Genomic DNA, 129056 nt, shown 5'->3' on the forward strand with positions numbered 1-129056 from the left:
CTGAGCCACCCAGGCGCCCCACAAACCCAGCTTTAAGATGAGCCCTCACACCGCATCCTGAGAAGAGAAAGAGAGAAAGAGCAATTTGAAGAATGAGGATGTTTCCTGAGGCCCTGTTCCACTCAGTGAGGATGGACTCCACAGGGTGAGGAACAGGATGGGAGAGATTTCCTCCCTGACTGGTTTCAGCTCTCACAAAGCTTAGCACCGCTTAGCACCTTGCATGGATTCTGGTATATAAATACATGTATCTTTTCATGCATCTTGGCCCCTAAATGCAAGGCAATTAGTGTGTGATGCACAAAGCCATGTACATCCTATCTTAGTAGGGGAGTTATCTTCTGAGGTAATTTTCCTGGACACGACTTTCTTCTTTACATAATGACTTGAGAACCTGCCACCACTTAGCATCCAACCAGATTGTCACATCTATTGTGGGGAAATCAGACCTTAGATCCAAACGAGAGAAAAACAATCCCCTGGAAACCCACCACTGTGCATTTCAGATGGTCTTTTCTTTTTTCACTTTTTGTTTTTAAAGATTTATTTATTTGAGAGACAGAGAGAGAGAGCATGCCTGTGCATGCTAATGAGGAAAGGGGCAGAGGGAGAATCTTTAAGCAGACTCCTTGCTGAATGTAGAGCCCAACGTGGGGCTCCATCTCACAACCCTTGAGATCATGACCTGAGCTGAAACCAGAAGTTGGACACTCAACCGACTGAGCCACCCAGGAGCCCCTTAGAGGGTCTTAAGGCAAATGTGTACAAATGAGTATTTATTATATCTATATCTCATTAAAAGAAAACTGGAAAGAAGATGGTCTTTTGAAATCTACAAGTTGTGATTTTTTTTCAAAGTGGTTTTTTTTCCCTAAGATTTTATTCATTTGAGAGAGAGAGAGCAGAAGCAGGAGGAGAGGGAGAAGCAGGCTCCAAGCCAAGCAGGGAGCCCAATGCGGGGCTTGATCCGAGGACCCTGGGATCATGACCCGTGCTGAAGGCAGACAACAGACTGAGCCACCCCAAACGCCCCTCAAAGTGTTTTCTTTAAGAACACAGTGGACTCGATTCTTTCTGTTTTCAACTCCCCTCCATACTCTGGGCCCATTTTCTGCACTGTTAATATTTGTACCAGAAAATCTCCTTGACACCCTCGATTCAAAGCAGGTGAGAGTCAAAATCACTCCCAATGGAAAAGGGGCCAAAGGAATGAGGACCAATCTTTTCCTTCTCCCCAGTTTGGCCTCTTGTTGGTCCTGCAGGAAAGCAAGCCCAAGAAGACTGAACCACTTCCCCAAATGACACCTGTGTTCTGCCTACCCCCAGGACGCTGAGGTGTACCCAATATTTGTACCATCTGTGAACAGGTAGGCTCCTTACCATTCCCTCCTGTGACCAGACGACACAGGGAGAAATGGAAGGGATACTTTGACTGAGAAAGACACAGTTGACCCTAAAACAACATGGGTGTTAGGAGTGACCTCTCCCCACACAGTCGAAAATTGGTGTGTAACTTCGGACTCCCCAAAAACTTAATCACTGGTAGACTACTGTTGACTGGACGCCTTACTAATAACATGAACAGTTGATTGGCACATATTTTGTATGTTACACTTATTATATACTGTATCCTTATGATAAAGTAAGCTGGAGAAAGAAAAATGTTATTAAGAAAATCATAAGGGGGCGCCTGGGTGGCTCAGTTGGTTAAGCGACTGCCTTCGGCTCAGGTCATGATCCTGGAGTCCCGGGGAGTCTGCTTCTCCCTCTGACCCTCCTCCCTCTCATGCTCTCTGTCTTTTATTCTCTCTCTCAAATAAATAAATAAAATCTTTAAAAAAAAAAAAAAAGAAAATCATAAGGAAGAGAAAATACATTTATAGTAGTGTACTGTATTTATCTGGGAAAAAAACCACATATAGGTGAACCTATATACCACATATAGGTGAATTTGAACAATTCAAACCTGTGCTGTTCAAGGGTCAGCTGTATTTAGAAAATAAACACCCCTCCTTGCCCCATTCAAACCATTTCTAGCTTCAGCTTGTTTCTTTTCCCAGTCAAGAAGAAAGATAACTTGAAGAGCAACAGGGTTCAGTGTTGAGTGCTAACTAGGAAAAAAAAAGAAAAAGTGCAACATCCAATGTATTTTTTTAAGGGCCCGGTCCCATTTCACTTCGCTTTCCTCACTACTTGGTGGTTGCAAATCTAGTCCAAGATTGGCCGAGGATTTGCAAAATCAGTGGTTTTGATTAAGTATTTGGACTTTGATCTTTGAATGGAATTAACCTTAAAAAGAAAACAGTGCAGCTTAGATGAAAGAAATCCCCAGTCTCTTGCTCCCCCGTGTACAGATACTTCTATACTATGGCCAAATGACTACTAAGGAATTTGATAATTACCTTTTCAGTTAGAATGGCACATATTCACCGCTCAGATTCAAGAATTTGTTTAAAAATGCAACTATAAATAGTGCAGGTACTTCCAGAGCTTCTAACATCAGTCTTGCAAATTTCCTGTACTTATGAATAGCCTGTTGTTCAAGCCACCCAACCACAGTCAGCAAATGGACCCGTGTGAGCTAGCGCCCCTTCGCCACCTTTGTATTTAGTTAACCACCTTGTTCCCAAAATAATTTAAGGTGAGTTTTTAAAAATACATGTACTATGATGAAGGCAAAACAATAGATACACAAGGAAATTAAAGAAAAGAAGGAAACAACAACAAAAAAGATGAAGATGCAAACAGTGAGATTTTTAATTCTGCAGGTTGTGAGGGTAGATATACTTGCTCAAGATTGCTTCAAATTCTAATATAAGCAGTAAAAAAGAGACAGGGTCAGTTATATGATTCCAAGTATCCATAAAATAAAATCCAGTTTTTTAGGAGAAAAACAACTCTTCCTAGAACAAAGACCTGAGAGAAATTTCTTCTGTTGATCCTTATAAAGAATATGACATTCTTACCATAAATGTGACAAAGAGTTCCATTTTGTCTCTTAAAACATCCTTCAATGGCTTCTTAAGAAACCCGAATTCATTGAAAGCATTTCCACGGGGGACCAAAAGCACATGGTTCAGATCCACAGCTGGTGTGACTTGTAGATAGATTTTAAGAACAAAAACAATCCATAGGCTTTATGACCTTCAGGCCATCCTCATCCAACTTTATTTCTCTAACCCAAACATTTGCAAGCACAGTGAGTTTTTGGTTGCTTTCTCCCGGACCAGCACTCGTGATGTCAGTTAAACATCATTTTATTTGCTTTAACTTGAGCCAAGCCAGGGGTAGGGCCAATGTTGCTGGCAGACAGTGCATAGAAATGACCACATCTCATCCCACCGTCCCCTTTCTTCTCTTACTGGGAAGACTTGAAACCCCAATTTCTCTTCTTTTCTTTCTTTGCCATTCAAAGTCTATTTGGGCCCATCTCAGGATAACATCTCACATAGTACTGCCTTTAGACAAGTGTAGCTATGCCCCACTTGAAATTTTCTAAATCCCCCTCTCTTGCCCCAGACCCTGTATCTTCCCTTTGGGATGCTCTCCAACCCCTCTATCCACCCCCTCCCCTATCCTCTCCCCACTCCCCAAATGTATGGGGGTGACCAGATGTCCCAAAGGGCTCTAGACTTCATGTCTATAGAGTTGTTCTGGGGTTCTGGCTGGGTTCACATTTCAGGAAGGCATCAGGGAAAGCGAGTCACTCCTGCTGCCGAGCAGAATATTTCCTTCTTGGGACTGTTTGGGCCTGGGCTGCCAGAATGGTGCTGACATGCTGATCTGAGGTGACTCCCATCAGACACAGGGAGAGTTCAGGGCTCTGGGCTACCACTGACCCTTGGGCTTGAGCCACGTGAGTGGGCTGTGCATTAGCTCTCTCCTGCTTCCCTTCCCCCCCAAAACATCAGTGCCGGGGGATCCATACACCGTAGGGTCTCCCCGCTCACATACACAGGCAGTGCATCTACCCACTTTCTTCCAACTCCTACCTAGTGATCTCAAGAGGGAAAATGCTTCCTTCTTTCTCTCTTCCTTCACTTTATTCCATTTGTCAGCAAAGCCCTAACCACATCTGATTAACTTAAACAGTGGGGCTAACAATGCCCCTAAAAGTCAAATTAACCATATTAAAAAAATCAGGACCATCACTCCCAAAGCCATCAGAATATCTAAAAGTCCCATCTAGAATTCTCCAAGTCTTCATCTGCCTCCACGCCTAATAAAACTGCTCACCCCACCACCAACATTCATGATAATTAAAAAGGAATTCTTATTTGGTTTTATAGTTTTTCTATTTAAGCACTGATGGTGAAAAAGCAGTGTTTCATGCTTACATTAATTCCAAATGGGCAGCATTTCAACTATATATGAAGTTAAACAAGTTTCAAGGATTAACTAAACCACATAGCCATATATAATGTTGTTTTTAATGAGAAAATGTATTCCCGGGTCCCATAACCACTTTATAATTGAACTTCTGGTATAGAAAGTTGGGCACTTTCTACCCAGTATCACCTGCACATGCGAAAAGCAAGGCTTGGGAACACTGACCACCATTGGCAATGAATAATTGCCATTGGCAATGAATAATAGCCTGAGCATCTAAAGAAGGACAGATTCTTCAAAAAATGGGCACTTCTAGAAGAAACGAGTTCTTCCAGAAATTTCCTTGAGATATTGATGCAACAAAAACTATTACGACAAAATTCCCTTTGTAGCATGTACACATATGCCCATGCGCATCCACATAGATGACCCTGTATACCTCCCAAAGATTTCCAAGATGTGGGAGTTGGAGCAGGTGTTAAAGACCCATTCAGTACAACAGGTTCAAGTTCTGTTACATTGACAATTCTATGGGGTCGTAATATCCCTCCAGGGAAGTGATACAGGCAATGGGGAAAGTTGTATTCTTTTTTTTTTTTTTTTCAGGCTCCTGGGAATATTTAAACCTCTTACCAAAAAAATACTGCTTGTACTTTTGATCATGAAAATGCAGTCATGTATCTGTATGACATTAAATTACTATTGATGGATTACATAAAAAATGGGGGTGGAAGAGCAATGAATTAAGGGACAGGCGTCTCCAATTCCCGACCAGCCCTTCCACTAAGAGCTAAGTTGGTCACACATACCCTCTCTGAAACTCAGTCTGCTGCTCTGGGAAAGGGCAGCGGGGAGGCCAGATTCATGTCAAAGATTTCTCCATGCTGAACGCCCAAGAGTTTGCCCCTTAACCAACCCCGGGTTACTCTAGGCTGTCATCGCGTCCATGCAGGCCCCCGGAGCACTGTCCCAAGGCTGGGAACCTCTGACCAGTTTCTTAGGCAAGAAGGGAACCCTTGCCACTTAGGCAAAGGTCTGCACCCTCTCACCTCACTCCTTCTCCAGACATTTGGTGGCCTCCTGTGTATACAAACCCACAGAGTTTCGTGCTGCCGAGGATAAACAGAGCGTTGTTCCTACCCTGAAACTATGAGGGAACAGCTGATGGTATCATAACAAAAGGCAGAAAACTCGGGAAGCTTGTCCAAACCACACGGCAAATTCACGGCGTGATGTTCACCCCACTGCAGGGGGAGCTGAAGGTGTTTGCTGAGGTTGATGATTCTCCCAGTTCTCACCTCCCAGCTCTGTACTTCCGGAGGCCCAGACAGCACGCCCGGAGCGAGGGTGAGGATGGATTCTTCCTCCCGCTTCCACCCTCTTGGAGCACCTGGCCCTGGGCAGCCCCTAAGAATGTTTGCTGGCTGCGGCGTTGGCCACACAGTCCGAAGAAGCCCCTCCTAAGTACTGGTGTTCGTGGAACCGAAATGCAGCCTCCAGGATTACAAAGGAAGAGAGGAGAGCTGTGTGAGGTGGTATGGATGGTGTGTTTGCGGTGGTTGGGGGCGGGGGGGGGCCCTCTGCGAGACTGAGTTACGTTTTTACAATGCTAAGAAGTTATGGACGTGTTTCTGCCACACACCAGGCCGTACCAAGATACACTAAGAACACAGAACTAGGCCTGCCTCAGGGGCTGAAGAAAGGCCTCTCCCCTGAACTGTAAACCCCGAGAAGGCCACGGTTTTGTCTGTCGTATCCACTGTCGTGGGCACAGCTTCACCTCCGAGAAGTCTTCAATAAATGTTTGTTAATTAACCAAAGAGCAAGGAGCCTTTGAGTGAGAGGAAGTTTATTTTAAATAGTGGATGGGGAGGATCAGGCCAGAGAAAAGGAGACCACTACAGTCCAAATTGAGGAGGAAGTGGAAGGAGGACGACTTTGCATGGCAGGTCAGCGTTGCCTTCCCAGAACTATAAACATTCATCCCGGAAATCTGGTGAGCCACCCAAAGCTCTAAATACATTATATAATAAGGGGGGGTGGGGGTAAGCTATCAGCTCTCGGAGTGTGACATAGTGGAATTTCCCATTTTCTGAAAAGGCCCAGCCTAGGAAAGGAGCCCCTCACTAGCTGGGGGCTGTCCAGTTCACTCTGGTTCTCCTTGGGGCAACTTCTGGCCAGGCCAAAGCTCTCGTTCCCCCTGAGTCCGAGGCAGTGGAGGGCAGCAACAAGAGTCAGAGGAGAGGAGGAGAAGGCCAAAAAACTTCCCTTTACCCACTCCAAGCTCTCCCCTCCACCCCAGTGTCCTGAGATCACCCTCCCCGGGGCCTACAGGGCAGGGGCAAAAGTCCCCCCCCCTCCCCAACTCATCCATGGGTGATTCTCTCCTCTTTGGTTTGTTGCTAATTTCTGGAAAGAAGGTTCTGGGAGCTGTGATTGCCCTGTACCCTTAAAGACTTTCACACCAAGAGAGGTGTGAAAGTGCCGGGGTCAGATGGTGCCATTAACAGCAGCCAGGGTGGAATCCCACTGAACTCCCAGCCTTGTGAATTTCACAGCCTGCGATGTCTGCTTGGTCCAGCCTTAGGGCTTCTCACACCTAGGTCCTGCTAGGAGGAGGCAGGGAGGGGTGTGAGGGGACATGTCTACTTGACTATCTCCCAACATTGGTGCCAGGGCCCAGTGGGGCAAACCACAGACCTTTGAGGATTCAATGAGATGATGCATGGGCAGAACTCAGCACGGCGCTTGGGAACCAGGCATGCATTCAACAAATATTTATTAGCAGTTGCTGTGTGCCAAGTACTGTTCTAGGTACTAGGGATACGACTGATCACAATAAAATCCTGTTCCTCAGGCAGTTCCATTCCATTAAGGATAAAACAACACACATCATGTACCATGGAAAAAATAAAGCAGGGTGAGGGGATGAGAGGCTTCCATCTAGGCTGGAGTATCAGGTAAGGCCTCCATGAAGGAGGCCACAGAGCAATAACCACCAGGACATCCAGAGGTAAGAGGGCCGAGTCTAGAGTGGGACACTCTCTAGAACTAGTAGCTGCTCCTTAACACAGAGTGGGAGGAGATGGGGAGGGGAGGGGTAGGTGGATTATCATTATCTGGAAAGACGGTTTGGTATAGTTTGAATGAACTTTCCAGAAGCCCTTCCCTCACCAGCTGCAAAGGAGTCATTGATTGTCCTAAAGTGCTGCCCATTAAAGATTGTTTCCAGATACCTTAAACCAACATAGCAATCCCCTATGTGTTGGGAGGGGAGCAAGCTCCTCCCCCAACAGCCAGTATCGCCCAGGTGCTGCCTCAATTTCCCCAGGATGATCAGTCTTTAGGAGTCTCAAAGCCAAACCATTTGGATCAAGTTCTTGATTTGGCACTTAACTGACATGTGTCCTTGAGGAGGAAAATTCCTTCAACTCTGTGAGCCTATGTGTCTTCTGCAGTGTGGAGATTAGTCATGGTGCCTACCCCGTGGAGCATCCATGAGGATAATGGAATATGATAACCCAGGAAAGCCCTTGGCATACAGCCTGGCACACAGAATGGCCTCAAAATGTTTGCTACAGACTCCAGGCCCCGCTCTGCATCTCACGGGTGGATTAGACCCATGATCTTTTAACCTCTCTGGTGCCAAGGTGGCCGCAGCTGTGAGGCGTGAGGTTTTCCAGCTCCTATCCAAGAAGCTGAGATCCAAAGACCACTAATAGTACATCCCTGTCCTAGAGGAACAGGAAAATATATCAGGGAACCAGACGGAGACCCTTACCCTTCTGGAAAGGCACTGACCCTCAAGAACATCAGCTGGTTTTGCCCTAGATTCTATTCATGCTATTTTCAAGAAGAGTTCTCTGATTTCCCCTGGGGAACCTGGAATTGTTCAAGTCCCATTTTATGGATGAAAAAACTGAGGCTTAGTAAGATCAAATGTGCCCGAACACACACGGCTGGTGCACAGTGGAATAGCTTGCTTTGCGTTACTCACGTGACCAGAGGAGCTGTAACATATAACTCACGTAGCCTCCAGGACCTGAGCAGATTCTGTGTACCAGAGGAGGTCATGTTAGCAGTTACACCCCAATGTAGTTGAGTCCTGGCCCCTTTCCGCTCACAGGAACCTAACGCTACCCATCCTTTGTCCTTCTCTCACCCCTACCTCAGACACCTGTATAAAAAGCAACTCCCTGTTCCCTGTGTCCGGTGCAAAGCACTCCCAGGGATGCCTGGGGAGTCTCCACCCTACCAGCTCAGCTCCCAGGGCGAAGCAAGGTCTCTCAGCTCCCGCTGCACACTCACCGGCTGATCATGGTGTAGGCAGCCTTACCAGGTTTCAGAGATGGTTGGTTTCTCTTCTTAGCTCCTTCCCACTTCCACTCCCACACCATGAGCTTCCTCTCAGTTCATCTTAGTCCATGGAGAAGTAAGGCCCTTTCTGGCTCTCTTCAGCGTGTGAAGTATAATCTCTTTAGTATCTTCCTCCACCCTTGGCTTGTGAGTCTCCAAAGGCATCTCCTACCCTCCTGACCACACCCTTATCAGCTCCTCCTGCCATCTGCTGATTCTGGAAAGTCACAATGATTCCATCCGGGACCGCATACTGTTCTCCCTTTACAAGCTCTTCCTCAGGTAAATGACTCCTCTCCTGATTCAGTGAGAGCTTCCTTGAGAATAGATTCTAACCAAATCTTGGGCCTCTTTTCAACGTCCCATTGAACTTCCACTTGGATATATATCCCTGTCACCCAAAGCCTTCATGCTTAGAAGGGGCCCAAAACCTCCCTGATGATCAGTTTTCTCTCCCAACCCCCTATGTCTATGGGCATGTCCGTCTGCTCTCAGTTTATGGGAGGAAAATCACAGCCAGGACTCTGCCCTAACGGGTGATGCTGGCCTCCACTCTCTCCCTCCCCAGTTTCAAATGAGTTTTGTTTTTCAAATGAGTTATTTTGTAATAGGGTAGCAAATGACCACTCTGTAGCAATCCAAAAATCTCAGTGGCTTCACACAGTATGGGTGTACTTCTCATTCTTGTTGCAGACCAGTGAGAAACTAAGGGTGATGAACTCTGCTCCACACAGCAATCCGGGGTCCCAGGCCCCTTCACCCTAGTGGCTCTATCACCTCCTATGTCCTTGGAGTCCTCCGCTGCATCCTCAGCACCCAGCTAGCAAATCAAAGACAAGAGGGAGTGTAATTGCTCATAGGAAATGCTGTACGGGCCAAGCCTCAAGGTAGTATATGGCACTCTTACCCACATTCCATTGGTCAGAACTCACCCACATCCCCACCTAATTGCAAGAGAGACTGGGAATGTAGTCTAGCCATGTGCCCAGGAGGAAAGAAAGTGGGGTTGAGGAACACACAGCAATAACCTGAAACTAAGGGTTCTCAGCCTACAGTGCTCAGTCTGCAGCCTAACTCCCCACGAAGTCCCATACCCTGAAAAATTTCAGCCTTCTGTCCAATCACGCAGCCCAACCTTAGCTGTTCAACTTACTTCTGAGTATCACCTTAATGACCTTGACCCCCTATACAACCGCTAGCCTTCATTCATTCAACAAACATTTATTGAGCACCTAGCGTGTGCTAGTCACGGTGCTCTACGCCAGAGACCCTTACCACCTCAAGCCCAAACTACCATGACTGCTGCCGAATACCTCTCCTTGGATTCCCTCCCTCTAACATACACTGCACACCGTCTCCACTTTATTTAATCTTAGTGGGAAAACAAAACACGTTCTGCCAGTCATGGATTCAGGAAACTCTTTTATCACTGTTCACTGCCTATAAAATTCAATTCCATACAATAAACATCATTTTAGCATCTGTTGTGCACCAGATTCTGGGACCACCACAGTGAGCAAGCTGGGTCCTTTCCCTCAAGGACCTGGCTTCCCATCCCTAAGAGGAAGTAGACAAATTAGAAGCAAGGAAACGAAAGAGGCCCCATCTTTTGACCAAGGGAAGTTGACATCCATTGTTTCCGCCTACCCAGTAACCATTCCCCTTTACTCTGGCAACAGCACTCTGCTCTTCCACTGGGGAATCTCTCAGTGTGGGTTCCTGCAAGAGCAGACTCTGGGCTAGTGGATTCAGGGTGAGTGGTTTACATCGGAGGTGACCTCCGGAAAGACCAGCAGGGAAGTAGGAAAGTGAGGCAGGAAAGGGAAAGAACTCAACAAAGAGCAAGCGTACTAGCATTCAAGTGACTGCTCTGGGCAACTGGAACTGAATCCCACTGGGGAACTCTGAGAAACATTATAGAACAAGAACCTCAGAGTTTTCCCACCCAAGAGATAAGAGGGCTGGAGTGTGTATGCGCCAACTCCATCAATCTCTGGTGGAGGACTGCTCTTAGGAAAGGTTCATTCCCTGGCACTTTTGGCCAGTCTTGAATGTGTAGAGGTGGGCTCTGGTGGTCCTGGAAAGCCCTCAAGCAAAGAGAAGCAGGTGTTAGATGGAAATCGAGCCAACATCCACTAAAATGGGAAGGGCTGAGGAAATAAGGATGAGGCACCAACAGCATCTGCTACAGCAACCATCCTTCCCCATGGTCAGGGGCCCTCTTGGGCCATGTCACTGGTCAGTGAGAGACCCCCTATTCCCCTGGTCAGAGTTCTAGTTCTGATGGGGGTATGGAGTGGCTCATGACCGAGGAGAGCCAATCAACAAGACTCAGCCCTGAGAATTCTGAGAATCCTGCTAGAAACATTGAGCAAGAGATTGCTGAAGCAAGATGATGTAAGCCTGGAGTTGCCAGGAACCGCCACATGGAGAAGGCCTGGTGGAAAGTGAAACCAACACAGACGAACCCAGAACTGAATCCTCACAACAGCTGAGCACCTGGATCTAGCCGTGTCTCAAACTCATGCCTTGGGCTTTTTAATGAGATGAACCAATAAATTCCCTTTCTCTTAAGTTAATTTGAAGTGGATTTTTCTCACTGGAAACAAAGTAGTCCTGATTAATACATGGAGCAATCAAGATTCTCCAAAACGTGGTCCTACTTCAAGGTTCTCTTGTTACCTCCCACAATTCTTCTACTCACCCCTGCACTGCTTCTAGGCTCATAACTGACCATTCCTCCAGTGGATTGTGTTGACATACACACACCGCACCTACTCCAAGCAACGTTCACCTCATGCCCACACTCCAGGACTGTCTGTCTAAATCCCACCCATTGTTCAAGGCCAAGTTCCTGTCCTGCCCTCTCCAAAAAGCCATCCTGACCATCCAAATTACAGCTCTCCTCTGAGCAACGTGACTGCCATTGTCTGCACCATTCATTTGGTGCTTTTCATAACACGGCTACTGCTATAAGGTTGACGTGAGTATATGTTTGCCTGGCTCCCCAGGAAGACCAGCAGCCTTGTGTTTAACCCTTTGTGTCTTTCAGAATGCCCATAAGGGACTAGTATTGTGGTATGCAAAACAATACCCTGGTGACTCAACTGTCTTTTTGGAAGTATCTTAAAAATAAATGAATGGTGATGACAGTTGGTTGTGTGAAGAATCTAGAACACAAGCATTTCTTACTTCTCCATTTTGCCTAGGACCAACTGAGCGCAATTCTACTGAGGGAGGCCCACCAGGGAATCCATTGCTTCACCCACACCGTGGGGCACTTTCTTCACACTGCCTTTTCCTGAGTAGCCCAGGCCACAGCTCACAGGCCCCCTGCAGCCAATCCCCCCCAAGCCAATCCTGAAAGGCTTGGCATAATCTCTTCGTGTTTTAAGGATATTCACATCAATCATGTGTGTGCACGTGTGTGTGTGCCTGTGTGTCGGTGTGTAGACATTTCCCAGCTTCCCTTGCTGCTGGGTACACACATGTGGCTTACATTTTGCCACTTAGCTGTACACCCTTGAGACTTTGATTTGGAACAGGAGGGATGCAGGCACTTATTTTGTGGGTCCAGCAGGTGGCAGGAATGGCAGATTTGCCAGGTGGGAGGCAGCAGGGGCAGCAAGTCCCTGCCAACCCAATCCTGCAGCGTGGCTCTGGGAGGTGTTGGTAGAGGTTCGGCCTGGAACCTGCCCCTCCGCGGCTCTTGTTAGAATTCTGCGAGCCTCTCAATGTCCTCAGTGAAATCCCTTCCTGCCTAAGAGCTGCTGCAGTGAACTCTGTCGTCCGCAACTGTGCTCTCTAACTGCTGCAGCTATCCCCGCCACCCATATATGAATCGAAGCTATGTGGCCTCATCTGGCCAGCAGCCAGCTTCAGTTCTTCCAGAGGTCAAAATCCCTGGAGCTTCTGGATTTATCTGCTATTTCACTCTTGAAAAGAAGGGAAGAGGGTGAGCAGCAAAACCAGATGGCCCTGGAAAATCTGCCCAGGTTCCTGGCATTCCGGAGGTTTTTCCTAGTCTGATTGGGGATTCTCCCGTTCACCCAAAAGGTGACTTTTAGTTGACTGGAAGGTTTAACTAAATAAATGTAAGATCACTTTGTGTCTCCTTCAGATTTTTATAACCCCAGAAATTCAAGAGTTTAAAAAAAAGAGAGACAAAACCCCACCTCTCTCTCCCAGTGTGAGGTCTGACTACAGACCAAGTTCCTCTGGTTCAGGTTCCTCTTGTTGGCTTCTGACTCAGCTAATTTTCCCCTTCTTGGGCCTCTTGAAGACCTTTCTCAGCTCTCTCACCCCTCCTCCCGCATGGCTGCCTAAATCATATTTTCCCCCTGGAGTGCCTGGTAACTTCCCAATAAAACTCGACCATGTCTGCGAAGTCCGGGAGTCTGGGGCTGGGGTTGGGCTGGTCTTCAACCTTCGTAGATGCCTTTTCTCTCCCATCTGATCCGGAATCCTAAGGAAAACCTTTCCTCCCCCTGCTTCACACTCTCTACTCCAACTGGCTGCAGACTAGGCCAAGAATTCCCCAAATCAGCAAGTTGGGCTGCCTGTCCAATCTTTATGGCCTCTTTGAGGGTAACCAGCCATGGGGATTTCTTGATTCTTCTAGTGCAGAACCATGTGCAGGCATGGGGCCACCAAAGATGCTCCACAGAAATTCTTGCCATCACCCTCCTAGACATTCATTCATTAACATGTATTCCTTGGAGAAACTGTTCTGGACTGAAACCCTAGAAGGGGGCAGGCTGGGGATGGCTTGCCAGGGTCTATCACAGATAGGCTTCTGTCGACAACTTCTGGCCACAGATAGGCTTCTGTCGACAACTCCTGGCCACAGATAGGCTTCTGTCAACAACTCCTAGCCAACAGCTTAAGGGGAAACAAGGTCTTAGGAGGCACCCCCCGCTGTCTGATCATGTGACACTGCCCCCCCCCACACACCTTGGCTTCATTACAAGGACGCGCTGTTCCTCCTGGAGAGATGGCTCTACTGGGGAAGTGACTGTGTCATATCTGGGACAGGAAAAAAGCTATTTCAAGTTGTGAAGTAATCACTCGCTCAGTTAGTGCAGCCTTTTCAGGAACTGCCTGGACAGTGCAGAAAGACCAGTAATGAGGGAGGGTAATCAAAAGCCAATGTCACTTTGGCAAAGGCAGACCACCCGGAAGGGAGAAGAGGGGCTGGGGTTGCCTACATCACTCTTCCACTGAGACACATTTCTGGATAGCCATGAAGTGATGACAGGTGGAATCAATACACATGACCCCCAAACTGAGATGCAGAGGCCTCTCCACACTTCTAGGCACAAGGAAGAATGGGAACATCCTCCAGTTTCAAAAGCACACTGAGCAACAGGATGGTACCTGAGAGCTGGGAAGATCTCTCCTGGACTGGGTAGCATCCCCTGTGTGTAATGAGAGATCTAAGAAGCCTCACTGGTATATTTCCTTCAGGAATCCTGGGATTTAGACCCAAAACTTATCATTTCCTCACCACGAGGATAGGAGGAGGGAAATATGGGTTACATTCAGAAAGCTCATGGACCCACACATAATGACCAGTCAGTGGAAACGAGAAGGGGGAAAGGCTTTATTTCTGGAAAGATGATCTATGTTTTCATTGTCGTGCATTTGCCTGAACACTGTAGGTGTTCAACACATATTTATTGGATGAAGGAGTTCATGTTTATATGTAGAATTTTTACATTATTCCACATTCTCAATTGCCTCAAGAACAGAGACCATATGTATGTTTGAGTCTCAGAGAGGTAGAAAGATCCTGAGTCTAGATTTCGCTTCTCAACCATCAATTAATCAATCATGTTAACTTGCTTTATTTGCCTGATAAATAAAAAAGAGAAGCAATGAAAGGGAGAAGGGTGATTTACTACAAGTTTGTAGAGTTCTGGGTTTACCTCCAGGAAGCCCTGGCCTCACCCAAGAGGTGTCTACATTATCAGGCAAACTCAAAGAAAAATAACATTACTCTCAGAAATTCTAGGATGACTGATATTTTGAGCAACTAGCTTGGAGATGCGTGCTTGCTACTGCTTTGTATTCTGTGCCCATGACAGACATCACTAATCAATCATTATAACCCTATACCTAGAGTCCTTCTAAACATTGCATTCCAGGCAGCCACTACCAATCAACTATAATTCACGCAGGAAAAGAAATCAACTTGTCATCCTTGCTTTGTGATACTTTTATCACATGATGGTCTGTGATACCTTTATATCCTAAATCTATCTGGAAATTCTCACAATACTCTTTATAATAACAGTGAACACTAAAATTACAGAATTATAGATCTGAAAGGGACCTTAGAGATCATCTAGTTTAATTCCAAATACAAGATGAGCCAGGAGGATCTTATAGTGCAAATTGGGACACTGAAGTCTAGAGAGGTTAAGCAACTTTCCCAAGCTCAGAGCATTAGCTAATGCCATTAACAATCCCTTACATCTGTATAGGGCTTCAGAGATGAAACAGTCCTTTTACCTGAAACATCTCATGTGATCCTTAATTCATTCATCCCGTAAGTATTTATTAAACTCCTATGGTGTTCCACGTACAATGCTGGAGATTAGGAAATCAGCAGTTAGTAAAGAAAAGGAAAAAAACAGGTTTGATTCCTTTGTTCCAATTAGGTAGGGACCCTTAAAATAACCCCCTGATCTGGGCAAGACAGACACTAATCTCAATTTTTTAGGTACGGGGAGGATGACAGTTAAGAGAGAACATGACACTGACTTAAAAAAAAAATGGTGGCTCTAGAATTCATAAGATCCCTCAAGTTGCCACTTTTGAATGACATCACTACTGTGTGACATGCAGGGACCAACTTTGCAGACCCATCAATCATTTCTTAATCCACTCACCCCCATCCCCTTGTTTCAGAATGCACAGGGTATGAAGAAATGTTCCTGGATCTACCTCTCTGTTCAGGAAAGGGCGGTGAATTCTCCCACCTGTTTAAACCATTTCAAAGGGGCTTTTGCTGCAGACCTGTGACCTCTGGCCCTGTAGCCCACACAGAGAGGCAAGAAGAGCACAGACACGGAAATGCAGAGTCCTGGATCCAATTACCTCTCCCTCCCCTTTATGGCTCTAACCATCTAGTTCATCTTGAACAAGTCATATCGCCTCTCTAGGCCTCAGTTTCCCCATCTATAAGGGACATTGAGCCACGAGATCTCCAAGTCTCCTTCCCCCTGACATTTGACGAGTCTGCCTACGCAAGGAAGAGATACTCAGCCATACTTCACCTCCTCCTTTGACTAGACATTGTCTGTCACAGCTGTCTCTGCAGCCCAGACCCACCGAACAAACAGCAGCTCCAGGAAAGGTAGTGTGGTCCAGCGAAGCCCAAAGTCCCCAGGTGTAATCATGGGTCCAATTCCTCCTCCACATGTCATGGTTTCTTCTTCCCTCACATGAAATAATGAGATGATCAAAGGTGAAGCCTCATGTGGAAAAGCTTTGAAAATATTAAGATGCACCCATCAAGAAGTGGGGGAAAAAGAACTGACCTAAGTAACTTTGGAAAGCAGTGTTTCAACAGGAATCTGTAAAGCTAAAGACAAAAGGAACTATACAAAAACACTGTATTCTCATTAAAAATTTCTTTCATAGGGATATGGATTAGCAATTCTGAAGCTACATGCAAAGTAAGGTTGAACAAATAAGTGTATAAATTGTAGACAACGGGAGCCAGGTTTGGTAGTGTCAGAGAAAGGAGGGGCAATGAGGAAAGGCAGAAGGCCAGGACAAACCCAGTGGTGCTGGATTCGAGTTGGAGATACCAGTGTGAACTCCTTTTTATTTAAGGATACCTAGAGACAGGTGTAGAAATATAGATATGTGCATACACATTGGCCACTCTACATATAGACGCTTGCTAGCTGTGTCCACTGAGAGGGCAGAGAGCAATGACCCAGGAGCAAAGAGCACGCCCAGCACTCAGAACTTGGTTTCCAAAGACCACCTTCCAATAATGGAACCAGGGCTCCCTGGAGAAAGAACTGATGCTAAGGCAGGGAAAAGCCAGATGAGCCTGCAGCACTGTAGAGTGTCAGAAAGTAAGATAATGAAAAAAATGGGGGGCACATGAAAAAGACACAGGAGCCAACCTGAGAGAGATCCCAATGACCAAAGCTGGAACAATTTGAGCAACGATTTGAAAAAGTATTGCATTATAACTCAAATAATGACATAAATATCCCTGAGTCCATACTGATATAAAGAAGTGAATAAATAAATAAATTACGGAGATGAGACAAATCTTCTCTATAGAATAATTCCCAATTATATACATAGATTCTCCCTCCTCCAGGGAGCAGAGCTTCATTTCCCTCCCTTGCAGTAGGAACTGGACTTAGTGATTCACTTCAATCAGTAGAGTGTAGAAAGGGGAAAATGGTCATTTTACAGTGGAGAAAACTGGCAGAGCCACCTTACCCATGTGATCAAGGTTAACCTCACCACTAATTAGTCATGTTGATATCATGTACTTCCTGATATAGCGTGAAAAGCAAGGGCACTTCACCCCTGCGGTATTCTTTCAGAAAATCCATAGCTCTGGTCTAACCATGAGAAAACTTCAGGCAAGCCTAAATTGAGGGACATTCAATAAAAATACCTGAAAATGTCAAGGTCATGAAAAAATAAGGAACAACAGAGAAACCTTCACAGATCACAGGAGACATGGTGCGATACCCTATCCGGAAACAGAAAAACGACAGGAGTGGGAAACCTGGGGGAATCCAAATAAAATCTGTATTTTAGTAAATGGTATCACACCAATGTTAAGTTTGCAGTAAAGTCACCCAGGGAAATGCTCTCTGTAAGATAGGATCATTGCACCTGCATTTAGAGGTAAGGCTGGAATTCTAGACCACTAACTACAGGGTGCTGCAGGTGTCACAGTGGCCAGGGACCAGTTATGTCACTGTGGGAAACGAATTCAAGGAGCCAACCAGGGTAAGGGGAGAGAGGCCCGGCTCCAGCCGGCAACAACGAGGGTGGGGCGTGGAAAGCTGTTCTGAGGCCGCCAAAGGCTGGCTGATTTCTCGGTGACATTAATAGGCTTCCTGCAAGAAACCACTTCTGTTCCCTCACTCCGTTCTTACCTCTAGGCAAAGTCATTCTCTGGGAAGCTGTTTCTCTGAAAGGCGCCTGGTCTGTGATCAGAATCTATTGTCAGGGAGCGAGAACGTTCCTTCTCCCACGCGAATGCCAGGCAGGGGATGGTGCCAAATGGTCACAGGACCCTCATTTTCTGCAACAGTGATTGCTTTGTGTAAAGGGGGCAGGATGCCAGGGCAACTGCTGGGGACACTGCCTGCTGCCCAGCATTGCAGGGCCCCAAGCGTTTGGGGAATTTCAGACTGAGGCCGGGGGAAGAAAGAGAACTTCCCCCACGTGATCCCCGCCATCTTCTGGAAGTCCTTGGCCGGGAAATTATGGTGAGACGCGGCTCGTTCCTGATGCACAGATGCAGTGGGGACACCAGCAGCATATGAGCAGAGCCCCTCCAGAAGGGGCAATGTTTAAAGCTAAGGGTCCTCTAGAAGGGGTTACCAGAGTAGCCCAGCTTTTCAGAGAGAGGGGTTAACTCATTTAACCGTTTAACTTTGGTAATTTGGTTTTGATAGAGATCTTGTTAAAGCTTGTTACTCACTCCCCCTGCTCTGTTAAGAGCTTGCAAAATATAAATTAACCTTTCCTGGGTAGTTCAAGGTCACTATGATGAACATCAGTTATGCCACGGGCTGAGACACAGAAGTGCATTCAGTGTTTGGGACATTTGCTGAATGGGTGGTGATCTCCGCAATGGCCCTGAAATGTGCTTTTCTGAAAGAATCCCTGACATCAGCTTGTTTTTGCTTCAGAAAAGCGCAGTGCCATGTTCCCTCTTCTTCACAAAGGCAAAACAGAACATTGGCCCCAGAAGCTGTGTGACCCTGGCCAAGTGATGTCATCTCTTAGTGGCTCAGATTCTTCACCTATAAAATCAGCAATAATGTCGTGAAATTAGATTGCGCATGTTTAGAACATGCATGAGGTGCAATAGAACAATGCTAAGAACGGTGCCCACCAAGCACGTAAGGAGAGTTCTATGTGTTCCTTATTACTATTCCCCGCTGAAGACAAATCCCCAGATCTGGTTTATTCCGTCTCCCTCCTTTTGCAGTGTGCTCACCAACATCCGCTAGCTGATGGGAAGCCACACCGCTGAGACCCTGCCCTGGCTTCATGTGGCCACCAGCCACTGTGCCGATTCCAATCAATGCGGCTCACCTCCAGCCCGAGCCTTGTCTGGTAAGAAAGGGCAGAGATTTCCCTGGGTCAGGGTCCTCACTGGACCACAGGCCTCTTGCACCCCATCCCACGACGTCTCAGAAGGAAGCGCCCTACCAGTGTGCGCTCGGGGCAGCGGCAACAGGCCGACTGGCCATTAAGTAACTGGGGCGGCTGGGAGGGGAACAGAGTCGCTGGTCTCCTCGGGGCGCTTCCACCCCAGATTGGAGGATGAGTGCTTGGCTGAGAGGGAACTAGGAAGGGCGCCCCCCCACCCCCGGGACCGGGAGCAGGGCCCAGGACTTCATCAGGATCTGGGGGCGCTGTGTTGGGGGGGAGGCTTGGAGCGGCTCAGAGCAGTCGGGGTCCCAGCGGGCCAGCCCCCATCGCCCGTTCCGCCAAAGCCCTCAAGGAAGGCACCCTCGGGCCCCGACGATCGCCTTTCCACCGGTGATACCACCCGCAGCGCTTCCAGCTGGGAGGAGGGCAGGCAGGACCGCACCCCGCCGCAGCCGCGCCCTGCGCCCTGGGCCGGCCCCTGCCCCCCGCCCCGGGGGCCCCACACTCTCCCCGCGATTCACCGATTTCCCGCAACCCCAGGACCGGCTACTTCCCCAGGTCATGCCCCTGCTGCTCCCGCCCCCTAGCAGGGGCGCGGGCGGCCACAGCCAGGGAGGCCGCTCTCCACCGGCGGGGCGCTGGCGCGCGGTTTCTGCCAGGCCCTGGGCACAGACAGGAGCCCTGCGCAGACCCAGGACCGGGGAGACTGGTGCCCCGCAGTACCCCTCCCACGCGAGGACCAACCCCTTCGTTTCTGCGGCCTGCTTTCTCCCTTGCTTTGGCGGATGCCGTCCCGCGGGCGCCACCTGCTCGGCGCCTGCTCGGCTCCGCGGCCGCCCTGCTGGAGGCTGCCCCGGCCTCACAGCGGAGCCCTCAGTCCCCAGCATAACCCTCCCTCCTTATCAGCACGCACAAACCTGCACACCTGCCCCTACCCTCGCTCCACCGACAGTGACTCACTGAAGGGGTGAGCAAGAGGTCAGGCAGGTTTGGGGGGAGCCCCGCTCCTGGAAGCCTGGAGGGGGCAGAGGCAGTGCCCCTGACCGACACCTGGCATGCTGTGCCTCTTCGAGATTATTTTTGCTCTCCTCTTCCTCTTTTCCTTTCTCCGTATCAGCCTCTTTCCTCCCACCTCCTGCTCTCTCTGGTCCCTGCTCCATCCCTTCTTCTGCTACTTTCTCTCTTTTGGGTGGTTGCCTCCAGCCGGCCAGGGACACCCAGGAGGGCTGAAGGGCTGAAAGGGCTCCCTTGCCCCCCACCCCCAGCTTCTCCTGGCCTAAATTCCCTCTAATTCCTTCTCCACTTGGCTTGTCCCGTGTGGTCTTGTTAAGGGAATCTGGTCTATACCAGCCTGAACATCCAGAATCTCTACCTGAAATGCACTTCTGTACCGTCCTAGGATTTTCTGGCAAACACCGCCCCCAAAGTTTTCAAAATGCCAACTTATGAATTAATGTGCATTTTGTTGGGTGTGATAATGAGAAGGCAGTTATATTTTTAAGTCCTTATCTACTAGAGATATATTCTTTGAAGTATTCGCAGACGAAATGCTGCAACGGGAGAGGAGCAGGCTGGCGGGGGCATGGACAGGAGGGGCAGGAGGGAATCCTGCCTCCATCTGAAGTTCCCTGGGAGTCACTGATGGGCGTCTGGGGGGCTATTATACCCCACTGTCGACTTTCTCCATAATAGAAAGTTAAAAAACAGTGCTCTGGCAATCAAAAGAGAGATAAGTGAGTAAATAAAGATTGGCAGAATGTTAATAATTATTGAAGCTGGGTGATGAATACATGTGGGTTCTTTGTATTATTTTCTGTTTTTTTATATATATACTTGAAAACTTCTAGGGTAAAAAAAAAAAAGCTCAAAAAGTTTAAAAGATGTCACTTTAGGGGCTTCTAGGTGGCTGAGTCGGCTAAGCACCTCCCTTCGGCTCAGGTCCTGATCCCAGGGTCCTGGGACTGAGTCTTGCATTGGGCTCCCTGCTCAGTGGGAAGCCTGTTTCTTCCTCTCCCTCTGCCTGCCGCTCCCCCGCTTGTGCTCTCCCTCTCTCTGTCAAATAAATAAATAAAATCTTTAAAAAAAAAAAAGTCTCCTTATCATGGACTCTTCAACTGTGTAAATCTGCTCTCCTGCACAGAGTGTGCACTGCCTACATGTTGGTGACAGGTTTTCCTCAAAGGCTCTAAGTGCAGCTGCTGCCTCCTCTCTCAGACCAGCACCCTGAAATGCTCCAAGGACTTTTCTTGGCTGGGCAGTGCTGCTTTTACATCTCTGTGCCTTTGCTCATGCCGTTCCCTCCATGTGAACCGCCCTTCCCTGACCCACCTGCCCCTCACTCAGCCCTGGTCCCTCTCCCATCAGACTTTCTCCGACACTCCCAGGCTTTATGCCCCCACTGAACCTTGTACATGCCTCCGTGTCATACCATTCACCTTGAATTCCAATATTTGTTTATATGCCTGGCCCCCACCTTACACTAGATTCTTAGCTACTCAAGAGCAGAGATAATTTTTCATTCAACGTTCCATCGTCATGACTTCAAATACCATCTATGTATTCATGACTCCCAAATTAATGTCACAAGCCAGACTCTCCTAAGCACCAGAGCCATAGATGCAGATTTCAATGTCCCCTGAACCTCTCCCCTTGGATGTTCTAGACCCCTAAAATTCAGTGAATCCAAAACTGAACGTGTTGTCTTTCCCCTAAACTTACTCCTCCTGTTATTCTTAGCAGGTGAACAGATCCACTCTCCATCCAGTTGCTGAACCCACACATCTGAGCCTCACCCTGCACGTCTCCTCTCCTTCACCCCTCCTGTTGATTCCACATCCCACACAGTTGCTGGAGGTGCCCACCTCTGCCGTCCTCACAGACCCTTCCTTCCTTGAGGAGCATCATCTCTCACCTGGTCAATGCAAAAGCTTGCTAAATGTCCTCTACTCATGCTCCCTCCACCCAGTCTCCACAGAAAGCCTGATCTTTCTAAGATTATCTTTCTGAAATGCCAATATAATTCTATTATGCCCTAGTAAAATTCTTCTGTGCCTCCCTAAAGTCCAAATTCCTCAGCACGTAACATGGCTTGCAAGGCCCTTAGTGACCGGTCTCAGCTTATCACCCTGCAATTTCCCTCCCCACCCCTGCCCACCAGCCCCCAGGACACACACACAATAGGCCCCGCCCCTCAGAACAGTCTCCCAAGGGGTTATTCCCTCTCTGTGTGGCCCAGGCAGCCTCCCTCAGCAAATATTACCCATGCTCCCCTACACTTCTAGCCTGGCCGCAAGGCCGTGGAGCCAGGTGACCAGTTCTGGCCAATGGGTTGAGAGCAGAAGTGATGCTCTCCCTCCCAGGCTAAAGCCGCTCACCGCCAGTACACCTCCCTGCTCTCTCTCCTTGTCTTCCTGGCCATATATTGAGATGATGGAGTCTTGAGATGCAAGTATCCTGGATCACTGACTTCCCCCACACCCCCAGGGTGGCCCGTTGCTCTGAACTCCAATCCAACTTTGCTTGAGTGAGAAATAAGCTTTCCTTGTGTTCAGTGACTTGGAGTTCACGATGTTTTCTCGTCCTGCAGTATCATCTACCGTAGCCCCTCCAGATCTTTCCACATGCTCTCCCCTCTGCCCGAAAGGATTTTCCATACTAGCTCTCTACCCCTCACCTCCACACCTGGCCAACTTCTATTTTTCTATCAGGCTTAGCTTAACTGTCATTCTTCCTGGACTTCCAAGTCTCAGTATAGGACTCTAAAACTTGCTTCCCACCCTATGAAATGGCACTTTGTTTTTTTGTTTTTTGAAGATTTTATTTATTTTGACAGAGAGAGGGAACACAAGCAGGGGGCGGGCAGAGGGAGAGGAAGAAGCAGGCTCCCCGCTGAGCAGGGAGCCTGATGCGGGGCTCGATCCAGGACCCCGGGGGATCATGACCTGAGCTGAAGGCAGAGGCTTAATGACTGAGCCTCGCAGGCGCCCTGAAATGGCACCTTGCACCGTAGGTTGTAACTAGCCGTTCATTTGCTTCTTATTCCCCCGCAGCTCAACGAAGCTAGGGCCCACGCCTGTCTTGGCCACAGCTCTCTCCACAGCACCTGATACAGGGCCTGCATGTAGGATATTGAGCGAATATTCACCCAGTAGTAAACTTTGTATTCATGGGACCGAGTCCATAGTTCAATAAATATTTGTTAAATGAATGAATGAGTGACTTTGCAACTCCTAAAATCAGACAAAAAAAGGGGGGGGGATTCTAAAAAGCAGCCCAGTACTCATAAACAGCCATGAATTATGCAATTGTGCTCGCAGAAGACTATAGGTAGACAAATTAGCAGGGTTGCCCTACACCAAACGTCAACTACTTTAATGAGTCTTTAGTCCCTCTCCTAATAGTAAACTATTGGAAATAACTGAGGGACTGGGAGGGTAGAAAGTTCCCCTTTTTAGTGACTTATACTCAGCTGGGGAAGCTAAACACAACGTTGAGAATCTACAGCCAGGTCCTTCCTCGGCCCCTCCCTCACTTCCTTCATGTTTAACTTTTCCTCCGGATTACCTACTGGGACCGCAGAAGGACTTGCTCCGGGCTTAAACACAGAAGCCATGTAAATAAGGGAAGCATCTTAAGCTCTGGTGCCATTTAAGGCCACAGCTGTCCTGCAAAGCCACAGGTGCTGCTGGAGAGTCAGGTGGCTGGGGGGGCCAAGAAGGGGGGCAGAGGGGCCCCTCTCCTTAGCTGTCAGATGCCTGTGGTAGTGCTCAGGCCCTTCAGCTCCTCCATTTGTCATTCTCAGCAGAGCCAAGAGCTCAGGTCTCTGGAGACCCGGACAGACTGCTGCAATTTTTCCCAAGGGTTTTGGCTCAATCTGGGTGAAACCTTGAGAAATCAGCAGGGAAAGAGCCATCAATCAGATGCAATTCAAGGCAGCAAAGATTTATTGGGCATGCACATACATGAGCCCCTGGAAGGAATACTAAAGAAATCTCTGTCCCAGATGGTGCCCTCAAGGGTCTGAGCCCCGTGGAAAAACACCAGAGTAAAGCATGTGAAAAAAAAAAACGAGAGGGCAGTACAAGGCGGTGTATAATCAAGTGCTACATTATGCGGGTCGGGCTTTACAAGGATCAAAAAGGCAAGAGAGTCATGTGACCGGGAGAAAGCAAGGAGGACCTCACTGTAATACTTGACGTTGGATAGCTGCTCTGCACCAAGCAGCACATAGATTAGTGCTTAGTCTTTACAAACCTCGTGACATCGGCCCAGAGAAGCTCAATAACTTGCCCAAGGTGACAGAGCTGGTGAATGGCAGAAGCAGGGTTCTAACTCATGTCTAACCTCAGAGCCTGTCCAGAACCCCTCATATATATGGCCTCATAAAGGGTATTGCTTATTATGACCTAGACCTTGAGCCAACACCTTCACACATACTGTTTTTCTTCGCCACACTGTCCCGGGGAGGGAGGTCTTACAACTCGCAATTGACACTTGGCAAAACTGAGGCTCAGAAAAGTTAATGTGCCATGGGGAAGGGGGGAAATTGGGAGACCCCCTAATTGCCGTACCATTCAAGCTAATTCAGATAACCTGTGCGTTTTCCTTGTCCCCTGCCACTGATTTTTATTTGAGCCACAAAGATTTCAGACACAAAGGTGCTATTTTAGGAGTTGGGCACATTTAGATACTGTAGATTACCTGTTTTTCAGAGACAAATTGATAAGCAGTCTTTTTACAGCTCAGCGTTTCCCTAGGAAGTAAGCACAGCCTCGCGAGGACTCACTACTGACCACGGGTATATCCCCACCAGCTCCACATTGGCTACTATCACCATGAAGCATCATGGGTGAACTTTTTAAAAAGCAAGCTTTGTGTTCTGTGCTTTTGCAGTTTCTCCACGTTTTCCAATTGCCATCAACTTTCGTTAATCATTTCAAACACCCCTATATCCTGGACACACTGCTAACCCTTCTTTCCACACCAATCCCATTTTGTGGATGAGGAAACTGAGGGCCAGGGAGGATGTTACTCACTCCAGATCATACAACTAGTCAGTTGCAGAGCCAGATTTCCTGCCTCCAAGACCAGAACCTGTTTTTACATCATTCTCAGTGAAAACTCTCACCTGAGTAGGCAGTAAGGCGTCTCTTAAATCAATTTTTGAAAAACTTTCAAACCTGTAAATGGGCACTTTCTTCATACAAAAATACAGAAACACGTATTTGTCCATCTCATTGACAACCTTTGTAACTTTTGACAAGTAACATAATCTCTCTGGGCCTCAAGCTTCTCATCTCTATTTTTTATTATTTTTTTTAAGATTTTATTTATTTATTTGAGAGAGAGAGAATGAGAGAGAGCATGAGAGGGAGGAGGGTCAGAGGGAGAAGCAGACTCCCTGCTGAGCAGGGAGCCCGACGCGGGGCTCGATCCCAGGACTCCAGGATCATGACCTGAGCTGAAGGCAGCCGCTTAACCAACTGAGCCTTCCAGGTGCCCCAAGCTTCTCATCTCTAAAACATGAGGAAGATAGCTTCTGTATCATAGAACCGTTCTGAGGACTAAGTGGGACAGTGTATGTAAGACACCTAATATCATGCCTGGCATATGATAGGCATTAAATAAATGATATTTATTAGCAGTGGCAATATTTATTTATTGACTACTATTTTCCAAGCCTTATGCTGTGTATTATAAAATAGTACATATAATAAGAATCTGACATCATATGTGGAAAATACATGTACATATATATAATACATATATACACACAAACACACACACACACATATATATATATGAATGATTGGAGTATACAGAAAATAGTCTAGAGTGACATAAACCAAAAATATTAACAGTGATTATAGGAGGCTTTCATTTCCTTCTGCACCTTTATGTATTTCCCCAATTTTTCTATAAAAACCATGGATGGATTATTTTTGTAATCAAAATAAAGAAAATCTTGGGAAATCCATTTGAAATGCCTTTCATTTTGGAATGAGAGGAATGCTTTATTTCAAAGAAGCAATAAAAGTTTAAAACCTTTTAAAAGGTGCACTAGCTTAATAGTCCCGGGAGGAAGAAGTAGCTTTTCCTGCAAAGCTGAGCAAACCCAGCTGACTTCACAGGCGGTTGCTGTGACACCTGGTTCTAGAACAAGGACCTTAGGATTGGAAAGGGAAGACTTTTCAGTGGCAACCGCCCATCTGGCGGCTCCAATCTCATTTGTAGTTGTTCTGAGGCCAAGCCCCGCTAGGACTCAGAGCCCTCCTGCATCTCATCACACCTTCACCGTGACATATGCATCCTTCCCGAGTAGAGACCCCACACGGATGCAGGTGCAGCTGCAAGTGGCTGCCCGCAGCTCTCCCCACCTGGGAAGGCAGATCCAGCTGCGAAGCCAGGACCCACCTGGGCCGGCTGGACAGCAGTGTCCAGGGACTGAAGGGGTGGCATCTGGGGAGGGAAGCAGAGAGCAGAGGAAGTGGTAGAGCAGCGCTTGGGGGAGGGGCAGAGTGCTTCTGCTTCCCAAGGAATTTCCCATCCAGTCCTCACCATGGACTCGGGGGGTCGTTGGGAAGTCCGTCTTGCAAGACTTGCTCAAGTCCCGCGGCTAGTGTGAGGAGAGAAGCTACCCAGCGTGCATGCATGCATGCGCTTTATTTCAGACGGCCCCAGAGCAAATGTTGCAGGAGGGGTGAGGACCGTGGCCAGTCAGAGAGCTGAGCTAAAACAGGGCCAGCTTTTCAGCTCCAGGGGCTGTGACATGCCTGAGCGCAGGCCCACGGTGGCCGGGTCTTCTGACTGTCTTGTGAAATGTCTCCGCTTCTGAATGTTGGATTCATCTTCAAAGTAAAACCAAATGAAAGCATTTGCAGGTCAGCCAGACACCCCCCACCCCGAAGGCTGAGTGTGGCCAACCAACCTGAGCCCTCGGCCTCACGGGTTGCCTGGGTCAGAGTCGGGCTGCCCGGCCTCTCCAGCAGTGCGTCTTCTGCATGCTGCCTGGAAGTGTCATGGATTTCAGGCTCCCCTGGAGAAGAGCTGATGCTTCCCATCGGGCTGGGGAGGTAACCCCAGAGAAATAAGAAAAGGGGGTGATGACAGGTCCAAGAAGAACATGGCCTAGGTCCAAATTAAACAGGAGAGCTGAGCGCCGGATTGGTATCAAGTTCTCTCTGACCACAGACCCTTTATTCTGGTAGGTAGGCTGAGTCCATCAGCAGACATTGCTTCGGTGATGACTGTACATTCACTTATACCAGGCGAGACCCTGGGGATAAAGTCAGGAACAGAAAAGGAAAAATCCTGCTCCAAAAAGTTTACAGTGGAGAGAAAGGAGGCAGAAAATAACCAAGTACGTACTCCCTCAGGGCAGAAAGTCCCAGGAAGAAAAGGGGTTTTTTTGTTTTGTTTTGCTGTTGTTGTTGTTGTTTTAGATTTTATTTATTTAATCGACAGAGAGAGACACAGCGAGAGAGGGAACACAAGCAGGGGGAGTGAGAGAGGGAGAAGCAGGCTTCCAGCTGTGCAGGGAGCCAGATGCGGGGCTCAATCCCAGGACCCTGGGATCATGACATAAGCCGAAGGCAGACACTTAACCTACTGAGTCACCCAGGCGCCCCCCCCAGGAAGAAAAGTTAAGCGGGCTAAGGAAGCCAGGGCACATGGACCCAAAGGCCTCTCTGATAAGGTGAGGTTTGGACAGAGACCTGACTTGACTGACAAGCCATGTGGATTTCTGGGTACAAGCAGTTTGGGAACAGTAGGTGCAAAGGCCGTGAGGCAGGAGGACACATGACACAGGAAGAGCCATGAGTCAGTGTGCCTGGAGTGGAAAGGAGAGAAGGGGGAGATGAGGTCAGAAGAGGTAAGCAGAGGTGAGCAGGGAGGAGAGGGCTCCGTTATGTAGGACCATGTCGGCCATTGTCAGGACAGGTTCTACGGATAAGACAATAATGAGAGCTGCCCTCAGCCCTCAAGGGACTTACAGCTTAACTCTGGGACCGCTGTATCCCACCCGCATCCCCTTGTAAGTACTTGTCATCCTGAATTCTCCTCATACCCCCATCGGTCTCAGAGCCATATGGCTGCAGGTGGGACACTTCAGGGATTCGATTCTGGGGTCACTCCAGGTGTGGGTGCCCAGCAAGTGACTCAGACCTTGTAGAGGCCCACATCAGAGTCAGGCTAATGCCCTTGCTGAGCAGGCCTCAATCCCCTGATCTTGAACCCAAATAGCCTTCCCCAGACCCCAGAGGCTGTGGCGTGACAGGACTCAAGCAAAGCTCCTCTGAAGAGACCACTAACACCTGCTCTTTGGCTAACAATGACCTCTAATGGGCCCCAGGGGCCCCAGAGTGGGGACAGCAAGGATTTTCCCCCAGCTGCAGAATGTCCTTTTCTGGGTCTCTTGAAATTCACCCTGTGGTGACACAGCCAGCGCCGGGCAGTGACTAACCCGGGTTTGAGGTGAGTCTTTCCATGATGGGGCAATGAAGCTTTGGAAAAAGCCCCCTGCTGCAGGGGTTTTCCTTCTCCTGTGTGCGCTGGCTCATCCTGAAGTCACAGAATTCTTACCTTCCTCTTCCCCATTTTCCGAAGCCCATACATATCCTGTTCCTGTGGGAAAAGGAGCGGGGCAGCTCCTGCAAGCTCCAGAATCCAGCTCTTCATCACTCTGCTCTGCCGCCCCTGAGCGCTTGCTCGCCTCCTGCCTTCTCAGGGGCTAGAGCTTCAAGGCCTGTCACCACGGCAAGTGCCCATATCCTGGGAGCCCACACTCCAGTGGGTGGAGGACAGACAAACTGACACTCGCAGTGCAACACGGCATGTATCCTAACAGAGATCAGTCCCGGGCCCTGGCGGGGGGGTAGGGGTTGGAGACTGGGACAGATGAGGAAAGGCTGCCCAGAGCTGGTGGCAGGGAGTCTAGAATTAGACACTGAGTTGATGAGAAGCAGGCATAGGACAGTGAACAGACAGATGGAACAGCATGTGCAAATACATGAGAAAAGGAGGTGCATTCAAGCTCTTATGAGCGGATGTTGGCGTGGCGGACTATATTCTTGTTTACATTTCCACACTCTGATGAACTCAGGCAGGACAATGGGACTTCCTTGGCCACTGAAATTGGAGCAGAAGTGACACCCATTCATTCCCAGACAGAAATGCATGGTTCAAGAGCCAGCGTCCTCTTTCTCTACCCCTGCAATCGTGGAACCCTGTCAACATAGAGCTTCTCCCAGCCTGGATCCCTGAGTGACTACAATGAATAGACCCCCCTGCTGGTCTGAATGGCCACGTACCATGAGCAAGAAATGAACCCGATGGCTCATTTGTTACTTCAGCACAACCTAGCCTGTTCCTCACTGGTACTATTGACCTGGCTCCAGAGGGCTCATATGCGGGGGGCGGGGGGGGAGGTGTCAGGAGACGAGCCTGCATGTGTATGCGACCAGCTAGACACCCTATTATTCTTTCTCCAGATCTTAGCTAGCAGCACAGGCTGTATGTGAGTGGATTAGAATCCTAGCTTTGTCATTTACTAGTTCTGAGAGTTTGGGAAGTGCCGTTAAATCCTTTGAGCCCAAGTTTATCCATCTATAAACTGAGAATAATGAAAGTAATATTACCTAGGGTGCCTGGGTGGCTCAGTAATTAAGCGTCTGCCTTGGGCTCAGGTCATGATCCCAGGGTCCTGGGATCAAGCCCCGCGTCGGGCTTCCTGCTCGGCGGGAAGCCTGCTTCTCCCTCTCCCACTCCCCCTGCTTGTGGAAGTTCCCTCTCTTGCTGTGTCTCTCTCTGTCGAATAAATAAATAAAATCTTTAAAAAAAAAAAAAAGAAAGAAAGAAAGTAATATTACCTACTTCATAGGGCTGCTGGGTTTCCTGAGTACATCAGTGCTGGATCTTCCCTCTCCCCACTTACGACCCTTTCACAGCCTGGTCCCAGTCACAAGGGTACATATTTAAAATGCAAATTCCTCACCCCCACCCTAGACCTGCTGAGTCTGAATCTCTGCAGGTGAGGCCCAGAAACCTGTGCTTTTTAGCAAGCCCTCCACGTAGTGTTTTTTGCATGTTAGAGTTTAGGAACCACTGCCCTTAAAGTTTTGATAGACAGTCAAAACCTCTGCCCTAAGGAAGGATCATTGCTTGGAGGCTGGCTTGGTCTGAATCCAAGAATCTTCAGCCTGCTGCTGATCAGGTGGCCACAGTGCCTTGCACAAAACCCAGAGGCTTAGAAGCTCTGTATTACTTAAAGAGCAGGTAACCTCACTTGGAGCCCGCTCAGTGTGTACGACTCCAGCATTAACCAGCAGCCAGCCTCGATCTGTGCTGAGCTTTTTAGGAGGTGTTCTTCTCCAAGGGAGACCCTTCAGCAATGCACCTCTCCCCACCCCTGCCCACCCCAGCCTGGCCTAGGGATCCTGGGCATGTGGTACCAGTCCCTTTTCCGTCAGGACAAGGCTGATTCTTAAGAGAATCAGGTAAGATTGAGACCAGGAAGAGGGCTGCAAAACTAGGCCTTCTGAGTGAATAGAGCTGCCCAAAGGCTGCTGAGGAGAGAGATGCTTGAAGCTACCTGTAGTAGTGCCCAGACCAGGCCCAGCTGCCCTCCTTGCCAGCAGCTTCCTCCCAACACATACCACCGCCATACGGCTCTCTTCCTAGACATTGCTCCAAATCACACATATGCTTGAGAGCACACCATGGCTCCCTATGGCTTCCTGCCCATGGAATCAGGTGTTAACTTCTTGCTCTGGCTTCAGACCCTTCCAAGTCATATGGCATCATGCCTTTCCAGTCCTTTCTCCCACTACTTTCCCAACCTACTAAGTTCTCTCTTCCCTCCCTTACCACTGTAACCCACCTGGGAGGGGAGTTCAGACCAACCACCCGTAGCAGATGCTGCCAGTGCCCCAGCCAGACCTCCTTTCCTAGGCTGGCGCATCCATTCCCTAACACCAGGTACAAAAGACCGGCCCTCTTGCCTCAAGGAAGGTCAGACCTGCAGAGTATCCATGCTTTGCAGCTCTCCATGGCACCAGGCTGAGGTTACACATCAGCTGAACCTCATCTTTGTGTGGTCTCTTCCCTTCTCCCATCCTGTTTTTCTCACTTCCTCACAGACTTTGTCTCCAGACAGAACCCCCTCATAAATCACTTGCACAAGAATTTATGTCTTGGGCTTTGCTTCCAGGAAGCCTGAGCTACGACTTCCATGTCATTTGTGAAGTTTCCTGGAGGCAATGGTAGCTTCTGACACCTCCAGGCAGCCTATGCCAGAGGTCATGGAACAGAAAGGCTCACGGGCCAAATGAAGATGCTTGAATCTTGGCATTTATTTAATCAAGTTAGAACACACACTGGAAAGAAGCAAGGCAAAGAGACAGGACAGGTGAACACCCGTAGGATAAGTGCCAGCAGGTAGAAGGATCACCCTAGCTGAATCCTGGGTCACACAACATTCTACCTCTTGTTCTCTCTCCGCCACAGCAGCTTTCTCTCCTGCTGGTGTGGCTGCAGCGGTCAGCGTTGAGGGCAAGCCAAGGCAACCGGCTGGAGGGGGGGCCTGAAGTTCACACACAAACCGCCTCTATGGGGAAGACTCGGAGCCAAGGGCACCTGTTCACACTGCAGCACCCCAATGAATCTCCTGAGCGGCTGCAGGTTTTATCTGTGTTTCTTGGGGTGTCACCACTGAGTGGCCAACATAGGAGTGACGTTGCTTCAATCTAGAGAAGACATGATCCACGCCTTATAAATATTTAAGGTTTACTTGGTCTTCTTACTCCTTGTCTATAAGTAACGTTCTCATTTGATCTATATTCAACCCATATATGTTCTCTTTATTCTACTGTGTCTAAAAAATCTCATAAGCTACTTACTTCTATACTTAATTTATCTCATTTTCTAGAGCAAAATTGAATATTCATAAATAACCCGGCAAACAAGACAGTTGCCTTTTCCTGAGTTACCATCTCCTCCTACCCACTGGTCTCCAGAGCTTTGTGTCAACCCGAATATAAAACCACAACCTTCAGACTGGGTGATAGACACTGGGGAGGGTATGTGCTCTGGTAAGCACTGTGAATTGTGCAAGACTGTTGAATTTCAGATCTGTACCTCTGAAACAAATAATGCAATATATGTTAAGGAAAAAAAAAAAGAAGAAGAAGGTAGCGGGAGGGGGAGAATGAAGCGGGGGAAATCAGAGGGGTAGACGAACCATGAGAGACGATGGACTCTGAAAAACAAACAGGGTTAGCCTGGTAGTGGGTATTGAGGAGGGCACATTCTGCATGGAGCACTGGGTGTTATGCACAAACAATGAATCATGGAACACTTCATCTAAAACTAATGATATAATGTATGGGGATTAACATAAGAATTATATGATATCTAAGATAACCATAAAAAAAAAAAACACAACCTTCAGTAACAGGACTAGAACTCAACTCAAGTTCTGAGAACTGGTCTGTCTGGTTCTAAATCCACTGTACTGGGGAACGTGTTGTTTGGTAACATGGCTGATCTCCCCTGCACATGGTAGGGACCTGACTTCTCTCTCTCTCTCTCTCTCTCTCTCTCTCACACACACACACACACACACACACACACACACCATGCTTGCCCGTGGTGGGCCCTTGAATGATGCTGTGGGATTCAGCTGAATCCATCGGCATTTTAGAGAAAGCACAGCCAGTTTGCTTTCCTGCGTCACCATCACTTGGCTTAAAAAGCCAGAGGACAGAAACAAGCTTCCCCCTCCAGCAAAGCTATGAGCAGGGTATGTGCTAAATCCTGGTTTTCATTTGCCAGATTCAGCCTGTGAATACCAGTGTCCCAATAGCTCTCCAGATTCAAGAAAGCAAACTCCTGCCCCCCCCCAGATTCCCAGAACAGCTGTGGCAGGAAATTGAATAACAAGGTAAAGGTGTAACCCTGTACTACACCCTTAATATTGGAGGGGAGAGGGTGGTACAGTCCATTAAGAAAGAAAAATCTAAAAAAAAATCTGAAAGAAAAGTCTTACTGTTGACCAGTCAAGCTCATACACAGAGCTCTACCTGAGGTTCAAGTCACCAAGTCCAACCCAGAACTGGAGACGAGGATTTGAGAAGGATTCCCCTGCTCCACATAACAACCCTTCAGCTCCACAAAACATGTGTGGTCATTCTAGCCATTCTGCACTGCCCCGTATGGTCACCCTTTCCCAGTTAGTAAGAAAACCTCTTTACACACTTTCTCTTCTTTTCTCTATCACTTAGGATGCTTTTGGATGAGGATGAGGGTGAGGATAACAGCGAACATTTATTGAGTAGGTTGTGTTCCTGAGAAGAAACTCAGAGACCAGCATGCATGATGTGCTGTTGGGATTAACATCCACAGAAAGGGAGAAAAAAGCAGCAGAATTGGGCAGAGGGAGAAGTTGAGCTGAGATGGAAGCCCAACAAAGACGTCCATCAACCCCAGGGAGAGTTCCAGAACCAGTGTGACCTTTCAGAGTGGTCCTGAGTTGAGGCAAGGGGTCCAGCACTTATAGTTCCTCACAGATCAGTCGTGGGATGTAGACTGTTCCCAGAAAGAGACCCTGGCCTTGGGGCAACATGGTCATCTTCCCCTGGGGCAATACTTGTAAAGCACTCCCTGTGGCTGGGAGAAATAAGGCATTCCCAAAGCGTGGGGTGGGTGGCACATCAGAGCCCCCGCATCAAGCACATACCTCATGCCCAGTCTTGTCCCACACCCTTCACATTCTCTCATTTAATCCTCACAACAATCCTACGAGGTAGGCACTAGAATTATCCCCTTTTGTGTGCGGAAACTGATGCACAGAGAGGTTCAGTAACTCGCCTGATGTCACACAGCCACAGAGTTGTGGAGCCAGGATTTAAACCTAGGCAGACTGATTCTGGTGATCATCAGCCCACCACTCCTCCCATGCTAGTAAAAGAGAAGCCAACAGGGGCGTCTGGGTGGCTCAGTCGTTGGGCGTCTGCCTTTGGCTCGGGTCATGATCCCAGGGTCCTGGGATCGAGCCCCGCATCGGGCTCCCTGCTCTGCGGGAAGCCTGCTTCTCCCTCTCCCACTCCCCCTGCTTGTGTTCCCTCTCTCGCTGCCTCTCTCTCTGTCAAATAAATAAAATCTTTAAAAAAAAAAAAAAAGAGAAGCCAACAAAAACTGGACAGGGATTTTTTTTCCCCCAAAACATGTAGAAGAATATCTAGCACATAATAAGCACTCAAAATGTTTTTGAATGAATGAATTGGTTCACAAAGGGGAAAATCCAATGTATGTGTTTCAAGAGCAACTGGGAGTCTGGCTCCACTTCTCTGCTCTTCCATGTGTTGGCTTTGTCCTCAGGATGGCTTCCATGGAGGTCACAAGATGGACCCAGGGTTACCTGTCTCCACCAGGAGGGGAGAGAACTTCACTTCTCTATCCATCAGAAGACTCAAGTGTCACACTTTGAACTTCACAATCTGAACTGATCACAGAGGTAAAAGGATTAAGATGATGCTGATTGTTAGGACAGTCAGGAACCTCCTTGACATCCCACCCAAACCCAGAAGGCAAATATGAGTGCTGGTAGGAAGTGGGGAGAAGAGAAATGGATACTGAGTAGGTAATCAATGAACAACCACTGACCCTTTATCCATGGGCCCCCAAGCTCTTGAACCCTTTGCTCCCCTCCCCAGGGTCTAGCTTCACCTACTCCTCATCCCCTGCCTAAATGTCCCTTGTCTACCTCCATTCTGCAGCTGAGGGTTTGGGGACATGGGCTACCCTTAGATCCTGTGGGAGAAGGGGAACAAGAAGAAAGCAGTCCACTGAGAGTGGGGTCTAGGCTTGGGATGTTTAAGATAATTCTTTACACAATTAGATTAACCACTTTGCAGAGCCTCAGATAAGCCCCTGTGGCCACACTATGTAAAATATGCCATTCCCTCTCCGCTTTCCTTGCCTTATTTTCTTCATAGCCCTTATCTCTGTCTAGACTTCTATTATGTTCATATTTATTCAGTTGTTTGATGTCTTTTTTCTCCACTAGAATAGATGCTCCACAAAGCAACTACTTTATCTCATTCATCCCTGAGTTTTTGTCACCTAAAACAGTGCCCGGCACAAAACAGGTCCTCAGTAGACGTTTGTTGGGTGGATGAATGGATAACCAGTGCCTTTGTGTTGCTATGGTAACAGGCTTGGTCCCCTCCTCCACTTTGAATAGCATTACCAAAGACCTTTTTCTGTTATTCCCAACTTCAAAGTGACAGGCACCAGGAAGACAATTAAAGAAAGACAAAAGATGGAATGCCATCCTATCTCAAATAAATCACAGTCTGTCCTCACATGCCAGAGAACATCTGATCCATAGATACTGGTCATCTCTAGGTAGCCCGCGGTTTCAGAGGAAACAAATCAATAAAAGCATTTTGTCTGTACAGATTTCACAAGCGTGAAATGTAAGATTTTGACAACAGTCCTTTTCAATTCTTAATAATCATTAAATTGATAGAAACCACACACACACTACAAGGCCAGCAATGGCTGGCTTGCCTCGGCTAATGTTTAATTAGAGGGTGCTGACTGTCTCAGCCAACATGTGTTCACATGGTTCATAGGCTTGCCACCCACAGAATAAGGAGAATAATTCTATCACCTTCCACATGGTGATCTGGGAGCACCAGTTAGGGGTGCCTGGGTGGCTCAGTCGGTTAAGCGTCTGCCTTCAGCTCAGGTCGTGATCCCAGGGTCCTGGGATCAAGCCCCGCATCGGGCTCCCTGCTCCGCGGGAAGCCTGCTTCTCCCTCTCCTCCCCACTCCTGCTAGCTCTTGCTATCTCTGTCTCTCTCTCAAATAAATAAAATCTTTTTAAAAAAGAAAGAAGAAAGAAAAGGAAAAAAAAAAAAGACCACAGAATTTGAAGCCAATCTCCCTGGGTTCCAACCCAGCTCCACCTTTTACTGTTGGGTAAGTTGATTGATCCTTCTGTGCCTCCACTTCCTCATTCATAAACTGAGGATACTGTTAGTAGCCACTGCACAGGACTGTTGCAAAGATGAATGAGTTATTACATGGGAAGCACTGAGAGGAGCGCGTGGCTCAGAGCAAGCACCATGTAAGCGTTGGCTGTTGGAATGTCTGGTCTTCAGTGTTGAAGAAATCAATCAGGCAAGTCTCCTTCACTTCCACAACCCACTCATACACATGTAATACACACACAACACACGTAACACATCCACAACACATACAACATACAACACAGAGAGAATAAAACATACAAGACGCACAACACACACACACACACACACATACATAACACAGCCAAGCATTTTCATACTCTGTACTTGGTGGTTTCATCCAACTTTAGAGCCAGATCCCTGCTAAGATACTCATGGTATTCATCGCTCTTCCCCACTGCATGTCAATGGGACATCATGCAATGTCATGATAAAGCAATTTACCAACTGCTCATTCAAATTGCTCCCAGAGCGAAATAGTCATTACCAATTGTGTGTCAGAAGCTTCTCAGCAACAGTGTCTTCGCCAGTGTAATGTGGTGTTCTGGTGCAGAGCTCTGGAGTGAGACCTGAGTTCAAATCCTGACGTTACTACTTACCAACTGTGTGACTAGGGGTGAGCTGCTAAACTGCTCTGGCTGTAACATTATTCTCATTTTATGGATGAGGAAACAAAGAACCAGAAAGAACAAACTGCTAAACGTGACCCTCATGTGGTTATCCACAAAGATTTACCTTGCATGGTCGTCATAAGAAATGAAAAGATAGGGTACGTATCTAGACGAGGGCTTGGCACATGCTAATAGATGCTAACATAATATGTTGGGTAAGTGGCGGTGGGGGTGATGAATTTCTTAGAGTATTTCTTCTAGTGGAAAAAAAAAAAGTCTCTTTGACTAAATTGTTAACCATTAATGAAACTGATGGTGACTTGAGTTCCACCAGCACATTTGGGTTCCAGATCCCACAAACTTTGACCCAGCATTGTGTTGTAACTATACCATTTCCCTTCGTGAAATTTGAGAGGTGATGTTTTGACATTTGTTTCATTTCGTTTCATTTCCTCCTGATGGGTGGGCTTAACTTGTTTCTCAATTTAGGCAAAGCAAAAGGGAGAAGTATTTTAAATCGCTGTGATCGCCCAAGTCGGTCCTACCCTCTGGTCCCGGAGAAGGAGCCCCAAGTTCTTTTCTCCTCTCCTACAGTATTTGGGCTTTTTCCAGTTCCTGCGATTGCCAAATATCATCCTTTCCTTTGTTTCGCCCCTCCTTTATCTTGCCCCCAGCATTTGGGTGCCTTAACAAGGAGTTTTGAAATAATATCTTACCCATATTTCACGTTCTTGTGGTGCCTTTCTGTTCACTCGGTGCTTGCACGTCCATTCCTCATTCCTGGCTGAGGGAAGACATCCGTCCTCCCTATGATGGCACAGCTAAGGCTCACAGAGGTGAACCAGCAAGCCCTGGGCGTCGGCCATCAAACAGACACCACGGTCTCCTGGTACAAGAAGGCAGCCTTTAACTGAGACGCTTGAAATTGCGGTAAAATCTGGGGCGCCTGGGTAGCTCAGTTGGCTAAGCGTCTGCTCAGGTCATGATCCCAGAGTCCTGGGATCGAGCTCCGCATCGGGCTCCCTGCTCAGCGGGGAGTCTGCCTCTCCCTCTCCCACTCCCCCTGCTTGTGTTCCCTCTCTCACTGTGTCTCTCTCTGTCAAATAAATAAATAAAATCTTAAAAATAAATAAATAAATAAATAAAAACCGTGGTAAAATCTACATAACACAGAATGTACCATTTTAATCATTGTCCAGTATACAGTTGAGTGGTGCTAAGCACATTCACGTTGTTGGGCAGCCCTCACCACCATCCATCTCCGGAACTATTTTCATCTTCCCAAACTGAAGCTCTAGACCCATTAAACATCACTCCCCCCTTCCCTTCCCCAGCCCCTGGGAACCACCTTTCCACCTTCTGTCTCTACAGTGTGACTGCTCTGGGGACCCCACATAGGAGGACTCACACAGCGGTTGTCCTTTGGCGTGGCAGACGCTTTGGCAGCGAGATTGCTAGAGGACGTACCACGATTCTTTCCTCCACGGCATTTGTTTTGCTAATATGGCACATTAGCCAGAAAGAATGTCTTTTTTTTTTTTTTTTTTTGGTCAAGTGTCAGACTATTAATTATCCAGATGCTCACAGGCCAGAACACTGAGCGTAGACAAGCCTCTCTTTCTGCCACCTAATGACACAAGTGTAACACACCAGCCACATCTGCAATGCCTCTGAGGGCAGGAAGGTGCCTATTCTTTACCCTAAAGTAACCTATCCTCACGGACACCAGCACCTCGCAGGCCCTGCCCTGCAAAGCAGATGTTTTCTAACATTTTGTTTTACGCTGAATGCTGTTCGTTCCTCTTGCCCTCCAAGTAATTACTTGACTTGTGGACATCAGCAAAAAGAAAAGAGAGAAGAGAGGAAAGGAGAGGAGGGCAGGGGAGAGGAGAGGAGGGCAGGGGAGGGAAGGGGAGGAAAGAAGAGAAAAAAGAGGAAAGAAAAGGAAAGGAAGAAAAGAGAAGACAAGAGAAGAGAAGAAAATAAAAGAAAAAAGAAGAGAAAAGAAAAAAGAAAAGATGAGAAAAGAAAAAGAGCTTCTGGAGAAAGACGTAGGCATTTTCATGTTCCACCCCTGACAGTCCCAAAGACCCCCTCTCATCCACTGGCCTGTGTGTCGTGGTCGTCGTTGTTGTTGTTGTTTTGGTTTGGGTTTTTTTGTTTTAAAGAACTCTGTGATCTGCTTCAATTCATGTTTTGCCAAGAAAGCTAACACAGCTGCAAATCCTTTCTGCCAGGAATGCCTTCCAGCCTTCCCAGAGGCCTCTCCGCTCGTTCGGTGGCCACTTCCCTCCCTCCCGGGCTGGCCAGCTTCTCCCAGCCCACTGCCCCCCACCGCCACACACCCCGCCCCGCCGTCCACCGGCTCCTGCGAGAAGGCACCACTCAGAGTGGCCGTGCCTTCTCTGTGGGTTTCCATTTCTTACTGGGAGAAGCGCAGGCCCCCTCGGGCACCCCAGCCCCCCTCCGTAGGCTTCCCCCTCAGAAAACTGGCTCTGCTGCCCGCTGGTAAACGGGCTGGCTGTCACCATGACAACAGCCTGGCCCAGAGCCTGGATGACGCCAGGCCTGACTCCCCTCCCAGCCTCACCCAAATCTGTTTGTTCAAGTTCCAGCTGCATTTGTTGGGCTTCGTTTTGCTTGTCAGTTTGAGGCAGCTCCGCTGCTGATTGGCTGCCGGGGACTGGGCTTAGACTCCCTGGGATACCGACCGGGAAGTCAGCTCCCTGCCCGGGCAGGAATTTCCTGAGGCCCTGGGGTATTTCCCCATCACAGGAAGGAGAGCTACAAGAGCCTTTCAGGCGAGGCAGAGCCCATAGGAAGCCAAGGCATCAGATCATCCCTGAGTGCTTTGATCCCTCTGGCGACATCAGACTTCAAGCAACGACGCTCTAACTAACCCGCCTTGGCTCTGTGATGCTACACTCTTGACTAAGCCAGCTTGTTGTTTGATAAAACTAAAGAAGCAATGCACCATGTTGACAGAACAGTGCAGCTGTGCATTAACATCAAAATAAATAAAACCAGGGGCACCTGGGTGGCTCAGTCCATTCAGCGTCTGCCTTCAGCTCAGGTCATGATCCCAGCATCCTGGGATCCAGCCCCCGCATCTGGCTCCCGGCTCAGCGGGAAGCCTGCTTCTCCCTCTCCCTCTGCTGCTCCCCTCTGCTTGCTGTCTTTCCTGCTCTCTCTCTCTCAAATAAATAAAATCGTTAAAAACAGTAAATAAATAAATAAATAAATAAAACCAGGAAGAAGAAGAAACATGTGGATTTTTGAGGAACAGTTTAAGTGAATGTAGCAATAAACATCCAAGTGAATTTTCACCTCAACATTTGGGGTGGTTTTGCTTCTGTTATTTGGATAACTGTAGAAGCAGGAATCTGGAGCATCGTTTGTGACCAATTTGAAAACACAGTCTTGCCTTTTGTCATATCATCAGGTTTTTCTCTCCCAAATAACTCATTTTGGGAATTTGCTTGGCCTCTAGGGCTCCTGAGTTTATCCCAGATTCTCTGATTTGCGATATACAAGGGGCTTCTTGAATGTCACCCTTTGAAGCTGTGTCAGGAGCCCAGCTCCTCATCTATAAAATGGGAGTAAATTATGCCAACCAGCCCGGCTGTAGAGTACTTAGCTTAGTCTTGGCACTTACCGAGCTACTATCATCATCAACTCCTACCAATGCCTTTTTTCTGAGGATCCTGACACTCTTTATAAAAATTACATCATTGATTCAACAAATATGTATTTAATAAATATTTACTAAGCCTCAATTGGCCAGGCACTCTGCTAGCCACAAGTGATAAAGTGATAGAAACAGACACAGTTCCAGCCCTTGGTAGCTTCTGGACTAGTGAGGGCGACAGGCACAAAAATAACCACACAAAATGTAAAATTACATCTGTGTCCTCTGAGTAAAGCCATCTTAGACCCTCCAGACCAGCCTATCTCCCAGCTGAATAACACAGAGGACATCAGCCTTTGCCATATTGAGCAGAAGAATTTCCTGGCCAATGCCTGTCTTAATTCCTAACTCACAAAATCATGAGATATAATAAACTGGTTGCTGTTTTAAGCACTGCTCTCCCAAAAAATAAATTATCTGTATTAAGTGCCTACAGCATTAAAAGAACATGAAATGGAGGAACTAAACTGCATTTTACCCACTTTTCCTAGTTATAATACAAGAGTTAATGTAAGAATTTAGAATGATTAGGTCACCTAAATCCCAGAGTTTAGAGCAAAGCCCAGAGATGGAAATTCTCAATGCGCAATCCTGCAGAAAGATCCCGGTGGTTCCTTATACCAAATCTTGTTTCGCTGAACAGCGCCCTCTCCTGGCCAGGGTCCCTTTCTCCAGTCAGCTATTTGCTCCTTGGGGCTTTAAAGGGATTTATTTGTAGACCAGGATGTCCATTCCTTCATCAAAGGTGTGCTGAGCACCCAGGCCCCCACAGGCTCCCCACTCTTATGGAACTGACAGTCATTTGAACTTCCTGACATTTCTGAGAGTGTAGGGCAAACTTCAGAACTCCTAGTTGAGGGCGCCTGGGTGGCTCAGTTGGTTAAGCGACTGCCTTCAGCTCAGGTCATGATCCTGGAGTCCCGGGATCGAGTCCCGCATCGGGCTCCCTGCTCGGCGGGGAGCCTGCTTCTCCCTCTGACCCTCCCCCCTCTCATGTGCTCTCTGTCTCTCTCATTCTCTCTGTCTCAAATAAATAAATAAAATCTTAAAAAAAAAAAAAAGAACTCCTACTTGATGGATAAGATCTTAACTGAGGGAAAAAAAAAAGATTTTTTTTTAAGATTTATTTATTTATTTATTTGAGAGAGAGAGAATGAGAGAGAGAGAACTCATGAGAGGGGATAGGGTCAGAGGACGAAGCAGACTCCCTGCCAAGCAGGGAGCCCGATGCGGGACTCGATCCAGGGACTCCAGGATCATGACCTGAGCAGTCGCTTAACCAACTGAGCCACCAGGCGCCCCCAAAAAAAGAGATCTTAACTGAGTCAGGGATGACAGATAAAACTTTGTTATGTTATTGATAATTTGGGACCAGATTTTAGGGCACAAGGAAACAAAAAAACCGCCCCTGAGCATGAGATTGGTCCCAAATTCCTCATTATTCGTAGCCACACCCTGCCTCATCACCCTTTACTTCTTAACCTTGAGTTCCCTCCTGCTTGGGAAATCTCCCTATAGTCCCCTGAACCAAGGGCCCCCACCTCTCCATCTCTGTGGCCTCGGGTGCCTTTTCCAGCCATTTCATCTCTGCAGTGATTTCTCCAAAGCCAGCCTCGATTCTCCCTCTTCCCAAAGACCCTACAGCCTTCCCTGAACATCTTGTCCCTTAGTGTCCCTGCTACCGTAATGTACATTTGGGAACAGATATCCAGGCAGGTACTTCGATGTACATCCTGTCACATCAAGGGCACAGTCTTTGGAGGGATCAGACTGACCTGGAGTTCAAATCCCAGATCTGCCACCCACTAGGTTGTGTTGTGAGGGAAGTCACGTCACCTTCTCACTCTGATTTTCTTGGGGGCACAACATAGGCAGTAACACCTACCTAACAAGGTTGTTCCGAAACTTAAACAATATGTTTCAAGCACTTGGCACAGAGTAAACACTCAGTATTTTGTATAAGCCCTTTAATGTGTCCAATCTGGGCACCTGCGTTAAAAGCAATCTGGCCCTCCAGGCGTGTCCTACAGCCTTGGGCGTGTGGGTAGAGAGATAGAACCCGGGCACTGCGCAGAGAACAGGGCTGATACAAACAGCCTGGTGCCTAAGGCCCTCAATATTTTCACAAATCCACGGAAATGGTTTAATTTCTTTTGAAAATCAGAAGAAAAAAATTAACTTTTACATCGAAAAATGACAATATAGGGACACCAATTAAGCGTCTGCCTTCAGCTCAGGTCATGATCCCCGAGTCCTGGGATCAAGCCCCACATCGGGCTCCCTGCTCGGCGGGAAGCCTGCTTCTCCCTCTCCCACTCCCCCTGCTTGTGTTCCCTCTCTTGCTGTGTCTCTCTCTGTCAAATAAATAAATAAAATCTTTTAAAAAATAAAAATGACAATATATTATATATGTTAACATATTTATCTTTATACCAAAACAATCATAAAATACAATTTTCAATTAATTTTTATAGAGGAAGGAGCCCACAGAGGCCAAAACGCCTAGGCTTCATGCAAGTCATTACACATCCCTGATGAAGAAAGGCCTCTGCTATTTAAAAAAAAAAAAGGAAAAGCAAACAGTGGTGAAAGAAGGAAGTCGTTCACTAGCTGAGTGTCAGGGTCCCTCCCAGCCCTAACATCCTTCAGTTCAGGGCATTCCTTTTGCCTCAGCATGGCAGGATCCTTTACAGAGTGCTTTCTTTCTTTCTTTCTTTTTTTTTTTAAGATTTATTTATTTATTTGAGAGAGAGAGAGCATGAGCGGGAGGGGCAGAGAGAGAGGGAGAGAATCTCCAGCGGACTCTGGACTGAGCTAGGAGCCCCACGTGGGGCTTGATCCCCTGACCCTGAGATCAGGACCTGAGCCGAAACCAAGAGTCGGTCACGCCACCCAGGTGCCCCCAGAGTGCATTCTTAAGAATACATTTCCTAATACTTTCAGAATCTGTGTGCCATCTGCTTTTAGCAGAAGATTTTGTCCCCCAAGAATTTGGTGTGACTTAACAAAATCCCTGTAGGCGCTCTTTATCTACTTGGTCAAGGATTGCCATGCCCTTCAGTGGCCGACAGAGGGCGAAGCGACCCAACCTTAAGGGTGAGCATCCCAGTGACGCCGGGAATAGAAAGCCTCCCTGTTCAACCACAGGCGCCTGACCTGGGAGCTTGCTAGAGATGCAGAATCTTGGACCCAACCCTAGGGAGGATCCTAGACCCCCGCGATCACAATTCCCATGTTAAGAAGATCAGGTTTAAGAGGCACTGATTTCAAGTTTCTAGTCTGAGAAAGGAAAGCCCACTTGCTCAAGGGAAAGGAGGAGGGGAGAGGAACTGGCTAAGGCATCCCTCTCGGCCCCCAAATCTCCTGTTCCTTCAGCCAATCAGCCAGCACCAATCAAGATGAGACTGAACCACAAGAGGGATGTAAAAGCATTTTACAGGTCACAAAGCAACTGGTTTCTTCTTCCATTTCAGTAAATACTTATTGAGTGCCTACTATGTCCTGGGCATCAGGGATACAATTGTGAGCAAAAAACAGACCCTGTTCCTACCCTGGTGGAGCTTTCAGCCTAGTGGGGACACCAAGGGAGAACCATCACACACGTAACTACAGACCTTGATGTTGCCATGTGGGTACAGAGGCCATGAGCCAGTCACAGGAGGGAGGGGAGCTGGTTTATACCAGATGGTCAGGGAAGGCCTCTCTGAGGAAGTGAGCTTTAAGCTTGTGATCTGATGCTGCCTAAAAGTTAGCCAGGTGGGACGCCTGGGTGCCTCAGTCCGTTAAGCGTCTGCTTTCAGCTCTGGTCATGATCCCAGAGTCCTGGGATCGAGTCCCACATCGAGCTCCTTGTTTGGCAGGGAGACTGCTTCTCCCTCTCCCTCTGCCTGCCGCTCCCTCTGCTTGTGCCCGCTCGCTCTCTGTCTCTGACAAATTAATGAGTAAAATCTTTTAAAAAAAGGGGGGAGCGCTTGAGTGGCTCAGTCATTAAGCGTCTGCCTTCGGCTCAGGTCATGATCTCAGGGTCCTGCGATCGAGCACCCCACTGGGCTCCCTGCTCGGCAGGAAGCCTGCTTCTCCCTCTCCCACTCCCCCTGCTTGTGTTCCTGCTCTCACTATCTCTCTGTGTGCGTCAAATAAATACATAAAATCTTAAAAAAAAAAAAAAAAAGTTAGCCAGGCAAAGAGTAGGAGTTCCTGGCAGGGGGAAGAGAATGTACGAAGGTCACACAACACAGAGGAACGTCGCACTCAAGGAACCGAAAGAAGACTGGCAGGGAGTGAAGCAACATGGGGCTCAAGCCGCCTGGGGGCGTGGGGCGCCCAGAGTGGAGGACAGAGGCTCCGCCCCCCCAAAGTGACTGGCACACACCCCCGCTGCCCATGTCCCTGCTGACATCTCACCCCTGCCCCCTGAGTCCCACTCCCTCCTCTTCTAACCCTTCCTCACCCTCCTCCCCACCAGCCCCTTCACTACCTGTGCACCTCTACTGTCCCCTCTCCAGCATCTTCGCCATTTACCATTTAAACCTGCCTGAGTTCCCCCCCACCACACTGTCCCAGGCAACCAGACCTCAGTTTCAGGACAACTTCTTCCGCTGAAGGAAAGACAATCCAGACATCAACAGTCCTGACAACCGTCTTAACTACATAGCTACTATCGTTCCAGTTTTATAGTTGAGGAAATTGAAGTGTCGAAAAGGTAAATAGTTTTTACAATTACACAGCTAGAAACAGGGTGAGCCAATATGACCTTCCCCTTTGTCACAGGGCCTGAGCACTCTACCTTGGGACTGTCTCTCCTGAGGGCACAGCTACATTTCAAAAGCCTCAAGGAGCACACTCTTGGCCCACCCCCAAAAGAAATAATCTTGGATGTGCACAAAAAATTAGCTGTGAAGATATTTGCAGCCTTGTCTATAACAGCAAAAAATTTAGAAACTGCCCCAAGGTTATATTTCAACAATGCAGAATTGGTTAAATTGTTGGATGTTTATAACCAGAATCCTATGTAACTAGCGATTAAATTTGATCACATAGAAAAATATGTTCATGATCTACGGTGTAGAAAAAGCAGATTACAAAACATGGTTACAGCGTGGTCCTATTTTCATAAAAACCACAGCATAAAAGCTAAAGACTATAAAGTGTACAGGAAAGGTAAAATAAAAAATAATGACAGTCATTATCTCTGTGATGAGACTACAGGTGATTTTTTATTTTCTTTATTTTGATTGTCTGAATTGTCAAAGATTTCACCAGGAGCATCTATTTCTTTTGGAAAGAGAGGAAAAGCAACAAAAAAAAAACAAAAAAAACAAAAACAGAGGGTGTTTGAACCTTCCCATTTATTATCCATTAAAAAAAAAAACCAAGCTGCTCTGCTGGGAACATTTTAAAAACATCTTTTCTTCTTACAAAAGCAATAGGTGCTTGCCAAAGACAAAAAATCAGAAAGTACAAACAAGCAAAAAGAAGAAAAACACATTCCCTCTTTGGCCACAGACAACCATTACTGGTACCTTTGTGACTCTTCGTAGGTCCTGGTTTTTTTTACAAATAGTTTCTTCCTTTGAGTTCTGCTCTGGATGCTAGTCACTGGGCTCCACCCTGTTGCCATCATGAGAAACAGGAGTTTGGAATGGGGCTTACAGATTCCTATGTGATCCCCAAACAGCCCCTAAGGTGGATTTGTCCAGGTCTCAGACTGTGTCTGGGATCCCGGAATAGTGACCTCCTTAGTATAGAGCCTGCCATCAGGGAGCACACAACTCCTCGTGGGTCACAAGGGACAAGCGCAGTCAAGCGTGAGGACCGAGGACCGTAAGAGTGATGCCCAGCGTGTTTGGGATTGCAACACCGTATCATTGTTGGGATTTTGCAACCCTCCTTCCGCCTTCCCCAAAAGAACTCAAAGGAATACAAACAGCAGATGTGGAAAAGTACTAAATGGGGTATGCAAATGCTGAAGGGAGGCAAGGTTAATTCGGCTTTAAGACTATCACCGCCCCCCCGCCCTTCCCCCAGCCCTCGGAGAATTGCCGGCAATCAGTCCCGGTGTCCTGGGACAGGTTTGGGAATGGCAGCACCGAGGAGCTGTGCAGGCGGTTCTGCCATGAGGGAGGGCCACTCCAGTGCTGGAAGTCCAGGTTGCAGGGCAGGATGTCTCTGGGCCATTCCCACACATGCACACTCCACACGGACAGGTTTCCGAGGCCCACCCTGCCCACACCCTGTCAAGTCCCCTCTCCTGGGAAGGAGTGCAGAAGGACCTACAACTGGCACCCAGTCCCACTGGATCCACACCCTCAGCGCAGCCTTGGGGCAGAAAATGTTCCTAGAGCTGCTGTACAAACCATTCTTGGTTTCTTCAGCGCCTGTGATGTCCAGTCATGGCCCAGACCCAGGCCTTCCCCCTCACCACCCCGAGCTCCGTGGCTGAGCTGGCCTTGTGGCTGTTCAACACGCTCACTCTTTCTTGAAACATCATAGATTTTGGAGACCCTCTTCTTTATGCATGGCTCCTCTCATCAATAATAACCATCGCTTCTGTTTATTACGCTCCTTCTATGCTTTAGGTATTTCACAAGCATGCAATGCACACACCAGTCTTTTGAGGTAGACACAATTATCCTCATTTCACAGATGAGAACACCAAGGCTCCAAGAAGTAGAGCAATTTGCCCGAAGTCACACAACTGCTAACAGAGACGAGAGTCAACTCAGGCCTGCCTGACCCCAAAGTTCATGCACTGTCTGGAAGGCTGGTGTGAAAGGGAACCGAGAGATGGTATAATAATCTCCATCCCATTTACAAGACACCTTTGCTGGAAAATTCATCTACAAACTGTTATATAGCACTTACGTGCTGGGCACTTGGCAAATAGCAACTCAATTTATCCTCATCCTGTTACTAGCAGATGGGTACTTATTTTTACTGATGAGAAACTGACACCCAGAGAAGGGAGTGAACTTGCCTAAGGCCACACAGCAGGTGGTGCAGTCTGGATCCACACCAGGCATAGGGCCTGAGCGGCCTCTCTGAGCCCAGGAACAGAGGCCTCTCCCTCCTAATTCTTTGTCCTTTGACCTTTCCACACGGCCACCCTCCTCCACATCTCTCTCTGAGAGTCCACTTCAAACTTCCTCATCCCTCCCTGGGGGATGGTGGTGTTCTCTTGTGAAATTCTTTGTGTAACTACTTATTGTGCAAGGCGATATTTGGTTAGGTCACTAGATTCCCCCAAAGAACTGACAGTTCTGGAAGGTTGGTCGAAGCAAAGGCTTAGAGTTTGCTTTTGCAGAGATTAATCAATTAATTTATCAATTAGTCAGCAAGAGCTTATTGAGAGCAGTTTCTGTCCCCAGCCCTGTGCTGGGCATATGGAGTCTACGAACACAAAGACACACAAACCCGGCTCCCGCCCTCAAGGAAAATGACATATGTAAGTGTGCACTCTGTGTGCTGGGTCTGTGCACAGCTGTATTTTAGAAGATACATAGGAGCGGGAGTAAGAGAGATTGTTATGAAGGAGGCGGAACTTGAAACAGGGATTGAAAAAGGGGCAGGGTTTGGATAAGCGGGAAGGAAAAATACAGTCCAGGCAAGAGAAACAACACAAGTCTTTTCTGCATCCAAACGGACCAGATCCTCAGAAATAAGCTAGAAAAAGAAAGGTCTGGGATTATTTTTCTTCTGCCAAATTTTGCCATTTCTATCCGAGTGAACAAAGAGCGCTTCCTTCCTCTAGTCACCACCACGGGGCTGCTTCTGGAATTGGAGAAGGGCGCTGTGCCTCACACGTCCACCAGGGGGCAGAGCGGCTGCTTCTACCGCTATAGCCCCGAGTACAATCAGAGGCGGAGGATCCCAGACTCCTCCAATCAGCCGGTGGGGATGGCTGAGGCCAGCGGTGGGCACCAATTTTCTCAGTCTGAGCTGCCTTCATACTCAGTCTAGAAGTTAGGGAAGAAATAGAATATGGAATGTAAGAGGAAGTTGGTTGAGACGGACAGGGAAGAGAGACGGGGACATTTGAGGCATTCCCCTACAGAATCCAACCTCTGTGCGCCATGAAAAGACCTTACAATGAGCAAAAAAGGGTTCCCACGGGTTCAGGCTACACGCCTTCTGCTGTTGCCTTGGCTGAGAAAAGCTTAATGCAGGGCTTGGGTAACTATGAAAAATGACCTACTGCTAGTCTAACCCTGGTTTCAGGACAGCCAACTCGGGTTCTCTGGACAAGAGAAGCCATTCCAGCCACTGTAAGGAGGAACACTTGCGGCTTTGGCAGTACACACCTCCTGCACATCACTGCAGGCCCTGGGGTCGGGCTGTGGGCTGTGTAGAGCAGAAGGTGTCCCACTGGCATCCTTTAGGAGGCCTGAAGTCAGTATTTAGCTTTACTGCACAGCCCACCATCTGAACCAGGCAGCAGGGTCCCCAAGCCACAAGAGCACAGGGGGTTAGAGATGAGGTGGAAAGGACTCTAGTTTGAAGCCAGAAATCCTCATCTCTATCTGTCTCTAATAGCTGTGCAAGTCTGGGTGGATGAATCAACTTCTCTGAGCCTTAGTTTCCCCATTTGTGAAACAGAAAGGCTGGATTAGAGGGAAATGTCTGACGTGCGTTCCAGCTCTGATATTCTGGAAAACACACAGTGCTCTGGCCAGAGAAACTGGGGAATTGGGGGGAGGAAGGGCGCGCGACTGAGCAGCTTGAAGAGTTAGCCCCATGCCGGCAGCCAGTCGAGTCCCCAGCAGTGGCCTCTGCGACACTGCCCGCCTCACCCCCGCCCTCAGGGCCTGGCGGCATACACCCACGGCTCCCTCGGAGACTTCTGGAATCTCGCTGGATTCCTCCCAGGAATGCTTATTGCCCTTTACATCTGCAAATCGCTTTACATCAGCAACCCTGCTGCGCGATTATTAATCATCGCAATATTCTTCTTCCGCCTGTAAGAGGAATTGCGGGGATCCGGATTTATGAAGGTGAAGTCCGAAGGTAATTTGCCTAGGATTCATTCAATAGTTAGTTAACTGAGTTAATTAAGCGCCTCATACGAGCAAGGCTCAAAGAGCCACACAAATCCAGTTACTATGAGGATCAGAATTGTAGGAGTCCTCAGCGAGCTTCACTGACATTCCAATTATGCCACGGGGATACGGGATAGTTCGAAGGTGATGGACGATCCCACCCCCCACCCAAACCTGACTGAGACCGCTGCAAACAGTACGATCCCTCCACCCACCCCTACAGCTCATTTTACCAGGCCGGGTAAAGGGAAGTGACCCTTCCCAAGGTCACTTATCTCCCAAGGGGCAACACTGATCCCAGAGCCTCCAGCTTCAAAGCTTTCCACTGCGCCATGGGCGAGAATTTTGTTCGAGCCTATAAAATAAGAGTTAGGCTAGGGATGGCTCTTTCCATGATTTCCGGCACCGAGTGAGAAAATCGTGATCCGAGCTCACCCACCCGGGACGGACGAGACAGCCCCAAATCTTGTCTGCAGCCTCAAAGAGTCTACGAATATTTACAGACCTCAGAGCTCATCCGATCACCCACGCCCTCTCTAGGGCTCCCTAACGCCCCCGTTCCTCGCCGCACCTCGGATCTGCGGGAAGGGGCGGGGGCGGGGGCGGGGGGCGCATGACATAGAGCGTCCGGCAGCACCCCCGCGAGGGCGTGGCCGGGAACAGGGGGCGGGGGGAGGCGGGAGCCCGGCTCGCAGCCTCCTACCGACCGGCGACTCGCGGGCTACGCCAAATATGGGCAGAGCGGAAGCGGCGGGCAGACGTCACGGCGCCGGGTGGGGGCCGCGCTGCGGGGCCTGTGACGGGAGGCGCTGACGGTGCCTACGTGTCACCATGGAAACCAAACAGTAAATAGAGGACTCGCGAGCTCCTGACCCTGCGACCTGGCCTGGAGCAAAGGGCCGGAAGCTGGGAAGGGCCAGGCGAAACCTGGGCCTGGCAGACGAGGGCAGAGAAGGGGACGCCCAGAGAGCACCCCCCGGGAAGCCCGCTCTTCCTCCGCCCAGGATCCAGCAGGGGCCGGTCTGGAACAGAAAGCAGCCCTCCTGTCCTTTTTGAAGGGCTTCCATCGGCCTGCAGGGTTGTCGGGGATACTGGTTTTGCTTTGTCTTTTCTCACTAGCGGATAAGAATTCAGGGATTGGAGCCACATTACCCGGTTCAAATTCCAGCTCTGCCACTCTAGTTGGACGATCTGGAGCAGATCACAAGCCTTCTGTGCCCCAGATTATTTTATCTATAAGATTGATAGCAGGACTCACCTGCTAGGGTGGTTTTAACGAGTTCATACAGATATGAGTGTGTGTGAGTGTGTGTTTGGAAGAGTCTAGCCCATGGTGAGCCAAATTAGGGCTAGCTATTTTTAATCCTAAACAGGAAAACAGTAGCTCACCAAGTATTAGGCAACTTCTAAATCAGAATGTTGTAATGTTTTGTTTTCTTGATTCGTTTTTCAGTTTTACAATAAATATTGTAAGGGAATTTTCCACTTTAAAGTTAATATTAAAATTTAGTAAAGTATTTCCTGTATTAGCTGAGATGTGTATTTACCAAGTAAGAACATCACACTTCTCAGTTTGCATCGCTTCCTTCACAGTATTAAATTTTAAACACAAAAACTCCCCACGGTCATATATAATAACAGAACTGAAGTAACTCAAGTTCAATTTCTCAGTCTTTACAGTCACTGTTGTGCTCGTTTATTTCAAATCTATTTAAACACAGTACTGTGTACTACCAGAGAGTTTGAGAGGTGCACTGCACCCAAAACAATCTCAAATGACTCTGAACCATTACAGCTTTACTCTTAAAATGAAGGCATATAGCTAAGTCCATGTGTTGGGGACCAACTGTTAGTGTAACTTGGGAGTTTACTTCCATGAAGAATACAATGCATTAAAAGATAAGTAATTTTAAAAATGAAGCTTACCTATGCATTGTGAAAACTCAACAGCAATCCCAGCAACTGTTTAGACCTTAAAACAACAAAAAACTTTTTTTCAGGAGGAAGTATTTGACAGTTCATGGCATTAATAAAAAAGCAGACCAACTTTAGTTGGATTTATTATAACTTGTAAGTTCTCAGTAGGTAACGTGACCTTTTGTGGATGACAGACCCTCGGGGGACCCCCAGTAATTCCTACCTCCTGGTGTCCACACCTTTGTGTTAATCCCTCTCCTTGAGTAGAGGTGGAACCCAAGACTTGCCTCTAAGCAATAAAATATGGCAAAGGTGATGGGATGTTACTCCGATGATATGTAATATGCACTATTTATGTATCTACTATATCTATTGCTATATAAGGGAGATATATAGATATAGATGATATAGATATCCATCTAACCAGCACATACTAGTAGGTTCTCCTGGCAGGCTTGATGAAGTGAGCAACCATGTTGAGGAAGCCGCCTCCTCGACCTGACAGTGGCCTCTGGCCAAGAGCCAGCAGCAAGTCAGGCCTGAGGTATACAATCATGAGGAAATAAAGTCTGTGACAACCAGAGTGAGCTCAGAAGCAGACTCTTCCCCATTCAAGCATCTGGCCAAAAACTCAGTTCAGCTGACAACTTGATTGCAGCTTTGCGAGACCTTGAACAGAGGACAGAGCTAAACCACTGAGTCCACAGAAACTGAGAGGAGACATGCGTGTTGTTTCAAGCTGCTAAGTTGGTGATAATCTGTTGTCCAGGAGTAGAACCCTAATCCACCTGCTTGGCCTGCACCTGGGACAGACGGCTCCCACCTGGACGCTCCTGGTGTGGCGAGGTAGCCCTGCGGCAACCTCTCAGGCCTTGGGCCCTCAGTGACCGGGTGTGGGCCCCCGCCGTGCATCTCCACAAGAGTCGTCTGACGTCAGAGTTTTGAAGCTGGAAAGGGAGATTTTTGAACCCCACTCCTGATGTGGTAGTCTCAGAGGGGTTCGAGTCTCACCCTAGGTCACATAAGTACATTTTTAGGAGATGTTAACATTCTAACAATCCCCTTAACAGGGACGCCTGGGTGGCTCAGTCTGTTAAGCAGCTGCCTTCGGCCGAGGTCATGATCCCAGGGTGCTGGGATCGAGTCCCACATCGGGCTCCTTGCTCAGCGGGGAGACTGCTTGTCCCTCTGCTTGTGCTCTCTCTGTCAAATAAAATCTTTAAAAAAAAAAAACTGTTAAGAACTTCAGACTTGGGCGCCTGGGTGGCTCAGTTGGTTAAGCAACTGCCTTCGGCTCAGGTCATGATCCTGGAGTCCCAGGATCGAGTCCCGCATCGGACTCCCTGCTCAGTGGGGAGTCTGCTTCTCCCTCTGACCCTCCTCCCTCTCATGCTCTCTGTCTCCCATTCTCTCTCTCAGATAAATAAATAAAAAATCTTTAAAAAAAAAAAAAAAAAAACTTCGGACTTTACAGTCACAGAGAGCTGATTTCAAATCTCAGATCTGCTGCTTACAAGTGTGTTGCCTTGGTCAGTGTAATCTTTCCTAGATCATTTTCCTCGTCTGTAAAACGAGGATCCTAATACTATCTGCCCCATAGAGTGGTTGTGAGGACTAAATGAGAGCCTCCATTCAACAAAATCATTACTGTGTGCCCAGGATGTGCCAGTTACCAGAGGTAAGACGATGAGCGAAGCAAATATGGTCCCTGATTTGGCATTGCCTGGGAGATGCGTGGCACAGCTTGGCACGCAGCAAGTATGTGTGAAATGTTAACCATTATCAATATTATACCCTAGGGCTCCAGGTTCTATCCCAACCACATGCCTCCAGGCAAACTCTATAAACTCACATATAGAACCTCTAGTGTGCAATTCCAACTGCCCACATCCCCCCTGGATGTTCACAGGCGTGGCAAGCTCTACATGCCCAACATGGGCCTGACCTTCTCATCCCCCAAACGGGCCCTTCTTCCACAGTCATACAACCTCCTTGTGTGTCAAGCCCAGTGAACCTGAGAGTGACTTGGATTCCTCTCCCTCCCTCACCTCCCACATCCACTCAATCACCAAGCCCCAGCAGCCCTACCCCTTAATTACCTCTTGTTCCTTCTCCATTCCCACCACCACAGCCTCGGTTCAGCCTACACACAACTGAAGCAGGTAAATACCAGGCCCTTCATGATCTGGCCACAGTTACCTCTTCTTGACCTGTCTCCAGCCCCTTCCACTTTGATGCTGCAATATTAATGTAAATGAAATCAAATGTACTTATATGATGCTCTATAATTTATATCCCCCTTCCTCTCCTCCTCCCCCCTCCACCCACATTTTATAGTCCAGCAAAAGCAAGTGTGTTTTATGAGTCTGTGTTTTTATAGTGCTATCCCTCTCCCTCCTGGAATCCTTCCACCTGGCACTCGTTCATCTAGCAAACTCCATCTTCAAAGCCCAGCTCAGAGGTCACCTGCTCAGAGACTCCCCCCGATAGAGTCCATCACTCCCTCTTCTGTGCAACCATTGCACCTTCTGTTTTCACTGTTACGGTGTATTATGATGTATGCGTTTACATGTCTTTCTCCCTTCCTACACCATGAACTCTTTGAGTACAGGACTGTGTCTTGCTCCCATCTGAAACCAGCCCCTGATAAATAATAAACACCCAGAGACTTTTTATTGAATTAAATGAAGCCCATGCTTGCTCCAGAGGGTAAATATTTTCTCCCCTGACCCCCATCTCCCTTAATTATAGAGATAATAAATAATAGCTAACATATCTACACTGTAACGAGCCCCAAATACATAACTTTTTTAATGCTTGCAGCTATCCCAAGAGGTAGGTACAATTATCTCCCTTTTACTAATGGGAAAACTAAGGTGCAGAGAGGTGAAGTAACTTACCCAAGGTCAGGGAACCAGGATTCAAAGCTGAGTCTATGCTCTGAACCACTCTGCTATATTGGATCCAATTTCTCAAATCTAGATTAATTTATCATAGTTTTGATAATTATAGCTGTGATGAGAGTCTCATAATTGATCAAAAAGCCTGAAAATCAATCACTGTTTCTGTAGATCTGACCATAAATTGTTCCCCAAAGTAAACATGGCAGCCACTGGGCCTGTGGCATCCACCCTTATGATGAAGGTGCTGCTGCTTGCTCCTCACCCTTTAACAAGTCCTCCTTCCTGGGGGCCTGCCCTAATGGAACTATCCACCCAACCCCTCCAGGTTCTTATCCTAATCAACTGATTGATCCAAACCTAAGCGCCTTGTCAGTGTGAGCTGAAAGTAAAAAGGGCTTATTAATCAATAAGAGCTGATGGCTATCAGGCCAGGCAGCCTCCCTGGGACAATGGCCAAGAGCCCTTTCTGCCCTTGGGCAAAGGAAAAGCAACCTAGTTTAGTCCTTGAGTGAGTGTGGGAAGCCACTGAAATGAATTGCTTTGAACTAAACCAGTTTATGCTTCTGTTGCTTTCTCCTGGGTGCAAAGAAAGTGGAAATCTATCCAGCCAGCTCCCTTCAGGAACTTTGAACTCATTCATCAGAATTCAGTACGCTCTATTCCCGACTGTTTTCCCTTAGGTCTGGGCATATTCCTGCAAACGATGATTATGATAATGACATTGATATCAACAATGACAGTTTAATAACAGCTAACCCTTATTCTTCTATTCTAATGCAGACTAAATTGTAGGCTTTATACTTTAGCCTACCAATTGCTAGGCATCAGTGAACTCAAGTGGATCTGTGTGAAGGTCTAAAATTTCATATGAACAAGAGTGAAAAACATAGGTTTATTTGTTTCTTTGAAGATGATTATACCTATATTCACCTATACATCCATTCTTCATTTGATGTTGAAACAAATTTCTCAATTTGTAATTAGTCTGGAAGTGTCCCTGACCTGCAGTATGCTTGTATTTTTGGTGCCTCTTAAAATTTCTTCCCACGCTAGCTACTTCCTCACCTTAATATTGTAGAACCCTTGACAGGAATTTTTTAAAACAAAGGACATGCTCTTCTACCCAGGAAGAAGTCTGTGAAATACACAGCCTACCTTTACCTTTAAATTCTATTTATCTCCCTTTAGATATTTTTGTAATTTTCAACTGCCTTCATTTATTTATCTGTCTTCATCCATTTAACAAGCCTCTGAGTGCCTAATAGATATGGGCATACAGACGTGGTCAAGACAGAAAAGGGCCCCGCTCACATGGAACTTACAATGCAGTGGTGAAGGGCAGAAATTTGTTAAAAAGGAAAAAAACACATTAATTCAATGTTGCAGACAGTGACATGTGCTATGGGGAAACAAAGCAGGATAGTGAGACCCAGAGTCATGGGGAGGAAATGTGCACAGAGATTACTTCAGATAGAATGATATGGGAAGGCCTCCTGGAGGAGATGTCCTTTGAGCTGAGTCCTGAATGACAGGAAGGAGCCAGCCTTGGAAAAGAGGCTCAGGGAGAGGGACAGCAAGTGCAAAGGCCCTGCAGCAGGAATAAACGTGCTCTGTGTCAAGAATGGAAGGAAGGCTGGTGAGCAGGGTGTCTGCAGGGGAAAATGATGAGAAGGAGATGGGGAGGAGTCAGGAGTCAGCTCTTTAATGTTAATAGCAAAATAGCACACCTTAAAGCGACCTGATGTTCAGCATTCAAATGATGCTCACATCTCGTTTATTTTCTGATTATTTGATTATTCTGTGCTTAGATGAAGTCTCATACATAGTTTAAAGATTAATTTTTTTTGTTTTAGATTTTTTTTTGGTTTGAAAAACATTGAAACTTCAGGTGCTCTCAGAGTAATCACCTGAGAACTTTTACTTTGCCTCAGTCTCGCCTTTGTCCTTTAATTAAAGATAGCAATTGATTTAGTTTCGTTCACACATGGAAAGTTGTTGCTGATACAAAATTACTGTTATTAGAACAAATTGCTAAATGCTACCCTTTAATTTTAATAATTGCACATGATGCAGGGATGTGCAAAGACAATACAGAATCTATAATCCACTATTGTATAGAGATAAATATTTTTTTCTTCTTCCCTTTTTCTATCTAAAATTAATTTGGAGGTGGAAACACTATGGCAGGGTATTCACTTTGAAATTAAATGGGCAGAGGTAATCCAGAGGTGGTAGTCAATGAATTCCAGGAGCCAAGGACAGAGTGGGGCACGTGTTGAAGCCAGACATAAAAGAGGTGAAATCCCCATTGCTTAATATCATAAAAGGGTCTGGATATAGGAGATTTTTTTTTAATTAAGTAGGCTCCACACCCAGTGTGGGGCTCAAACTCACGACCCTGACATCCAGAGTCACATGCTCTACCAACTGAGCTGGCCAGGCGCCCTTGGAATGGGAGAATTTAGAGAGTATGTGTGGAATTTATTTCTGCTCATGGAAATAGTGCAGAATGTATTCTTTCACCCACGAGGCAAATATTTCTTAACCCTGTACTATGCACCAGACACTGAGACAGGTCTGGGGATCCACTGATGAGCTAAAGTAGACATGTTCCCCATAAGGAAATGACCCCTCCCATCCTTATTCCCATCCCTTTCTATTATATGTGTATCTTTTCTATCTTTTGGGATAGTTGTTTTGTTAAGACCAGCGTGAGGTCATATCTTGTGGGGAGAGATCAGTCTTTCCCTAGAGGAAGTCGACATTCCTGGAATCCACCATCCGTGGGAGTTGTTGAATCCTGACTCAGGAAAGGAGCTTTTGGGAAGAGCCCTTTGGCTGAAAGAGAGGGAATTCCTTTCTTCTCTTGATCCCAGAGAATAGTCCACAGGGAGCTTGGTGGGATGTCACTCCTGTGGAGCACACTCTGGCCTCTGAGAAGCCTGTTAAAAGGATTCCTTATATGCAAGTACCTCTCCCTGGACCTGCAATGTGGTCTTGTTCATAGAGCAGCCTGGTCCCCACTGGGTTATGGTGCACTAGAGGAAGCGTCTGGACATAGGCTAAGGCTGTCAAAGCGAAAGCAGTGTTCTTTCTCTAGTCAGCATGGGATTGACAGGGGCCATTAGTCAGGTCCTGGGAGCAGTTCGGTGTCCAGGGCTGAGGTCCAGCCACAATTCTCCACCTGGGAAATCTCCTTCCATGGGTTATTTCTGTACACGTAAGGGGAGCCAGCTGGTTTCCTTACAGGGTATCTCACCTTGTTATTTCAGATCTGGGTGTTAGTTACAGTAATTTTGTAATTAGTCTAAGCCATATTTAAAGGCTACAGAGGGGTCCCTGGGTGCCTCAGTCAGTTGAGCCATCCGACTCTTGATTTTGGCTCAGGTCATGATCTCAGGGTTGTGAAATCGAGCCCCCCCGCCCCAAGGCTCGTGGAGACTGCTGAAGATTCTCTCTCCCTTTCCCTCTGCCCCTCCCCCCACTCACTCTCTAAAATAATAATAATAATAATAATAATAATAAAGGCTACAGAAAATTTACCCTCTGAACAGCAAACAGGGAGTCTAAAGCCACTTCCATTATGGCAAGACAGGCAAAAGTAATATGCAAGTGGTATGTGATATATCAGTGCTCTTAAGAGCCTAAAGTAAGTTGGTTTCAAATGTCAATCATTATGTGAGGCACAGGGAGATCAGAGGTGAGAACACCAACCTCAATGGAACTGTCATTTTCAATTAAAACTTTCAACTTGATTGAGTGTGACACCCCATAACCACCCAGTGATTTTCATTATCACTAAAGCATTGGGAGGCTAGCACTGAGGCTCTCTTGCCCCAGGCAGGTGTAGAAGGATGGTCTCTGGCTTCCAAGCATGGGGCCAGCATGGTATCTGAGAGCAGCAGAGAGAAGGGCTCCTCTCTTTGTGGTTTGTGCATGTGCGTGTAAAGGCCCCATTACTAGAGGTCCCCCAGACAAAGGTCATGTTCTTCTTTAAGATTATAAAGGTTCTAAGTTACAGCTTATTCAGAGTCATGTTGACTTCTCCATAGTGAGCTATTATGTAACTTTTTATTTACCGAATGAGCAACCATTATTTGTACTGTTCGAGATCTCTTTCAAATTCTCAGAGCCAGTTTTCTCCTCCCCCGGTGTAAGCTAAATGGCAGGCATATGATGTTCAAGAAATGTCAGAAATTACAAGGCACTTATTACTAAGGGCTAGGACAATAGCCCTCCTTTCCTTATGAGAATAAAGATAGTCCAACTAAACGTATGTAGGGATTAAGGCCTGAGAAGTTTTCTTTTCTTTTCTTTTTTAACTATTAAAAGACAGCTCAGCCTTAGAGATAGGGTGAGGAATGAGGAAGTGAAGACTTGAATCTCTCTAGTGGAACATGGAGGAAGTCATTCATTCTAACCATTCTTCAGTTTGCTCACCTTTAAGGTGAGAGTAACCCCTCACATAATTTTGTGGGAATAAGAAGTTAAAGTGGTTTATACAAAGCTTAATTCCATTTGCCAAAGGGACCCTGTTAAGATTAAGACATTTCAACTTAATATAAGCACAATTAGATTTAAATATTTCCCCCTTTGACTTTCAAAACAGAGAGAGAAGCAGGCAGACATGTTCCCACAAAAGCTATTGCACAGCCAATTCCCACCCCAGAATCTGCTAGAGAATCTTAGCACCACCATGTGAACACATGTATTTGTAAGACATCCCAACATCAGCTCTAGAGTTTCCTTCTCCTTTTTGATACGGGATCAAACAAAGGGGTGTGTCCCCCTCCAGGAGCCACCCTTCTGGACAAACTGGTCTCCAATACCCAGAATCTTACAAAACTTCCAGAATGGGGGCGCCTGGGTGGCTCAGTTGGTTAAGCGACTGCCTTCGGCTCAGGTCATGATCCTGGAGTCCCTGGATCGAGTCCCTGGATCGAGTCCCTGGATCGAGTCCCGCATCGGGCTCCCTGCTCGGCAGGGAGTCTGCTTCTCCCTCTGACCCTCCCCCCTCTCATGTGCTCTCTCTCATTCTCTCTCTCTCAAATAAATAAATAAAATCTTTAAAAAAAAAAAAAAAAACTTCCAGAATGAAGAGCACAAGGTTGGTCGCATTCAACTTAAATGCTTTTATTGACAATGTCTTTGAACAATAAGCAAACAATGCTTAAATTTTTCATTCAAATTCACTTTCCACATGTCGAAAGACCTCAAGGTAGAAAAAAATAAAATAAAAATATAAATATCTGAGAATCCATCTTAATAAATAAATTAAAAACACAATAAAACGTTTTCATGGAAAACTGTTAATGTCAGAACATTCAGACCACCTCAACAATGCATGATCAGTTAACATTACAATGAACATTGATGTTGAAGAAAAACTACAGTACATGGATATAGCTATTTATTTCTATCTACTAGAAAATAAAGTCGTATCTTTTCTTAGTTGAATATTGGTCATTGCTAATCAGAACACACTATTGCCGGGAACACAGTAGTTATTGTTAAAATCAGCTGCACTAGATACAATTTGAAAATATCCAGCACCAGGTTAATTCCAATAATGAACCCAATAGATTAGTTAATGCTATGAGAAGACTAAAGAGAAAGAGATAAGAGACACAGACCCAGGCCTGGCTCAACATGCTACTAACTACCAGCTCTCAGATGTGTCACTGGGAACAATACACACTCCATGCGTTTTGCTACATCTCCGGAAGAGGTAAGGACTTGAGTCCACACGTGGATGCTTTCAAGTCCTTGAGGCCCACAGCCTGGTGTGTTTCACGCACAGGTAAGGTCCTCCCTAGGTCTACGGGAACCCTCGAGGGAAGACGTGTTTCTCCTCTCTCTAATGCACCAACTCGGGCAGTGGCACTCAGGGGTGCCCTCCGCCTCCCCTCCCTGCCTGCTCACAGGGCCAGCAGCGTGGGCGAGCTGAGCGAGTCAGAGGAGGGTTCGTTGCTGCTGCTGCCCTTGCGGTGAGCAGCCGCGCAGCTGGGGAAGGAGTCAGCCTCCGGGTAGGTGAAGACGAAGGAAGACGTGTAGGTAGTGCAGCTGGGAGTACAGGTGACCACGGGGGTGCACAGAGGCTCCAGCTCTGTGGCCATGGGCCCCATCCCCAGGGAGCCACCATGCAGGGGCTCCCAGTCTGCTGCATAGAAGGAACCAGACAGGTCCATGTCTGGCACGGAGCGGGCGGTCTCAGAGCCGCTGGGCCTGGACGATGCTGGGAACAGGAAGTCATCAAAGGGCTCGGCCTTCAGCTCCATGCTGCTGATGCTCTTGACGGGTTCCACGGAGGGCTTGGGCTCTGGGTCATTGAGGAGGGGCAGGGTGAAGGCCTCCTCGGACTCGGGGGTGGCAGCCTCGGGCAGGCCCCCGCTCAGATCTAGGGAAGCCACAGACATCTCTTCAGGGAAGCCCAGGTCATCGGGGATCTTGCAGGCAGGTCGGTGAGCTGCCAGGATGAACTCCAGTTTTTCCTTCTCCTTCAGCAGGTTGGCAATCTCGGTCTGCAAAGCAGACTTCTCATCTTCCAGCTGGTCTGTCTCCTGTATGATACAGAGGGATAGAGCAAAGCATAAGACACGGGCTTACTCAAGGACCCTGTTCCCCGACACCCGGTCTCCAACTTTCCCCCTAAGTTGGAAAAAGGAGTGACCCACGGGATCTACCTACCGCTTGGAGTGTGTCAGTCAGCTCCCTCCTCCGGTTCCGGCACTTGGCTGCGGCCATCTTATTCCTTTCCCTTCGGATTCTCCTTTTCTCTTCTTCTTCTGGGGACAACTAGAAAAATAATTTGCAAAAAGACCAACAGTCAGTAACAAGGTCTGCCATCAGCTCTGTTCATCCGCCCCAGCGAAACTGGCCCCTGCTGCTTCCCAGCTTCCTGGCACCTCCGCTGGGAAGCCATTTCTAACCTGCAGTTGCGGGCTGGGTGTGACTTGCATTTAAAATAAGATCCTCAGCAAGAGAACAAAGAAGAGCCCAGTCTAAAAGCATGAGATAGGAACCTCTTAGGGAAGAAATGATTAGAGTATTTCTTGGGGTGGGACTATCGGAGTCTGGCCTGGGATGGAAATGGCTTAGAGCCAGGGTTCTCCATTGAGGATATGCAGTGAATTCTAGGTAGTTGCTTCACCCTGTCTACTGTGGCCCCTCCTCCACCAGTGCCAACCCACGCCCCTTACTGAGAGAAGGTGCTGAAGAACTCCTCACCTGTTCCACCTTGCCCCTCCGGCCAATGCTCTGAGCTCTGCCTCCCGTCATGGTCTTCACAACTCCAGCCCTGGAGTAAGCCCCAGCCGAGGGGGTCGGGACTCCATAGGGGTGGGGGGCTCTGGTCTGTGATGGGGCCACGGAGGAGACCAGGGTGGGCTGCACCAGCCACTGCAGGTCCGGGCTGGTGGAGATGGCAGTCACCGTCGGGATAAAGTTGGCACTGGAGACGGCCAGATCCGTGCAGAAGTCCTAGAACAAAACAGAAGGGGAAAGCTGACGTGAGTGAGCAGGTTCCGGACACAGGTGGGGCGAGCCGAGTTTCCAGTGCCGCATGCAGCAGGGAGAGAGAGAGAGGAGAAGCACGCCCGGGACTGCTCGGGTCTTTTTCTATGCCCCTCATCCTGGATGGAAGGGCTCCCCGTTCCCTCTCAAGAAATCCGCAACGCAGTGCCTTTCTCCTCCACCCTGCTGCTGCATCCCCGTTATCCCTCCGGCATCACTCGCTTGAAAGGGGGTTTGTTATAAATATCCCTGACGTCTGCGCTGACGCAGGCGCTGCTCCGGAGTCTCCTGAATGAACTCGCTTTTTATCAATGAAACTGCCTTACACACCCGCCGGCTTCACCCTCCTCTCCCGCCCCTCCTCCCTGCTCCAGGCTGCTAGGGGAGGGGGGAATTGCCGCTTTCTGTCGCCTCCCGGAGGAGCCAGGCTCTAGTTCGCGAGTCTTCGCTTGGGACACGTTTTGCCCCAGCGAATGTCAGAGACCAGGCAGAGAGCGCGGTCCGAGGGCAGCTCAGGATGAGCCTGCCGCGGCAGAAGAGAACCAATTTTTACTATGACAGGCGTGCGTGCGCTCTGAACAAGTGCGGGGCTCCCGAGATAGGGCTGCTCCGGCCGGGGCAGCCTCCCACCCCGGTCAAAGGGGTCCGCGACTCGTCTTCCCGAGCGTCCCGCCCCGGTGTCTCCTCCCCGGTGATCCCGGGCCCCGCGGCGGCGCGAAGCCCGCCTCACCTGCGCATTGACGGGAGAGCCCATGCTGGAGAAGGAGTCGGCCGGTGAGTGGTAGTAGGAGAGATTGTCCCCGGCCGGGGAGGCGCTGCTGCAGCGGGAGGAGGACGCCTCGTAGTCGGCGTTGAAGCCAGAGAACATCATGGTCGCGGTGAGTCTGGGCCGGGGCGAGGGGCTGAGGGGCAGAGACAGGTAGGAGCTGCGGGGCAGAGCTGGGTAGGAGCGCGGTCACTGCTCGTTCGCTGCGCCGCCGCCGCCGGCTCTGTCTCGGCTTCTGGGCTGCTCGCTGCAGATGCGGTTGGAGTACGAGGCGCCGCAGCCACCGCTTTTATAACAGCATTCTATGAATGAGCCCCCACACACGTCATGGGCGCTACCATCGCGGCGCTAGGGGGGTGGCGAGAGGACCTGGGCACCTCTGCGGCCTCCTTGCCGCCTCCGCCGCCCTCGCAGCTTCCCGCCTCCCGTCTTGGTGTGTTTCATTTTCTCCTGAGTGTTTAATAATCTAGGTCTTAGGGGTCTCGGGGACCCCCTAAGATGAGGGACTCCGGGCATGGCTCCCCCCACGACCGCAGGGAACGGCCGTGGAAACCTGCTGACGCAGATGTCCTAATATGGACATCCTGTGTAAGGGGGGACGGATTGACGGGAACTGCTTGCCGGCTGCAGCCAACACCGAGGGTGCAGCGCGGGGGGAGGCGGGGGCCGCGGCCGGGGGAGGGGAGGCGGGAAAGGCGAAGAACGCGAGCGAACATTCGCACCTGGTTCAATGCGGACCCTTGTTCCCGGGGCGGGGTGGGGGGATGGGCTGGGAGGGCCTTTTTACTGGTATACGGAACCCCGGAAACGTGCTGGGGCTCAGGTTTGGGAGAAACAGGTACACAGCCCGAGGGCTTAAGCCTCGGCCCCAGAAGGAATGCGCCTCCCCCCACCCCCCGTCTTTCCCAATTCTAGTCGTAATTCTGTGCAAACTGTGGAAGCAGACCCTCAAGCCCCCAGTCTGGAGCAGTATTAGGACTGTTACCGCATTTGGAAGCGGAAAGTCGGGAGATCCAAAATAAGAGAATATGATAACCTACTTTATCTACGATGTTGGGTATTTTAATTTTAATTGTTTTGTTTCGTTTTGTTTTTTCGTTTTTAAGGGAAAAAGGCGCTTTTTTTTTTTTTCTCGGCCATACTTAGGGATATTAGTGTTACTGTCAAATCTGAGACGCTAGCCGGTAAACATTGTGCAGAACCTCCATGCAAGGATGTCTGATGGGTTCGTTTGCCTAGTTCTGAGCTGGGGCCTGGGGAGTGGGATGTGGTTGGGGGGGTGCTATGTGGACAAGGTGGTCAGCTGGGGGTACAGGGTGGAGAGAGCCTTTGGGGGAGCGCAAGTCCGAGCTGGGGAGTTAGATGAGGTTCGGTTCCCCCAGGAAGCTGGGCTTAGTGGCAGCCCACAGCTGGTGATTTTCCAGCGCGGACTTGGAGGGGGGAGGACCGGGGGCGCTGGAAGGATCCTGGCCAGCAGCTACCAGGCGGGAGACCTCGGCCGCTGGGACTTCAGGCGCGGCTCTGTGGCCTGGAAAACGGGGTTGGGGCAGCTAGGTGCTCGAGAGTGCGTTGCGCCCCCAGACGCCCCCAGCCTCCTGCTCTGCTGCAAAGGACACCTGGGGTCACATTGCCCCCGCCTGGGTCCCAGCGCGCCAGCCTCCTCGGGGACGCGAAGTCGCAGATCCCAGCAGAGCCCCTGTGTCCCTTCCCCCACTCTGTCGGGCCAGGGGCTCAACGGTGGACCCCTGGAAAGGGGCGAGGCGGGATTAGGGCAGCGGGCGGATCCCTCGGGGCGCGCAGGGAGCCGGACCGCGGACCTGCCTCCCACCGCCGCACCCCGGAGCCAGGCGATCCTGCTATAGATAGTAACAGGGAAGCGGCTGTTTACAGCAACACTGAGCCGCCGGGGCTTGTCTCCAGGCGACGCCGCGCGGCCGGGCGCGCAGTCTGCCTGGCCAGGCCGCCCTCCCTCCTCGCTCTCCCGGGGCCTCGGCCTCCCCGGCCCGGCTACGGCCACTCCCGCCGCCTGACATCATCCTCCGGGTCCGGGGGCTGCGTGCGGCTCGCGCGCGGCCAGGCGCTAACCTCCATTCTTAGAGATGAGAACCCGGCGGGAGCTGGGAGGGCAGGGAGGCGGGGATTCGTGGAACTGGGCCACTTGCTATTTTTGCATTCCCTGTCACAGGCAGAGGTGAAAACAGAATTTCATCATTGTATGTCACTGGTTTATGTTGGTGGGAATTCAGGCGCTTTTTTTTTTTTTCTTCCTCACTTAAAAAAGGAGAGAGAGAAGGAAAAACACATAATACATAAACACAGACTTTTCGGAGATGCCCTGAATCCTAAAGCAATTCTTCGGCCTTCAGTTCTCCTAATTCTCTCATCTGTCAGGCTATTTCACTGTCCTTGATTATTAAAAAAAAGAAAAGAAAAGAAAAAAAAAGTTATGAGAGCTGAGGGCAAATCCATCTCTCTTCTTATTAGCTGGGACAAAGTAGGTCAAGCTTTGAATCCCTGGGTCTGGCCTTGCCTTCCATTCATAACTGGATCTCAGGCCACTTAAGAGAAAACCTAGAATGATTTCATTGACTTCCCCTTCAGAGTTTGAATCAGCTCAGCCCGACACCTAAAGGGTGTATCAAGATTTTATATCCAGGATTTATCCCATATATCACTTTATCCTGTCTTTGCCAATAAAAGGAAAAGTGACTTTGGATGAACCTGGCTCCTCTCAAATAGCTTAACTCTTTCCTTCCTGGCACCATTATGACCAGAGCGCTGGAGACTTAATAAATCCATCCTCTGAAAAGGACAGAACCATGAATTCATAATTCTTTTATTTATTTGTCAAAGAACTATTGAGAGGGAGCCACTGGGTGGCTCAGTCAGTTGAGCATCTGCCTTTGGTCCGGGTCACGGTCCGGGGGTCCTGGGATTGAGTCCCACATCGGGCTCCCTGCTCAGGGGGGAGTCTGCTCCTCCCTCTGCCCCTCCCCCCGCTTGTGATCTCTCTCTCTCTCTCTCTCAAATAAATAAATAAAATCTTAAAAAAAAAAAAAAGAACTATTGAGAGCCTGCTATGGCCACGCACTCCTATGGGTGCTGGGGGCTGGCACTTACTGCAATGAACAGAGTGGACCAGGCCCTACCCTCCGAGAGACTCCAGTCTTGGCGAGAAGACTGACAAATGAGTAGAGAATTGCAGAGCAGCACCAAGTGCTTGGACAGAGGTAAGACTAGGGTGAGATGGAACACGAGAGGGTTTGGAGAGCAGGATCAGAGGAAGTGACTACAATAGAGATGGAACCTGGAGCCACTGTCCTCTGGGAAATGACATGATAAAGATTGAAATGCCAGAGCCTCCGAATCTGTGATCATCCTGATGTACTCTCACATCTCAATCCATTTCAGGGCTGCAAACTCACATTTTTAATATGGAGCTCACATGGTGTAGCCTTAAAATAGAGGGAAATCAGAACCAACAAGTGAAATTATGTTTGCCATTTGCCAAGGTCAGGGTGACTTTGAGATGTGTGACACAGATGCTGTGTGCCTCTGTGAGCATAGTGCTGCCTCCCAGCAGGGCAGGGATTCTGTGTTCTGGACGAGTCTGAGCGTATAACCAGAACTTATGCAGTTTGTGATTATCTGTGTGCTGAGTTCCTCCTATTTGGGTATCCAAAAGTGAAAAGGAGGGTAGAATCCCGTATCTGATTTTAACTCAAATTGAAAACAAATCTATCTCTCCTCCACAGTTGTTCCTTATCAGATGGAGACTTTTCCTATTTTGCGCTTTTCTGGCATTTGAATTAAGAGATCTGACCCACATCAAGCATTTGTTCAGTAACTCTGAAAGTCAGTGCACATTGTTTAGCCTGGTGTTATTGCAACATTAAGTGAAAGGCTGCTGTCTGTGCCGCCTACGTAAATGCTGCCGCACACAACCCATCCCCAGCATGCAGAAGTAGTTATTTATTTGGGGAAGTGTGGTCTAGCGGTGAAGGGTTGTGGTCAGAGCACGGGACCAGAAGTCAGGAAGATGCAAATAGCAAAATCAACTCCTTCAGGGACTTGGGGAAGTCGCTTCTTAGACTTGTTTAACATCTACACACTTTTGGCCTTTGTCTTTTTCATGTGCTGATACTCACTCAGCACCTAGCACAGTGCCTGGCCCATGGTAGGTGTTCAATAAATATCTCTTGAATGGATGAATGACTGAATGAATGAATGAATACCCTCATCCAAGCAAGGCAAATATTGTCCTTTATGGGTCCTCCTTAGCCATCAATGGATGAGGTTCTTTAAATCTTTGGAAAAGCCAAACAGGCTGAGTCTTTTATTCCTGGGTATGAATAGGCAAAAATTGGGGAAGAGAAAATAACAAGATGTTAGGGCTATTTTCAGCTGGTGCAGGCTCTGTGTCTAAAGAACACCCCAGCGGTTCGTGATGAAAGATCAGACTTGCCCTTGTTACCGAGCCCCGTGATAGAGACAGCCACTGCCCATACATAAATGCCACATTGTCTGCAATGACAATGACCATGTTACCACCACCCTCTAATTTATTCATTCTAAATGTCTGGACCCCCGGAGGAGAAGCATTCCACAATTCCTGCAGGACTCACACACACATGACACCCAAAGGAGGGCTTTAGGGGTCAAGGTTACTCACTCTATGGCTCGGACAGTGAGCAAAAAGACTGAGCCTATTTTAAAATGGTGGAGGCACGGCATTACCACCACACACACACACACACACACACACACACACACACAAACACACACCACTACCGCCACTAATTAGTACTAGGGATTTAGCCTCTTTGGGAAAAACTTGTCCTTCTGAACAACTCTTGGCTCTTTGACAGGAGGTGATGATTCAATGGGATCCCCATCCTTCTGCTAATGTGAGCATTTACACAAAGCTCCATGTAGCCCCTGGGATATACTCCATATACTTCCCCTGGAACTTGGGGAATAGTTATGGTGCCAAAGAAGGACACCTTTTCGACACAAGCTAGCAGCATTTTTCACCACCACCAGCATCATCAGCCGCTCATTGTCAGTCATGCTGAAACTTCCTGCACGGGCAGACAAGCAAGTCCCCTCCAGGCTCTCAGCTCCTTGGATGTCCTGAGCTGAACTTCTGCAGCTCGGGTGGGACTCAGCTGCTGGAATTCCGAAAGAACCCCATCTACGTCACTAAACCTATAGGATGACAACACACCCTGATGAAAACCTGCAACTGCAGGACTCCCACCAATGGGAAAATTCTCCGAGTCTGCGTGGGTAGGGCCAGGGATGGCCAGAATGGGCTGGCACATGACGTGCTCCAAGGTGTTAAGACATCTCAAGCATAGTTTACGCCACTTTATCCACCACCTTGCTCAACAAGAAAGATCTTTAAGAGAGACAGTATTAAATTGTGATGCCAAGAAAAAAATCCCAATCTAAACCAGAAAAATCCTGACTAGTATGTAGGAATTCAGAGTTATGCTGCCTTCTGATCTACAGATTAGAGTCTCACTCTCAGCTATGAACATTTTTTGTCTTAGTTTAGTATTTGATTGTGTCCTACAAGAAAACTTCCAGTTGCAACTCCCAGCTGAGATCTGATTTTCCCCACTGATATTTTACCTGGGGTGTCAGTGAGTTAGAGATCACTGGTAAAATCCCAGAAATGACTCTACTGAAGAGTTCCACCTTCACACTCTGGCCCACCCAAGACTGAGAGGTAATCAATTAAGACAGGGACAGATCGAAAGGTGGAAGTCTACTCTCCCCCTTAGTGGGGCTCTTAATTAAATCATAACACTAAACACTAAATCATAAATCCTTCCAAACCTGCTTAGTGGCCAAGTTAAGAATTACACTTAGAAAAAAAAAATCTACATTCTTTACTGAGGTCTGCCAAGTATATGACCCAGCCCCTGCCTAGCCCTCCAACCTCATCTTGACCCACTTTCCCTCATTTACTCCACTCCAGCCACACTGGCCTTCTTTCTGTTCCTCAAATATGCCAAGCTGGGTCTGTAGCTGGGACATTCTACCCGTTGTTCCCTCTCCCCCCCCGCCATATTGACATGTTGACTCTTCCTTAATGTCTGCTCAAATATCAATTCTCCAGGAAGCCCATTCTGTCCCCCATCCAATGGGGCATTCCTCAGTCACTTTCTGTCACATTACCTGGTTTTATTTTCTACCTAGGACTTATCACCATGTTACCCTGTTTGTTCATTTATATACTTTTTCATTGCCTTCCTCGACTAGGCCATAATCTCCACAAAAGCAGGAACCTTATCTGTCTTTGTCAGTAGGAGACTATCCTCAGTGTCTAGCGTCTTGACACGAGAAGGCACTTAATAAATGTTTGTGGAAAGAATGGACATTAAACAGAAAGCTCATCCTCTATTGTCCATGTGGCTGAAAAGACAGTATGGATTCTCTTTTTGGATAAAGGGCCTTGATGGGTGACTTCTTACCTGTACCCTCCACAAGCGAGTGGAACCAAAATCCTGATCAGCACCTTCTTTATCAGGCATAATAATTTAGATGCATATAAAACCCATGGACACACCCTTTCTGGGAACTGTACAGACCCATCACATTTGCTGTCTAAATGCTTCTATTACCTGTCCTACAAGAGGGTATGGGTGCTATAGTTTTAAATCCACAATCACCCCTTCCAGAAACAGTGATCAGCACAACGAGATATTCTGTCTAGGGCAGGTTGTCCCCCAAATCCTTTCTTTTTCACAAACACAAGTTAATTCTACAAGCAACTTTTTAGAAAATATTTGGGCATTTAAAAAAAAAAAAGAAGAAATATTTGTGTATAAAGGTTAAAAACCTAACTTTTTGTTGTTGTTGTTGTTTAAAAGTACTGGGAATGGGGCCAAATAAAATTTTTATGGCCCCTATACTAAAATGATTATGGTACCCTCCCAAGCAGTTCAAAATAAGAACAATATTAAACTGCAAAATAAAATTTTATTTAAAAAATAAAACTTAACACTATGCTGAAATAAGGCCTGTATGTGAATTCATGAGGGAGGGAGCAATCTCTGGTTCCCCCAGGAACCGTGCCTTGCCCGAGAACAAGCCCCCAATAAATAGAATGACGGCTACAGTTTTCCCAGTTTTTTCTTGAATGCCCCTTACCCCCATCCCTGCCCCAGTCCTGGCCCCAGCATGTGCTTACTTGGCTTCTTGGGCAATCCAGCCATGATTGGGCATGTAGCAAGGGCCAGGTCAGTATTTGTTGAGTATTAGACTTGCACTGGACAGGCCTGGAGTATCACATACCACAGGATCACCTGAGGCCTGGATGCAGGGCTTACCTACATCAGCCCTATCTGGGCTGGAGCTGATATTCAAGGTTACATCAGAGTGCCACGTGTTCCTGCCCAGTTCAGATTGCTTAGCTCGGTGGATGGTATCAGAACCCACAGGATTCTTCATTTGCATCGTCTGGCACAATCATTCTATTCCTTCCTCCAGATTAATCAGGTGGTTTGGAATAAACTGTGGGTAAGCTATCCAGAGGGTATGGGTGAAGAATCTTCGTTTTCCCTGTGAATGGGACACTTCACGGTAGGTGGGGCTTGGGGGGTTCCTTTGCTACTATAACTTTGCCTATCCAAGTCAAGTTTTTTGAACCAGGGCTTCATCCAGCTGGTGTCTGTCTGAACTTGGAACTTGGAAAAGAGTGAAGCAGGGGGTTGTGAAATAGGCGGGGGAGATGGAGAAAACCTGGTGTTCTTCAAATAGCACTCCACTCATTGGCCTGCCTGCCAGATCAGCAGGCTCACCAGACGGCAGCTCCAAGCCACAGTGAATATTTTGACACTCCTTACCCATTTCTGGCCCGTGTGGTAAAATGACCAGAGAAGTACATAAAATAAATAAATAAATAAATAATAATAATGGAGAACTCCGAAGAGTTTCAAATGAAGTGATTTTGGATTGTATGTTTAGATAAGAGCGGCCCTGTGGGGTTTATATCACACATCTGGTTTGAGATTAATTTAGTTGTAGTCTTATCAGAGATCTCTATCCTGCTTTCTATTTTTCCATTGGTTTCAGAATCCCCTCCAGGGAAGAAAGGGGTTTCACATGCCTCAAATTGTTATTATCTTGCATAAGAGCCAGAAAAAACAACTACCTGTGGGTACTAGGTAAGACCTCTACAAAGTTCATTTTTTCATAATCAGATTGTACAGGGACGATTATCCTATTCTTTATTCATCGTTCAGTATCTTTCCTGAGCATCTACTATGTGCCAGTCCCTGGAATCCGCGGTACACGGACAAGCTTCCTATTAAAGTGAAGTTCACAGTCTAGTAATATAATAAACAAGAAAACAAACAAAAATATCAGATAAAAGTGAGTGCTGGGCAGGTCATTAAAATGGAGGGATGTGTTGTGAGCATTCGGATTAGGTGGAAGGAGGTGACTTTCGTCATGAGAAGTGCGTGACAAGAAGGAACCAGGCATGGGAAGGACAAAGAGCAGAGCATTCTGGGCAGAGGAAATGCTTCCCAGTGTGAAGTTAAGTACTGGGAAACATAACGGTTGATTCTCCCGAGCCTCTGAACCCAACAACCCTCTGTCCTTGCAATGTGCACCCTCAAGCTCTAGTGTCTGAGCTGCCACCAAACCATCTCTCCCTCCCCCAGACAAGAGACACCAAATTTTGGATCAGTGCTACCAAATTTGGAAATGTCCCAGCTATTCCCAGTTTACTTTCCTCCCTAGTTGTCACTATGCTTCAGACAGGGTATGGACAGTTCTATTTCATTTTTATGCAATAACGACCCGTATGGATCCTTCTTATAAATGGCTCCACACCAGAATTGGTGGTTGGTAAGATCTTTCTCAACAGCTTAAAGTCTTCATTGAAAGCATTGGAGCACAGTGACGTAAATACCCAAAACCAGGCTCTGAGGTCTTCCAGGACCCTTTTTCAGAGGAATTTGAAAACAGGCACATTCCATTTTGCCCTCTGTTAGAGAGCTACTGACAATAAACAGAATTCAGCTTAGAATATGTGCTGTAAAAACAGCAGAGCACTGAACCAGCCCTGCATTCTCACCCAGGGCAACACTTCACTGGATTCTGCTGATATTCACACAGGGTTTAAGCAAAAACATTTGGGAAGTTTATGGGGAATGAACGTCTCAAAGCGTTAATTCCTTGAATTCTTTGTTATTTTGACTACACTGAAGACTGTTCCACAAGCCATTATCAGAATCCACCCATCTTCAGTTCCCGTAAATATTATGTCTACCCAGAACTATGTGAACTATTTCGTCGCTGGAATATGAACCAGGCTGTGAGACTTGCTAATGGGAAGGAAATAAGAGGAGCATTGAAACCTGAAGGAGAGAAAGTTCAGTAGCAAAGGGGAAAGTGGACTACAGGATTATGTATGTTTTGGGGAAAGAAGATAGCTCAACCCTCAGGGATGGATTATTCAGCCTGGGTTTGATTATTTAAATCCAGCGGCAAATGTATACTGACACATTCCTGGATGACTTTCATGGTAACAAGTTAAAAGAAGCTGAGTTCAGCTCTCAGAGGTCATTCTTGTTGTAGTTGGTATTCATTGTTCCGGGCAATGGAGAGCTAGGGAAACTGAGGCAGTGACTGTCAGTGATTTCCTGGGAAGGAGCCAATTAGGCAGCTGCTGCTATGTGTTCTGGAGCTGAGACTGAATTCAGTCCGGTGGCAAAGCTCTGATGCAGGGACCATCTCCCATCTTTGGCAGTCCTGGCCTCCAGCACATTTGTGAAAAAGCATTGTAACCTGGAAGGCACGAATTACATGTGAGTTACTAGCGTTAAACATATGTTCTCTGCTCCCGTCTCCCACACTCTCCTCCTCAGTTAAACCTACTCTCCAGATTTCAAACTTGAAATTGTCGGGTCCTCACGCAAAACTTCCCTGAGAACCCAGGCTTTGCATTTATAGCACTTAACACCGTTTCTAATAATAAACACTCAATTACAAAGCAGTCGGGCTAATATCTAAAAGATAAGTTCCACCAGGGTTGGGATCTTTGTTTTGTTCACTGATGGACCCCCAAACACCTACAGAAGGCCTAATATAAGTAGCTGTTCACTGTTGATTGAGTTTGTTTGGTGTCTGTCTCTCCAGTCCAGAAAGGGAGAAAGCTTGCCTATTTCGCTCATGATGGACTCGCTAGCCCCTAATCTAGTATCTGGCCATGTACTAGCTGTTCAAAAAATTCTTCTTGAATGAATGGAAATAACAATAGCTAAATTTATTGAGTACTTGCTCGGGGATTTTGCTGTTTTACAGATATTGTTATGTTATTTAATATTCACCCAAATTCAATGATGCAGGTATATTATTATGCTGTTTTGACTGGCTAGTTTCAATACATTCTTAAAAATAATGATCTTAAAATTCACTAATCCACAATGGATAATTGGGCTGTTTTCTCCCCAGTATAGTAGGTAGGTAGTGCCCTGGTTACCTGAATAAGTGAATTTATTTTCCTAGGTATCTAGCAGGAGTGACTGATGAGAGAGAAACTCAGTCTCATGGGCCTTAATTATTCTTTAATTGCTTAGAATTAAATTATAGCCTCAACTTCTATTTACATTGGGTTTTGGAGGGAAATATATATATAATACATAATACTATATATATAATGATATAATGCTGGTTGCATTGGGTTTTATACAACCACAAAACAAGGAGAGTGTACAGTGTTTCCAATTCTAACCAACCGAGCTAACCTGCCAAGCAGAGTGTTTCCACTTCTGCCAGAGGAAACAGCAAACGGGAAAAAAGTGTGGGCCAAACCTTGCCCAAGCTGCTGGTGAGACTGGCTCTGCCAGTGTCTCTTGCACCTGCCTGGGACACCAGTTGGAAGGCAGGCTTGTTCCCTCCTCTGGGCACCATGCCAGTCTTCACCATTCAGCCCCATCTCATCTGGCTGAACCAGGCATAGGGCAGTCGACATCCCACCTCCCCAGGTAATCCTGGAAGCGTTTGGGTGGGTGGGGCTCAGTCCAAGCAAGGATCAGACCAACTGGAAACAAACTGACTCACCCCAGAGTGGAAGTAATTCCAAGGGAAGTACCCAAAGTATTATATTCCCACATTGTATTATATTCTTACCCATCCTGGTCAGATTACATTACTCTCCTTTGCCAAAGAAACTGGTGATCCAAAGGTGCACAGTGCAAGAAGGGGTCAGTTTGATTAGGAAAATGAAACAATGCTTGAATTAGATTTTTACTTCATGATTCCTCTGTCTGCTCTTCACCCCTGTCAACACAACCCCCACCCCATGGGGACCGAAGAGGGAATAGAACGGTCAGGAAAAGAAAACACAAAGCAGGGAGTTTTTATAGAGCTATACATATTCTATTTAAAAGGGCTGTCCTTTAGGGGCGCCTGGGTGGCTCAGTCGTTAAGCATCTGCCTTCGGCTCAGGTCATGATCCCAGGATCGAGCCCCGCATCGGGCTCCCTGCTCGGCCAGGAGCCTGCTTCTCCCTCTCCCACTCCCCCTGCTTGTGTTCCCTCTCTAGCTGTCTCTCTCTCTCTCTGTCAAATAAATAAAATAAAATCTTTTAAAAAATAAAAATTAAATTAAAAAAAGGGCTGTCCTTTAGTCTTAGAGTATGTCCCTTTGACTTTTGTACTGTTAAAATGTCCTCTTCTGGGGCTCCTGGGTGGCTCAGTCGGTTAAGCGTCTGCCTTTGGTTCAGGTCATGATCTCAGGGTCCTGGGATCGAGCCCCGCATCGGGCTCTCTGCTCCGCAGGAGTCTGCTTCTCCCTCTCACTCTCCGTCTATGCTCTCTCTCTGAAATAAATAAGCAAAATCTAAATAAATACATAAATAAATAAATAAAATGTCCTCTTCTTTATAAAATGATGGTGATAATAAATGGTCACTGTTTGGTAAAATTCAAAGCTGGCAACCTATGTCCATGTACCAACTCTTTAAACGCTTTGCCGGCCCCTAAAATCCAGCAGCGTGGGGAGCTCTGGATTACTGTACAGTAGTGTCCTAAGAGGTTTTGGGAGAGGATGGGGAGGAGAGTCTCCCCTCTTCATGTATGAGTAGAGCTCCAGGTCTGCTGGGTGGGCTCTGAGGATCCCGGTCACAACTAGCACAACGATGAGGGCGGACTTTGAGTAGAATAAATAATGTTCTCTAGACTCCCCGGATCCTGTTTTTCAGATCTACCAGTGCCTTCCTGTGCTGCTGTCTCCCCTGTCAGGGAGGAACTTGTCTGATTACCCGATTTACGTTCAACTTTAATTTACTACTCATCAGAAAACTTGTCTTTTAAAAGTTAAGACCTGAAGAGAGTGGTAAATGCTTACTCCAAAGGCATATCCCACTGATAATGAAATCTTAGGGACAGCAAGGGAGCATGCCTTGACACGGGACATATCAGATCACACAGGTGGGCATTCATCCAGCCTGCCTATGAACCACACCCAAGTCCACCCTGACACTGCTCCATTTATAGGCCACCTCATCTAGTAAGACAATTTAAAACTTGAATGCCTTCTGCTTTGTGGTTTTCAAAGCCCTTTCATGAACATTCCCTGATGTGACCCTCCTGGCTGAGAGGTAAGCAGGGCAGGTAGCAGTATCTTTGTTTTTACAGCCGAGGAAAGCCAGACTTGAGGAGTGGGAGTTGAAGAGCTGCATTCGGTCATGGCTGGGATGGGCAAGAGGTACAATGTGCACTTTGGTCTGGGAAGGCCAGGTAGGTCGCTCACTGCTCCTCCTGGCCTGAGACGAGGCCTTTCTGCTATGGAAACGTGGTGGGCTGAGGCTTCACTCAGTGCTAAGATGGGGAGGTTTTGGGGGAAATTGTGCCCATTAATAATAATCAAGCTTTTATACACCATTTGGTATTTCCACAGTGCCAACTGGTAATCACTGTATCATTGTAGTCCTCTTAGGTCTAAGCAAACATGTAGGGTCAGTGAGTTCTCCAGATCCCATTTCATAGCTGAGGAAATAAGCTTGGGGAGATTAATCGTCTTGCGGTTTGAGGAAATCAGCAGCAGAGCAGGACAGCACGGGCCTTAGGTTGAATTTAGTCAGCTAAATGGAGTGGCAGCTCCATTTAGGCAGCTAAATGGACAAACCCCAGGGCAGGAAGGGTCTGTGCGCACATGTGTGCATGCGAGCACATAGGAGACAAACTGCTGTTTTCAGTACCATCAAAACTATAATCCATTTGGTATTTCCTGGATTAAAAACTCCCTAGGCCACATACCATGGCCCACAACCATGTTTGGGTTATGGCCAAAAGAACAAAAAGAAAGAACTAAGTCTGGGGGATGGAGAAGGACATGGAAGCTTTGAGGTTACAACTGATGCCCTTGGACAGAATCATAAAATCCAGTTCATGTGCTAGTGTCAAATCTAGGCACTTAGAGACTCTGTTGTCTTCCATTGTACTCCCCTCTTCTTCATCCACACTGAGAAATGCCCTCAGTCACCTCTCCTAGCTTTTCAGGTCATCTTCAATGCAGAGCGTAAATATTGCCTTATTATTACTCTTTCTGTACAACCCAGATAGATTGGCTGTCAGAGACCAAGACATTCTGTATTCCTGGAAATGTAGAGATGATAGAATTCAAAAGGGATGTTTGATGGTCTAAAAATGATCTTATATCAGACTTTCAAGTATCTCCTGGCAGTGTCAGGATGGGAGGGAGACTCACCTGGCAATGTAATGTATTTACTGGGTAAATAGTAAGCACTTGCAGTCTCTGTGACTTAATCAGAATGAAGTTCATTACGATAAAGAGCTGTGCCCTTTGGTCCTATTTGCATTAAGCAGGCTCCCAATTTCATTCACATCTCCGAAGGAAATTGTAGGCTACAAGCTGCCTAAGGAGTGGCTTAGGGAGGACAGTTAGCAAGGGTATTCACCAGAGCAGATAAAGGGGAAAGGAGGTAGTGGGCTAAGATTAAAGCAGAGAGAACAGATGCCCTTCTTATCAATTCCAATCTATGAAGGTAATTTTGCTTTCTTGTTTTTAACCTGAGGTTTGCATTAGTCTCTCTCTCTCTCTCTCTCTGGGTTTTGAAAACATATTATCGGGTCATCTAAACCTTTTATGAAACATTTCAGACTTGTATGTGCATGAGCTGGTGAAGATTTATTATATTTGACACCATAACTAAAGATTTTAAGGCATTCTTTTAAGCACAACTCGACTGAAACCCCTGAGGCTAGATCCCTATCTCTTGCCAGATGTTAACTTGGTTTCACTGGTGGGAGCCCAGGGTAAGGTTAAAACTGTTTCTGGAGACATTATTTGTGCCTCAGAATGTTTAACTCCATCAGTATATATTATTATATATCAAGAAATCTGGGATTCCCAGATCGGAATTCTCCCCACCCAATCCACCCCTGTCCTCAATTTATTTCTATTTCTTTTGAAGAAGTCGTGGCCTCCCTCGTTTTGAATTAAGATAGGCAAAGAGAGGGGCGCCTGGGTGGCTCAGTTGGTTAAGCGACTGCCTTCGGCTCAGGTCATGATCCCGGAGTCCCGGGATCGAGTCCCGCATCAGACTCCCTGCTAAGCAGGGAGTCTGCTTCTCCCTCTGACCCTCCTCCCTCTCATGCTCTCTGTCTCTCATTCTCTCTCTCGCAAATAAATAAAATCTTTAAAAAAAAAAAAAGATAGGCAAAGAGAAAAGCATAAGATTCAACGAATCCATGAACAGAAGTACCAACCCTTGTCCTTTGGGATTCTCTGGTATTTGCTCAAGCAATCTGGGCATCTCTGGGTAGGAATACGGATAAATGATGTCATTCAGCAGAATTAGGACCAGACGGGAAAATGTAGCCAAATCCTGCAGGGGGTAGCACTGAATCCTGGCTTAGGTAGGAAAGGTCCGGACTGCTCTGGAGAGGGCAAACAAGTGTAACTGTGAAGGCAACACAGTCTCTGGGATGAGGCTGAGAGGGTAAGAGCATTTTTGAGATGTGCAGTGGGGTAGGGTCGGGGATGTAACACCAAATACTGGACTGTGACAGCCGCCAGGCCTGAGGGCCGTGACTCCCACAATGGACTTGGGTCACAAAGGACCTTTGTCATCTTGAGGCTGTATAATCGATAGATGCAAGCTGCACGTTGAGCACGTTTTCTCCTGGATCCCATCCTTGGCGACGGATCCAGACCTCAACCTCCAGGATCTTTTTGAGAAATAAACAAATAGGAGACAAACAACCAAAACAGCAACACAGTACAGCGGGCGCGGGCGACGAAGCTCCGCCTTTGCAAGCCTCGGGCCAATCAGAAGCCTGTTGCTGGGGCCTGGTGTTTGGCCGCCTGACGTTCCCATGGAGACGGAGGAACGTTACACACTAAACACGGGCGACGTTGACGTCTATGCATTATATCCATGGAGACGACTGAGTAAACGTCATCCCCCCCTTCCCCCCCCTCCCGCCGCGCCAGGGGCGGAGGGAGCGACGCAGACGCCGCCGTCACGTGCCGCAGGCCCGCCGCGAGGCCGGGTGGGCGGGGCCTGTTGCTATGGCTGCAGCTGCGGCGGCTGTTGTTGTTTGGAGCTGGAATTAGAAAGTGCTGAGACTGCAGTGGAGCCAGAACCGATTCTGGAACAGCGTCTCCCGCCCCCGGGCCAGAAAGGGTTCCCCAGCCACTGGAAAGCCAGGACACCCCCTAGGCTGTCCCAGCACGCCTCAGCCCCAGGTCCTGAGCCAAGATCTGTGAGCTGCCTGGACTCCCCACTGAGGGCCAAACCTAGACCACTCCCTCCACGCTTAGTTGGCGGTTAATTGTCAGGGTGACCTCCCAGACGGCGGTCTCCTCCAGACAGCAGCAGCCCACAGAACAACCACTGACCAAACTGCCTGGCCCGTGGCACAGGAGCAAAACCCAGCGTAGAAAACTTTCCCACTCTTGGAGTAAACTCCAGAATCAAGGGGAATCAGAAGTTTGGATGTCTTTTAGACTTTAAAAGCAGCACGTTAGACATTCATTCCTTTAGAGCTTTGTTGGAGACTTGAGGGAGGGGTGCCTAATAACCCCATTCAAGAGCCGTCCTCCCAAAGGGAGAGAAAATTTAGAAATCCCTGAGGACTGGATACTGAAAAGTGGGAAGACCTGAAGAACCCAGGTCGGTAGGAAGTGAAGCTTTGATTTCTGTATTGCTTCGTTCTTGAGTATACAAACTAGCGGAGTGTGAGAAATCTCAGGGTGCCAGGCTCCTTTTTCCTCACGCAATTCTGGAAACAGTTATAGGAAGGTTGCAGCAACAAATCGCAAACAAAACCAGATCCAGTAAGAGGAGTGAGGAGTTGAGATGACTGCGAAGACAACCGCCCTGAACAGAATGTAACATTTGAATGATAAGGCACAGCTGAAGGGTCTAAGACTTTGAATTTTCTCCAGATATCACAGTTTTCCAGCCTAGCTGAATTTATGTCGTGTCTTATTTTTGAGAGAAAGCAGAACTATTATTTGAATGAATTAAAAATAAGCCATGGGAAGGGTGGCTGGCGGGCTCAGTTGGAAAAGCACACCACTCTTGATCTCGGGGTGGTGAGTTTGAGCCCCACGTTGAGTGTAGAGATTCCTAAAAGATAAAAAATAAAAACAGTACTATACACAGAAAAGTAACAAAAATAAAGTGAAATGCTTTAAAAATAATAATAATAAGCCATTGGGGTGAGCACATGGTGTCTGTTTCCAATGGCAGAAGCATAAAGAAGGATTTCATTAAAATGAATGGCATCTGGGGTTGATCTGGGATCCCTCCATCCCTCCACCACTGCCTACTCAATCCCATTTTCCATTTCTTACAAATCAGCACCTCAGCGTTCCCTTCCTATTACTCCTTGCTAGCCCTCCCTGGGCTCCCATTCAGGTATTTTACCACCTGCCCACAGAGCATATCCGTTCCCTTTCAATATTCCTTTGCTCCATCCTCTGACCTACCTATTACTCACTTCCCTGACACCCTTCTCTAAACAGTTCTCCCTTAATTCCCTTCCCACTCTGTTGCCACTCCCCAGTTGATCAGCACTCCCCAAACCCTTGCCCCATCCACTCATCTCCACCATAATGTTTTTCCTGTCTAGTCCTTTTTAAACAGAGGACAACAGCCTTTTGTAAATATAGGCCAAACACAGGAAGAAGGGTACAGTGAACTGAACAAAGTCATCATCTGCACTTAAAAAAAGAAAAAAAAAATCCCCGGATAGTAGTAGAGATTCTTACTACATATCCAAGCATTATGCAGATTTTGCTTATTACAGGACTATTGGCAAGGCAGCAACCTACTAATTCTGACATTTTCAGGGAAGTATGATAATTTCTACTTTTTTCTGACAACTGATGATCAAGCTAAACCCATCTGGGTGTGTCAGCTGCCCTCTCCCCACCCCCCTGTACTCCACCTAGAGCATAAGGCAGATGGAAGAGAGAGAAACCTCAAGTTCAAGGAAATGGGAAGGCCTGACTTGAGGGTAGATTAGATTCAATCAGTCTGGGCATGGGAATGAAGTGGCTTGTGTTTTGGTTTAGATGGGAAAGGAAAGCATTAATATGATTTACCCCCAGGCATATAAATAACCTATCTTACCATCTAGAAGAAAAGTGGAAGAGCAGTCCTTGTTATCTTCCCTACTTCAAACTCAGGAGTTAAGTTAGAATAAGACAGATTTGTTTACGGTGAGATTCTCTCTCTCTCTGTCTAGGTTTCTCTTGCAATCCTTCTGGCCAACCAGGGTCCCAGCAAGCCACTGACAGAGAGTGGCGGGGGGGGGGGGGGGGGCCGCGGGGAGTGAGGGAAAAACTGAAGGCAAGATTTATCTAGTCCTTCAATGTACCAGGACTGTATAGAGTGTCCTCGTATATGTTATCTCATTTTATCCTCCCTACATCCCTGTGAACTAGGTCTTTTTGTACCCATTTTGACACCTGAAGAAACTGAGGCTCAAGCACTTAAGTAACATGCCCACAGATGTAGTACAGAGCCAGGTTTCCAACCCAGGTGTCGATGTCCAGAGCTTTTGCTCTTCCTACACCCCAGGATGAAGTGGAGTATGCAGCAAACCTCTACTTGGATCCCTTCACAAGTTCACTTTCCACAGGGAGACTCTAGCCCTTTTTTTCCAAATGTATTAAAAAGAAAAGGCACAGGAGGGATTGAAGATCTTTTTGTGAGCTCTGCTAGAACTTCATGAAAAGGTGCTGACACCACAAAGTAAGAACCTGGATCCATCCCTGCCTCCTGGGATTAACCTATATTTCCCCATTGGCCCAGGAGCCAAGAGACAAAGAGAGACATGCTCCAGAGAGCCCCGGCAGCAGAAAAGTTTGGGCGAGTTCTGGGAGACTCTGACTTGCCCCAGGCTAGGGAGGGCACTACCTGGAGAGTTCTGCCAGAACTCTCTGTCTGAAGCTGTCACTTGGGCCCCGGCACCTCCTCCTTCCCCTCGCTCCTCCCCCATGCCTGACCCTGCCAAGGAGCACGTCCAGCATGAATTCCTCCAACCCTCAGATGCCTTTAGGATTTTATGTGTCTAAAGAGTTCCCTCCTTGACAAGCGGCATTAGTCAAGTTGAGTGGGTGGGAAGGGCATTTCTCTGGTGATCCAGGGCTGGAAGGACAGGGAGACCCTCCTCCCTCCCGGCCTTGGCAAGCAGCTCCTGCAGAGACCCATGTGGGTGGCAGTGAATCCGGAGGAGCCAGAGGGTCTCTTGCTGGGCAGGAATGCCCACAGACCCCACCTTCGTCAGCCCTCCTAGCAACTCATCCTGTCTGAGCCTGTGAAGGGGGTGGCAGTGCCAGGGAGTGGGTTCTCCCGTGTCTGACTCCAACAACCAGTTTATTGTGATGATTCTATTTGTGTTCCCTGTGTTCTGTTTGACTTGGCAGCATGGAAGGGAAAGGGCAACAGGTTCACTCCGGTTTGTACTGGGTGGTTCCTGCAGACACACCCAGGCATTAATGCCTGCGGCTTGCACCGGGGATGCCTTTACCTGGGGGCCCTCAATGTGCAAAAGCAAGGTGTGGGAAGTATTTCCTTTTTATGGACCAGCCAGGTGTGGTTGGCATTTCATCTATTCCTGTATTACTAACGTCATTCAGAATCAGGTCAAAGGGCAGGCTGGCCAGACTCCCATCAGCCTGGGATCCAGGACCAGGGGATGGTTGATCATGTCCATTTGGGCTGGATTACCCTGAGTACCAACTACCGACGGGCACCGTACCTCCTGGATCTAAAACAAAAATCCAAAGCCTGACAATTGGGTTCTACTCTGGGGAACTCATGTTCCCAAAGTTGAAATCTGGACTTTCCTAAAGCATCCAAAGTAGGGATTCTTCTCGTACAAGGTGATCCCATTCAAAGAGAACAGACTTCACGGTCAAATAGACTTAGTCTAGAACTCTGGATTTGCCCCCTTATTTACCTGAACCTTTATCTAGAACTAACATCTTTAGCACGTAGGAAATAACAGCTAACACTTCTGCTACCACATGCCTTTCTACCAAGCCTAAAAACTGCCCTCGCTCTGGACTCTGCACTCAAGGAAAGACAGTCATTTCCTGGGTGAAGGTGACAGCCATGGTCATCCAGCGAGCTCGTAAAAGGGCCTTCAGAAGTGCACTAGCTTCAATGGGATCCCCACCCACCCCAGGAGCAAGAAGGAAGCCTTGCACAACCACACTCAGACCTGTCAGGAAAGAGCATTCTGCTAGGCAAGCAGGCGTGGGCCTCTCTGTGCTCCTTCGCACACTGTGGGGGGGACGGGCGGTGGTGATGGCAGAGCCGGGCGAGGGTGCCAGGCGTAACCAAGCATGTCCAGCAGGCAAGGCTACAGAGCCCTTCCCTGAAGAAAGTGGCCCTGACCTAGACAGCCAGGTGATGAAACCATTTCCTCTACTGGAGAAGCCCGAGCACATGGCTTCAGGGCCTGGCAAGGCCACAGGCTTTGTTCATCAAGGCTGCCACTCCCTACCGGATGTGATAATGTACACTGTGGACTTAAGACACTTACAATTATTTCTTAAATGGAAGCAAGGTGTAGACAATTACCACTGCCCACATTTATTGAGCTCTTTAGCGTGCTTTATGGGGCTGATATGGATTCATTTATTCAGTCCTTAAAACAACCCTATGAAGTACGTTCAATCATCTCCATTTGTCAGATGAAAAATGGAGCACGGAGAAGTTAACTTCTCCAAGTCTGCCTAGGCAATAAGTGACTATCAAACCCAGGACTGGCTGACTTCCAAGCCTGTGTGCTCTTAACTATCTAAAGCAAAGTGGACGCCCTTCCTCTGAATCAGTGGAGACATGGGAACAGGGAGAAGTCTTGAGACAGGTCCCATATCGGACTGGAGGGTTCAAGGCCCCAAAGTCCAGTTTACTGGGGATCCTTGGGTCTATGCCTCCAGAAGCGTCATCTGATTTGGGCCCCCAGGTTCTCACTGGCCTCTCTAGAGCAACATGGGCCAGAGACAACTCTAGAAATTCCCTTAGGCTAACTAGATCCCATATACAAGTCTAAAGCTGGGCTGGAACCTTACTGACCCTACAAGAACAGAACAGGATGGAGGCAGAGACTAAGTACAAAACTATGACTCTCTTCTGGGTATCTGTACAGACAGGGCTTGGCTTCTGTGCTATGTCTGAGAGTGAGACTTGTCCATCTGGGTTTGGGTTCTATTCTGTGACTAGGATGGCATCATATAGGGCCAAAGCCAAAGCCCTCAAGGCACCTTTCTATTCCTGGCCCTTTTATGGCATCTCCTTTCCCTCTACCTCCTCCAATAACACACACACACACACACACACACACACAAACACACACACACAGGCATTGGTATTATTAAGTAACACTGGCCCTGGAGCCAGACTCTCTGGGTTCTAATCCTAGCTCTGCCACTTATTTGCAGAGCATTTATCTTTCAAATTACTTAAGCTTTCTGTACCTTAGTTTCCTTATCTGTAAATGGGGATGACAATAGTACCTTCCTTATAATGTTGTTAAGAGGCCAATGAGATAATGTATGTGTACGGCAAATGCTCAATACATGTTAGGTGTTGTTATTGTTGCGGTAGTTTGTTACTTCTTTGCATCCTTTTTTCTCTGGATATGAGATAAATTTGTTGAAAACTGGCTCTAAGCTATCACGTACTGGATTACTATTTATATTCCTCCTCCCATATCCTCTTGCTGTCAATCCTTACGGAGTCCTTTCTGAAGAGATCCAGGAATGGGTGCTTTTAAAATGGGGAAGAAATCCCATTAGATTAGGTCAGGGATCTTTGGGAAATTCCTTAAAGCCAATTTCTTTGAGAATTTTAATGGGTCAACTTGGGAAGGCAGCCAAAGCTATTAATTTGTAACAGCTGCTGAGAAATCATTGTCAACACCTCGGTATAGATCCTCTCTGTTGGGCACAGAGGTTGGGTCGAAAGTCATGAAACCTAAAATAATTAATGAGCAACAGCAATGTAGGGGATTACTAATGGCAAAATAAATAACCCTTTAAAACACACACACACACGCACACACACACAGCTGTGTCCCCCTGGAGACTCACCTCCTTTTCTTAGATTATCATCTCAGTCTGACTATAAACCACATCTTAATAGATTTAACTTCTGTTTGACTTCTACCGTAAGGGCAAATACAAACCCATGTGCCCTACTAAATATAAGCCAATGATGATACGGGCCGAGGATAGAAAGTGAGCAACCCAGTGGGCGAGTAAGTGCCACGAAGCAGAGTCAAGGTGAAGGGGTACCTTATCTCAAATCTGAACAAAGGAGTGTATTTCCTGTGAAGTCTGATGAGAAAATACAAAAAAAAAAAGTGTGGTTTGACTCCATCACACAAAGTTACAGTGGGTCTTGCCCTGGCGTAGAACTTTAAAGACCTGAGCAGCACATTTGTGGTTTGGTTGTGTTATCCAATTCTGGGGCTGATACCTGCTGCTTTTAGTTCATGGCTGTACAGTTTCCAGTCCTCCTCGGGGCTCTTACGTTATGGTTTTGGGTTGGCCACACATCTCTCTCCACTCTTCGGATGGAACAGAAGCAAGGAACCCCCACAAAGAGACCATAAGAGACCAAAGAGATAGGGACTCACCATATGCCAGACACTGCTTTATCTACCTCATTTCACTCATGTTGCCCCCTTCACAGGTTAGGAAACTGGGGCTTAATACAAGTTAAATAATCGATCCAGCATCATACGAGTAGAAAGGTGTCGAGCCTGGATTCACACATGAGACCATACCATGTGATTGCCCAAATTGTGTCCTTACACACCAAATTATGCAGCATCACCATGGTCTTTCCCCCACCCACCTCTCTGCTTATGCTGTGCTTTGGCCTTTTCTCCTGAACAACCACTGAGGATGGCATGTCCAATTTTTCATCCCTCAAAGACCTTCTCCTCTGTTCTGCCATCCCACCCACTGCAGCCCAAAGCTGTCTCTGCGCCCTCTGAACTTTTTATCTGGATCATTTACTTTGGCCCTGAAACATGCATTACCTTGAGTTATTATTCAAGTGTTGTATTACGTAGGCTCCATCTCTCCACCTAAATTACAAGCCTCCAAAAGTCAGGATCACGTCACTCCCCCCAGCTCAGCCTAAGACCTGTGGGCACAGTAGGGGCTAAGTGTCTGAACAAATGAAAGAAAATTCAAGGTAGATATTCCAAATGGAGCCTCTACCCAGAGATCATTTTCAGCAAGTTAGAGTCATTTTGTGCTCAGCCACTTATCTATCCATCTCTTTGTAGTGCCTGGCCCAATAAATAGGTGACCAATAAATATTTGGGAACAAAACAAAAACCTCTGGAGTGACTTGGGCATATTATCTTAACTCCTCCAAGTCTCAGTTTCCTTATCTGTAAAATGGGGCTAATGCTTGGAGTGCTTACATGCGATCGGAGACATGTGAAGCATGTCCCCTCAGAGCCCTTAGCTCCCGCGACTATCATCACCACCATTATAATTTTCTAAACCTTCCACAGGAAATGGTTCCAGCAACTCAAAAATAAAGGACTTTGGTCACTAGTCTACGGGTAAGCGGTGGAAAATTGCCACAGGAGATGATCAAAACAATCCTGAGCAACCCTAAGACCCACAGTCTTCTGCATATTGCTATTTACCAGGTTCCGGGGTTTACGTTTTGTTTTTGATTGTGGCAAGTCGGAACCCCCATGGTGTCTTCCTATGGAACTCAGCGAACAGTGGCTGCAGGGAGGGGCCTGCTTTTCCTTTCTTTATTAAGAAAAGGAAACAGGAAATCGAATGTAAAACCCTCCAACGGTTAGTGTCACACCGAAGTTGTGAATTTAACCACACCCCCGCCCGGAAATGAAAGTACAGTTCTCACTGTGATGTTCCCTCTCCTTCGTGGCCCACACGGTGTTTTTCAGATTTTAGTTAGATAGTGTAGATCAAAGGGCTGAACTTGGGGGTAGGGGGCTGTCACTGGGTATTTGTTGATTTGGGCATACATTAGCACACAGATTTGAAATTGCACAAATGGAGACGGGACTCTCCCTGGCTCTGTGACAACGTGGCTCCTATCAGACATCACAACCTAAGGGGTCCGCAGACTAGATTCTGAGCCCTGGACATGTTTTTCTGTGCCAGCCCACATCATGTATTTTAAAATGCGCTCCGTTGCCAATGCTGAAACATGAAGAGGTTTCATTGCATGCACATCCAATCTGGATTTACAACCTCCCTTGGGGGGAAATAGGGTAATAATGGGGGACAGCTGCCCCATTTAGGTGGGTGCTTGTTTCTGGTTCGGTGCAGCAGTCCACTGCAGTCATCTGCCTTCCCTGCCCTGCCTGCCCTGGGGGCATGTGAAATGCCAGGCTTCTGTCCTGTGTATCAAAGGCCGTCGCGAAGCTGCCACTCCCAAGGAGGCAGGTGTAGGTTTCTCCTCTCCAGTGTATGCAAGACTTCATTCTCACCTTACTCTTCCCTGCACAAGTCTCCTGCTTCCAGGTCACTAGTCCTGGCTACTCCCAAAACAGACGATTGTTCATAATCTGCCTAGCCTGAGCATAAGGAGAGTTTGTCATTTCTTCGCTCTTCTCTAGGGTTAGTCTGGATGGGAGGGATACTTACAAGGAAATTCTGGAGGAGCAAATCAGTTGAGGAGATATGGCCCCATCAGATCTTCCTCTGAACGACACATTTTCCTTTAACTGATGGGGTGGACTTCTTGTTTGGCCACCCAACACTCATTCTTGCTTCTTCTGGCAACCAAACCTCTCCTTCCATAGCTGGGTCCTAGAGCTCCTAGATGAAACCTTGCCTGACACAGACTCGCCCCCAGACTTTCCGGTTTCATGAGCTGCTCCCTAGAAACTAGCCCTAAACTTTTCTACATATTCAGTCTATATATTTAAACCACCCCCGGTTCATGCTACAGATTCTTTTCACAATTGTCTGTCTTAACTACCATCTTTGCCATCACTCCATGTCACTTCCCTGATAAGAACTTCAAGCTCTGGGCGCCTGGGTGGCTCAGTCGGTTAAGCGACTGCCTTCGGCTCAGGTCATGATCCTGGAGTCCCGGGATCGAGTCCCACATCAGGCTCCCTGCTCGGCGGGGAGTCTGCTTCTCCCTCTCCCCCTCCCCCTGCTTGTGTTCCCTCTCTCGCTATGTCTCTCTCTGTCAAATAAATAAATAAAATCTTTAAAAAAAAAAGAACTTCAAGCTCTCAGAACTGCTGGGCAAATACTTCTGGACACGGATGACTTTCAGGTATGGCAGCCCAGTGAGGTGGTGTTGAGTTGGCTCCAAGGTCTCCAGCAAACAGGAATTACCTGCACAGCTGAGGCAGATAACAAGTAAACAACAGGTGATCATTAGCCTTTAGGATACTGTACTTTTAACCTGTCAGCCATTGGCAGAGAGGTGTCCATGTACAATGTGCTCCTTGAGGACGAGGACTAAGCCTTAGTCCCAGTTTAGTTCCAGAGCCTCGGCAGTGTGCCTGGCATGCGTGGTACAGAATAATTTATAATAATTTATATTAGATAATCATATATTGAGTAAATAAAGAGAACACCTGTTGAATGCTTTGGGTCAGGGCATCTAGAAATAAGACTCACTCTGAGTCCTCTGTGGAGTTGCTGCTAAGCCCTGAGTAACATGACTGACCTGGATCCATAAGCTTTGTTAATAATGATGTCATGCTGACATTCATACAGGATTTCCACATAGTTTCTCTCATTCTTATGTGCTGAGGTAAAACACACACTTTGCATGCCATCAACAGATAGTTTGAAGAGGAAACACAGTGGTATAGAATAGTGGTTACCAATCTGGGAGCTAGAGCCAGACTGCTTAGGTCTAAATACTAGCTCTTCCAGGGGCGCCTGGCTGGCTCAGTCGGGGAGCATGCGACTCTTGGTCTCGGGGTCATGAGTTCGAGCCCCACGTTGGGTGTACAGATTACTTAAATAAAAATAAATAAATAAATCTTCACTCTTCCATTTACTAGCAGTGTGGTCTTGGGCACGTTATGTAATCTGTCTGTGGCTTCATTTCTCCATCTGTAAAATGGGGATATTAAGAATACCCATCATGGGAGCACCTGGATGGCTCAGTTGGTTGGGTGTTGGACTCTTGATGTCGGTTCAGTCGTGGTCTCGGGGTCGAGGGATCGAGCCCGCGTCGGGCTCCACACTCGGCGAAATCCGCTTCTCTCCTTCTCCCTCTCCTCTCTCTCTCTCTCTCTCAAATAAATAAATAAATAAATCTAAAAAAAAAAGAATACCCATCATAAAGTTGTAAGGATATAGAACATTTTGAAGAGCAACAAGCATGCAGTTAGCACTCAGTAAACTTAGCTAGTTTCCTCACTCTGGAGAGCCCTATCATGTGACTTTTTTTTTTAAGATTTTATTTTTGGAGCGCCTGGGTGGCCCAGTAAGTTAAGTGTCTGCCTTCGGCTTAGGTCATGATCTAGGGGTCCTGGGATGGAGCCCTGTGTTGGGCTCTCTGCTCAGCAGGGAGTCTGCTTCTCCTTCTCACTCTCCCTTTGTGCTCTCCCTCCCTCCCCCCTCTCCCTTTTTCAAATAAATAAATAAAATCTTTTTAAAAAAAGATTTCATTTTTAAGTAATCTCTACACCCAACATGGGGCTCAAACTTATAAACCTGAGATCGAGAATTGCATCCTCTACTGACTGAGCCAGCCAGGCACCCCCTGGTCAGGTAACTTTTAAAAAAGAAACCAAAACAAATGACAAATACGAGATCCTCTACAATTTCTCCCTCATCGTGCCCCATAAACCTGAATGCACTACTGATTTTGAAATATCTTATATACTGAGCACAGAATATATTGTTTTAACTTGTTCTGCTCCCTGGAAGGTGTTCCAATTCATTATCCATTTCTTGGCAGGGAAAGCACATGCCTTTTGGGCAATGGTAAGAGTGCCTAATACAGATAATCTCTTGACTACGCACCCACGGTGTAAACTGAATCCCCTCTCCTCTTCGTCCTCAGCTGCGGAATCTGCTTCCCCTTTTTTCTCAGTGGCCCAGCGTCACCTCATTCAGAGGGAGCTCCTCTAACCTCTGCAGCTGTTCTAAACTTGTGGGCAGGCCAACAGCCAGCCTTTCTTCTCTGCCCTCCCAGCTCCCATTCACACAGATTCTCTGCTGCCCCGCTCTGCCACGGCAGGGGGAGTGTCTGTCAGGATTCAGGAGCCTAAAAAAGGCACTGTTTGAAATTCCAAAAGTTTTCCCAAAAATGCCATTTATGGTTGCCACCTCCCCCACAGCCAGTTTACGCCTGGGTTAATAGCATTGTTATTCTATCACTGGCCAATTTTGAGAAAGGGACAAAGGACTTAGGACAACCAGTGCACACACACACACACACACACACATCATCTGTCTTCTCGGAAGATCCGTAGGCAGCTTCCAACACAGAGTTAAATGAAAATATTTGGGGCAGTGATGCCTTGAGAGTATAGAAAAGCTAGACTCTACTTTAAGAAAGCCCAATAAATGAAAATGTGAGCGTTAAAACAGATGAATTAAGTGGTAATTAACCATCTTTTAAAACAGTATTTCCTGGGGCGCCTGGGTGGCTCAGTCGTTAAGCGTCTGCCTTCGGCTCAGGTCATGATCCCAGGGTCCTGGGATTGAGCCCTGCTTCGGGCTCCCTGCTTCGCGGGAAGCCTGCTTCTCCCTCTCCCACTCCCCCTGCTTGTGTTCCCTCTCTCGCTGTGTCTCTCTCTGTCAAATAAAAATAAATAAATAAATAAATAAATAAATAAATAAATAAATAAAAACAGTATTTCCTGGGGCACCTGGGTGGCTCAGTCCATTAGGCGTCTGTCTTCGGCTCAGGTCATGATCCCCTGTTCAACGGGGAGCCTGCTTCTCCCTCTCCCTCTACCGCCCCCCCTGCTTGTGCTCTCTCTATTGAATGAATAAATAAAATCTTTAAAGGAAAGAAAAATAATAAAATAAAACAGTATTTCCTCTATGAAATCTCTTTCAGGGATTTCATGAAAGAGCCTCTCTCACTACATTTGAAGTCTGATTTACAGTATGGGGCCTCCTCTACTGCTGCCTCTGTTTCTTCAAAAATACCAAGGGCCAGCTATCACCAGAACTGCCGAGCTCAAGTCCCTGACCGAAGCTGGCTTATCCTCATTCCGCCAGGTACGTGCGAGGCACTCAGCGCACTGCCTTCTCGCCTGTGCCGGAGGCGGGCCTCTCCCGAGGGTGGCCTAACAGAGGAGCAGCCCCCCGCTGGGTGGGAGCTGTGAGATCCTGAGGCTCATGCTAGAATCACAGCTACCTTGGCAGTTCTTGGTGTGACCGTGCGGAGGGTAGGGAGAGGGGCCTGAGGCCCTCCCAGAGGGGCACTCAGGTCCCAAGGCAAGTCCTCCCCCTCTCCCACCATAGGCACCTGGCGGAATGGGGTGCAGAAAAGGCAGCGTGTGCAGACAGCCGGCAGGAAAGGTGCTGAGCACTGAGAGACAGGTGCTACCCTAATCGCTCTAATTGAACGGCAGCCCTACCTGGGTGACAAGGCACTGAGGCAGGACGTGCCCTCTGTCTTCGGCTTTGGAGACAGACGACTGTAGGGCCCACTGTCGATGTTCATGGTCAGCTTTCCCAGGACCCACCCTTTCCTCCTCAACTTCATTGACATTTCCTACCAGCCCTCTCCCTATCTCTCTACCTCATGACATTTGAAGAACTTGTAGCTCTGAAATGCAGCTTCTGCTCAAATTCAGTCATTCCTTCAACAGATTTTTGTTGCAGGCTGAGTAGTGGGCCAGATCAGGAGCTGTACAGTCCTGGTCTTCTAGAAGCCCATGGTCTGGGCAGAACAGACAGCAGAGCATTTCAACACCACGGTGGAGGAGAGCCTGATGCCTGATCCAGGCATGGAGGGGTTAACACAACTTCCTGGAGAAGGTGATGCTTGAGATGAGGCCTGAAGGGGGGGGGGGGGGGGGGGGGGGGGCGGGTGTGGATATGACTGGAAGAGCATCCCGGGTAGATGGAACAGTCCATGCTAACATACAGAAGACAAGAGAGTTTCACACATTTAGGGGATTACAAGCTGTTCAATAAGGTTTAAGGCGTCGGGGGTGGAATGAAGGAGGTGAGAGGAGACCCACTTCCAGGGAGGGTTGAGAGGGTTGCTATGTGACCCAAGCCAGAGAGATAAGCAGGCCCCAGATCACGGAGAGCCTTGTCCGCCTGTGAAAGCATATGTGTTTTCTCTGGAGAGAGAAATGAAGAGGATTCAAAGAGGTTTGTGCAGTGGGGTGACCATATACAGGTTTTAGAAAGGTCACTTTGACAGTAGGGGGTTGGGGGACAGGTAGGGGAGGTTGGGGAGCAGTGAGGTGACCACCAAGGAGCTGGAGCAGTGAGCTCCTGCCTTCAGCCAGGGGTGGGGGTGGGGGGACAAGAGTGGTGAGATTCTGCTTAAGTCAATCATTAACAAACAAGACACCCAGTGATTCATTTACACCTTCCCCATTCCTAGCTTCGTTTCCCCATCAGGCCCCTACCAGCCTCATCTCTGATTCTGGTCCGGTTCCCTTTCCTGCTTCCTTAGCCACTCCCTTCACTGGCAAGCTCGAAGGTGCAGGTCCCATGCAGCAGGCTTCCCAGATCCTTCTGGTTTTCTACATGGAAAGCTCCTGAGCTGTTTCTCTCTAAAGTCCCTTAGAAGTGCTTTGGCCAGTGGGAGAGAAGGGTCTTCAACACCTTTCAAAGAGCAGTGCAGAAACAGTGCCACGGTCAAGTTACTAGTAACGGGAGCCCCACCTGCTATGGTAGCTGCTGGTGACGGGAAAACTCGAATGAGAAACATCAGGGCCAGCCTGAGGTCTCACATTTTGTCGGAATCCAAGAGCCGAGCTGCATGCATGCCAAATCTTCACTCCCCTGGGTTATGCCTGATGAGCTCCATCATGTCAGCCAGAATACACCCTGGAGATTATATATGGGAAACACGTCGCTCCCCAAGTACAGAACATCTCCTTTCCCTGGCTTGTGTTGGGGAACAGGACAAACACCTGTGTGATAAGGTCATTGAGCTCTGTTAGGCTTGTTCTGTGTAAATAATTCATATTTTGGGAAACCTGGCTCTTTCAAATTCATAGACTAATAAGCTACATTATATTAGGATTTTGTCGTATGTTCCTTATTCAAAATTGAAATATCTAAAAATATTCATTAAGGTTCAATACTGGGAGATACAAAGATAAATTAGATACCATACATGGCTAACTTTTGCAAGCACCTGTCTTTATACAATGACCACAATACTAGCACCAGAAGGGTTTTGGGATCTATAAGGAAATTTTTTTCCAGGTAAAATTTGTCCCCAACGATGTGGGAAATAACCACCTTCTGTCATCAACCCATCCCTAAATTCATGCTTTCACATTTGTGCATCTAGCTGCTGCTCCTGATTCCAGACAAAAAATCCCTGCCATTCAGAGGCCGAGCTGTTTGTGCATAATTTATGAAACTCTTGGGTTCCTTCAAAATGAAAAGAGTTACTGAAATAGAAGTTATCTTATCACCGCGCCAGCAGCAGACCCATAACATCATCTCACAAACGCGCTCTGTCCTAAAGCCCAGAGCACACACGGTCTTGTTCCTCCATCAGAAAGATCTTTCCATTTCCTTCCAAAACAATCCATCTTCGAGCGCAATCCTCCCCTCCCAGTTATATGCAGGCCTCCCCCCCCCCAGTGAGTTGGCAGGAGCGCGCGTGCACAAACACACACACACACACACACAGGGCGCGCGCGCCCTGCCAGCACACACCTCCCTCCTCATTCCCCAAGAGCCCCGGGGGTGTGTGTGTGAATGTCTGAGCTGATGACATATTGTGACAGAAGGAGCGAGAGGGAGGCACAACCACAAAGCGATGCAGGTCACAGCAATAGGCTTTATATAACCCAGAGCCATGGAGAGACCCGAAATAGCAGCCTCCCTGCTGCTCGGTTAGTCTCCTCCATCAACCAGGGATAAAATTAGAGCAGGCACTGACGTGCACCTGCGTCTGCACTGGGACTCCAGGGAGACGGGGAGAACAGGCTCGACTCCCTGCCATCGGCCACGCAGACTGCCAGATCCTTCAGGCCCCATCTGTCACCATCCAGAGAGGGGCGTGTGTGTGTGTGTGTGTGTGTGTGTGTACCCAGGCTGTACGTGCACACCATGTGGAGCCCTACTCTGAGAACATTTCAAGGGAATGGCAAGGAGCTGGTGCAAGGAGCTTGGTTCGATGGGGCTTTGAGAAGGATGTTCCAGGCCTTTTGCAAGGAAGTCAGTGTCCACACCCTCTTTTACTTCACAGTTCCTCTTCACTTCCTTCCACACCACCGCTGTCTGGCCTGTATGGGGTCAAGGTCGGCTGAGGTCAAGGATATTCCCCCCCGCCCCGCTTTTGAACCCCATTCTGCAAAACAAACAACAAAACCAAAATCTTACCGTGTTTATTTCAGTTCCACCAAACACACACAATCTGGAGGTAAAAAGGTGGTGCCAAGAAGTCAAGAGAAGGGACAAGGCTGGGTGATTTAGCTGATTGTTCTGTAGGCCGCCTCAGGGCCTTGACCTTATGTGGAAGCCACGATCACTGCTCACAGGTGTGATGGGCAGAACTGCTGTCCAGCCGAGGCAGCTGGGTGATTTGTTTTCTTTTTCTGCTTGAGGGAGGGCAGGGAGGTTGATTCCCCTTGCCTCCCCCCACCAAAATATATGTATATATAGTTACAGGTTTGTTATCTTGATCCCTGGGGACCATATATAAATTCCAAGGGAGAAAATGCAGCTGTCCCCAGGAACCAGAGACCAGAAAAATGACATGAATAGTACAGAAGAATAAGACAGAATGAAACTGGGTTGCCATTTTTTGAAGGAAGTCATCATCCTGTACTAGTACCTCTGAAATTCTGCTAGTACACGTTCACTTCTGGGGGGTGAGGGTGTTTCTGACCTTTGATCTCTCTTTTAAGTAAATACTTCAGAGAGAGGTAACATGTTCAACTATTTCACACTGAGGTATCAGTGATTTGTCAGATTCTTTTCCTCTCAAGGTAAACTGAATATATCCTGGAGCTCCCATGTGGCCCAGGATCTGCGCCGTATCATCTCCCAAAACAAAACCACACATACACAGGAGAAATAATCTAAACTAATTAAAAACGAGTTTAAAAATTCATTCCCATTTTTATTTAAATATCGAGAAGAGAAAAAAGGGATCTGTTCGGTAAACATAGCCACACTTTTGAACCTCCCCTTTCTTCTCCTCTCTAAACTTTATAGCTGCTCTGAACCCCCTAAAACTTCCAGACACCCAGCCCTCATGGATGTTTCTCTCCCCCTCCCAACTTCTTCTCACTTAGCTCTTCATTTTTGTGTGGATTGCCTAGCATCTCGGGCTTCCTCTAGTCTTTCCAATATGTCCACTGTTTGGCTTCTCCACACACACACAAAGGAACATCCAGAAGCTGACTCAGTAAGCAAGAATCCGGTCCCCCTTAGAAGCCTGGGCACAAGGGTTCAGTGTGGATATTCATCCTGTTAGACCAACATGACTTTGAGGCACAGATGGGTAAGGTCAGGGATTCCTGGGGAGAGACCTTCAGGGAAAGGACTTATTTTTTGACAGTTTTTGTCTCTAGCCTACCTTGTCAGGTTTCAGGAATTGAGGCCCAGAACTCGTTGAAAGAACAAGGTGTTCATGACTTAGTATTATATCTACTTTTTCTCCACCCCCCCACCCCACCCCACTGTGTATGGCCCCACTAGACAATTCCTTTGCCACTGAACAGACTTCTTCATACCCTTGTACCTTTATTTATAGTCTTCTGTCCCCATAATGTTCTTCCCACCCTTCTCTCTTCCCTCCCCAACAGCCTCCCTTCCTTGGAACACTGAAATGCTAGAGCCTGTAGCCCTTAAATCCATTCTTCGGTACTTGACATAAAGGTTGCCCACCCTGGCACTTTCCTCTCCCTGCTCCCTCCCCTACTGTTGGTAGGCAGAATTCTAAGGTAGCCGCCAAGATTCCTGCCCTCTCGCATACATGCCTTGTATACCCCTGAGTGTGGGGTAGGGAGGACCTGTGGATAAGATGTGATATTACCCCCTTGATTTTGGCAAAAGGGATTTTGCCGATGTAATTAATGGCCCTAATCAGTTGACGTTGAGTTAATCAAAAGGGAGATTATCCTCAGTGGGTCTGGCCGAATCAGGCGAGCCCTTCAAAAGAGGGGTTGGGACCCTCCCTGAAATCAGAGAATCTCCAACTGGCCTTGAAGAAGTAAGCTGCCATGTTGTGAGAGGGCCAATGGAAGGGGCCATGTGACAAGGACTTGAGGGTGGCCTCTGGTTGCTGAGGATGATCCCCACTGACAGCTAGAAGGAAAAGAGGGACTTTTTTTTTTTTAAAGATTTTATTTATTTATTTGACAGAGAGAGAGACAGTGAGAGAGGGAACACAGCAAGGGGAGTAGGAGAGGGAGAAGCAGGCTTCCCGCCGAGCAGGGGGAGCCCGATGTGGGACTCGATCCCAGGACCCTGGGATCATGACCTGAGCCAAAGGCAGATGCTTAACAACCGAGCCACCCAGGCACCCAAGAGGGACTTTAATCGCCTTTCCAACCAGGGCCCAGCAGAATGGCTCCCGAGAAGAAGGGTGGCGAGAAGAAGAAGGGCCGTTCTGCCATCAACGAGGTAGTGACCAGAGAATACACCATCAACATTCACAAGCGCATCCATGGAGTAGGTTTCAAGAAGCGTGCCCCTCGGGCACTCAGAGAGATCTGGAAATTTGCCATGAAGGAGATGGGAATTCCAGATGTGCACATTGACACCAGGCTCGACAAAGCTGTCTGGGCCAAAGGAATAGGGAATGTTCCATACCATATCCGTGTGCAGTTGTCCAGAAAACGTAACGAGGATGAAGATTCATCAAACAAGCTCTACACACCGGTTACCTATGTACCTGTCACCACTTTCAAAAATCTACAGACAGTTAATGTGGATGAGAACTAATCGCTGATTGTCAAATAAAGGTATAAAACTGCAAAAAAAAAAAAAAAAAGAGGGACTTCAATCATACAGGCACAAGGAACTAAATTCTGCCAATAACCACATGAACTTGGAAGAGTACCCAAGCTCCAGAAAGGCATGCAGTCCAAAAGACACCTTGATTACAGCCTGATGAGACCTCGAGCAGAGGATCTAGCTAAGCAGTGCCTGGACTCCTGACACACAGAAACTATGAGGTAATAAATGTTTGTTGTTTAAGCCACTAAGTTTGCGGGAATTTGCTAGGTGACAAATTAGGAGAAAACGAGTACCAGTCCCCTCCTGAGAATGAATGAATCATCCTCTGGACTCCACTCTCGCCACTGTTATAACCCTAGCTCCTACCGTGCCTGGGTGGCTCAGTTGGTTAAGCGGCTGCCTTCGGCTCAGGTCATGATCCCGGGGTCCTGGCATCGAGTCCTGCATCGGGCTCCCTGCTCTGTGGGGATCCTGCTTCTCCCTCTCCCTCTGCTGCTCCCCCTGCTTATGCTCTTGCTCTCTCTATCAAATAAATAAATAAAATCTTTAAAAAAAAATCCCTCCCCCTCACACTATAGCATGATCTTGCCCGCACTGCTGTCAACCCCATTATCACTGCAAGCCCGGTCTCAGTCCTCTCTGGGCCTGGCACCCACCAGGATCTGGAAGCCAGTAAGTAATAGTGGTAGTGAAGCTATACATGTTTGTTGAATTCCCATCGTGCAAAACCAATCGCTTTCATCTCCATTCACTGACTATTTTAAGCAGGAGCAATCTTTTTGACCTCATATGTGAGCAGGCCTGGCTCAATTCTCCATGACAGTTTGTATTAATGTAATGCATCTCATAATGGCCCCTGAAACAATCTATTGTTTCAGAGCTCCCCTCTAGCTTTAGGCTATCATGTTTCCCTGGATGTGCTGGGAACATCAGATCCTCCGTAACAGCATCTTTGAAATTGCATGTAATGATGCTAATCCTTAGCAGGCTGTGGGCCCCTGGCAAGATTGTACTTAAATTCTCAGGTCTCAACTCTTAGCCAAATCTCGTCTCGCCCAGGGGCCTCTAGGACCTCCCCCAAAGCACACCAAAGCATCTCTGCTTAGCTGTTAGCCAACAGCCTCTGTATCTCCTGTGGAAGGTATGGGTTTCATTGTTGCAAAGACGCTTACACTGGCCCCTCCATGGGTCCTGATGTTGGTTTAGAAATTACTGTCACTGAAGCCCACATATGACCATAGAAACAGGGGACAGGTCTATGAGGTTGATTTGCCTAATTCCTAGCCTGCCTTATGTACACACGTAAACACATACCCAGACATGCATCACATACGCGCCTTCTTTATTGGCTCCACCAATAATATAAAATACCTGTAACAGAGGACAGAGCTTTATAGTTCTCTTTGTGTAAAAAGATTTATGGAGTAAAAAGCTCCTGACTGGGACTCTGGGTACACCCAAGGCACACATTTCCATTACCACCATTTTGCAACCCTGGCCAGAATTTCCTTTGACCTTAGGAAGAAGAAGGAGGGATTTCTCACGGATCAGGGAATCCAAGCCAAGGACCCTGGGGGCAGGGACAGAAGGGGAAATGAGTGGGGCCGGCAGGCAAACTCTGTGCCTTTGTTTTAGACATTCCTGATGCTTACTGGATATAGACACCTTTCTCTGAGTGGTTCCCTTGCATGCAAAATGGGCACAATAATCACTTACCTCATGGGATTGTTTGAAGGGTGACAGGAAAAAGCGCATGTCAGGCACACAGCCTAAAGCCTGGCGTACAGAAAGCCACCCAATGCCCTTCAGCTAGTATGATCATTTGGCCCGTAATCAGGCTCAAAGGGGGTCTTCTAGGGTCTCAGACATCGGATGGTAATTGGCCTGCCCCCAGAGTTGTCGGTTGCTCATTTGGGTCTTAGGGTCTGTCTGGAAGGTGAGCAGGTCTGATGGACACCTCATTATAGCCTGTTCCCCAGTCACCTCACCCCCACGGCGGGAGTGGCGAAGAAGGCATTAGGCAAGAACCCCAGTGAGTGAGACAATAGGTGTGAATGATCAAACAGGAAGTGTGGTTTGTAAGCAAGTACCAGCAGAAAACCACTCATGGAGAATACCTACCTCAGGCCGCTGATTGGGTCTGAGCCATCACTCGACTCAAGCTTCTACGGGAAGGTTTGTGCCAGTGCCCAAAAGTTAAAGAACGCAGCCCTTAGGTCACCAGGGAAATAGATTTAGTTGGAGACCAAGGACTCATTTGAGACAGCACAGGCTTTGGCCTTCTGGGTTCAAATCTTGGGTCACCCCATTATTATGCGACCTTGGGCCCATTATTCAACCTCTCCGAGCCTCAGCTTCCTTATCTTTGAAAGAGGCAGGGCTTTGGGAAGGTTCATTACGATAACATGCAAAGAGCCTAGCACAGGGCCTGGCCCACTCCATAAACATGTGCTCCCTCCCACTTCCCCTCCCAGGAGTCTGGGACACCTCCACCCCTTCCGTGTCGCCTGGCTGAAGACAGTTGACCACTACCTGCTACCCGGAATGAAGCCGGTTCTGGATTATTTGATATTGCTACACATCTGGCCTTATCACCGGTTATTGACTGCCATGCCCGGCCGCTCTCTGCTCCACCTGGCTCCTTCCTGCCAGGTGGCTTCTCCTGATGCACTTGGACAGTGATGAAGGGTTGGGCCAGATCGCAGGGTGGCATGAGGATTGATGTGAAAAGGTTTCTACTTAATATTCTGAACTTATGGGAGGGAATAACTTTAAAGATTTTTATTTATTTCTGAGAGAGAGAACGAGCTGGGGGGAAGCACAGAGGGAGAGAGCCAAGCAGACTCCCCGCTGAGCAGGGAGCCTGATGTGGGGCTCGATCCCAGGACCCTGAGATCATGACCTGAGCCGAAGGCAGACGCTTAACCTACGGAGCCACTCAGGCGCCCTGGGAAGGAATTACTTTAAAAATGTATATGTAGGGGCGCCTGGGTGGCTCCGTTGGTTAGGCGACTGCCTTCGGCTCAGGTCATGATCCTGGAGTCCCTGGATCGAGTCCCGCATCGGGCTCCCTGCTCGGCAGGGATCTGCTTCTCCCTCTCCCACTCCCCGTTTGTGTTCCCTCTCTCGCTGTGTCTCTCTGTCAAATAAATAAATAAAATCTTTAAAAAAAAAAATGTATATGTATACCCGTGCCTGTAATAGGCATCCCCTACACAAGTCCAAGGTGCCCAGGCCCCATCCTCCTTATAAAAGCCCTGCCTGGTCCTCCCTCCACCATTTCTGTGGTTCCCAGGCTTCTCTTCAGGATTCTCTGTGGTTCCTCTTCCTCGGCACATCTAAGTGTTGGAATTCCAAGGGTTCCACCCTCAGCCCTCTTCTCATCCTCCTCCACATGCTCCCTGGGTGATCTCACCCATCACCACAACAATTCCCGCTTGATTTCCTAATCCATCTGTCCCATTCACACTCCCTTTCTGACCACAGATCTGTATATACAGCTGCCCTTGGAACATTTCCACCTGTGGTTCCACAGCCCCTCAGGCTCAATCCCCTCAACACCCACCTAATTCTTCTATATTTTGTGCCCCAGTAAATGGCACTCCATGAAAATCCAGAAGCCTAAGCAAACCTCCCATTATGGTCCCCAACTTCTGTCAATTCTATTACCCTAGTCTCTCTTGAGTGGGTCCTCTCCTTTCTATCTCCATTCCGCAGCCCACACCCAGGCTGTTGTCCTTGGGGCTCACCCCTACCCCCCCGCCCCAGTACTGAGACCACTGCCTGAACAGGCTCTTTGCCTCCCAGCTTCATTCTCTTTAATTGTTCTAGCCTGTACGGGGCTGGTGTGGTCAGTAGAGCATGTGACTCTTAATCATGGGGTCTTGAGTTCGAGCCTCATGTTGGGTGTACAGATTACTTAAAAATAGATTAATAAAAATAAAAATATAATTGTTCCTAGAGAGATCTTTCCAAAATGCAGATCTCCTCCTCAAATCCCTCAAGCCCTCTAGGTCAGTCAGGGTCCAGCCAGGGAACTGAAATCACACCAGCAATTCTAACAGAGCTCGGTTAAGATTTCAGATTAGTCTTTCAGATCAATCGTTTACGAAGTCTAAAGTTATCAGCTAGGACACTGAAAAGACAGAAAGAGCTCAAGTACCAAGGAGGTGGCGACCATCGGTAGGGGGCACTGCCCCCCGCCAGGGCTGAGAGAACGAACAGAAGAGGTTGGGATAATTTATTCCATTACCTTTTTTTTTTTTTAAAGATTTTATTTATCTATCTATTTATTATTAGAGAGAGCGAGCGCACAAGTAGGCAGAGCGGCAGGCAGAGGGAGAAGGAGAAGCAGGCTCCCCACTGAGCAGAGAGCCCAATGCAGGACTCCATCCCAGGACCCTGGGATCATGACCCGAGCCAAAGGCAGACGCTTAACTGACTGAGCCACCCAGGTCCCTATTCTATTACCTTAATGATGAGAAACAAACTAGTTTGATACGCAAAACCCTCCTTGTGGCGCCCACTTATCTGCCTGGCCTTCCCTCTGGACACAGCACTGCCGCCCCCATCCTCAGACCAAGCCTGTGGTCCTTCCGCTCTCAAACTTCCAAGCTTTTCAAGCACCTGGGTGGCTCAGTCGGTTAGGTGGCTGCCTTGGGCTCAGGTCATGATCCCAAGGTCCTGGGATTGAGTCCTACATCAGGCTCTCCGCTCAGCAGGGAGCCTGTTTCTCCCTCTCCCTCTGCCTGCTGCTCCCCCTGCTTGTGCTCTCTCTCTCTATGTCAAATAAATAAATAAAATCTTAAAAAAAAAAATTACAAAACTTCCAAGCTTTTCTACCTGTGCTAGCACCACCTGAAATGAAATGCGGCTCTCAACTCTTTTCTGTAAACCATCCCTCAAGAAAGGCTCAAGGAGGCTTCGTATCACTTTGAGCGCCTTTCCTGACTATTGCGCCCGCTTCGGGCAGGTCCGGCGGCCCCTTTCTTAAGGGTTTCCATAACATCCTGGTCATGTTACTGTCACATCACACTGGATTCTCATTGTCATTTTAGCCATCTATGAGTGCTGTAGGGCAGGACAGAGGCAGTCTCTTTGTCCTCTTTGCATTCTCTGCTTTCAATACAATGCCTGGCACATAGTATGTGCTCAATACATGGCTGAGTGTTAAAATCAGACCCAACCGGGGCGCCTGGGTGGCTCAGATGGTTAAGCGTCTGCCTTCAGCTCGGGTCGTGATCCCGGGGTCCTGGGATCGAGTCCCGCATCAGGCTCCCTGCTGGGCGGGGAGCCTGCTTCTCCCTCTGCCTCTGCCTCTCTCTCTCTGACTTTCATGAATAAATAAACAAAACATTTAAAAATAAATGAATAAAATAAAATAAAATAAAATCAGACCCACCTTGCCTCTCACATAGATAATAATCTCCTGCCTGCTTTCCCCATTAAATCCATCCTTGCTAAGGGCAGCTCTGATCACATCTGTCCAATGATCAAAAAGTCTTCAGTGGCTCCCCATTGTCTGAGGAATAAAGTCCAAACCCCTTAGCATACTGTCTGGAGCTTGTCTCTGATCTTCCTATCTAGGTTTATTGCCCGCTACACCTCTGCACATACTATGTGCCCCTCCCATACCAGGCCACCCACTATTTCCTCAGTACCTTGAACTCTTTCCCTCCGGATCAGAGTTCACTCTGTTACCTTCACCAGGAATGCCACTGGGGGCTACCCTTGGCACCCTGTTGCAATGCTCCCTGACTTCAAACCTAGTTCATTGGGCGTCCACTTCAAGAAACCTTCCTACATCCTCCTTCGGTGATGGGGGATAAACAGTCCACCGTTTAACAGGACCTTCATGTCCATGTGGGGTGTGGCCCCTGTTCCCTGGTCTCACCGTATCTCTTTCCACTCTCCTCCTTGCTCTGACTGCCCTGGAATGCTAGTCTTCTGTGCTTCCTGGGATGCGCTGTGCTCTTTCGCACCACTGAGCCATTGTGCAAGCTGTTCCCTCTGCCTGGGTGGCTGTGCCTGTCTGCCCTTCACCTCCCTCTCTTTCCTGAACCCCAGATCAAGTGAGTGTTCTCTATAACACACTCTCCCAACACCCTGTGTTTGTCCTTTTCTTCAGCTACTGTCCCTATGTCTATTGCTAGACCGTATGCTGCATGAAAGTAGGGCCTGTATGTGTCCTGGTTATCATTACACCCCGGCACTCAGCACGGTGACTGGCGCTCACTAGAGGCTCAGTCAGTGTAATAAGTGCTGGTGCATTAATAACCCCCTCATTTGGGGCATTCTCAGCAGCCTGCAGCAAACCAGTCATTTGTGTATACCTCTCCCCATCTTGAGCATAAGCTTTTTAATTTAATTTAATTTAATTTAATTTATTATTTATTTGAGAGAGAGAGTACATGCAAGTGAGAGAGCACACGCCGGGTGAGGAGCAGAGGGAGAAGCAGACTCCCCATTGAGCAGGGAGCCCGATGCGGGGCTGGATTCCGGAGCTCCGGGATCATGACCTGAGCCGAAGGCAGGCGCTTAACCGACGGAGCCCCCAGATGCCCCGCTTTTTTATTTCTTAAAAAAGAAACTTTTTATTTTGGACATTTTCAAAGATACACAAAAGTCAAGAGAATAATAGAATAACCCCCCTTTTTCCATCATGCTGCCTTAACAGTCATCAACATTCGCTCAGCCTTACTGAGATATGCTCCCTTCTGTTTTCTCTAGATTATTTTAAAGCATGTCTCGGACATAGTAAGTCAAATACTTCTTGAGGGTTGATGTGTCTTGTTCATCTTTGCTTTTCACATAGCCCCCAGCTCAGCATCTGGCCTCTAGCAGATGATAAATCCACAGTGAATTAATTAATTCCAAAGAAATGTCATTCATTCATTCATTTTGCAAATTTATTCCACAAAGTCTTCTTGAGCAGCCACTATATGCCAGCCATTGTTGGCACTGGGAATAGAGTCTAGTGGGAGGACACAGGGAATGAAGGAATGAATGAATGAATGGATGGATGAACGATGACTTTTAAAAGCACCTCATAGTGGTAAGTGCTATGCAGATCTTTAAGACAGGACAATGTGGTAGCAAGTGATGGAGTGTCTACTTAGAACAGGTGCTTAGGGAGAACCTCCGTGGGGAGGTGTCCTTTAACGGAGTCCTGAATGGCAAGAAGGAACTAACCTGGGGAGCTGAGGGGAGAAAGCACGCCAGAAGTAAAGAACAGCGACCTCAGTATCCCTGAGGTGGGGCTGACTTGACTGTTGGGGGAACAGAGAGAAGTGTGGCTGAGTGAGGAGGCCGGGGAAAGTGGCTGGAGCTGAGGTCTGAGGAGCAAGCCGCCCACATCCTGTAAGGCTTCTTAAACCAAGGCAACAAGCTTGGGTTTTGTTGAAGGTTTGTTGGGAATCCATTAGAAGCTTTTAAACAGGGGAATGCTGTGATTTAGGATCATTTTGGTTAGGGTGTGGAAAATAAACGATAAGGTGAGCAGGGCAGTGACAGTAGTTTAGGAGGGAAGGGTAGTGTTTGAGACGACGTGGGAGCAGCGGGGATGGAGAGGCGCTGAGGGCTCGGGAGAGGTCTCGGAGTGGGTGTGCATCCGTCTTGCTGAAGGACCGAATGCGGACATGAGGCAGCAAGAGCCAAGGAGGCTTCCTGGGAGGAGAAAGGTCACTCTTACAGAATGCGGGAGGCCTCAGCGGCTGGGGAGGAGGTGACCAGGAAGGGCTGGCAAGTGAACAGTAGTGTGGCCACATAGGGGGCATCAGCTATGCTCACAGAGCTTCTGCACCCACCTCAGTTTCCTCTTTCGTCAAATGGGCATGGTGATACCATCTTGAGGGTTTCTTTTGAAAGTTAAATGAGAAGGTGTGTAAAGGGCCCGCAGTGGGCACCGAGTCAACGCACAATGAGAGCTCTTACCCACCGCCCCAGCTGGAAACAGCCTTCAGCCGATTAGCCACAGTCTGTCTGAGGAGCCATCCCGGGGAGTGGGTGTATTTCCCTCCCTCCTCTGAGAGTGTCGAACTTCCCGGGGAGAACCCATTCACCCACTCACTTGTTGGTTAATTCCTGTACTTTCGGTGTGTCCAATAGGAAGCGACTGGGACAACAGGGACATTGTAGCCTCGGGGCTGAGGTTTTCTAGGATGAATGAGACCAGGACTCTGGCGTAACTGAACTTCCCCGGAGAGGGGTAAGAATGAGAGGGAGTGGTAAGAGAAGGAGACCCTGCTTCTCTGTCCCATGTGCGGCCCAGGGATGCAGGACCCCCAGGGGCCTGCCGCTCTCCCCTGCCTCAACGACCCCGTGGGCACAAAGAGCCCCAGGAACTTGCCTCCACGTGCCCTTAGGCGAGAACCCAGGACCTGGGGCCAGGGCATCCTAGAGTTGCTCCTCCCATCTTAGGTCTGCCCCAGTGTTTAAAGTTGTGGGGGGGTGGGGGGTGCATACACACCCATGCATATACACATGGATATGTCAGATTTTATAAGTTCACGTATGCACAGAAAGACTAAAAAGATATGCACTAAAATGTTAACGGTGAATTTTCTCTGGGCAGCTAACCTATGAGTGACCTTCTTTTTATCTTTGTGCTTCTTTTGTATTTACCACAATGTAGCACTTTCCAATGAGGGCAAAATATTACAGTTAAAGAACCTCTAAGATACCTTTCTTTCCAAGTGCTCAGAATCTTCCCGGATTCTAATCTGTTCCTGAAATGGCTCCATGGGCAATGTTTGTGTGAGAGTGAGGGTAGGATGGGTTCATTCACTCAGGCATTCATTTCATTCATTCTCAGATTGGACAGCTATTTGAGCGCATTGTGGGTAATATTGCTGAACCCCGCAGTAACACAAGACATAGAAGCCACGGTTCCTGTCCTCAGGACCTTTTTGAATTCAGATTTTAAAAACTTAAAGCTTGAATACTGCAAGAAAATGAATGAGTAATGCAGGAAATTAAGGGTCCTGAGGAGGACGAGATGACTTCCAGCTGGAGGTGTCAGAGGCAATTACAGACAAGAAACGGGATTGGAACTGGGCCTTAAGGGGTAGGTAGAGCTTGGATAAGTGGAGCAGGTAGAAGGGTATTCCAGGCAAGGTGAACAGAAAATAACAAATAAAGGACTGGTGTTTCTTGGCTACCACAGAACAAGTACAGATTTATACATATATATATAGATAGATGATAGATAGATAGATAGATAGATAGATAGATAGATAGATAGATAGATTCACTTGAGAGTTCTGCTCAGAGTAATCCTGTGAGCAGTAGCATGCCCTCATTTCATAGGTGGGGAAACTGAAAGTATAAGGGCACACTGGCTTCTCTCCAAGGCCTCCGAGTAGCAGAGGAAGATCCTGAAAGAAAAAGTTCTGAGATTTTCTGACCCCATGGGTGCTCACATCTAGGGAAGAAAAGAACCTGCTAGACATAGAGGGTTTCCCACCAAGAGAGAAAACCAAATCACTAAGAATATGGGACAGCATTCCATTACTCATAAACAAGTGACAGAACAAATCAGCCTCCTATGTGTCCCTAGGCTGCGCATCGTTGCTTGGGCACAGAGAAAGGTGTACGAAAATATATACCAGCTCTCAGCATTCGTTTGGGTGGAGGAGGGTGCAGGAAAGAGAGAAGGAAGGTGGAAAAAAAGAAGAAAGAAAATGAATGAAAAGTTTTAGAGAACCCGGTTGGGAAAAGCAGAAGAATTTCTGTACAAATATGTTTGTTGTAGGCATCCTTTATAGTGGGAAAAACGTGAACAACTAAAATGTTTGGGTAAAGATTTTAGTTAAAATAATTATGGCATATTTGTACCATAGAAAAACTTCTTAGCCCTTAAAAGTGATAGAGCATACAGTCGATAGAGCATGTGACTCTTGATCTCAGGGTTCTGAGTTCAAGCCCAACGTTGGGCGTTTAGATTGCTTAAAGAAAGGTGATAGGGCGTATGTAATTGTTAACATGAAATAGTGCTGAGAAGACATTTTTAAGTGGAAAAAAATTATGTCATAGTATGTATATAAGCCCAGCTCTTTGCACATGGAACTTATTTCAATAAATGGCTGTCAATGGCTGTGGCATTCTATTTTTTTAACAAGTAAACTGTTTTTTTAAGATTGGGAAAGTTAGCAAGAACTCTAAACTGCTTTTATTTGTTTATTTTTTTATTTTTATTTTTTTAAAGATTTTATTTATTTATTTGACAGAGAGAGACATAGCGAGAGAGGGAACACAAGCAGGGGGAGGGGGAGAGGGAGAAGCAGACTCCCCGCCGAGCAGGGAGCCTGATGTGGGACTCGATCCCGGGACTCCAGGATCATGACCCGAGCTGAAGGCAGTCGCCCAACCGACTGAGCCACCCAGGCGCCCCTTATTTGTTTATTTTTAAAAAGATTTTATTTATTTATTTGAGAGAGAGAGAGCACAAGCTGGTGGGGAGGGGCAGTGGAGAAGGAGAAGCAGACTCCCCACTGAGCAGAGATTTCCCCATGCAGGGCTCAATCCCAGGACCCTGGGATCATGACCTGAGCCGAAGGTAAACACTTAACTGACTGAGCCACCCAGGTCCCCTCTAAACTGCTTTTAAATTACATTTTCTTATTTACTGGATTTGATCATGGGCCCTGTCCTTCATGTTCCTAATTCATCTAGCAGCCCCCATGGAGCCCTCTGGCAAGGGCTGCAGCCTGTTTCCTGAAATGCCCCACGAGGAGAAGGCTTGTCCTGCTGCCCAATCCTGGGGCTTATTCACAACAGATCCTCAGCCCCAAAAATAAACAGCCAGGGTGTTTCCTCTTCCTAAAGGGGAAGCAGAAGCCCCTGATGAGCAGAGGGAAGGGTGAGCCCTGTCTAGACCATCATCCAGGGGGAATTCTGCCCACCCAGTTCCCCCTGGAAATCCCCAAGGCCCGGAGCAGCTCGGCTGACTCAGGCCACCCATTCCGCCGGGGCCTTAGATCCCAGTTGACTTTCCTTCTCCAGCACCCAGCTTCATTCCATCCCCCTAAGGAAAGGCAAATTATCCCAGAGGCACTGTGGGGCGGGGTGATCTTTCAAAGGAGAATTTGCTCTCAGATAAGGTAATGGGTCCAATTAGAGCCTCCTTGATTGATGGGCCTGTCTGGTCCAGCCTTGGGTCCTTGCCTGGAGATAATTCTCTCCTCTCAACCCTGGAAATGCAATTGTCTGGGGCTTGGCCAGAGAGATTCTCAAATAACAAAGAGACATTTCAGGAGCACAGGTAAATAGGCTCCCTTATTGTTTCTGAGTAAAAGAATTAACCATGGGCAATTTGTCCCCCAGGAGACGTTGGGCAACATCTGACATTTCGGGCTGTTACAAGTGGAGGGTGTGTATGTGCTCTGCTGGCATCCATGGGCAGAAGCCTGGGATGCTGCTACACACCCCAGAATGCACAGGACAGCACCCCCCCCGCAAAGAATCGTCCAGCCCCAAATGTCAATAGTGCTTAAGGTTGAGAAACTCAGATCTAAGGTACTTTTGTGCTTTATAAATGCAAAGAAAAGGGGTTCTGGGGAATCCCCAGACTTTGGGATCTCTGAAAAGGAAGACCTAGGGTGCCTGGGTGGCTCAGTCGTTAAGCGTCTGCCTTCGGCTCAGGTCATGATCCCAGGGTCCTGGGATCGAGTCCCACATCGGGCTCTCTGCTCGGCAGGAAGCCTGCTTCTCCCTCTCCCACTCCCCCTGCTTGTGTTCCTGCTCTTGCTATCTCTCTCTCTGTCAAATAAATAAATAAAATCTTAAAAAAAAAAAAAAAGAAAAGGAAGACCTACAGGGTGGAGGATTTCCCTAAGCAACAATGTTTCCAAACTGCTGGCCCCAATCAAAACATGCTATAGTTCTATTTCAAAATTAAAAATTTTTTATTTAAATTCAATTTAATTAACATACACTGTATTATTAGTTTCAGAGGTAGAATTCAGTGATTCATCACTTGCACACAACACCCAGTGCTTGTTATACTTCAAGTGCCCTCTTTAATGCCCATCACCCAGTTACGGATCCCTCCACCTACCTCCCCTCCAGCAACCCTCAGTTTATTTCCTAGAGTTCAGTATCTCTTAAGGTTCGCCTCCCTCTCAATTTTCATCTTTTTTTATTTTTCCTTCCCTTCCCCTATAGTCATAAAGCATTTTTAAAGTGATTGTCTTCTAAGAACGTAGGAAAGGGTAGAGGACAGAAGGAAAAAGATCTGGATTCTGGTCCCTAGCTTTTGCTCTGATTGTGAGCATTTGGTAATTACAGACAGACTCCCTGTCAGGAATTTAGCAAATAAAGCAAAGAATAAAATCCATATTTGTCATGTTAACCCTTATAATTGTCTGGAACCTTGGAAATATCTTTGACTATGCCTGAAAATATAGCAACACGATCAAAGTGAGCTAGAAATTTAATACCACTGGAGTTAATTTAACTAATGGGTGGCCAAATATCTACGTGTAGAGAGCAAGATGGAGTCAGTCATGTCAAGCAGGGGCCTGTGTCAAGCAGTGACGCCATCAGTTAAGGCGACTGTAGCTACTACCAGCCTATCACCGAGACCAATGTCAGCTGATGACACCCTCAGAACTGATAACCAGGAGAAGCAGAGGAGGTCTACAGGGGCTCAAGACGGATTTAACCCCTTTACGAAGGGAGGATTTTTGCAGCAAACTGTCAGACTCTTCAGACGCTGACCCCTCTATGTGTGACCACTTCAAAAAGGCAGCTGCCACCAAAGGCCCTGCCCAGCTGATCTCCAAACAGACCTAAGATCCTTCACTGCTTGAGCATAATAAGCAGTAAGTGCCGAGAATTGACCCAGACGGGACTGAGGCCTCATCTCAACTGTGTGCCCACAGACTGACTTCGAGTTTGGTTCATTAACTTCCTACCCCCTGTTCTGTCTTGTTTGTTGTGTGACTTGTCTTGGGTCCTGCTTTGTGCACCCTGTGAGAAGCCAAGTTAATCACATGGCAAAATGTCACTGAGTTTGGAATCCTGAAACTGCTTTATAATTATGTTAATAATATAAATATAAATAATATAAATAATTATGTTAATAATTATGTTGCTTTGCAACTGAATAAAGCCGACATTGTGGAAAGACACAACTCATGTGTGCACCTTCATGGTGTGCTCATGACACTATGGCTGAGGTTGCGTCAATGAAGATTTAAATTAACCGTGCAGAAGTTCTGCCAGACCTTCACTCTGCTTCTCCCTACAAACTCTGGGTACTTCCTTGGATATCATGAGCCTCTGATAGGATGCTATTGCATGTCCTCCTTCTTAGACTCCTTCCCCAAGATCTGATTTGATTCACCAAGCATTTACTGAGCCCTTCCAATGTACCCAGCAGTTTGGTAGCTGCTGTGGACACATAACAGCTGTGTTACAGTACTAGGTTATAGTACCCGGGTGCTAATTTGGGACTAGCATCTCTAGGATTTTGAGACTGAAGGCTTGGAAATATGGTGTTGCCTCTAATGGAAGAGGATACTTGGTGAGTGAGTGGGAGGTGAATCAGAATGAAAGATAATGCCTCAGGGCATGAGATGATCAAGGACATCCCAGTGGAAAATGTTGGTGAAGTTGTTGGAGCTGGAGGGTTGGATCTCAGGTGAGAATATGAGCTCAAGATCTAAATGTGGAAATCTTCCATGTTAAGAGGAGTCCACTGAGATGGCAGAAAATAGAACAGAAGCTCAAGGGCTGGACCTTGAGGTGCAATTCATAGTTGAGAGGTAGGAGGAAGAAGAGAATGCAGCCAAAGGAGATGAGTAAGAACAATTAGAGAAATAGGAAGAAAACCAGGAGAGTACAGCATTATTGCAGTTGAGGAGGGAGAGGTTTTTGGTTTTGGTTCTGGTTTTTAAGGGACAACCAGAAAGTGTCCAAATTTTTTTTTCCAATTGTAGTATAATTGACATACAATATTATATTAGTTTCAGGTGTAAGAAACTGTCAAAGCTTTATAGCATGAACCCTGAGGAAAAGAAAGGATCCTATGGATGGAGGGTGTTCAGGTTTTCCCAAGACTGTCCCAGTTTTAGTACTGAAAGTCCCACATCTCAGGAAACATGTCAGTCCTGGCCAAACAGGACAGTTGGGGTATGCAAAGCCCTGAGTTAGAGTCTAAGTTAGGGCACCAATGAAGAGTTCAGCACCAGTCATGTTAATACATACCCTCTAAGAGACCACATTTAAAAAATAATCAGATTATGCATTTGCCACATCCTCTGAGCATGACCCTGGCTCGGACACAGGCCAAGGTTAATAAACTGAACTAGTTGGATCCAGTCTTTGAAAACCTTTGAACACTTTTTGAGTTTTTTTGGCCTCGAAGCATTTCCTATCATAAAATTTAGTTATCCAAACTCTTACTTGCCTCCGGTTCTCTTTCTCTAAATTGCCTTCACTCAAGTGATTGCTTTTACTGGAAACTCAGCTGTCAAAATAAAGTTGATGGCCTTTCAGAAAAGAAAGTTACCTTAAAAACTGACATACCCAAGAGAGAGATTAAAGAAAATGAGCTCACTCCATCAGGGCTATGGATTCAATTTTGAGGAAACTGCAACAGATTTGGGGAACTACAAGGTACATCTCTGGCAACTGCCAGAAGCTCATAGCTTTTCTGAAGACCAGATGTACTGTGTTTTGTGGGCGATTGTCTCAAAGCTCTTCTATTAGTTTCCTGTGGTGCTTGGAAATCCGGGGAGACTCTGAATGATATTCATGTTTTTTGTTTTTGTTTTTCTACTTGCTTCTGGTTCTGCCCATTTCCCTTAAGCCAGAGGCCAAAAGCTGGCAGCCTGTGGGCCAATTCAGCCTGTGAATGTGTTTTGTTTGGCCCGCAGGGTGTTTTTTTTAAATTTTCGATTAGTTGCCAGCACTTAAAAATATCAAGAGATTTCACCAAAAAAAAAAAAAAAAATCAGGATTTCCTGCTTTTCTTGAAAAAATTAGAAGACCTGAAGACACTGGGGCTGTGTGTCCACATGGCAATAGTCCACAGGAGCTGAGGGGCAGCTGCCCCCTTGGGCAGGGCATGAGCCCTTGCCTTGGCCCCATCCCCACCTGGCCTGCTACCTTCCTTTACCTACCAGGCTCATCCTGAGACTCCACAGAGAATGAGGCTTCCAAAATACCTCGGTCAGTAGTTCTAAACCACTTGCCTTGACCTGTTTCCCGTCCTACATCCTGTTCTACATCCCAACATATTCCCAAGGCTTGGATGTTCTACTGTCATCCGCTGATTTCCTGTTTGTGGATTTGACTCATCGCCCCTGGCCCAATACCGGGCACCATTCCCCCATGTTACCTGTGCTTCCTGCCCGTCCTGCCCCTGCTCCTCTCAACTGGGAACACCCACCCATGTTCCATGCTGCTGGCAGCCATACAACCAAGCCACGGGCACCCCCCACTTGGTTTGCTCTCACTCTGGATCTGTTTCTGCTCTTATTCCTCACTTACTACCTCTCTCAAGGCCTCCCTGTTTGCTTCAACTTTGTCTCCTATTTCGATCCTTGAAATCATCCCTTGGGCTTGACTACAGAGTCCAGCTCTTCTTATTTCATCTCTTGGTCCCCCTCTCTTAAGCGTTGCTTGTGACTCTTCCTACTTAGAAAATCTTCGACTTAATCCGGCTCCAGCTCTTGAAAGTGTAGTAGTCAGCATAACGCTAGCTGCTGTAACAAGCAAATCCCAACATTTTAGGGGTGGAACATAATAAAACTTTATTTCTCACTCCTATAACTGTCAAACAGGAGTTTTTCTGGCCCAAAGGCAGGACCCGGCTCCTTCCAACTGTGGCTCTGCCATCCTTGAGGCCCTCGCAATCCTCCTTATCCAGCCAGTGGGTAGCAAAAAAAAGAGAGTTGATGAGGAACCACTGCTTCTTAACTGTCTTCCCTCCTGGAAGCAACACTGGCCATGTCCACTCACATGCCATTGCTGAGAGCTAATCACTTGTCACCAGCTAAATGTCAGAAAGGATAGGATATGTAGTCTGTGGGTGAGGTGCCACCCCCCGGGGCCAGAGTCATGCTATGAAAGGGAGAGCCTGAGCTGTGGGAGGGCAGTGGGCGATCTCTGGCCAGCCCACAGTCCAAGCAGGGGCCTAGGTGGGTAACTCTCTGGCTGAGCTGGTACTGGTCCCATTAGGTGTAGGAAGGGAGGTGCGCACTTCTCTCCAGGATTATGGAACTCTCCACACCAACTGACAGAAACCCAAGTCAGCTAAGAAAAAAGAGCATTTGGAGCTCTTGTAACTGGCAAGTTCAGGGGGTTGAAGTGGCCTAAAGGACAATTGGATCCAGACACAAATATGGATGTTAGGCCCCTCTTTCTCCATTTCCATATCCTGACTAAGGCTCCTTCTGCAGATTTTTTCCACATGGCAGAGAAGGTGGCCGGCAGCTACCCTTGCATCAGATCCTCCCAGTTCCATGTTCTCAAAGGCAAACCTCCTCCAGCTCCAAGCTTTAAAAGCCACAGAGAAGGCTGATTGGCCTGGCAGGGGTCACAGGATTACCAGGGAGGTGATGAACTATGAGCTCCTTTCCCACCCCACCAGAGTGAAAGAGAAGCAGCTTCTTTAGGGAAGCAGGTACTGCAGAACAGAGAAAGCAATAAATACACAAACCTTTGACTGCATAGCCTCTGATTATACGTCCGTGGTCAGCCCAGAGTCTGGGCCTCAGTGTACGTCCCAGGAAGCAGCCTCCTGAGACCAGAGCACTCACTATGCACAATTTTAGTCAAAGCCATGGTTTCCATAAGACATGATAGGATCTTCACGACTTCCCATGAATTCACCTGACTTGGAAAAGGCCCATTGTTAAGTTTTTTTACAAGACCTGAAGACCTAGTAAGTTCTATCAAGTTCCACCAAAAGAATATATATATACAAAATGAAATATCATTGGAAAACGCATGTTTTTCAGGCAGAAATTTACTTCAAATGCTGAAGGACCTCCTTTATTCATCCATCCAACAAATAATTACTAAGAAACTGCAATGTGCCCAGCTTGGAGTCAGGTGCTACTCCTGCAATGATGGCTAATTTCAAGGTCCATGGCCTCAGCAGGCGTAGAGTCTCTATCTAGTACATAAGGAAATACAGTTGAGGCAAAATGTGATACCATGACCAAGTCTGCAAGATAACATTGTTACACAAACAAGTAAAGAAAAGACACCCTGAGTCCCTAGTATGGAATAAAGGGCTTCTCAAGAATGGAAGAAATTCCTGAGATGCTAAAGAAGGGAAGGTAGGAATCAGGAGGAAATTCATGATGGATGGCCAAACACTTCTGGAATGTAGGTATCACTGGTATGCTACCTGGCCAGGTTTGCTATCTGGACAAGCCACCCTCTGGCTCTGAGTGCTACTTAGTTTTGGTTGGAGATTTTTTTCCCCCAAGAACACACATTTCCAATTTTTTATTGTTAAATCAGTGGCAATTGTCCTACATTTTCAGCAACTTATAATACTATTATTACACAAAGTAAAGAAAACCTATACAGTCTAGCTCTTGATTCTTTTAATAAACTTTTTATTTTGGAATTATTTTAGATTTACAGAAAAGTTGCAAAAATAATACAGAGAGTTCCCATATACCCTCCCCCCGTTTCTCCTAATAGCACATTTATCAAAACTAAGAAACCAACATTGGTACATTACTAATTAAACTCTCTACTTTACTGCGATTTTGCCAGTTTTTCTACTAATACCCTTTTTCTGCTCCAGGATCCAGTCCAGGATACCACATTGCATTTTGAAGCTCTTTTTTTGAAGTTTATAATCATTTAATGAATGTTACAAACACACTTTCACTGAGCTACAGGTGAGTTTCACAATGATGGAAGCTGATGAACTACCCACCCAAGTGAGCACATGATTTACTAACGGTTTCCAAATACCTGGATATCAACCAGATTCAGTAGAGAACAGCATGATCACTCAGCCAGAGGCCACTTAGGATTCTTACTGTCCTTCTTTCTTCTCCTCTTCCTCCTTCCCTTAAGGACCTTCTGCAGGGTATGGATGCTCAGGATGGGAGAATGGGGTTGGAAGGGTCCCATCATACCAGTGCAAATGCATTTTGTACCTCTTGATTTTTAAGGACTATTATTCTTCAGGCATGGGTCAAGGCTGCCTCTTTTCCTGCTTGCTGCCAACGCTTTAGCCATTTCATGGTTCATTAGCACCTGCTCTAGAGTGTGAGCAGGGAAAGGAAACAATTTTGAAATGCAAATCAGCCAAATGTTGTTATTTATTGGTTGGTGGCCATTAGCTCAGTTGCTAATAAGGCCAAGGTTATTGTCAATGAGTCAGCTGGCTTTGCAATGACAGGGGAAATTTTGACCTGTGGCCATTATTTGCTCCCTCCACCCTGTCCGGCTTCTCTTAAATGCGAACTTTTTGCCAGAATGGGGCAATGATGGGTCTATACTGTTACCTTGCTACTTAAAGTGTGGTTCATGGACCAGCAGCAGAAGCATCACCTGAAGCTTGTTAGAAATGCGGATTCACGGGGCGCCTGGGTGGCTCAGTTGGTTAAGCGACTGCCTTCGGCTCAGGTCATGATCCTGGAGTCCCGGGATCGAGTCCCGCATCGGGCTCCCTGCTCGGCAGGGAGTCTGCTTCTCCCTCTGACCCTCCCCCTCTCATGCTCTCTCTCTCTCTCATTCTCGCTCTCAAATAAATAAATAAAATCTTTAAAAAAAAAAAAAAAAGAAAGAAATGCGGATTCTCAGGCCCCACCTGGGTCTAAGACTCAAAATCTGCACTTTAACAAGATCCCCAGGTGATGAAGAAGCATGGTCATTCAATAAATGTTGATTGAGAACCTACCCCGTGTAAGTACTTGAGTCTCAGAAGACAAAAGAAGCGTATCTCGCTATCACAGAGCATACAGCCTAGTAGGGATTCTAGACAAGCAAAATGGTAATTATAATTACAAAAGCATTTGCAGGGCACCTGGTTGGCTCAGTCCATTGGGAGTTCGACTCTTGATCTCAGCTCAGGTCTTGATCTCAGGGTTGTGAGTTTGAGCCCCGCATTGTACTCCTTGCTCCTTATGCTCCATGCTGGTTGTGCTCCACACTGGGTGTGGAGCCTACTTAAAAAAAAAAACGGAAGAAAACACACACAACAAAGGCATCTGTGATGATAGGGTACTGCTGGAGAACAAGAGAGGGCCTAATCTTGAACTGGGGGACCAGAGGATTTTCAGAGAATATCATATGAGACCTGAAGAATAAAAGATTTAGCCACTTGAAAGAGGGAGGAAGTACAGGGGGTGAGGGTGGAGGAAGAGCAGGGTGCAGCAGAGGACTCCGAGGAGAAGGAGACCATGGTGTCTCCTGAGAATTACACATAATGTAACGTGCTACAACATTGAATGCCAACACTGGGAATGTTTGATGAGGATGATCCAGAGATTTCCTTCTCTCTATATTCAACAGCATCATCAACACATATTATTGAGCACGAACTATATGCTAGACACCGTGCTAAGTGTTGAGGATATGGATAATAAATGTCGCAATCCCATTAGATATGAGACTCTGGTCCAGGTCAGTTAGAGATTGTAATTACCCAAACAAATGGAGAAAAGAGGTGCACAATACATCAGAGGCCTCCTACCCACTACTCAAGGATCCCTCCAGATGGAACAGTCCAAAGGAGGCCAGGCCTGTGTTCAAATAGAGTCAGTAGAGTATGACAAATATTGAGGGGCTAAAGGGAGAGGTCCCAGCTAAAGCATCCTATAATAAAAGGGTATGTAAGGGGCGCCTGGGTGGCTCAGTCGATTAAGCATCTGCCTTCAGCTCAGGTTGTGATCCCAGGGTCCTGGGATTGAGTCCCCACATTGGGTTCCCTGCTCAGCAGGCAGGGGGAGTCTGCTTTTCCCTTTCACTCTTCCTCTGTGCTCTCTCTCTCTCTCTGTCAAATAAATAAATAAAATCTTTAAAAAAGAAAAAGGGTATGTGAGTCCCATAGAGCCAGGAGGTGATGCCAAGGTCAACACCAGGCAGGAGATGGGAGGTACATATATTAATTTTCTATTGCTGCATAACAAATCACCGCAAACTTAGTGGCTTAAAATGACACCTGTGTATTAGCTGGCAGTTCTGCAGGTGAGAAGTCCCGCAGGCGTGGTTGGGCTCTCTGGTTCCCACAAGTCAAGGTATCAAGCAGCTGAGCTTTTATTTGGAGGCCCCAGGGAAGAACCCACCTCTAAACTCCTCCAGGTGTTGGCAAAACCCAGTTCCCTGCGGCTGTAGAAGTGAGGTCCCTGTTTCCTCGCTGGCTGCCAGCCAGGGTCTGCCCTCTGCTCCTAGACAGGGCCCACATTCTTTCTCAAGCGGCCCCTTACATCTTCAAAGCCAGCAACACTGCGTCACATCTCCCTTGTGCTCTGAGTCTCCTACCTCCGCTGCTGCCGCTAGCCACATAGAGCTCTCCTCTCCCAAGGCGCCATGAGATTAGATCAGGCCCACCTGCCTCATCTCCCTGTCTTCAGGTCCACTGTGCCATAGAATACAGACAACCACAGGTGATCTTTCATCCTCTCCAGGGGTCCGGGGGATTAGGACATCCCTGGGGGTGGGGTGGGGGGGCCATTTCAGAAATGTTTTCTGCCACAGGAGCTAGGAAGGTAAATGGAGGTTTGGAATCCTAACTGGCACGCCTTGGTCAGCAGCCAAAGTTTCAAAAGAGACTTGTGGCGAGGGCAGAAATGGAGTCTGCATTCCGATGAGCCCCTGGGCGGCATGCCTGTGCACTGCTGTGACTGCACACAGTCGGCGGAGGTCTCATACCCACCCGTGTCTTAGCCGATCTCCTGTGGGATTCTGGTGATCATGGCTACCTCCGGGGCCAAACTCTTGTTTCCCCTGAATTGGATCAGTCTGTGAATCTTCTCACCACCCTGATAAAGGGGCCCCGTTTTGTCCCACAACAGTCCAGATCTGGAGCTCAGTCCCATTCCGGCCCTGGCACAAAAAGCCACTCACTGGGCCGTGGTGGGAACAGCAGACCTTACTGAGGTTTGAGACACAGACCCTAGAGTCCCCCTGATAGCACTTAAACAGCTCTCTCCTGTGAGGTCCTTCGTGACGCTTGGCTGTCTCCCCCTCTCCTTTCCAACTTCTCTTCTCGCACCGCTTGACTTCTTCCTTGCTCTCAGGAGCCAACCAGTGTCTCCCTTTATCATATACATAGCAGCTCCATTTCTCCCAGCTCCAGACCTTCTTTGCCCAGCTGATGGTTTGGCTAAAGCTTTGGTGTCACTGCGTGGAAGTATCTACCAGATTCCGTCCTCAAGTCAAGACCACCCTCCTCCCAAGTCTTTGTCTTCCCGTGGGAGCGAGGGTGAAGGTGGTTCCCTTCTTCTAGTTTCACATGCTGTGGACGGAAGTGCCGAGTGTAACAGGGGCACAGGGCTGGAGCACCTCCCAAGCAGGTCCAAGAGGTCTAGATAGGAACAAGAGGCTGTCCTCCTTTCTGCCGTTCTGTTGACAGGACCCTGCCTGGAAAGCTGTTTCCTCTTCTTCTCCACTTACTCGACTCTTAATCTTCTTTCAAGGTCCAATTCTGTGCTCCTTCTTCACTTTCTTTCTTTTTTCTTTTTTTTTAAAGAGTTTATTTATTTATTTGAGGGGGGAGGGGCAGAGAGCGAGGGAGAAAATCTCAAGCAGACTCCACACTGAGCACGGAGTCTAACGCTTAACTTCTGCAGCAAGAGGATGTAAAAGCATAATTTTTCACTAAATAGACTCTCAAAAAATATTCTTATGGTTGGCATCCAAACTGTGATGTATTGAGGGGTCTGGAGCCATGTGCCTCTTAGCACATGGGCTTTTCTAGGATAATGTTCCCAAAGTATGATACATATATCCCTGATGATACATATACCTCCCTCTATGGGAGGATTTTGGATCATACACAGGTGAACATTTACAGAATTTTAATAGCTGTGTATTCATTTTAATGCATACTAGAAGAAAATTTACAGGTAGCATATCAGACCTGATTTCGTGAATCAGTGACTTGATGAATTACATAACATTAATTGTTCATAAACAATTATTCACAAACATTACTGTTTATGGCAAGGCTAGAGTTAGAGTGGATAGCAAGTACTCCAGCAGGACATATTAATTGATTTTATGAAAAATACTTAGTAAGTAACAGATAGATGGCACACAGCTTTGGCAAAAACCATGAGGATGGTGTTCAAATGACTGAGGTTTGGGAAACTCTTTCCCAGTGACTCATTCTTATGAGTCCCGTCACTGTAAAAAAGAGGGAAAGAGAGCAACTTGAGATCAAAAATCCTGTTCTCAGGGCAGTTGGGTGGCTCAGTCGATTAAGCTTCTGCCTTACGTTCCAGGTCATGATCCTGGAGTCCTGGGGTCTAGCCCCGCATCAGGCTCCCTGCTCAGCGGGGAGTCTGCTTCTCCCTCTGCCCCTCACCCCTCTCGTGCTCTCTCTCTCTTAAATAAATAAAATCTTTAAAAAAAAATCCTGTTCTCCAATCTATACCAGCGCCCACTCCCAAAGACCACCATTCCTTTTAACTCCAGATATTACTGAAAGGTCTAAACTGCTCTGCAGTGTTGTAGAGAGCACACCCAGAGCCTATTAAGTAGGTTATCACACGTCAAGGTTGGGTCAGCCCATTGGCGGCACCAAAGGGTGGGGTGGGGAGGAGAAACTGCAAAAGAAGCCTGGCTCCAGGAACAGCGTGTATTCAGCACAAAGCCATAAGTTCAGAAATACCAGACTTGGGTGTGTTTGTTATGGAGACTTACTACTGAAAAGGCGAAAGGGAGGGTGAGAACCCAGGATTACTCTCCCCAAAGGGAAAACTGGCAAAGTCATCTCCCAAGGGTCCCCATCAATAGCCACCAGCCCCAGACACACTGACAAAATAGGGGACAGCTGGGAGCCACCCTACCTCTTTGTCCTTATTTTCATCCCTCAGACCTCAGAAGAGATACTGCAGATGTATGACTCCAAATGTAATGAGTACAAATTGCAACTACTCCAAAGCTATACCTTGATAATGCTTAACTGCAACAGCAGGGAGATAAGACAAGAAACTGGACTAGAGGACATTTAGAAAAAAGGGTCTAATGGGTCAGCAATTTCCCAACACCCATCTCCAGACCAGTGTCCGGCTGGCTACAGAATAATCACCTATGTCGGGGATGGGTGTGTGTTTTTTTAAATTTTTTCCAGCTTTATGAGATGTAATTGACATACAACATTGTGTAAGTTTAAGGTGTACAGTGTGTTGATTTGATATACTTACATATTGCAAAATGATTACCGCCATAGGAAGGGTGTGTGTTTTACTCCCCGGCACCACTCAGGGCACATTCTGGTTCAGGTTAGAAATGGACTTATGGAATCGGAATTTTTAACAAGGTGCCCGATGGTTCTACTGCTCAGTCTAGTTTGCAAACTACTTTTTGAGCCTTTGTGCCTCACGTCTACTTGCTTCCTTCCTTTTCCCACTGGCCCAGCCTGGCTCATTCCTTCCATGTTGGGTGACTCTGACAGCTTACTAACCCATCTCCTACCTCTCTCGTTCTTTAAACACTTTAAAGCCAAACCAATGACTGTAAAGGATAGAAAAATCATACACGAAAGAGAAACAGGATTTAGTGTTCAAAAAGAGCTTTACCTCTTGGGAAAAGCCATGGAAACTCTCTAATCTGCAGTTTTCCTCATTTTAAAGATAGGAGTTAATAAATGTGCCCACATTACTGGGTTGTTGTAAGGGTGAAACAAACCTATTGGTTCAAGCACCTAGCGACATGTGATCTATGTTAATCACCTCATTTCTATGCTTAGAAGCATCCAGTGCCTACTAGAGCATCCAGGGGTTGTCTGGCTGGTTGCTCTTCCTTCAGGAACTCTCTTCCTTTCCCTGTTCTGCAAAATTCTGGAGGACAATCCATCCCAGATCCTCTGAGGTGGGCACATGACCCAAGCTAAGGCAATCAGACTCTTCTGGAAATTTAAATTTTGAGTGGGGATTCAGGAATGGGAGGTTTGAAGTTGAGTCACGAGGTCATCCTCTGGAGATCCCCTCTTGCCTGGTCAGTCCTTCCTTCAATTCTGTAAACTCCCCAATGTCCTTCTAACAGGTTGCCCCTTTTTTCTTTTCAGTTAACCCAGAAGTGGTTCCTGCCTTCTGAAACCGGAGAGCCCTAATTAATACAGCTCATCGTCTACAGAATGAAGCATGCAAACTTCTCATCCTATGTTACAGATTCTCCACATTGTGTTTATATCACACTTGAGGGTCTTTCCCTAACTAAGCTTAAGCCTCTATATAACAATCCCTGCAGGCTAGTTCTTAATACTACTTGCATTTTTGGGGGCAAGGAGGGTGTCTAACTCATCTCTGTCCCATGCTAGATGGCTTGATATATTTTGATCAGATTTAATTGAGAACCAGCTCTGACATTTAAAAATAGCAAAAGGCATTCTGTGCCTCAGAGCAGAAATGGTTGCCAGAGATTAAGATTATAGAGAATCTGTATATAAACCAAGTTCTGGGGATTTTTAAAAGATTTTGTTTATTTATGTGAGAGAGAAAGAGTGCACGCACATGTACAGGGGGAGGGGCAGAGGGAGAGGGAGAAGCAGACTCCCTGCTGAGCAGGGAGCCTGATGCGGGGCTGATCCCAGGGCTGAGAACGAGACCTGAACCAAAATCAAGAGTCAGAAAGTCCAACCGACTGAGCCACCCAGGTGCCCCTCTGGGGATATTTTTAAAGCATATTCTAAAGGTATGTTCTAGTCCTTTGGCCAGAAATTAGATTTGGAAGTTTAAGATAGAGGACTCAAACGACCTAGCCCACTGAGTTGGTCAATGAGGCCAAATGCCTTTGGGTTTACATAATATAACCCTCAGGGTTATGCATTTTAATGTTCAGAAAGGTTATTTGTACTCTCAGGACGTTCTGATGACCCAGGAAATCCTACTCATAAGTAGTAAGTCTTGAGAACTTAAACAAACTATAATTTTTTTCTTAAATAAAGAAAAGGAGTGCAAATTCTTAACTGATCACCAATAAAATTAAGAAACAAGATTTTAAGTTGATTTTAAATTGATCTAGTGGCAAAACCATTAACAAATTCTCTTTCCTTCCCTTATCTGTTCTGCTCCCTCTGCTAAATTAGCTCCAGTCACCAATTAGCCATTGTTATCTGGGTCCATATTCGCCAGAGGTTTTTTTATTCCCTGAGAGTAGAGAGAGAAAATGATTAAGGTAATTTCTCTTTCCAGAATGATGCAATGAACAAGACAGCCTTGGAGTCCAATAAACTTGGGCTTATAACCTGCTCTGGCACTTGTTAGTAGTTTAACTTGGAGTAAGTAATTTTCCTTCTCTAGGTCTCAGTTTCTTTATCTGTACAATGGGGACAATAACACTGGCCCCCATCTCCAAGATTCTGATTCTGTTGGTGGCTGTGGATCCTTGGAACTTTGTTAAGAGTGAGTTGTTATGAGGATCAGATGTATGAAAAGCCCTAGAACAGTGCCGGGCACCAAGTCAGTGCTCAATAAATGTTCCTTTCCCTTCTCCTTCGATGCTCTCTTCCCTAAAACCTTCCATTCATTTCCATTCCAGACCTCTGATCACATTATATACAGGAAATAGATACATAAAAACACATGATTTTAACTTGTAAACATATTCTTTGTACATATTCACTCATTTGTTCAGCAAATAGTTATTGGGAATCCATTTGTGCTGGGCACTGTGATAAACCAGCTGGACAAGTGCCCTGTTCTCATAGATCTTATTCTCTAGTAGGGGAGTTTTCCCTCTGATGAGGAGCCACAGGTGTGGGGAAGGAGGGCCACATGGACTGATCAGGGAAGGCTTCTCTGGGAAGGAGGGCTCTGAGGCCAGAGGATGGGAGGAGCTAGCCACAAACCAGCCTGGGGTAGAGTGCCCTAGGCAGAGGGCACAGCAAGTGCAAAGCCCCTGGGGGGAGGCAGCTTGGTGCTTTGAGAAACAGAAAAGGTCCAGTGCCAGGAGGTATGAGAGTAAGAAGGGGGGAATGGCAGGGCCCTGTTGGTCATGGTGAGGTGTTGGGATTGAAATGGGACACACTGGAAGATGCTGAAGCAGGGAGGGAATGGGATCAGATTTAGGTTTAAAAAGCACCACTCTGGCTGCTATGTCTCAGAGTGGATTGCAAAGGGCCAGGATGTAAGCAAGTGCACATGACTACATACACATGATACCAGGCATGTGGACTGCCAGAGTTAGAAAGGACTGCAGAGCTGCTCTGGCTCAGAGGCATGGGAATTCCTGGGGGTGGGGGTGGGGGCAGTGACCAGCCTGGGAAACACTGGTCCTGACCCGCACCCACCCACTGCAATCACCTGGAGGCACAGTTAAAATTCCAAGGATCTACAGCCACTGCCATGAGCCAAGAGAATCAAAATCTCATCGATGGGGCCAGACTTATGGGATTTTCTTTACAAAACTCCCCAGGATATTTTATATGCATTCAGAGTTGAGAATCACGGTGTCTGGGTGAACTCTCCAGGGCCTGAGATCACTTTCTAGTGTCAGATATCCCATTACTACAATGTTCTTTTTCAGTGGAGCTTCCCTGCACACCCACTCATGGGACCAGCCAGCAACTCTCCTTCTCCTACTAAAGTTACCCCTCCCTCCACCCCCGTGGCCACACTCACCATCACCCAAGGCAAATCTCAGCAAAGGGAGGGAAAGAACCTGGATGCAGATGCAGGAACCCTGGATAGGAAAGGGGTGGTCAGGGGGCTCCTGGGTGGTTCAGTTGGTTAAGCATCCAACTCTTGATTTTGACTCAGCTCATGATCTCAGGGTCCTGAGATCAAGCCCCCGTGTGGGGCTCTCTGCTCAGCAGGGAATCTGCCTGGGATTCTCTCTCCCTCTGCCCCTCTCCCTGCTCTCATGCGTACTTTCTCTCTCTCTCTCAAATAAATTACCTAATTTAAAAAAAGAAAAGGAAAGAGGTTGTCAGGCTTCTGGGTATGCCCTCCAACCCCCTGCAGGTTTCCATTCTAACAGATACTTATACCCAGGGTCACTGCGTGTGCTACTCAGAGCCCAGTCTCTGACCCAAAGTCCCCCGGAAGGAAGGTGACCAGATGAGTATCCTCCCTGACCCAGTCCGCATGTATTACCAGAGAATTTGAGCACTGGAAGGGGCTTTCACATAAGTAGTTAAATTCTAACTTAACCCCAGGTTGGTAGGGGTGGGGGAGGGGACCAGACACTAAATATGGTCAGTCTTGTATTTCTGGAGCATTCTTAGAAGCTTGAGAGGGGGAGGGAACTTAATCACCTGCATTCTGGCAGGCTCTGTGCTCTATAATTTACGGTCCTCACAAAAGCTCCATGAAACAGATGTGGTTATTCTTTTAGAGATTAGGTAGCTGAGATTCAAAGAGGGAAAGTAACTTGGCCAAGGTCACACAGCTGGTCAGTGCTGAGGGCCTGAGGAAAACTGAGTCAGCCTCGCACCAGTGCTGAGGCTCTGTCCACCACTGCACTATGCTCCCTCTTGGTATCCTTCTCTAGAATCTTCCTTCAGTGGAGGGATAATCAGCATCACCCCTTTCCCCATGTTACCCCATTTGAGTCTAGGAGCCAGCTTTCCAATTCCTGCTACTCCTCACCTGGCACTGTGTACCCCCTACCAGTACCCCACCCCTCTGTCCCCTCTGTCCTCCTCCTCCCCCCATGTTTCCTACAAACTTGGACCAGAGCACAAAACAACCCTACAGTATTAAGAACGAACAAAGTATGGAGGTTAAAAAGTGGTCCTTTTTTTTTTTTTTAAGATTTTATTTATTTCTTTGACAGAGAGAGACACAGTGAGAGCGGGAACGTAAGCAGGGGGAGTGGGAGAGGGAGAAGCAGGCTTCCCGCCGAGCAGGGAGCCCGATGCGGGGCTCGATCCCAGGACCCTGGGATCATGACCCAAGCCGAAGGCAGACGCTTACCGACTGAGCCACCCAGGCGCCCCTAAAAGGTGGTCCATTTTGCTGACATGTTTTGATGGAGAAGCAGAGACAGGAAACTGTTTTTACTCTTGTGTTTTGACATATCGCTGATTGCTTTGCCTGGGTTGCTGTGATTTTGCATGCATACTCAACAGTGAGAAATTTCCCAACTACTCAAGGCCTACAGTGACCTCTCATTTTAGGCTGCGCCCCCAGAGTTAGTACTTACATAGGAAATCAACTTAGGGACATGTTATAACTACCACCCCCCCCTCCCCCAGCCCTTGTTAAACCAAGGGGTTTAGTTTTGGTTTTTTTTAAGATTTTATTTATTTCTTTGACAGAGAGAGACACAGTGAGAGAGGGAACACAAGCAGGGGGAGTGGGAGAGGGAGAAACATGCCTGATGTAGGGCTCAATCCCAGGACCCTAGGATCATGAGCTGAGCCAAAGGCAGACGCCCCAAGGGATTAGTTTTTTGTTTTGTTTTTTAAGATTTTATTTATTTATTTGAGAGAGAGTGAGCGAGCATGAGCGGAGTTGGTGGTGGAGGCAGAGGGAGAAGCAGACTCCCTGCTGAGCAGGGAGCCAGACTCTGGGCTCCATCCGAGGACCCTGAGATCATGACCTGAGCCCAAGACAGATGCCTAACCTAACAGACTGAGCCACCCAAGCGCCCCTCAAGGTGTTAGTTTTATACGTCATTTGTGTTCCTCGGCACCCTGAGTTGCTAATGGTTCTTGTTGACTAAGCGTTTGGCTGATCCTGTCATATGCAGGGACCACTCAATTTACACCTGAAAGGTGGCACCATATCTACTCCTAGACCTCCCTAAAGTAGGGACTAGAGAAAGAAGCCATTCTTCACGTGTTTGCTTTCAAGGCAGAATTCAGTGCCTGGAGGAGGCCACTCCTATAACCACATTCCTCTACCACCTGAAGGAAGCCTGGGGCTCCTGGCAGACCCTTCGCCCTCCCCCAGGAGCTCTGGAGCTAATGTCTTTATCTCGGGCACTCTGCCAGGTCTCTTATGGATCTTATCTTAGTTCATTCTCGCAGCACACCTAGGCCGTGTTATTCCCATTTCAGAGCTAAGGGCACTCAAGATCGGAAAGGGTAAGTAACTTGTTCCAAAGTATAGACAGCTAATAGAATAGAGAGCAGAAACGGGATTAGAACCCAGGTGTGCTGGGCCACAAAGCGTCAGAGCATCTGACACTCATTTTTGTGCTTCAGCTCGACCAGATTCAAGGTTCCTCAAGGTGGAGACCAGGATTGGATTCCCCACAGGACTTAGCATAGGGCAGAGGCATAGTGAGTGTTTGCTCAGTAAATTGTCAGAGGAAGTTTACCCTGATTACCTATTGTGTGAGAACCAGTATTGGGGAAAGAGGAAGTGTTTGTGTAGTGATAAGGCCTGTGTGCCTGATAGTGGCCCCATGCCCTGGGCCAGGGACAAGAAGTGGGAGGGTGGGCAGCAGAGTGGGGCAGGGTAAAAGGCCCCTCTATGACAGGGGCTGATGGAAGAGTTAGGGGTGGCAAAGAGACCTGGCATTTAGGGAAGGATGGGAGGGACATTTTGAGGGTTGACTGGTTGTTGGCTTCCCTGACATCCAGGCCTATAGGATTCCCCCACTTGAAGGAGCGACAGAAGCAAGGAAAGAAGAGAGGCATGCTCTCGGTGGATACAAGGGCCACCAGGAGGCTGTGGGAGAAACCAGTCAGAGTGGCTGTGTGAGAGGCAGGGTTGGGATTTGGGTTTGGGAGACCTGAGGGCCGATTGGGATTTGAAGGGACTTCCAGGAAAATGAAGGGGAAATATGACTTGCTTCAGTACCTCTGAGAAGAGGACATTTTCTTGAAGGACCCCATACCAAGAAGGCAAAACATAGAAGCATGGCTTGGAGGGAACAGAAAAGATGGGATTTGGTGTGGGGAAATTGTGAGGGAGCTTTAGGAAGCTGGGACTGAGGGCACAGGGAGTGCCTTGCTGGGGGGTGGGGTGGGGTAGGAGTGCACGGAAGCAGTGGGGGAGGGGCCCAAAGCTGATACTTCACATCCACACCTCACCATTCACTGACTGTGGGACTTTGGGGAAATTTCTTAACCTGTCTGACCGTCAGCTTCCTTAGCCATAAAATGAGAGATTAGTAGTAATACCAGCTTTCTATACCATTGTTGTGCTTGTGAAATGAGATAAAGCATGTACTGAGCTCAGCACGGTGCCTGGAAGAGAGAAAGGCTCAGGAAATATTAGCAGTAACTGATGATGGTGGGACGATCAGGGTTTGTTCCTGGGAAGGAGGGATCTAGGAATATAGTGAAAAGAAGAAGCCCCTGGCAACTGTTCTGTTTCATGACAACTTAAGTTCACTGAGTGCATCGTATGTGCCAGACACGGTTCTATGTTGCAGGTGTTTTATTTCACTTAATCCTCCCCACAACCTTATAAGTAGGCATTACACTTAACCTCATTTACGTGAGGAAGCAGAAGCACAGAGGGTTTAGGTAAGCAGCCTGAAGTCACACAGGTAGTGGGCTTCAGAACTTAGGCACTCAGACGCCAAGTTCATACCCATACATCCTGCCTCTCATCAGCTTAAATATATGTAAGACATCAGAGATACAGCCGAGAATGGGTCATGGAGTTCACAGCATATCATGGGGCTTCTCAAACCTCTGGGACATCAGACTCTCCCAGGAGATGATCTAAAATGCACATTCCAGCACCCCCTGCCCAGAAAGCCTTCCTCTGGCAGCAGGGACGGTAATAGGGGCTGGAGCAGGGAGGTCAGAAATTTGTATTTTTTAACCAGCTCCTTAGGTGATTCTGATGCAGGTGGTCTGGAGGTAGGAAGAGAACACATGAACAGTGCAGGAATAACTAGATGGTCCAGTGGGGATAATATCTGAGTGGCATGAGGTGACCAGGTCTCCCGGATAAGGTAGCATTTGACCTAGGCTTTTTTTTTATTGAGATATAATTGACATATAACATTATATTAATTTCAGATGTACAACATAATGATTCAATATTTGCATACATTGCGAAATGATGACCTGGGCTTTAAGGATGGGTAGGATTTTGTCCACCCTTCTACCCTTCTCCATTTGGAGGCTGTATTGGGTTAAATTGTGTCCCCCAAAAGATATGTTGAAGTCCTACCCCCGGGGAACCTGTCCACATGACTTTATTTGGAAAAAGGGTCTTTGCAGATGTAATTAAGTTAAGATCTTGACATGAGACCATCCTGGATTATCTGTGTGGATCCTAAATCCAAAGACAAGTGTCCTTATAAGAGACAGACAGGAAAGACACAGAGAGAAGTCTATGTGAAGACAGAGGCAGAGATGGGAGTTACACAGCCACAAGCAAAGGAATGCATGGAGCTACCAGAAGCCAGAAGAGGTGAGGAAGGATTCTCCTCTAGAGTCTTCAGATGGAGTACATCCCGCTGATTCCTTGGTTTCAGACTTCTGGCTTCCAGACTGCTTCCACAATACATTTCTGTTGTTAGCCATCCAGTTCCTGGTGATTTGTTATGGCAGCTCTCAGAAACTAACACACGCTTTCATCTACTTACACCATTCACCCTGGGGAGGTCTTGGTGATTAGACACTGAGCTGTGGAGGTCACAGCCTGCAGACAACTCAGCTGTGCTTGCTGAATCCCCAGGCAGGACACCAGGCCCTAAAGGAGGGTGGTAGAGCACACCTGTTAGTGACTTGGGGGCATCACCTTTGCAAGCTTGCAACTTCTCCATTTCTCCTTGGATGAAGGCTTGTGAGAAGTCAAAGAAAGGCTCAGTCTTCTGGCTTCACATTTTACAAAGGAGGAAGTCACACCTAGAAAGCACAATTTCCAGCCCAAGGTCACCCAGTAAGTGGTGGCAGGGCAGAGCCAGGACCCCTGTCTAGAACATACATCTATGGGATGTTCAGTCCATGGCTCTCCATGTGGGCTTGTGATGAAGCCCTGATTATTATAATGCTGTAATGTTGTTACTTTAACTTCAATCCAAAAGACTCAATTATCTGCAAGGATTTTGCTTGGTGGTCGGTATTCTTGGCCCTGACCAACATGTGGGTGGTGGCGTTTGACCTCTGGCTTAGAGATTCTGATGGTTCCCTTCCCCATAGCTGGGTCTTCTGCTTTAGGGATGCAAGTTGAGCTATCTTTGGCAGCTGCTATCTGAAATGCAGAAGTTGGCCATCTGTAGAACTGAGAGCACTGGATGTGGTCTGTGAAACACCAAATCTTGGAGAAGTACCTCTTTAGAAAGGTTATTAATACTTCCTTGTCCACGTGCCACAAGGATTTTCTGCAAGGGAGAAGAAAAAGGCTCCCTCATGTGCCTGCAGAGAGCTTCCTCCTCATCTGAAGCCCTGGCTTCTCATTCCTCCCTCTCTATAACACTTGAGCTGGTAGAATGTGGCCAGCCGAGGAATGAACCTTGTCCCCAAGCTGGTGTTCCAGGTACTCTACTTACCAGAGGACTAATTTTGTGTTGTGTTCTAGGAGAGAGGGCAGAGGGCTTCAGCAGGAGAAATCAAGCTAAGAAATATTTATTGAGAGCACACTACTTAAAAGGCATTGAAAGGTGAGGTGTTGAAAATAGGAACTGGGTTAGAAAGGGTGAGGGTGGAGCATTTGTTTTCACCCCTGGATGCATGTTGGGTCCCAAGGAAGTTTTTCAAAATCCCAATGCCCAGGCTACAGCCCATATCATTTACATGAGAATGTCTGAGGGTGAGAGTCTGGCATTAGCATTTTTAAAACATCCCCAGATGATTTCAGTGGGCAGCAAAGTCAGGGAACCACTGAAATATGGTATCCCTAGGAATTATACCCAG

The 129056-nt window shown here is 47.5% G+C and overlaps 2 protein-coding genes and 1 non-coding gene across 3 annotated transcripts; 1 reads left to right on the plus strand and 2 right to left on the minus strand.

Moving 5' to 3' along the window:
* Positions 1 to 38256: 38256 nt before the first annotated feature.
* Positions 38257 to 38384, minus strand: LOC123325943. The gene has a single exon (XR_006540776.1). It is a non-coding gene; the product is annotated as a small nucleolar RNA SNORA17 (small nucleolar RNA).
* Positions 38385 to 59304: 20920 nt separating this feature from the next.
* On the minus strand, positions 59305 to 62793 carry FOS (Fos proto-oncogene, AP-1 transcription factor subunit). Its single transcript, XM_021679578.2, has 4 exons — positions 62489 to 62793; positions 61474 to 61725; positions 60934 to 61041; positions 59305 to 60806 (listed from the first exon to the last, which is right to left on the minus strand). Exons 1-4 carry the CDS (start codon positions 62627 to 62629, stop codon positions 60165 to 60167), a joined length of 1143 nt encoding a protein of 380 aa, XP_021535253.1. The 5' UTR covers positions 62630 to 62793; the 3' UTR covers positions 59305 to 60164.
* A 32956-nt stretch (positions 62794 to 95749) lies between these two features.
* On the plus strand, positions 95750 to 96127 carry LOC110571455 (60S ribosomal protein L31-like). The gene has a single exon (XM_044918155.1). It carries the CDS (start codon positions 95750 to 95752, stop codon positions 96125 to 96127), a length of 378 nt encoding a protein of 125 aa, XP_044774090.1.
* Positions 96128 to 129056: the final 32929 nt, after the last annotated feature.

Source organism: Neomonachus schauinslandi, chromosome 9 (genome assembly GCF_002201575.2).
Source record: "Neomonachus schauinslandi chromosome 9, ASM220157v2, whole genome shotgun sequence".
In the NCBI taxonomy this organism is placed as follows: Eukaryota; Metazoa; Chordata; class Mammalia; order Carnivora; family Phocidae; genus Neomonachus; species Neomonachus schauinslandi.

Excerpts from the sequence above, each read along its gene's own strand:
- LOC110571455 (XM_044918155.1), top strand. The coding sequence starts at position 95,750 with ATGGCTCCCGAGAAGAAGGGTGGCGAGAAGAAGAAGGGCCGTTCTGCC.
- FOS (XM_021679578.2), bottom strand. The coding sequence starts at position 62,629 with ATGATGTTCTCTGGCTTCAACGCCGACTACGAGGCGTCCTCCTCCCGC. Across the intron at positions 61,042-61,473 it reads GGAGGGGCAAGGTGGAACAG|TTGTCCCCAGAAGAAGAAGA; the intron begins GTGAGGAGTTCT and ends TTATTTTTCTAG. Across the intron at positions 60,807-60,933 it reads TGACTGACACACTCCAAGCG|GAGACAGACCAGCTGGAAGA; the intron begins GTAGGTAGATCC and ends TGTATCATACAG.